This window comes from Salvelinus alpinus, chromosome 17 (genome assembly GCF_045679555.1).
Source record: "Salvelinus alpinus chromosome 17, SLU_Salpinus.1, whole genome shotgun sequence".
NCBI lineage: Eukaryota > Metazoa > Chordata > Actinopteri > Salmoniformes > Salmonidae > Salvelinus > Salvelinus alpinus.
The window spans coordinates 1,369,818-1,491,885 of NC_092102.1; the positions used below are offsets into that span (position 1 = coordinate 1,369,818).

Genomic DNA, 122,068 nt, shown 5'->3' on the forward strand with positions numbered 1-122,068 from the left:
GTCTTCAGGGTGCGAATTACGGGGGAGCCGGGGGAGGCTCATCTGCCCCGAATGATACATTAGCTCCTCTAAATGCAAATATGTTTTACAGTGGTAAATATGAAAATAAAAGCTTCCAAATGAAACAAACACCCCCAACTCTCTGTCATGGTTTAAACCATTTACTTCTACGTGGCTGTATATACCGTCTCCATGTCCACGGAGCTAACCACTTAGTAGCGCCGAATTTGACCTCAGCTGAGCTCCTTTAAACGCATAGATTTTCCCTTGTACTTGCTCATTTTTGCCGTTTGTTTGCCATTCCTCCTTGATAATTTTTTTTTGCCTTTATTCCAATGCATTAGATGTATCTGTTGATGTATCACTGTTTGCTTTTGTCAGTCAGCTGTTTAGAGCGCTCATTGCTTTGTTTTTCAGGTGCGTGCGGGTATTGGTGTTCTCTATGCCGTCCGTGGCCATAAGAAGTATACCATTTCTTTTGCTTTATTATTTTCTATCAATATTTTATTTCCTGGATCAGCTGATGATGGCCGCCAATATCACTAGGCAACTATCCTACAGCTAGACACCAATGCGCATCCAATCCATCCAACATCAATGACAGTAGGCCTGTAGTTGACTCTTTTGGTAAGAAGCATTCGATTCTGCAAAGGCATACGCCTACATTATTTTGGATTTGTGTTGCCCATGAGAACTGTTTTTACGTCTAAACATAATGAAATGGTACATAGGCATAGTTACACTTACAGTGCATTTTCAGAGATTTCTAAGATCCAGGAATCATACAGGTTTTAAGTTCAATGTTCTGATGTTCTAATAATTACAAATAACACTGTCATGAATGTCAATGTAAGGAAAGGAAAGTAGTGTTTTGTGTCACACGATCTGTGAAGACTCCAAGCATTCAATTCATGAATTATGGACAACTCATGAACTATGGTACAAACATGTTTTGATTCAACTGGTGTATTATATTGAATGTAGGGTACCTGTTCCGCACGTGTTCATGTGTGTAAAATTGCCTCTGCTGAGAAGATAGGCTACCGGCAGTGGTGTAGGTCTAGTGGAGGGTGAACGCAACTAAACGCAGTTTACCCACCTTTTTCAGAAAAAATGCCCACCTATTTTTTTTTACAACTACATTAATGGCTACCGGTATCCCCAGTTGAAGTTCATGGTAATAGGCCTACACATTGTAGCCTAGTCTAGTAAAATGACTGTGTTTTATGGTGACCATCCCGTTTTTCCCTGGACAGTTTCAGACCCATTTGGGGGGTGTCCCGACTTTTCAGGATACCAAAAAGGTGCATTTGTCAGTAAGCTGCATCAATTAACGTAGGCCTAATCAATGATAATCGTCCGATGTCATTAGGCACTCTTTTTGGTGTTTTGTAAACAGATATCTATTTCCATTCATCTAATGGCGCAAGTGTACATCCATTGCATTGTTATGATTATTTTGGTGTGGACGAACATGCACAGGTAGCCTACTTTTTGAAGTGATTTGTTTGGCAATCAGATGAAAGTATCATGACTGTTGTGTTCATGCTACATTAAAATGGTATATCATTTTTACCGTTAAATTGTCTTTATTATTAGGCCCATACATCTTTTTGCACTAAATAGAGACCACTTCGAATGTCACGGTGTAATTCATGCTCTGGTTGTCACGGTGTAATTCATGCTCTGGTTGTCATCATAATCTTTGCCATACATACTCAAATGATTGGCATCTTACCATTCAAACAATGAATCCTGATCTAGGATAACTTTTCAAAACATGAAATTATTTGGCTTGCTCTAAAAGGATTTGGCTAAAAGCAAATCTACCCGCTAACTGGGGTGGGGAAACTGGCTCCACAGTATATATTATAATTCAGAAATGTTCACAAGTTGTTCACTGTTTTCACAAGAGACAGACTGACACACATTTTCTGTTTTGACTGAGTTTGTCATCACATGCAAGACTCTTTGTTTTGTTGGCATCTTAATATGTGGATAGCATGAATGCCAGTATTGTCTGACTATACTATCTTTAAGCCTACCAAAGAATGTCTCTTTAAAGCACATTGACCAGTCATCTGACTCCACTGTTGACGGTGGTGTTTAAATGCTTCATCCCTTCCCCACTGCATTCTGGGATATTGTATGAGTAGTCTGGATCCCATGGTGACCCCCAATGTCTGGTTCCTCCTTCGGAAGGTCAGCCTCTGGTTATTGGAAGGGAAGGGGTGCCTGGGATTGGCAGGATGTAAGCAGGTGATTGAGATCGCATGAATGGAGGAAGTAGAGCTGAGGAAGGTAGAGATGGACACAATGTTAGCCACAATACTGATACAATGTCAAGAGTTCACTCATGATTTTTGAGACTCCAATTGAACTGAATATAAAAATGACATTATTGCTAGGCAAACCTGTCAAAACAAAGTTGTATTTGTCACATGCTTACTTACAAGGCCTTAATACTTCTTCAGGCTAGGGTCTATTTTTCTCCATTTCTGCCTGACTGACGTGCCCAAAGTAAACTGCCTGTTGTTTAGGCCCTGAAGCCAGGATATGCATATAATTGGTACCATTGGAAAGAAAACACTCTGAAGTTTGTAGAAATGTTAAAATAATGTAGGAGACTATAACACAATAGATATGGTAGGAGACAATCCAACGAAAAACCGACCAGAATTTTTTTTTTTTGAGAGCCCATGATCTTCCATTAGAACGTATAGGGAAAAAATGTAATCTAGCTCCCAGTATGCAATTCTTATGGCTTCCACTGGATGTCAGTGGTCTTTGTTCAAGGTTTTAGGCTTGTTTCTTCCCAAATGAGGAAGAATTATGAGTTTTAGTACTAGGATACAGACTTCGAAATTAGTCTATGCGCGCCGCGACGAAGTGTCACGAAGAATGACGCTGGATGGACGAAGCAGGTACGGGGAGTAAAACATTTAAAAATAACGGACATACACAAGACATGAACAGCGTCAAGAACATAAACTAAGACAAAAACAATACAATGAAGCAGCAGGGAACCGAGCTAGGGAACTGACAAATATAGGGGAGGAAATAACAGGTGATGAATGAGTCCAGATGAATCCAATAACGCTGATGCGTGTGACGAGGGAAGGCAGGTGTGAGTGATGGATGGCAGGAACGTGTGATGCAGGGTAATCTGGCGCCCTCAAGCGCCAGGGGAAGGGAAGAGCAGGAGCAGGCGTGACACGAAGAGGACGCGCACCTGCTAATATTGTTTTCCTATTGAACATACTTCTTTCCGTATGAAATATTATAGTTTAATTACATTTTAGGGTATCTGAGGATTAAATAGAAACGTATTTTGACTTTTTTTAACAAAGTTTAGCGGTAGCATTTTGGATTCCTTTCTCTGCATGTTGAACGAGTGGATTACTCAAATCGATGGCTCCAACTAAACTGACTTTTTGGGATATAAAAGAAGGATTTTATCTAACAAAAACGACACTACATGTTGTAAATGGAACACTTTGGATGACAAATCAGAGGAAGATTTTTAAAAAGTAAGTGAATATTTAATGGCTATTTGTGAATTTATGAAACCTGTGCTGGTGGAAAAATATGTTGATGTGGGGCACCGTCCTCAAACAATTGCATGGCATGCTTTTGCTGTAAAGCCTATTGTAAATCGGACAGTGCAGTTAGATTAACAAGAATTTAAGCTTTTAACCGATTTAAGACACTTGTATGTTCCTAAATGTTTAATATCCATAATTTTAATGATTATTTATTTGAATTGCGCGCCCTCCAGTTTCACCGGAAGTTGTCTCGCTAGTGGGACGCCTATCCCAGAGAGGAACCAACAATGCAGTTTAAGAAATAGAGTTAAGAAAATTACATAACAATAACGAGGCTATATACAGGGTGTACCGAGTCAATGTGTGGGGGTACAGTTTAGTCAAGGTAATTTGTAAAGTGACTATGCATAGATAAAACAGCGAGTAGCAGCAGGTTAAAAACAAAGGGGCAGTGTAAAAACAAAGGGGGGGGAGTCAATGTAAATAGTCCGGATGGCCATTTGATTCATTGTTCAGCAGTCTTATGGCTTTGGGGTAGAAACTGTTAAGGAGCTTTTTGGACCTAGACTTGGTGCTCTGGTACCGCTTGCCGTGCGGTAGCAGAGAGAACAGTCTATGACTTGGGTAACTGGAGTCTTTGACATTTTTTGGGGCCTTCCTCTGAGCTGTTTGAGATGTGAGCTGTTTGAGCGAGCCTGGAACATCAACTCCTCATCTAAGATGGAAGGCTGCATTCTCAAACAGTGGGGAGGAGTTGGGAGCTCTCTTCACCTCACCATTTTTAAATGTGATTTTCTGCTCTGGAAAGGGGGCTGTTGTTTTTGAGATTCTGAGGAGGGTGCTGGAGGGGTAGGACTGCAGGGACACGCTCTGTTTGGGGAGGGAGGGGAGCTGGGAGAGATGAGAGACAGAGCATTGTTAATGTGGACTACACAAGATTCATTAATGAACTGGAAAACATTAGTTGGTTCACTGACAAGAGTTCGGTGGTCTTTTTGTACACAGCAGTATCTAGGGTAGGGGTGGTAGCAGTGAACAATGTTAGCAAGATTTCATTTGAAGTGTGCCGGAAAAATCATAACTTACCTGAGCATTTAATTGCAATTGGTGATTTCCTTTTGACAAACCGACAGGCAAACTCCATTGGTGGCCATACCACTTAAGGTAAGGACAGTCACCCTGACGTAGACATTTCTATCAAAATGCCAAACTCTTATTTCTAAGCCTTCTTATGTCATTGTGATTGTGAATAAGTCTTGATTTATTACAGCTGATGCAAGCTATGACAAGCATTTCGCTACACTCGCAATAACATCTGCTAACCATGTGTATGTGACCAATAAAATTTGATTTGATTTTGATGAAAAAGATGGCTCTGCAGTGGATAGCAGCCGTCTTACGGGCTCCTGACCAATTCTGCTATTTTGTGTGTTTTTATACGCTGATCTTATTTTTAACAAACTTGTCACGCCCTGATCTGTTTCACCTGTCCTTGTGCTTGTCTCCACCCCCCTCCAGGTGGCGCCCATCTTCCCCATTATCCCCTGGGTACTTATACCTGTGTTCTCTGTTTGTCTGTGGCCAGTTCGTCTTGTTTGTCAAGTCAACCAGCGTTTTGTCTCAGCTCCTGCTTTTCCCAAGTCTCTCTTTTTCTTGCCCTCCTGGTTTTGACCCTTGCCTGTCCTGACTCTGAGCCCGCCTGCCTGACCCCTCTGCCTGCCCCTGACCCTGAGCCTGCCTGCCGTCCTGTACCATTGCCCACTACTCTGGATTTTTGACCCCTGCCTGCCTTGACCTGTCGTTTGCCTGCCCCTGTTGCTGTAATAAACATTGCTACTTCAACACAGTCTGCATTTGGGTGTTACCTGAAACATAATGCCTCCGCTATCATTTCTTATGACCGAAAACAGCTTCTAGACATCAGAACAGCGATCACTAACCTCAATTTGGACGAACATACTTCAACCAGTTGGCAGCTCTGGACGTTCTTCTTACTCCGGACCAGGCCTTTATCCCCGGGACTCAAAAGAGGACGTTACGGCGAAAGAGAGGCATGCGACCCGGTTCCCTGACGAGACTACATCGGGAAGCAAATACACCACCATTGGCGAATGTACTGTAATGGGAATAATGTTTGTGCTTTTCTTATACCTAATTTCTGTGTTCTAATCATGTGCTGTTCTAAAAAACAATTTTTGTGTTTATGCACTTGACTAAACAAATCCTCTTATCAGTAGCTGCCATTTGCAGTACGCCCAGACCTTGTTTTGAGAACAAACTAAAGATATCCCAGTTTCAAGGTCTCAGCTTAGAGAGGAGAAGCCTCGTAAGGTGTTGGTCTGTCACAAGTTAAGAAACAGTAGTGGTCGGTCATATGAATGAAACAAAACAATAATGATGAATCAATTATGTTAAATCATGCAAATATAACTTGTCTGTGTATAGCCGTATATAAGACAACTGCTGGGACTGCCCAGAGAGCTCCTGATTGATGTGTACTATGGTGCATTGAGTTGGTTGGAATCTCGCCAGCGTGCTAACAATAAACAATGACTCATTTAAGATTGACTTCGAGTGTCCGTCCCTGTGTAAGAATTTTTCCAGAACAGTACAATCACTGGAGAACAAACTGGATGAGCTCCCTTCGGATCTATCCTATCAACGGGACCTGAAAAACTGTAATATACTATGTTTCTCAGAGTCTTTGCTGAACAAGTACATGGATATACACTGAGTTGCACCCTCTTTTGCCCTCAGAACAATTCATCATGGCATGGACTCTACAAGGTGTCGAAATCGTTCCACAGGGATGCTGGCCCATGTGGACTCCGATGCTTCCCACAGACGTGTCAAGTTGGCTGGATGTCCTTTGGGTGGTAGACCATTTTTAATACACACAGGAATCTGTTGAGTGTTAAACACTCAAACCGGTTCAGATACACTATTATTTATTTATTTTTATATATTTAACTTGGCAAGTCAGTTTATTCTTATTTACAATGACTGCCTACCCCGGCCAAACCCGGACGACACGGGGGCAATTGTGCGCCAGCGTATGGGACTCCCAATCACGACCGGTATGTGATACATTCTGGAATAAAACCAGAGTCTGTAGTGATGCCTCTAGCACTGAGATGCAGTGACTTAGACCTCTGCGCCACACGGGAGCCCACACTTAAATATTTTGTCTTGACCATTCACATACATATGTCAATTGTCTCAAGGCTTAAAAATCCTTCTTTAACCTATTTCCTCCCCTTCATCTACACTGATTGAGGTGGATTTAACAAGTGCCATCAATAAGGGATCAAAGCTTTCACCTGGATTCACCTGGTCAGTCTGTCATGGAAAGAGCAGGTGTTCCTAATGTTTTGTACACTCAGTGTACAGTTTTTCTTTGCATCTTCAAGACCAGACGGCAGACTCGGGTAAGGCGAAGGGAGGAGGGGTGTGTCACTTTGTTAACAACAGCTGGTGCGTGATCTCTAATGTTAAGGAAGTCTTGAGTTTTGTTCGCCTTAGTTAGAATACCTCAAGATAAGCTGCAGACCAAATTATTTACCAAGAGAATTTTCATCTACAGTGAGCTCCAAAAGTATTGGGACAGTGACACATTTTTGGCTCTGCACTCCAGCACTTTGGATTTGAAATGATACAATGACTATGAGGTTAAATTGCAGACTGTCAGCTTTAAGTTGGTGATATTTTCATCCCTATCGGGTGACAAATTCACTTATATGTGTAATAAAGTAGTCAAACGTTTGTAAATAATAATCAGTGAGAAAGTTACAGCGGCATATATATCACCCCCCACCCCCCTTAAAAAATGCTAACCAGAGTGTCTTGATATTTGTGCAACCGTAACTTTCTCACTCATCATTATTCACGATTCCTTCAGGATTATCCGTAATTATGGTAACATCCACATTAATGTAGAAGTGTTTAGAAACATATTATATTCTTATTTACAAGAAATGCGACTCCAAAATGACACAATGCATTCGTTTTTATTGGGCACAAAATAATCTGAAACACAAGTAAAACAAACAGCAAATGCATCCAACAAGTTTGTAGAGTCACAAGCTTGATGTAATCATTGCGTGCTAAGAATATGGGACCAAATACTAAACTTTTGACCATTTTAATACACATACAGTACCAGTCAAATGTTTGGACACACCTACTCATTCCAGGGGTTTTCTTTATTTTTACTATTTTCTCATCAAAACTATGAAATAACACACATGGAATCATGTAGTAACCAAAAAAACATGTTCAACAAATAAAAATATATCTGACATTTTAGATTATTCAAAATAGCCACCCTTTGCCTTGATGACAGCTTTGCACACTCTTGGCACAGAAAGGGGTCTATAGGACCATAAGCAAACAAGAAAATGCATATTCAGTTGCAGCGTTTCTCATGGTCGGTCTGATGTCTCCACGATAAAAACAACAACTACCGAGCTAAAGGAAAGAGTTGATGCGATACAAGAGAGGATGATGGGGCAGAGGGACGAATTTCAACAGTGGAGGATGCCATCTCCCTTCTGGAGAAGGGTAATGAGAATCACGAGAAAAAGCTGGACATATTGTGGAATCGTGTCGAAGAACTTGAGAACAGAAGTAGGAGAAATACGGTGAGATTGGTTAATCTGAAAGAGGGCAGTGAGGCTGGTGGTGGACCAATCTCGTGTGTGCAGAAAATCATCGCAGAAGGATTTGGATTTGACGACAGGCACGAATTCGAAATTGAACGAACTCATCGCAGGTTAACCATGCCTGACAAGAATGGGCCCCCGGAGAACGGTTCTCATCTGCTTCCTAAGATCTAAAGCCCGGGACAAGATACTTAAAGAGGCGAAAGAAAAGGGTGATGTTCAGTGAGAAGACCGTTGGCTGTCTTTTTTCCTGGACCTGTCCAAGGAACTGGCAATGAAGAAGTTTACAACGGCAAAGAAACAACTACACAAGAAGAATGTCAGGCACACACTGGCATTCCAAGCGACCCCTCTACATGGAAGGGAAAGAAAAAGATTTTCAAAGACAATGTGGAAGCAGAGAGATTCCTGCTAGAGCAAGGTGTTTAGCCTAGATAAAGAACACGAGACAAGGTCAAATACAATGGTATGCAGTTTCCTATACAAATGAAGGTAGCCTATGTGTTTGCGGGAGAGTGTTGCTAATTTAGCCTTTCAAGCGCCTCATGGACCATAAGGAATTGTAAGTTGAGACTGCAGGTTATCTTCTGCAGCATCAAAGAGAATTCTGTGATGATTAACTCATGGTATTGCTTTGTTTTATTTTGGCTTTGGTTTTCTGTGTTTATTTTCAGAGTATTATTGTACAGCTGGAGCACACGGTGCCTTCGGAAAGTATTAAGACCCTTTGACCTTTTTCCACATTTTGTTACGTTACAGCCTTATTCTAAAATGGATTCAATAAAACAAATTCCTCAGCAATCTACACACAATACCCTATAACAACAAAGAAAAACAGGTTTTTAGACATTTTGCAAATGTATTCAAATAAAAAACAGATACCTAATTTACATAAGTATTTAGACCCTTTAATCAGTACTTTGTTGAAGCACCTTTGGCATTGATTACAGCATCTAATCTTCTTGGGTATGATGCTACAAGCTAGGCACACCTGTATTTGGGGAGTTTCTCCCATTCTTCTCTGCAGATCCTCTCAAGCTCTGTCAGGTTGGATGGGAAGCGTTGCTGCACAGCTATTTTCAGGTCTCTCCGGAGATCTTCAATCGGGTTCAAGTCCAGGCTCAAGGACATTCCGAGACTTGTCCCGAAGCCACTCCTGCGCTGTCTTGGCTGTGTGCTTAGGGTCGAACCTTCACCCCAGTCTGAGGTCCTGAGCTCTCTGGAGCAGGTTTTCATCAAGGATCTCTCTGTACTTTTCTCCGTTCATCTTTGCCTCAATCCTGACTAGTCTCCCAGTTCCTGCCGCTGAAAAACATCCCCACAGCATTGTGCTGCCACCACCATGCTTCACCGTAGGGATGGTGCCAGGTTTCCTCCAGACGTGACACTTGGCATTCAGGCCAAAGAGTTCTTGGTCTGGTTTCATCAGACTAGACAATCTTGTTTCTCATGGTCTGAGAGTCTTCAGGTGCCTTTTGGCAAACTCCAAGCAGGCTGTCATGTGCCTTTTACTGAGGAGTGGCCTCTGTCTGGCCACTCTACCATAAAGGCCTGATTGGTGGAGTGCTGCAGAGATGGTTGTCCTTCTGGAAGGTTCTCCCATCTCCACAGAGGAACTCTACAGCTCTGTCAGAGTGACCATCAGGTTCTTGGTCAACAAGGTCCTTCTCCCCCGATTGCTCCGTTTAGCTGGGCGGCCAGCTCTAGAAAGAGTCTTGGTCTTCTTCCATTTAAGAATGATGGAGGCCACTGTGTTCTCGGGGACCTGCAATACTGCAGAAATGCTTTGGTACCCTTCCCCAGACCTTTGCCTCGACACAATCTTTTCTAGGAGCTCTATGGACAATTCCTTCGATCTCATGGCTTGGTTTTTGCACTGTCAACTGTGGACCTCATATAGACAGGTGTGTGCCTTTCCAAATCATGTCCAAACAATTGAATTTACCACAGGTGGACTCCAATCAAGTTGTAGAAACATCTCAAGGATGATCAATGCACCTGAGCTCAATTTTGCGTCTCATATTAAAGGGTCTTAATACTTATGTAAATAAGGTATCTGTTTTTTATTTGAATACATTTGTAAAATGTCTAAAAACCTGTTTTTGCTTTGTCATTATAGGGTATTGTGTGTAGATTGCTGAGGAATTTGTTTTATTGAATCAATTTGAGAATAAGGCTGTAACGTAACAAATTGTGGAAAAGGTCAAAGGGTCTTAATACTTTCCGAAGGCACAGTATTTTGTGAAATGTTAAATAATAATGCTCATTAGAGTTGTCACGTGTGTTAAATGGGACACTTCACACTCACAGGCTATAACTACTCAGTGCAAATATGGCTAATGGATATGTAAAAATAATCTCTTGGAACATGAATTGTTGTGGTAACCAAGTGAAGAGGAAAAAGATTTTGACATATTAAAAATCAAAACAGGCGGATATTGTGTTCATACTGGAATCACATTTAACAGATAGAGGCAACGAAATTTAGAGGAGGCTGGGCTGCAGAAGTTTAGCTCTCCATTCCAAACAAAATGGGGTGATTATTCTGATAAGCAAAATACTTAATTTTGTAATGTTGAAGCAACATATGAGTTTGGCAGGCTTATCTGCATTGAGGCTCTTATAAATGGGATTAAGGTTGTGTTATGCAACATATATGCACCCAACAAGGAGGACCCTGATTTTTTTAATGACGTCAACATTATACTTGGAAATATGGAGGGGCAGATCGTCCTTGCTGGAGACTTTAACCAAGTGACAATATAATTGATAGAAGTAAATTTACAGGTAGCTCCACGCCAAAGAATAGACTTGCAGTAGAAGATATGGGCCTTACTGTCACGATTCCAATGGTGAATGAAGAGTCAAGCGCAGAGAGCAGGTAGTTTTGAGCAAGTGGAATAAACTTTTAATATTCCGAACAGAATATAAATGTGACGCCTACGCCACACAACAAAAGGACGCGTCAAAATCCAGTCCACAATTAATTAGGACAAAATTCACACTACAAAAACACCACCACAACAAACAGAATAACAAGCCCGCACAAAAGTCGGCGGGCCAACTGGGTTTAAATAACCCCCTATCCTAAACACAAAACAGGTGATACAAATTAGACAAACTCAAAAGAAAACAGAAAAGGAGATCAGTGGCAGCTAGTAGACCGGAGACGACGACCGCCGAGCGCCGCCCGAACGGGAAGAGGCACCATCCTCGGCGGGATTCGTAACAGTACCCCCCTCCCGACGCGCGGCTCCCGCAGCGCGCCGACCCCGGCCTCGAGGACGACCCGGAGGGCGAGGAGCAGGGCGATCCGGATGGAGGCGGTGAAAGTCCTTCAAGAGGGACGGATCCAAAATATCCCCCACCGGTACCCAGCATCTCTCCTCCGGACCGTACCCCTCCCAGTCCACGAGGTACTGCAGGCCCCTCACCCGGCGTCTTGAGTCCAGAATGGCTCGTATCCTATACGCCGGGGACCCCTCGATGTCGAGAGGGGGAGGAGGGACCTCCGGTACCTCACCTTCCTGCAGGGGACCAGCTACCACCGGCCTGAGGAGAGACACATGAAACGAGGGGTTAATACGATAATAAGAGGGAAGTTGTAACCTATAACACACCTCGTTTATCCTCCTCAGGACTTTAAATGGCCCCACACACTGCGGCCCCAGCTTCCGGCAGGGCAGGCGGAGGGGCAGGTTTCGGGCCGAGAGCCAGACCCTGTCCCCTGGTGCGAACACCGGGGCCTCACTGCGGTGGCGGTCAGCGCTCCTCTTCTGCCGTTCACTGGCCTGCCTGAGAGAGTCCTGGACCGCTCGCCAGGTCTCTCTAGAGCGCTGTACCCACTCCTCCACCGCAGGAGCGTCGGTCTGGCTCTGATGCCACGGAGCCAGGACCGGCTGGTACCCCAGTACACATTCGAAGGGCGACATATTCGTTGATGAGTGGCGGAGTGAGTTCTGAGCCAACTCCGCCCACGGGACGTACCTCGCCCATTCTCCTGGCCGATCCTGGCAATACGACCTCAGAAACCTACCCACTTCCTGGTTCACTCTTTCCACCTGCCCATTACTTTCGGGGTGATACCCAGAGGTGAGGCTGACCGAGACCCCCAGACGCTCCATAAACGCCCTCCACACCCGGGACGTGAACTGGGGACCTCGATCAGATACGATGTCCTCCGGCACCCCGTAATGCCGGAAGACGTGGGTAAATAGAGCCTCCGCAGTCTGTAGGGCCGTAGGGAGACCAGGTAATGGGAGGAGACGACAGGACTTAGAGAACCGATCCACAACGACCAGAATGGTAGTGTTCCCCTGAGAGGGAGGAAGATCAGTCAAAAAATCTACCGAGAGATGAGACCATGGCCGTTGTGGAACCGGAAGGGGTTGTAACTTCCCTCTCGGTAGGTGCCTAGGAGCCTTACTCTGAGCGCATACCGAGCAGTAGGAGACATAGAGTCTCACGTCCTTAGCCAAGGTGGGCCACCAGTATTTCCCTCGAAGACCCCGCACTGTCCTCTCCATCCCCGGATGACCCGAAGCAGGTAGTGTGTGAGCCCACCGAATCAATCGATCACGGACACCAAGCGGTACGTACCTAAGGCCAGTCGGACACTGGGACGGCACAGGTTCTACCCTCAACGCCCGCTCGATGTCCGCGTCCACCTCCCATACCACCGGGGCCACCAGACAAGAGGCGGGAAGGATGGGAGTCGGATCGATGGGCCGGTCATCCGTGTCATAGAGACGAGACAGCGCGTCGGCCTTAGTGTTGAGGGAACCTGGTCGATAAGAGATCGTGAATCTAAAACGCGTAAAGAACATGGCCCACCTCGCCTGACGCGGATTCAGTCTCCTCGCCTCTCGGATATACTCCAGATTGCGGTGGTCAGTCCAGATGAGAAAAGGGTACTTAGCCCCCTCAAGCCAGTGTCTCCACACCTTCAGGGCTTTTACCATAGCTAGTAGCTCCCTGTCCCCCACATCATAGTTCCGCTCCGCCGGACCCAGTTTCTTAGAAAAGAACGCACAGGGACGGAGCTTCGGTGGCGTGCCCGAGCGCTGTGATAGCACGGCTCCAACACCAGCCTCGGACGCATCCACCTCCACTATAAACGCTAATGAAGGGTCCGGATGCGCCAACACGGGAGCCTCAGTAAACCTTGCCTTCAACTGGTTGAAAGCTCCTTCTGCCTCGGCCGACCACTGTAGACGCACCGGCCCTCCCTTTAGCAGTGAGGTAATGGGTGCCGCCCCTTGGCCAAAACCCCGGATAAACCTCCGGTAGTAATTGGCAAACCCTAAAAACCGCTGCACCTCCTTTACCGTGGTCGGAGTCGGCCAATTACGCACGGCGTTAACGCGGTCACTCTCCATCACCACCCCTGAGGTGGAAATGCGATAACCCAGGAAAGAGACGGCTTGTTTGGAGAACACACATTTCTCAGCCTTGACGTATAGGTCATGCTCCAGCAGCCGCCCAAGGACCCTGCGCACCAGGGAGACATGCGCGGCGCGTGTGGCAGAATAGATCAAGATGTCATCAATATACACTACCACACCCTGCCCGTGCAAGTCCCTGAGAATCTCATCTACAAAGGATTGGAAGACGGCTGGAGCATTCTTTAACCCATACGGCATGACGAGGTACTCATAGTGGCCTGATGTGGTACTAAACGCTGTTTTCCACTCGTCTCCTCCCCGAATACGCACCAGATTATACGCGCTCCTGAGGTCCAGTTTTGTGAAAAAACGTGCTCCGTGGAATGATTCCACCGCCGTAGCGATGAGAGGTAGCGGATAACTAAATCCCACTGTGATTGAATTTAGACCTCGATAATCAATGCACGGACGCAGACCTCCCTCCTTCTTTCTCACAAAAAAGAAACTCGAGGAGGCGGGTGACATGGAGGGCCGAATGAACCCCTGTCTCAGAGATTCCGTGACATATGTCTCCATAGCCAACGTCTCCTCCTGTGACAATGGGTACACATGACTCCTGGGGAGTGCAGCGTTCTCCTGGAGGTTTATCACGCAATCCCACCGTCGATGAGGTGGTAATTTGTTCGCTTTCTTCTTACTAAAAGCGATAGCCAAATCGGCATATTCTGGGGGAATGCGCACAGTGGAAACCTGGTCTGGACTCTCCACCGATGTGGCACCGATGGAAACTCCCACACACCTACCTGAACACTCCTCTGACCACCCCTGAAGAGCTCCCTGTCTCCAGGAAATGAGGGGATTGTGAATGGCTAGCCAGGGAACCCCCAACACCACCGGAAACCCAGGTGAATCAATAAGGTAGAAACTAATCTGCTCCCTATGATCCCCCTGCGTTACCATGTCCAGCGGAATCGTGGCCTCCCTGATCAGCCCTGACCCTAACGGTCGGCTATCTAAGGAGTGCACAGGGAAAGGTGGGTCTATCTGCACCAACGGAATACCCAACTTGCGGGCGAGTCCGCGATCCATAAAACTCCCAGCTGCGCCTGAGTCTACTAGCGCCTTATGCTGGAGAGAGGGGAAAAACGCAGGGAAAGAAATAACCAAAAACATGTGACCGACAGGAAGCTCTGGGTGAGTCTTGTGCCTACTCACCTGGGGTGACCGAGAAGTATTCCGCCTGCCATCTCTACTCCCAGAGGCACTCCTCCAGCACCTGTCCGAAGTGTGTCCTCTCCGGCCACAATAGGTGCAAGAGAAGCCACCTCCTCCGGCCCCCCTAGATGCAGCCCCTCCCAACTCCATCGGAGTTGGAGCGGAAGGGCTGGGAGGTGGAACTGACAGGACCCCCTCTGAACGCCCGCGGGCAGCTAGCAAGTTGTCCAGTCGTATAGACATGTCAATGAGCTCATTGAGGGAGAGTGTAGTGTCTCGACAAGCTAGCTCCCGACGGACGTCCTCCCGAAGGCTACATCGGTAATGGTCCATCAGGGCCCTGTCATTCCACCCCGCACCAGCAGCCAAGGTCCGGAACTCCAAGGCGAAGTCTTGCGCACTCCTCGTCTCCTGTCTGAGGTGGAACAGTCGCTCACCCACCGCTCGGCCTTCCTGAGGGTGGTCAAATACGGCCCGAAAGCGGCGGGTGAACTCTGGGTAGTGGTCTCGAACCGAGTCTGGGCCGTTCCAGACCGCGTTAGCCCATTCCAGGGCTCTACCCGTCAGACAGGAGATGAGGAGGCTAACACTCTCCTCTCCAGAGGGAGTCGGATGAACGGTGGCCAAGTAGAGCTCCAACTGGAGCAAAAACCCCTGGCACCCAGCCACCGCTCCGTCGTACTCCCTTGGGAGCGCGAGACGCAATGCGCCTGAACCAGATGCCGACGTTGAAGGAGTAGGTTGCGACGTCTGTGAAGGAGCTGGTGTAGATGTCGGGATACCACTCCTCTCCCATCGCTCCATCCTCTCCATCATCATGTCCATCGCCGACCCAATCCGATGGAGAACGGCGGTGTGATGAAGGACACGCTCCTCCATCGATGGAAGAGGGGTGATTGCTGCATCTGCTGACTCCATTTAGGGTGCGGGCTTCTGTCACGATTCCAATGGTGAATGAAGAGTCAAGCGCAGAGAGCAGGTAGTTTTGAGCAAGTGGAATAAACTTTTAATATTCCGAACAGAATATAAATGTGACGCCTACGCCACACAACAAAAGGGCGCGTCAAAATCCAGTCCACAATTAATTAGGACAAAATTCACACTACAAAAACACCACCACAACAAACAGAATAACAAGCCCGCACAAAAGTCGGCGGGCCAACTGGGTTTAAATAACCCCCTATCCTAAACACAAAACAGGTGATACAAATTAGACAAACTCAAAAGAAAACAGAAAAGGAGATCGGTGGCAGCTAGTAGACCGGAGACGACGACCGCCGAGCGCCGCCCGAACGGGAAGAGGCACCATCCTCGGTGGGATTCGTAACACTTACAGACATATGGAGATTATACTTTTTTCTATCATTAGGATGGACTATTCTCTCCCGCTGTCATAATACACACTCCAGAATAGATTTCTTCTTGATGGTTAATAATGTGATTGATTACAAAATTGGGCCCATTGCCCTCACAGATCATGCTATAGTAGAGTTACATGTTGTATTAAACTCCAAAAATGTGAAGAAGGGTAGATTTACAAGATTCGATATTTAGACAACCACTAGCAGATGATCTTAGATCCTTTTTTTGAGATCAACATAGTCTCAACTGAAAATGTCCACAGTATGGGAAACCTCTAAAGCATATATTAGAGGGGAAATAATAGCACATGCGTCCAAAAAGAAGAGAGGAGGGGCTGAAGCAGTAAAAAGATTAGAAACAGAGCTATGTGTCTTGGAAAGGGATTTGACAAGACATTTCACAGATAGCACATTTCAAACTTCAAAATTAAAATTTCAGTTGCAAGAAATGTATAACAAAAAGGCAGAATATGCACCCAAAAAACGGAATATGCACCCAGTTTTTATGAGGCAGGTGATAAGACAGGCAGGCTACTAGAAACACAACTAAAAATGCAGAACACTTCTAAAGTAATTCCAGAAATTAAGAAGGGCAATAAGATTGTGACCTCATCCAAATATATGTTTTTATGAAGATTTATATACATCCTCCTGTTCAGCGAGCCCCATAGATATGGATAGTTTCTTGTCTGGTATAGAATTACCTAGGTAATCAGATAGCCAGGTAGAAGACCTGGACTATACTATAACAGAAGAAGAAGTTAGAGCCACCATTTTGTCTATGAACGCAGGGAAATCACCTGGTCTGGATGGCCTTTCTGTAGAATATTATAAAAAGTATATTGATATTCTTGTACCTGTATTGACAGTGGTTTACCAGGAGGCATTTCATAATGGCTCCCTTCCGGACACCTTTTAATGAGGCTTTGATATCGCTCACTCCTAAAAAGGATAAAGATACTACAGAACCTGGGAATTTTAGAGCTATCCGCCTCCTTAATGTGGATTGTAAAGATTCTTACTAAGACCCTTGTGATACGCTTAGAGAAGGCACTACATAATATCATACATAGTGACCAAGTAGGATTTATAAAGAACAGGACCTCAACTGATAATACGAGGAGGCCCTTACATCTCATCTGGTTAAACCGCTCAAATATAGTTCCTACCACTGCTGCTTCCTTAGATGCTGTCACATTTTCTCTTGCTCCTCCCCTCCGGCGTACGACGTTGCCAGAATACTAACCACCGGTCCTGGTATTCATCATTACGCACACCTGGCACTCATCATTATGATCGTTAATCATTATGATTCACACCTGGACTTCATTACCTTCATCATTTCCTCCCATTTATATGTCACTCTCTTATGTTGGTATACCAGTTGGTATTGTTATTGTGTACAGGCTTGTAGCCAAAAGGAATTGTCTCGTTCCTGGTTTTGTTGTTTTATTAAACATTTCACTTACACCTGCTTCCCGACTCACAGCTCCATTATTACAGATGCTGAGAAGGCATTTGATAGGGTAGAGTGGGCTTTTCTCTTAAGAACCCTAGAATAGGGGTCCTCTATTCCAATCCTAAAGCAACAGTACTTACGAATGGAATTATGTCTAATTTTTTTCCATCTTTCTAGAGGCACAAGGCAGGGTTGCTCACTCTCCCCTCTCCTGTTTTAGGAGAGTCTCTTGGAACTATGATAAGAACAGATCCAGAAATTAGGGGTGTACATGGAGGAGGAAAACACAAGGAAACACAAACAATACCATATGTTACTCTGGAACTGTTACCCCATTTAATTTCAAATGTGTTCCTACTGGGATTAAATATTTGAGTATTGGCCTCCCGAGTGGGGCAGCGGTCAAAGGCACTGCATCGCAGTGCTTGAGGCGTCACTACAGACCCGGGTTCGATCCAAGGGCTGTGTTGCAGCCGGCCGTGACCGGGAGACCCATGAGGCGGCGCACAATTGGCCCAGAGTCGTCCGGGTTAGGGGAGGGTTTGCCCGGCCGGGATGTCCTTGTCCCATCGCGCTCTAGTGACTCCTGTGGCGGGCCGGGCCGGGCACATGCACGATGACACGGTCGCCAGGTGTACAGTGTTTCCTCCAATACGTTGGTGTGGCTGGCTTCTGGGTTACGCGAGCAGTGCGTCAAGATGCAAGTGCTGCTCGGCAGTGTTGTGTTTTGGAGGACGCAATTGGATATCATGAAATTGGGGAAGAAAAAGGTGGGGGGGGGGCGGTAATTGGACCCCAACAATTCTCTGTGTTGGAAATGCCAAAAAGACATTGGGACATTTTTATTATTATTATTATTTTTTTAAATACATTTTATCCCCTTTTCTCCCCAATTTTCGTGGTATCCAATCGCTAGTAATTACTATCTTGTCTCATCGCTACAACTCCCGTACGGGCTCGGGAGAGACGAAGGTCGAAAGCCATGCGTCCTCCGAAGCACAACCCAACCAAGCCGCACTGCTTCTTAACACAGCGTGCCTCCAACCCGGAAGCCAGCCGCACCAATGTGTCGGAGGAAACACCTGGCCCCCTTGGTTAGCGCGCACTGCGCCCGGCCCGCCACAGGAGTCGCTGGAGCGCGATGAGACAAGGATATCCCTACCGGCCAAACCCTCCCTAACCCGGACGACGCTAGGCCAATTGTACGTCGCCCCACGGACCTCCCGGTCGCGGCCGGCTGCGACAGAGCCTGGGCGCGAACCCAGAGACTCTGGTGGCGCAGCTAGCACTGCGATGCAGTGCCCTAGACCACTGCGCCACCCGGGAGGCCCGACACTGGGACATTTTTATACGCAATATGGGAATGTACGTTAGTGCTACCTTTCTGGAAGGATATTTTGAAATATCTGGATGAATGGTTGAGGTTAACAATTCCAGGTTCACCATGAATATTTATCTTGGGCTGTAAGAACAGAGTTACCTATGTAAGGGATGCGGAATTTGCACTGATCACTGTTGGTATCATTACAGCAGCTAGAGTAATCCTTAGAATTTGGAAGGGTCATGCCACTCCTACTCTGAAACAGTGGATAGAATCAATGTTGGAGGTAGCATCCTATGAACAAATGCTTGCTAGGATCACTGGTAGAAACGACAATTCTCGAGATACTATTTGACTGTGTATATGTGCTATGTTGGAGAATATGTCATGCTCACTGTTTTTATGCTGTTCAATGTATTTTTTTATTTGTTTGTTTGTTTGTGGAAAAAAGGACAAAATAAATACAACTTTAATAACAAAACAAAAAAGAAACGCAGACAAGCTCTCCCACGCCCTCCCTTGATGTAGTTCTGTCCTTGAGCTGTTCTTGTCTATTAATGTTCTGTATTATGTCACGTTTCATGTTTTGTGTGGACCCCAGGAAGAGTAGCTGCTGCTTTTGCAACAGCTAATGGGGATCCTAATAAAATAAAAAAATACCAAACACTTTTGACAAATCAGACCATAACTCTATACTCCTGCTTCTTGCTTACAAGCAAAAACTCAAACAGGAAGTACCAGTGTGTCACGACTTCCGCCGAAGTTGGTCCCTCTCCTTGTTCGGGTGGCGTTCGGCGGTCGACGTCACCGGCCTTCTAGCCATCGCCAATCCACTTTTCATTTTCCATTTGTTTTGTCCTTGTCTTACACACCTGGTTTCACTCCCCCAATTACTTGTTCATTATTTAACCCTCTGTTCCCCCATGTTTGTTTGTGAGTGATTGTTTGTATGTAATACGGTCCGTTCTTGTGGGCTAGATTATTGCGTTGTATTATTGATTCTTTGAGTAAATTACGTTTATTATTCATATCTGCTGTCCTGCGCCTGACTCCTCTACTCCAGCTACACACAGGCTTATTACACAGTGAGAGAGCTCAATACCGAAGTGGTCCGATAAAGTGGATTCTAAGCTACAGGACTGTTTCGCTAGCACAGATTTAAATCTGTTTTGGGATTCATCCGATAAAATGTAGTTTACCACATCAGTCACCGGCTAAATTAAGAAGTGCATCAACAACTTCGTCCCCACAGTGACCCTACCAGAAGCCATGTATTACAGGCAACATCCGCAATGAGCTAAAGGCTAGAACTGCCGCTTTCAAGGGGCGGGACACTAATCCGGACACTTAGAAGAAATCCCGCTATGACATCCTACGAGCCGTCAAACAGGCAAAGCATCAATACAAGCCTAAGATCGAATCCTCCTACGCTGGCTCGGATGCTCGGCGGATGTGGCAGGGCTTGCAAACTATCACAGATTACAAAGGAAAAACCAGTAGTGAGCTGCCCAGCCACTGGAGCCTACCAGACAAGCTAAATGACTTTTATGCTAAATGCCTTCTGATCGTGGACTACAGGAAACAGAGGGGCGAGCACGCCCCCATCCACATCGATGAGGCTGTAGTGGAGCAGGTCGAGAGCCTCAAGTTCCACAGTTGTGAAGAGGGCACGACAGCACCGCTTCCCCCTCAGTAGGCTGAAAAGATTTGGCATGGGCTCTCAGATCCTCAAAAAAGTTATACACCTGCGCCATTGAGAGCATCTTGACTGGCTGCATCACCGCTTGGTACGGCAACTGCAAGGTACCCGACCGCAAGGCACTGCAGAGGGTGGTGAGTATGGCCCATTACATCACTGGGGCCGAGCTCCCTGCCATCCAGGACCTCTATACCAGGAGGTGTCAGATGAAGGCCCAAAAAACTGTGAAAGACTGCCACCCAAGCCATAGACTGTTCTCTCTGCTGCTGCAAGGCAAGCAATACCAGTGCACCAAGTCTGGAACCAACAGGAGCCTGAACAGCTTCTACCTCCAAGCCATGAACTGCTAAGCAATGCTGCTAAATAGCTGATCAAATGACTACCTGCATTGACCCTTGGACGGACTCTATGAACACACATTGGACTCTACCCCTTCTCTCACACATACTTACACTACACCCAACACACACACACACGTCTGGAGGAAACCTGGCACCATCCCTACAGTGAAGCATGGTGGTGGCAGCATCATGCTGTGGGGATGTTTTCAGTGTCAGGGACTGGGAGACTAGTCAGGATCAGTTTTTTATATTTAATAAATTAGCTACAATTTCCCAAAACTGTTTTTGCTTTGTCATTATGGGGTATTGTGTGTAGATTGATGAGGGGAAAAAAAATATTTTATCAATTTTAGAATAAGCCTGTAATGTAACAAAATATGGAAAAAGTCAAGGGTTCTGCATACTTTCCGAAGGCGCTGTATAACACACATTTCAACATGAATTTGGTTAGCTAACACAAAAAGTTACACGTCAAATCAAATCAAACTTTATTTGTCACATGCGCCAAATACAACAAATGTAGCCCTTACCGTGAAATGCTTACTTACAAGCCCTTAACCGACAGTGCAGTTCAAGAAGAGCTAAGAAAATATTTACCATGTTAACTAAAGTAAAAAATAGGTCATCAGTTTTATTTTTCAATGATTGCACGTTAGCCAATAGAACAGATGGCAGTGGGAGTTTACTCGCTCGCCTATGAATTCTCAGAAGGTAGCCCGACCTCTGCCCCCTTTTTCTCCATCTTTTCTTCACGCAAATGACGGGGATTTGGGCCTGGTCCTGGGAAAGTAGTATAACCTTATCATTGGACTCGTTAAAAGAAAAAGCTTCTTCCAGTTCGAGGTCAGTAATCACTGTTCTGATGTCCAGAAGTTATTTTCGGTCATAAGAGACGGAAGCAGCAACATTATGTACAAAATAAGTAAAAGAATAAGTTACAAACAACGCAAAAAAACTAACAAAGTAGCACAGTTGGTTAGGAGCATGTAAAACGTCAGCCATCCTCCCGTCGGCGCCATCTTAACAAAACATTTTGCAGCTTTAAAAATAAAATAACACACACACACACACACACACACACACACACACACACACACACACACACACACACACACACACACACACACACACACACACACACACACACACACACACACACACACACACACACACACACACACACACACACACACACACACACACACACAGCTTACGGTTTATACTTCTGGACTTTTATTCTTTGGCTTTTTTACAGGGGGGACCCATTCCTGATGATACAGATTAGCGTTAGTGCTTTCTCCTCATTAACTCTCTCCATATCATTTCACACAACACATAGTATGTATACAGTAGTAATCAGAGCTCTATATATGGCTGGTAGTAAAAAGCCTATCAACACTAGCAAAGTTCAAAGGTCACTGTAATGAGTTACAGTTGTATACCTCAATCGTTGGCCAGTCAGTGGGCATGCCTGGGCCGTGGTTGTTCTTCCACCATCTCAGATCGTCTGTCTCACTGATGGACATGAGAGTGTGGTGAAGTTCACTATACACAGTCTTCACACTGACAGACATATAGAGACAGACAGAATGGGAGAGGATATTAATATACTGTATATACAGTGCCTTTGGAAAGTATTCATTTTTTTTATTTTATTTTTTTATTTTACCTTTATTTAACTAGGCAAGTCAGTTAATAAGAACAAATTCTTCTTTACAATGACGGCCTTCCAAAAGGCAAAAGGCCTCCTGCGGGGACGGGGGCTGGGATTTGTTTTAAAAATACAACAAAACACACATCACGACAAGAGACACCACAAAACGACAAAGAGAGACCTAAGACAACAACATAGCATTGCTACACCACATGCCAACAACATGGTAGCAACAAAACATGGCAGCAGCACAACGTGGTAGCAGCACAAAACATGGTACAAACATTATTTGGCACAGACAACAGCACAAAGGCAAGAAGAGACAAGAGACAACAATGCATCCCGCGAAGCAGCCACAACTGTCAGTAAGAGTGTCCATGAGTGAGTCTTTAAATGATGAGATGGAGATAAAACTGTCCAGTTTGAGTGTTTTTTGCAGCTCATTCTAGTCGCTAGCTGCAGCGAACTGAAAAGAGGAGCGACCCAGGGACGTGTGTGCTACAGTAAAGGTCCCTTTAACAGAATGTGACTGGCAGAACGGGTCATTCATACCCCTTGACTTTTTCCACAATTTGTTGTTCCGGTCTTATTCTAAAATGGATTCAATGTTTTTTTTCTACACAAAATACCCCATAATGACAAAGCAAAAAACAGGTTTTTATACATTTTTGCAAATGTATTCAAAATAAAAAACATAAATACCTTATTTACATTAGTATTCTGACCCTTTGCTTTGAGACTCGAAATTGAGCTCAGGTGCATCCTGTTTCCATTAAACATCCTTGAGATGTTTTTACAACTTCATTGGAGTCCACCTGTGTTAAATTCAATTGATTTGGAAAGGCACACACCTAAGGTTCCACAGTTGACAGTGCATGTCAGAGCAAAAACCAAGCCATGAGGTTGAAGGTATTGTCCGTAGAGCTCCTAGACAGGGTTGTGTCGAGGCACATATCTGGGGAAGTGTACAAAAAAATGTCTGCAGCAATGAAGGTCCCCAAGAACACAGTGGCCTCCATCATTCTTAAATGGAAGAAGTTTGGAACCACCAAGACTCTTCCCAGAGCTGGCCGCCCAGCCAAACTGAGCAATCGGGGAAGAAGGGCCTTGGTCAGGGAGGTGACCAAGAACCCGATGGTCGCTGGCAGATCTCTAGAGACCTGAAAATAGCTGTGCAACAATGCTCCCCATCTAACATGACAGAGCTTGAGAGGATCTGCAGAGAGGAATGGGAGAAATTCCCCAAATACAGGTGTGACAAGCTTGTAGCGTCATACCCAAGAAGACTCGATGCTGTAATCGCTGCCAAAGATGCTTCAACAGAGTACTGAGTAAAGGGTCTGAATACTTATGTAAATGTGATATGATTTTTTTATAAACATTGTCATTATGGTGTATTGTGTGTAGATTTATGAGGAAAAAAAACTACTTAATACAATTTAGAATAAGGTTGTAACATTTCCAAAATGTGGAAAAAGTCAAGGGGTCTGAATACTTTACAAATGCGCTGTAGATAGGGCTGTGGTGGTCATTAACTTTTGTCAGCCGGTTATTGTCATGCAAAAGACAGCCGGTCTCAGAGGAATGCCCATTAATTAAGATGACACGTTTAGTATCTCCAGGCCATCCACAAGTCGCTGATGCGCGCCTTTGCAACAGCTACATTTTAGTTTTAGGTTCTAAATAACTGGGTAAAAACTGACGGACAACTGTGAAGAGCTCAAACCAAGTTGATTCACCCAAAGTGTCAGACAGCTGAACAGACAAAGACATGTTCACACAAGCACTGGTATTGAACCCTTCCTCCTATTTAAGTCTCCTCCTTACACATCTGAACAGCCAATACACCTCTGTTGCTAGACAGAACTTTGGTGAAATCTGTTCTTCCTCACTTCATCTGGCCTATTTCAGAAGAACAGAATATGAGATGGTCTACTGTATGCTATCTTGCTATGCTCCATGCCGTAGGCAGTAGGCTTGTTTGTTTAGCTGACAAGATATGCTTATTAGTTCAACAACATTATTTTATATGATATGATTTTATAGTAGAAGAATATAATTGAACTTAGATTAATAAAACAGAAGTTGTATTTTTTTCTATTCCGAACCAAATGCACATATGAGCATAAACATGATCATTTGAAACAGGTCCTATATGCTAGATTTAGAGTTATTTGAAACAGGTCCTAAATGCTAGATTTAGAGTTATTTGAAACAGGTCCTAAATGCTAGATTTTGAGTTATTTGAAACAGGTCCTAAATGCTAGATTTAGAGTTATTTGAAACAGGTCCTAAATGCTAGATTTAGAGTTATTTGAAACAGGTCCTATATGCTAGATTTAGAGTTATTTGAAACAGGTCCTAAATGCTAGATTTAGAGTTATTTGAAACAGGTCCTATATGCTAGATTTAGAGTTATTTGAAACAGGTCCTAAATGCTAGATTTAGAGTTATTTGAAACAGGTCCTATATGCAAGATTTAGAGTTATTTGGCAACTTTAGTTGTGAATGATATAAAACTTACAAAGTCTTAGAAATCAAAACATACACTATTTATACAAAAGTATGTGGACACCCCTTCAAATGAGTGGATTCGGCTATTTCAGCCACACCCGTTGCTGACAAGTGTATAAAATCGAGCATAGACAAACATTGGCAGTAGAATGACCTTACGGAAGAGTTCAGTGACTTTTAACGTGGCACCGTCATATGATGTCACCTTTCCAACAAGTCAGTTCGTCAAATTAATGCCCTGGTAAAGTTGCCCTGGTTAACTGTAAGAGCTGTTATTGTGAAGTGGAAATGTCTAGGAGCAACAACAGCTCAGCCGCGAAGTGGTAGGCCACATAAGCTCACAGAATGGGACTGCCGACTGCTGAAGCGCATAAGAATCATCTGTCCTCGGTTGCAGCACTCACTACCGAGTTCCAAACTGCCTCTGGAAGCAAAATCAGCAGAAGAACTGTTTGTCTGGAGATTCAGGAAATGGGTTTCCATGGCCGAGCAGCCGCACACAAGCCTAAGATCACCATGCGCAATGCCAAGCGCCGGATGCAGTGGTGTAAAGCTTGCTGCCATTGGACTCTGGAGCAGTGGAAATGTGTTCTCTGAAGTGATGAATCACGCTTCATCATCTGGCAGTCACGACAGACAAATCTGGGTTTGGCGGATGCCAGGAGAACGCTACATGCCCCAATGCATAGTGCCAACTATAAAGTTTGGTGGAGGAGGAATAATGGTCTCGGGCTGATTTTCATGGTTCGGGCTAGGCCCATTGGTTCCAGTGAATAGGAAATCTTAACGCGACAGCATACAATTACATTTTAGACGAGTCTGTGCTTCCAACTTTGTGGCAGCAGTTTGCAGAAGGCCCTTTCTTGTTTCAGCATGACAATACCCCCGTGCACAAAGTGAGGTCCATACAGAAATGGTTTGTCGATCGGTGTGGAAGAACTTGACTGGCCTGCACAGAGCCCAGACCTCAACCCTATCGAACACCTTTGGGATGATTTGGGATGAATTGGAATGCTGACTGCGAGCCAGGCCTAATCGCCCAATCAAGTCCGAGCAGCGATGTTCCAACATCTAGTGGAAAGCCTTCCCAGGAGGCTGTTAGAGCAGCAAACGGCGGACCAACTCCATATAAATGCCCATGATTTTGGAATGACATGTTTGACGAGCAGGTGTCCACATACTTTTGGTCATGTAGTGTAGATCATCCGTTAATGGTAGCCTCAAACTATTGTAAAATGTTATGTTGATTTTTTTATCATCCAGAAACTCTGCATCCGGGTGTCCTCAGGGTGTTCTCTGGGGAGCGTCGACATTTCTGGGGACGTCGTAGAAGAAGAAAGGGGAAGATCATGAACAACCACCTTACAGTGCTTTCACAGAGATTGCATCATTACATGAAGTATATCAACAGATATATTATTACACAATTAAAATCTGTCTTAGCTCATAAATCTGAAATGTGCATTCCAGTGACCATACTTAATTAAATGTTTAACATTTTTGGCTTGATGACATAATTAGTAAAGATTTGTTCAGACTGTACTCAAATTCAAAATGATTAAATATGATTAGGAATTTACAGAATTTACAAAAAACATCCAACTCTTACTGTGAGCCTACAGTGCTGGAACCAGCAGCGACTTGATGAAACATTATTAGGGGTTCACAGCGAAACAGTGAAACCTATTGTTATTCACTGGATTCCAATTATTTTTTCCTTTACACTGTCGAATAACTCAAGCCTAGATTGGTAACGTTTTTTCCCCCCAATTTGGCACACAGAAACTTTGTCTAAAATAATAGCACAGTTTGGCCTATAGGTGGCGCTGTTATAAGCAGTCTGAGTTAAACCCTCATATCCGGCGCCCCGTTTGACATAGAGACTTTAAACTTTGTATGTAGGTGTTTTTTCTCACGTTGAACAAATTTGCCTCAAGGACCAATAACATATACAGTGCAATCGGAAAGTATTCAGACCCCTTCACTTTTTCAACATTTTGTTACGTTGCAGCCTTATTCATCAGTCTACACACAATACCCCACAATAACAAAGTAAAAACAGTTTATTTTTATTTTTCCCAAATGTACAAAAAAAGACGTTCATATCACATTTATATAGGTATTCAGACCCCTTACTCAGTATTTTGTTGAAGCACCTTTGGCAGTGATTACAGCCTCGAGTCTTCTTAGGTATGACGCTACAAGCTTGGCACACCTGTATTTGGGGAGTTTCTCCCATTATTCTCTGCAGATCCTCTCAAGCTCTGTCAGGTTGGATGGAGAGCGTCGCTGTACAGCTATTTTCAGGTCTCTCCAGAGATGTTCGATCGGGTTCAATTCCGGGCTCTGGCTGGGCCACTCAAGGACATTCAGAGACTTGTCCCGAAGCCACTCCTGCTTTGTCTTGGCTGTGTGCTTAGGGTCGTTGTCCTGTTGGAGGTGAACCTTCAACCCAGTCTGAGGTTCTGAGCGCTCTGGAGCTGGTTTTCATCAAGGATCTCTCATCAAGTCTCCCAGTCCCTGCCACTGAAAAACCTCCCCACAGCATGATGCTGCCACCACCATGCTTCACCGTAGAGATGGTGCCAGGTTTCCTCCAGACGTGACACTTGGCATTCAGACCAAAGATAATCTTGTTTCTCATGGTCTGAGAGTCCTTTAGGTGCCTTTTGGCAAACTCCATGCAGGCTGTCATGTGCCTTTTACTGAGGAGTGGCTTCCGTCTGGCCATTACCATGAAGGCCTGATTGGTGGAGTGCTGCAGAGATGGTTCTCCTTCTGGGAGGTACTCCCATCTCCACAGAGGAACTCTGGAGCTCCACATAGGAACTCCGAACCATCGGGTTCTTGGTCATCTCCCTGACCAAGGCCCTTCTCCCCAAATTGCTCAGTTTGGCTGGGCGGCCAAACACCTACCCATTCCAGTGTTTTTCTTTATTTTTTACTTTTGTCCTTCAAAACTGTTGGAAAAGCATTCCAAGTGACTACCTCATGAAGCTGTTTGAGAGAATGCCAAGAGTGTGCAAAGCTGTCATCAAGGCTACTTTGAAAAATCTCAAATATAAAATATATTTTGATTTGATTAACACTTTTCTGGTTACTACATGATTCCATATGTTTTATTTCATAGTTTTGATGTCTTCACTATTATTCTACAATGTGGAAAATAGTACAAATAAAGAAAAACCCTTGAATGAGTAGGTGTGTCCAAACTTTTGACTGGTACTGTGTATAAACTCAATTCATTAAGTCATGACTTTAAGAATGATTACCTGCTGCATTTAAGGATAACCAAACTACAGCACTAGACTAAACTTCACTTGCATCATCCTTCTGGTATTGAGAGATAAACATGGTAATGCTTTCACTGGTTGAACATAAAGGAAGAGAGTTCCTAAATGATAGAGTGCTTGCTCTGTTATCCAACTGATATGGTGTCTTTTCTGTCATCCTGTGAACCCAATTCATTGCAGCTCACAGCTATAATTTATACATTACATTGCTGACGTCTATGCTAAATCGGAACCTATCGTGAGTAAGTGGAGTACCATTCCGAGACTGGAATTCATAGGCTGGAATCTAACAGCAAGAATAGAACACCCCAGCTCCAACATTCTTCCTGCTGCTGTCCAAAAATAAACAGGAGGGAGAGGTCATCTTTCGCTGGCTCTGACTAACGGCCTCCCTATTAGCTGAAACATCTTCTCCTCTCACTTACAGTATGCCCCTTTAACATGGAAGACATGACAACAAAGTGCGAGGGGAGAAAGTTTGGGTTTGGAAAACAATTAATAGGCCTACTCTAGTTCAAAGTCAAAGCTTTGTGGAGACAATAATAGGCCTGTAAGTGTCTCTGAGTGCTTGTGTGTGGATCTGTATTATCTTGTACTGATCAGAAAACTTCTTCAACTGACATAACCTTGTGTTAGTTTTAAACATAACACATTGGCACTTTCTTTTCGGAGTGATCATTTCCTTTGTGCGAAACTGAATAACCGCACTTCATCACAAGACTAAAGCCGAGAGAAGAGAAGAACCGAGGTTCTGTCTCACAACAGTCGTCCCCCTTGCTGCTGTGTTTATCTAGCCTGTCCCTCTCTCAGCTGGTCTCGTATGTCATGACATAACAGTACAGTAGGCCTACTGTTGATAAATGTCACAGAATTGTTGTTCTGGTTTAAATATAGTCCCACTATATCCACTTTGTTTTATTATATCAGCATGCTGAGGTAAGGTAGGGGACTAGGTTTTATGAGTGTCAATTGGCTAGTTTGTCTTTGCTCAGTTTCATAACACTGAACAGTTAGACTATAAGTCCAATAAAAATACATTCAAGTTGTGTTAAATTTCATTGAAATAACAAAGTCCTCATTCAAACATGACAAAAATGAAAACTATGTCTGGGAGAAATCCTCACTTACATGTCTCTCTGAATCACTAGTGATTACTCAAGTGACCACTTGTTAGTTCTTGGGCCATTCAGACTTTCTCTCTGTCTCCTTTTCTCTCCGTGTCTCTTCCACAAAACATGCTCCTCACTCACTGACACAATTTTCCCTGGCACGTAAAGTTACACACACCAGTGTGATCTGAAAGAGTGAGTCACCAAGTCAGAGCCAACAAAAGTCAGACAAAGGCAGTGAATTTGCATGAAAATCATACAATGATTGGTAGGCAAGAGGAAAATAATGATCATTCTTACCTTTCACTCCTCCGCTGTTAGCAGTGCTGTTTTATCCTAATACTCATTCCACTGTTGGGTCAACTTCCTCGCTCTTTTTTGAAGTTGTTATTCAAGTCTTGCTCTATTCACTCACTCTCTCCCTATCCCTCATTTTTTTCGTCCCGTAGTTTCCTTGAAACTCTGTGTCAGATGATTTGTTTTGTCTACCCCTTCTTGCTCTCTCACTGTCCCTCTCTCTCTCTCGCTCTCTACAACTGCTACTGTATAGTCAATTACAAAAACAGCTGGAAGAAACTTCATCCTCCTCCTTTCCTTCCCTCCCTCCCTCTCTCAATATGGCCCTGAAGAACTGTAGTGTTGACACGAGTGTATGCAAAGTTTATTTCAACCCTCTGCACAGCTTCGTGTCACAATGTGGCACCGCATCATGTGAGCTTATTCGTGTGTGTGTAGGGAGTGGCCCTGTGAACTGTCACATTCACCCTGGGCACCTTTGAATGCCTGCAGTTGTACAACTGACTAGGTATCCCCCCCATTCCTTTGCAACACTCCATTCTCTGATGTGACGGAATTTGTCCAAACTGCCAAAGAGACTATGCCGCATACTCCCAGACCGCATATTGTGCATGCTGACACACTGCTTGCGTTCAAAGTGAGGGTTGGGGTTTCCCTGATGCAGTGGGTCCTGGAAACCAACTGTACAAGTGTGTCAAGGAATGACTTCTCATTAACCGTTAGCTGGTTTCTCCGTTTTTATCCTTGACTACCCACTTCTTAAAGACCCACCTTACCTCCTACAGTGTATGATTACATCAGATGAATCCAAGTACTTAGTGGCCTCTTTTCCTCATTCGTCCAGATCTGAAGTAATCCTGAACATGAGAACAATATGGTGTAAGGCCGCTGGTGGGCTGGGAGGAGGAGAAGCTGCCAAATGAGTCAATCATAACAGAACAAACAGTGAACCTAGCTGTCTATCTTTATCTGAACCTACAGTTGCAAGAAAAAGTATGTGAGCCCTTTGGAATTACCTGGATTTCTGCATAAATTAGTCATAAAATTTGATCTGATCTTCATCTAAGTCACAACAATAGACGAACATAGCGTGCTTAAACTAATAACACACAAATTATTGAATTTTTCTTGTCTATATTGAATACATCATTTAAACATTCACAGTGTAGGTTGGAAAAAGTATGTGAACCCCTAGGCTAATGACTTTTCCAAAAGCTAATTGGAGTCAGGAGTCAACTAACCTGGAGTCGAATCAATGAGATGAGATCGACGATGTTGGTTAGACCTGCCTTACCCTATAAAAAACACTCACAAAATTTGAGTTTGCTATTCACAAGAAGCATTGCTTGATGTGAACCATGTCTTGAACAAAAGAGATCTTAGAAGACCTAAGATTAAGAATTGTTGACTTGCATAAAGCTGGAAAGGGTTACAAAAGTATCTCTAAAAGCCATGATGTTCATTAGTCCACGATAAGACAAATTGTCTATAAATGCAGAAAGTTCAGCACTGTTGCTACTCTCCCTATGAGTGGCCGTCCTGCAAAGATGACTGCAAGAGCACAGCGCTGAATGCTCAATGAAGAACCCTAGAGTGTCAGCTAAAGACTTACAGAAATCTCTGGAACATGCTCACATCTCTGTTGACGAGTCTACGATATGTAAAACACTTAACAAGAATAGTGTTCATGGGAGGACATCAGGGAAGAAGCCAATTTGATCTGATGTCCAAAAAAAAACTGTGCTGCACATCTGAAGTTCGCAAAAGAGCACCTGGATGTTCCACAGCGCTACTGGCAAAATATTCTGTGGACAGATTAAACCAAATTTGAGTTGTTTGGAAGGAACACACAACACTACGTGTGGAGAACAAAAAGGCACAGCACACCAACATTAAAGCCTCATCCCAACAGTAAAGTATGGTGGAGGGAGCATCATGGTTTGGGGCTGCTTTGCTGCCTCAGGGCCTGGACAGCTTGCTATCATCAACGGAAAAATGAATTCCCAAGTTTATCAAGACATTTTGCAGGAGAATGTAAGGCTATCTGTCCGTCAATTGAAGCTCAACAGAAGTAAGGTGATGCAACAGGACACCGACCCATAAATCAACAACAGAATGGGTTCAACAGAAGAAAATATGCCTTCTGGACTGGCCCAGTCACTGACCTCAACGCGATTTAAAATACTGTGTCATGATCTCGAGAGTGGTTCACACCAGACATCCCAAGAATATTGCTGAACTGAAACAGTTTTGTAAAGATGAATGGTCCAAAATTCCTCCTGATCGTTGTGCAGGTCTGATCCGCAAATACAGAAAACATTTGGTTGAGTTTCTCGCTCCCAAAGGAGGGTCAACCAGTTATTAAATCCAAGGATTCACATACTTTTCCCACTCTACACTGTGAATCTTTACACGGTGTGTTCAATAAAGACATGAAAACGTATAATTGTTTGTGTGTTATTAGTTTAAGCAGACTGTGTTTGTCTATTGTTGTGACTTAGATGAAGATCAGATCAAATGTTATGACCAATTTATGCAGAAATCCAGGTAATTGCAAAGGGTTCACATACTTTTTCTTGCCACTGTAGATACCTTTGATTCAGAGAGGGAAAAAATATCAAAACAGTTCAATAGTTTATTCAGCATTTATTTCAACACCTTAGTTATAACTCTTATCGTATTTTATCAGTATATTTCTGTATTTCATTTTAAACAAAACTTCATAAATACATCTTATTTCTGCATACATTTGCTCATACTGTATATATTCATCATAATCATATGTTTATATTACTAGTCCTAAAATACTCTTTAAATTATAGAACATAATGCTTTCTACACTACCGCTCAATCATTTCCATCAGAAGGTTCTTGAATGGCAACAACCCTGAAGAATGTGTGTTGTTGTGCATTAGTTTCACAGGAATAATAGAGTAGGTAATGGTCGGACTAGTAGAGCAGTATAGAAAGCATTTACCGGAAATAAAAAATAAAGAGAACGAAACAAAACAAGTAGCTTCAAAAAGTTTCTCACACTATTTGGAAGACAGAGATTCTGTAGTGTTTAAAATGTTTACATATACCTAATCATTGATATAATAATTATTGTTAAATTATACTATAATTTATGTTATTATTGTCATTATCATAATCAATATATTATATAGGCCAGAATGGGCAATCTGCGGGCCGCCTCCTTTTACAGGGCCCGCGGATCAATACAAAAAATATATATAAATAATGATATACAGTGGGGAGAACAAGTATTTGATACACTGCCGATTTTGCAAGTTTTCCTACTTACAAAGCATGTAGAGGTCTGTAATTTTTATCATAGGTACACTTCAACTGTGAGAGACGGAATCTAAAACAAAAATCCAGAAAATCACATTGTATGATTTTTAAGTAAATAATTTGCATTTTATTGCATGACATAAGTATTTGATACATCAGAAAAGCAGAACTTAATATTTGGTACAGAAACCTTTGTGTGCAATTACAGAGATCATACGTTTCCTGTAGTTCTTGACCAGGTTTGCACACACTGCAGCAGGGATTTTGGCCCACTCCTCCATACAGACCTTCTCCAGATCCTTCAGGTTTCGGGGCTGTCGCTGGGCAATACGGACTTTCGGCTCCCTCCAAAGATTTTCTATTGGGTTCAGGTCTGGAGACTGGCTAGGCCACTCCAGGACCTTGAGATGCTTCTTACGGAGCCACTCCTTAGTTGCCCTGGCTGTGTGTTTCGGGTCATTGTCATGCTGGAAGAACCAGCCACGACCCATCTTCAATGCTCTTACTGAGGGAAGGAGGTTGTTGGCCAAGATCTCGCGATACATGGCCCCATCCATCCTCCCCTCAATACGGTGCAGTCGTCCTGTCCCCTTTGCAGAAAAGCATCCCCAAAGAATGATGTTTCCACCTCCATGCTTCACGGTTGGGATGGTGTTCTTGGGGTTGTACTCATCCTTCTTCTTCCTCCAAACACGGCGAGTGGAGTTTAGACCAAAAAGCTCTATTTTTGTCTCATCAGACCACATGACCTTCTCCCATTCCTCCTCTGGATCATCCAGATGGTCATTGGCAAACTTCAGACGGGCCTGGACATGCGCTGGCTTGAGCAGGGGGACCTTGCGTGCGCTGCAGGATTTTAATCCATGACGGCATGGTGTGTTACTAATGGTTTTCTTTGAGACTGTGGTCCCAGCTCTCTTCAGGTCATTGACCAGGTCCTGCCGTGTAGTTCTGGGCTGATCCCTCACCTTCCTCATGATCATTGATGCCCCACGAGGTGAGATCTTGCATGGAGCCCCAGACCGAGGGTGATTGACCGTCATCTTGAACTTCTTCCATTTTCTAATAATTGCGCCAACAGTTGTTGCCTTCTCACCAAGCTGCTTGCCTATTGTCCTGTAGCCCATCCCAGTCTTGTGCAGGTCTACAATTGTATCCCTGATGTCCTTACACAGCTCTCTGGTCTTGGCCATTGTGGAGAGGTTGGAGTCTGTTTGATTGAGTGTGTGGACAGGTGTCTTTCATACAGGTAACGAGTTCAAACAGGTGTAATTAATACAGGTAATGAGTGGAGAACAGGAGGGCTTCTTAAAGAAAAACTAACAGGTCTGTGAGAGCCGGAATTCTTACTGATTGGTAGGTGATCAAATACTTATGTCATGCAATAAAATGCAAATTAATTACTTAAAAATCATACAATGTGATTTTCTGGATTTTTGTTTTAGATTCCGTCTCTCACAGTTGAAGTGTACCTATGATAAAAATTACAGACCTCTACATGCTTTGTAAGTAGGAAAACCTGCAAAATCGGCAGTGTATCAAATACTTGTTCTCCCCACTGTATATATATATATATATATATATATATATCATTATTTATATATATATATATTTTTATATATATTTTTATTTGTATATACACACACACACCAGTCAAATGTTTAGACACACTTACTCATTCAAGCTTTTCTTCTTTTTTTTTACTATTTTCTACATTGTAGAATAATAATAATAAGACTTCAAAACTATGAAATAACACATACGGAATCATGTAGTAACCAGAACAGTGTTAATCAAATCAAATTAAATTTGAGATTCTTCAAAGTAGACACACTTCGCCTTGATGACAGCTTTGCACACTCTCAGAATTCTCTCAACCAGCTTCAGGAGGTAGTCACCTGGAATGCATTTCAATTAACAGGTGTGCCTTGTTAAAAGTTCATTTGTGGAATTTATTTCCTTCTTAATGTGTTTGAGCCAATCAGTTGTGTTGTGACATGGTAGGGATGGTATACAGAAGACAGCCCTATATGGTAAAAGATCAAGTCCATATGATGGCAAGAACAGCTCAAATAAGCAAAGAGAAACGATAGTCCATCATTACTTTAAGACATGAAGGTCAGTCAATCCGGAACATTTCAAGAACTTTGAAAGTTTCTTCAAGTGCAGTCGCAAAAACCATCAAGCCCTATGATGAAACTGGCTCTCATGAGGACCGCCACAGGAAAGGAAGACCCAAAGTTACCTAGAGTTACCAGCCTCAGAAATTGCAGCCCAAATAAATGCTTCACAGAGTTCAAGTAACAGACACATCTCAACATCAACTGTTCAGCGGAGACTGTGTGAATCAGGACTTCATGGTCGAATTGCTGCAAAGAAACCACTACTAAAGTTCACCAATAAGAAGGCGAGACTTGCTTGGGCCAAGAAACAAGCAATGTACATTAGACCTTTGGAAATCTGTGCTTTGGTCTGATAAGTCCAAATTTGAGATTTTTGGGTCCAACCGGCGTGTCTTTGTGAGACACAGAGTAGGTAAACGGATGATCTCCACATGTGTTGTTCCCACCATGAAGCATGGAGGAGGAGGTGTAATGGTGTGGGGGTGCTTTGCTGGTGACACTGTCAATGATTTATTTAGAATTCAAGGCACACTTAACCAGCATAGCTACCACAGCGTTCTGCAGCGATACACCATTCCATCTGTTTTGCGCTTAGTGGGACTATCATTTGTTTTTCAACAGGACAATTGACTATTTGACTAAGAAGGAGAGTGATGGAGTGCTGCATCAGATAACCTGGCCTCCACAATCACCCAACCTCAACCCAATTGAGATGGTTTGGGATGAGTTGGACCGCATAGTGAAGGAAAAGCAGCCAACAAGTGCTCAGCATATGTGGGAACTCCTTAAAGACTGTTGGAAAAGAATTCCAGGTGAAGCTGGTTGAGAGAATTCCAAGAGTATGCAGAGCTGTCATCAAGGCAAAGGGTGGCTACTTTGAAGAATCTAAAATCTATTTTGATTTGTTTAACACTTTTTTGGTTACTACAATATTCCGTATGTGTTATTGGTTTACGTTTTGATGTCTTCACTATTATTCTACAATGTAGAAAATAGTTTTTTTTTAAAGAAGAAAAACCCATGAATGAGTAGGTGTGTCCAAACTTTTGACTGGCACTGTATATATCAAAGAAAATAAAAAATTAATTGGGGGGGACTGAGTTAGGGTTTTGCTTTTGTTAGGTCAGTCACTGACAGTCACTCAATTAGCCCTTTGTCAGCTAAATTGTTTTAGATTGGTAAGTTAGTCCAGCCAGATATCGAAACTTGCGGTAATGATGTTTGAATTACTGATTTTCTATAGATTTTATTAGTTACTCTCACACAGATATTATATTCAAAACTGCAAACATTTCTTTCCACCCTATGGCAAAATGAGTAGAATTGCATGAAATGTGTTATGCAATTGCTACATTTGCTCTCCACCCCATGGCCGAATGTGTAGAATTGCAGCAAACTTGTCACTTAGGTCCCCAAAAGGCTAGGGCTAGCTCTGACTGCATGTGTAGGTATGGATGTGGGTACGCAGACCCGTAAGCCACTGCAGCCCCTCATGATGAGTTCAGATTTTGTGGCTCCCACCCCCATCAAAGTTGCCCATCACTGATATAGACCTATAAATTATGTGTAAAAAGTTTTTGTGTATTCCTCACCTATCAATACATTTCACTGAAGGCAATAGCAAATAGGTATCTAAAAGAGCCTGTGTGTGTGTGTGTGCGCGTGTGTGTGTGTGTGTGTGTGCGTGTCTTTTTCTGAAATATGTGGATCTGAAAAAGTTTTCCGATTTTCGAAGAGAAGTTTATGAAATAGGGCAAAGTTAGGATTGTAAACTGGTGCAAAATATACATCTCTACGTTTTCAAATGTTTCGAAAACTGCCGTTGAGTTGTGGAGAAGGCATAAGAGAGAGGGGCAAGAGGGTGGGTAAAAGGATCATGGGTAACAAGGCAGGCTGACAAACAGATCTTCATACACAGACAAACACTCAGAGGATAAAGGCCAAGGTAGCCAGACACCAGAAAGACTGACAGACGCACAGTATAAGCCCTTTTTGATTGTGTGATTGTGTGATTGTGTGTGATTGTGTGATTGTGTGTGAGTGAACATGGGATAAAAGACACTCACATTCCTGGACATGGTGCTACACTCGTAAACATCAACATCATGAATGAATGACAAGTAGCTAGTGTAGTGTAAAATGACATGAGTTCATAGCAAACTCTGAAACATGGCTGTGGACACCTTATAGCCATGTCTCAGGGAAAAACAAACCCATATTTGACTCTCCTTTGCCCCTCTCTGACATACTCCAGACAGCATTTGTAAAGATAATAACCATGATAATAATTATGTCATTTTATGACTATATGTTTTGTATATTTTAGAATATTTGTCATTAAAACACACATTTGAATGATTAAATATCAATAGCACCCTGACCTATTTGAAATGAATGATTGCAATCAGCACTTGGTACAAAACCAATCAATGTACCTTTCCATTTTATGACCATATTCTGAAGTTTATACATTCCAACCATCGCTTCCAATCCCATGACGTAATACGCGTAAAGTCAAAGTTTGCGCATGAATCTCAGGACAAGTTTGAATGTGGCCCTTACTGTTTATTAGAGGAACTTCACCACCACCTTTGGTAAATCCATGGGCTTACCCTCTCTGTGTGGGTAGCAGCATTACAATCTCAAGATTCTTGTTCGCATTTCTCCTTTTACTGTAACTCAGGCAGCAAATGGAGTGTGAGAATCACCAGTCAAATGTGTGTGTGTCCATGTGTTAATTAAAAGCCTATTCATCAGTAGTTGTACAGCGTGTGTAAATTGTATCGTTTTAGACACGACTGTGTGTCGTAAGTGTTTCTACCCTCTTTTGACCAACACGTGCAATCAATGTTCATCTCAAGAAAGATCCCAAACAATTCTATTCCACTCATACCAAATCTCTCTTGGCGTGATTAAGCCTTGTCCATCACGATCGCTTCCTGTCTGAGGTCCAACTCAGTCTGTTTGTGTCCAATGGTCTTCTTTAGCTTTCATCTCAGTCAGTTTGTTTCTCTGTCTTTCTCTGAGCTCTGAGTCACCTCATCTTTCACTCTCTCAGTCTGTGGCACAGGGGAGGGGCTAGGCTCATGCATGGGAGAGAAGAGCCTGAGGAAAGAGGGAGGAGGGTAAATCAAGAAATAAGAATGAATGGAAAATGAATAAGGAGTGAATGTAGTAAATGAAATATGAGAGAGAGAGAGAGAGAGAGATGGAATAACTTATCAAATGAACGAAGGAAAAATGCTTCATGACTAAAAGGGAAGGGGATGGAATCATCTGGCTCGCAGGGAAGGAAAGAGGCACTTGTCTTTCCTTCTCCATCCGTTCCTTCTTTTTCTCTCTCTTTATTTCCACTCGCCACTTGGCTGACATGTGGCCTCTGTCTGTGAGTTGACTCTGTCCATGCCGCTCCTTCCTCACCTGTCAGTCAGTCTCTTCAGCGCTCTTTCGATGTTCATGCGGTGGCCGACGCGTGTCACCCCCAGGTCCAGGAAGTCGTCCTTGGTGAGGGAGGGCAGGTGGGAGCCGTCAATCTCGTTGTCCAGAAAGCGCTCCCGGTGCTCCCCCAGGTTTAGGTAGGCCAGCCAGTCGGCCACGTCCCACTTCGTCCAGTAGGACAGGGGCTTGATGGTAAAGGGTTTGGCTGGGGGAGGAGGGGTGTGGTGGGGGTAGCTGAGGCAGGACGGAGAGGGGGGCAGGTGCATGGAGGGCGAGGAGGCGCTGGAGAGGAACTGGGTGGGTGAAAGGGAGCGGGAGACCAGGAGGGCACTGGGAGGTTGTGGGGATGTGGGGAAGAGAGGCGGGGTGGAGGGGTTGTAAGAGTCTCCTAGGGTGTGGCCTGGGGATGAAGGGGTGAGGGGATTGGGGAAATCAAAGGGGGTGTTGTAGACATGGGTGCTGGGGAGGATGGGGAGGGAGGAGGGTCTGGGAGGGGCGGGGCTGGGGCGGTCTGTGGAGTATATGAGGGGGCTGGGGGCGCGCCGGCGGGACATAGACGACCTCAGCTCTGGACCAGGGGTACACTGGAAGTCAAAAATCTTGGCTCCACGATACTTAGTGCGATGTTTGGGTGACGTGGGATAGGGTGAGTAGGTGGGGGAGAGAGGAGGGTGGGAGAAGTGAGAGGGGGAGGTGGGTATCTGGGGAGAGGGGGAGCGGGTCCAGTTGGGCTGCAGCGTGGGCTGGTGGGAGGGCGAGCCGGAGGGGGTGGCGGTGAGATTGGGGGTGAGGATTGGCGGGCGATGCTGCGGGGAAGAGGTGGGTAAGGGGGAAGTGGAGCGGGCTGTGGGGGGGCTCTGAAACGAGGCGGAGAAATCCCCAGAATATCTAAAAGACAAGAAAAGTAAAAGGGGTTACTGTGCTCAGTACACAATGCCGTTGAGCCACTTAGTGAAACAATTCGAATTGACTAAACCTCAGCAGCCTCACCTGTGCATTGTGGGTGACCTCAGACTAATGGGACTCTGACCTCGCATCTCAGACTGACCCCAGTCGTCTGTGCTCTTATTGCTCATCTGCTGCAGCTTGGAGCTCAGCTCGTTGATGATGCTGGCCTTCACCCCCGAGAGTGGCGAGTGCAACCTGCGCCCCTCAATAGACATCCCGTCCCTCTGGGCCTCGCCTCGCTCCAGGCCCTGTCCCTGGTCGACCCCCTCGGTTGACCCCCTTGGCTCCAGGGTGTTGGGCCGCTCCAGACAGGCAGCCAGGGTGGAACCGAAGCCGTCCTCCATCTTTGGTCGACTCTGTCTACGTTGTATCCTCTCATCCGCTGCTCCTCCCTCTCCTCTCCTGGCCTCCTCCTCTGGGTTAGCCTGTCTCTGGGGGTGTGGTGGGGTGCTCTGGTAGGGCGGGTTGGTGCTCACCTGTCGACGCAACGCTTCCCTTGTGTCCTTGATACCGCCCTCTTTGTACTGCATCGTCTTTGGATACACGGTGGGTTTGGTCGTGTGTTTGGCGTGGTGTGCTTCAAACGCTTGCCCACCTGAGTAGGTCATATAAGGATCTGGGTGCTCGCCAGCCCATCCATCCCCTTCCACTCCTCCTCCTCCTCCTCTTCTCTCACCCGTCAGTTCATTCACTCCCAGTATTTCCAGGTGCTGGTCACCGCTGCTGTGGCTGTCCAGCTCCTCGATCCCAGAGTCCACCACCGTCTCTGTCTGCCAGTCTCCAGTCTTCATCATGGAGGGGTGGTGGTCTCCTGCCTTGCCTGCAGTGTTGATGGCGGTTCTGGGGGCTTTCAGAGACACGTTGTAGTCTGACGACACCACAGAGGCTGTGGTAGCAGTGGCGGTGGCGGTCATGGTCGTTGTTGTGGCGTAGGTCATAGTCGTAGTGAGGGTGGCCGGGCCGCGGTACCGTGCTAAGGTCATTTGGGGAGCAGGGGCACCCATATTAGCGGGGTTAACTGGTACGGTGGGGTCACTGAAGAAGGGGTGTGTATGCGACATGGGCTGGGGTCTGTGGAGTGAGGGTGTGGGTGCGGGTAAAATGGAGGCGGCTGTAGTGGTGGAGGAAGGGGGGAATATCTGGGGCGAGGGGAGGGAGGGAGATAGACCTGATTGGGTGAGGTTGGCCACCTCGCTGTCGTAGGATGTGAGGCTGGAGGCGGCAGAGTCCCCGGCCTGGGGGGAGGGGAGGGGGGCGTTGGAGGGGAAGCCTCCTGGTGGAGGTACTTTAGGAGAGGAGAGGGGGGGCGGTGGGGGTGGCATGGCAGAAGAGACGTGTTGAGCTGAGTGCTGATGCTGTTGAGGGTATCCCCTCTGCATTTCTCGCTGGCCTTGGCCATTGGCGAACTGCAAGGGAGGGGGCAGGGGGTCAACAAAGACAAACTCATCGTCCAAATCTATCGAGGGTGCAGGCGGGGGAAGAACCATGAGCCCCAGTCCCCCTCCAACTCCTCCCTCTCCCCCACCTTCATGTGGGTGTGCTGGGGCTGTGGTGAGGGTGTACTGGGGGATGTAGCTAGCGTTTGCACTGTTCTCCATCTGCAGGAACGAAGGTCTGCAGGGTGCAGGCTGAGGCGGCGGGCCGGGCGGCTGCATGGGCGGGCCAGGTGGCTCCCTGTCTCTAGGACTCTGTTGGTAATATTGGGTCTGGTACTGATTGGTTCTGTCCTCTGAAAAGCGAACTCTGAGGCCCTCTCTGGCTCCAGCCGCCTGGTCCCTCTCCACTCTCTCTCCTCCCCCTCCCAAGCGTAATATCCTGGGTGACTGTGGGCGGTTCAGTGAGGCGTGTGAGGTGGTGGTGGTGGATGTGGAGAACAGGGATGGCGTGGGAGACGGGAGAGATGTAGGGAACACCCCCACGCTGGACATCTGCCGGCCAAAGTGCCGCTCCTCCCGTCGGGTCCTCCGGTCGTCCTTGAGGGCCCTCTCTCGTGCAGCCAGCGCCAGGCCCAGGGGTGACGAGGGGTCCAGGACTTTCCCAGTCAGAGGGTGGATGAAGGTGGTGGCTGGAGAGCCTGGGCCGTAGTTGGAGGGAGCGGACTTGGGCTGGCCATCCTGGCCCATCACAGGGGAGTGGTACTCAGGCAGCCCAAAGGCAGGGGGCATACTGCTGGCGTAGTGGACGTAATTGTCCCTAGAGAACATGCCCTCGTCAATTGACTTGGAGGGGCGGAGGCGGGGGGTGGGGACATCAATCCCCATCCCCTGTAGGGGCTGGGTCCATACTCCTCCACCTCCCCCCGCCTCCCCTTGGACATCCTCTTCGGAGGAGAGGAAGAAGGAAGCACTCTTCCTCCTCATGTCACGGAAACGTTCCCGGTCCCGGCGCGCTGCCCCGACAAAGGCCCCCCCAAACTGGGTGGTGAAGTCCAGGTTCTCCAGGTTAGGGGGCAGCTGGGGGGCGACAGTCGAAGGGGTCATGGGGGAGGAGACAGGGGGCTGGGGTGGTGAGGGGGCCACGGTGGAAGGCGGGCCGGGGGTGGTGTGGGTGTCGGGAGAGGCAGGGGGGGAGGTAGGGTCGTCTATGTCGGGAGGCGGTTGCTCGGCATCCATGCTGCTGCCCTGGCTGCTGCGGCCACTGCCACTGCTGGTGGATGGAGCCTTGACTATGATGGTGGGGATGGGGATGGAGCTCTTCTCTTTGGCCCCTGAGCTTTTACCCCCCTGGCCTTGCCCCCCTCTGTGGTGCCTGCCGAGCCCTCCTTCCACTGTGGGCTGCTTTACTAGAGGGCCCCTCCCGCCCTTCCTGACTCCCCCGCCCCTGCTTGCCCCTCCGATCCTCTCCCGGGCCGCCACTTGCTTTTGCTGGGGCTGCTGTTGCTGCTGGGGTTGCTGTTGAGTTTTGGGAGCTGCGCTTGTAGGTGGAGTAGCACTACTGTAGTCCCTCCTCAATGCCCCCATTTTGCCCCCTCCTCTCCTCGTCCCCTCCGTGGGATCCCCTGTGTATTGTCCCCCTCCTCTCTGGAGGGTGGTGGTCATGCCATGCTGTTGATTGTCCCAACCTGCCTGGGCATCGTGAGCTGCTTGTTGCTGGGTGGAGAGGGCCTGGTAGTGGGCCTGGGCCTGGGAGGACAGTGGCTGGGGGGCAGACTGCTCCCCCCTCCGAGCAGTGTGGGGTCCAGCAGACAAGGGAGGTTCTGGGGCGGATGTGCTGGGGGGAGGGGGGATGTCCTCCGACAGGCTACGGGACAGTTTCATAGCCGGGGTGTGGAGGGACTGCCTCTCCTCCTCCGTCACACCTGAAACGGGCACACAGTTACACAGACAATCTGGTTGGAAAACAAAGTTAATTTTGACAGTAACCTTCATAGTAATTGTATCGGTAGGACTTACCAATAGATTTCTGTCGTAGCATTACTCCATGCGGATGGCCGGGGGGATACTGACCCTGGTTGTAGCCAAACCCAGGCGGCATTACACCGACCAACTGGTCATGACTTGGCTTAATGTGTTGCAAGACACACAAAGAAGAAAGACACACAGGGAGAGATGTGGAGAACGGGGAAAAAGTGACGGCGCATTACACTTGCATTGAGAGTAAAAGTGATATAACGCAATATGGAGAAAGCAATGAGTTAATATCCTAGGCTGTGAGGTCTATTTCACATCCAGCATTGCAGACACAGTCACTGAATTGAGGGTATGATCCCTAGGGTCAGTAGGTTCTGCAAGTACAGTCATGGTACGTGGCCCGCTACCGAGGACTGTGGGCTCTCCTTCTCTGTGGCCGAAGTGGGTAAGACATTTAAACGTGTTAACCCTCGCAGGGCTGCCGGCCCAGATGGCATCCCTAGCCGTGTCCTCAGAGCATGCGCAGACCAGCTGGCTGGTGTGTTTACGGACAGTTTCAATCTCTCCGTATCCCAGTCTGCTGTCCCTACGTGCTTCAAGATAGCCACCACTGTTCCTGTACCCAAGAAGGCAAAGGTAACTGAACTAAATTACTATTGCCCCGTAGCACTCACTTCTGTCATCATGAAGTGCTTCGAGAGGCTAGTCAAGGATCATATCACCTCCACCTTACCTGTCACCCTAGACCCACTTCAATTTGCTTACCGCCCTAATAGGTCCACAGACGATGCAATCGCCATAACACTGCACACTTCCCTATTCCATCTGGACAAGAGAAATACCTATGTAAGAATGCTGTTCATTGACTATAGCTCAGAATTCAACATCATAGTACCCTCCAAGCTCATCATTAAGCTTGAGGCCCTGGGTCTCAACCCCGCTCTGTGCAACTGGGTCCTGGACTTCCTGACTGGCCGCCCCCAGGTGGTGAAGGTAGGTAACACCATCTCCACTTCGCAGATCCTCAACACTGGGGCCCCACAAGGGTGTGTGCTCCGCCCCCTCCTGTACTCCCTATTCACCCATGACTGCGTGGCCATGCACGCCTCCAACTCAATCATCAAGTTTTCAAACGACACAACAGTAGTAGGCTTGATTACCAACATCAACGGGACAGCTTACAGGGAGGAGGTGAGGGCACTCAGAGTGTGGTGTAGCAAAACAACCTCTCACTCAACGTCAACAAAACAAAGGAGATGATCGTGGACTTCAGGAAACAGCAGAGGGAGCACCTCCCGATCGACATCGACGGACAAACTGAAATGGTCCACCTACACAGATAGTGTGGTGAAGGCGCAACAGTGCCTCTTCAACCTCAGGAGGCTAAAGAAATTTGGCTTGTCACCTAAAAGCCTCACAAACTTTTACAGACACGCAATTGAGAGCATCCTGTCGGGCTGTGTCACCTCCTGGTACAGCAACTGCACCGCCCACAACCGCAAGGCTCTCCAGAGGGTGGTGCGGTCTGCGCAACGCATCACCGGGGGCAAACTACCTGTCCTCCAGGACACTTACAACACCCGATGTCACAGGAAGGCCAAAAAGATCCTCAAGGACAACAGCCACCCGAGCCACTGCCTGTTCATCCTGCTTCCATTCAGAAGGCGAGGTCAGTACAGGTGCATCAAAGCTGAGACCGAGAGACTGAAGAACATCTTCTATCTCAAGGTCATCAGACTGTTAAACAGCCATCACTAACACAGAGAGGCTGCTGCTTACATACAGACTTGAAATCATTGGCCACTTTAATAATGTTTACATATTTGCATTACTCATCTCATATGTTATACTGTATTTTATACCATCTATTGCATCTTCTCTATGCCGCTCTGTCATTGCTCATTCATGTATTTATATGTATATATTCGTATTCCATTCCTCACTTAGATTTGTGTGTATTAGGTAGTTGTGGAATTGTTAGATTACATGTTAGATATTACTGCACTGTCGGAACTAGAAGCACAAGCATTTTGCTACACTCGCAATAACATCTGCTAACCATGTTTATGTGACCAATAAACTTTGATTTGATGGTAGAGTGTTTTTTTATATTTTTTTATATTTTTTATTTAACCTTTATTTAACCAGGAAAAGCCCATTGAGACCCAGAGTCTCTTTTTCATTGGAGACCTGGCTAAGAAGGCAGCAACAGTCATTACATTACAGAATTAAAACATACAACAATACAATACAATTCATCAACATGATCCAGTCTAAAATAAGCATTTACACTACACTCTGCAACATTCTCCCATCAAAAATGTAATTGATTAAAATCAAATCAAATCAAATTGCATTTGTCACATGCAACGAATAAAACAGGTGCAGACCTTACAGTGAAATGCTTACTTACAAACCCTGAACCAACAATGCAGTTTTAAGAAAAATACATTTGTTAGTGGCGCTAACATTGTTAGTGGCACTAACAATGCTGAGAATGATGCAGTACCTCATTGGGGGCGATGCTCTTGGTTCGTTCTCTCTTCCCCCCGTGACCCCGCTGCCCCTGTCCGTCTGACGCAATCGTGTGCTGAGCTGCTGCCAGGATCTCATCCAGTTTATCTGACAGAGAGAGAGAGTTTGCGCGTATGCATGTGTGAGAGAGAGGGAAAACGGGAGGAGAGAGATAGAGAGAGTGTGTGTGTGTGAGAGAGAGAGAGAGAGAGAGAGAGAGAGAGAGAGAGAGAGAGAGAGAGAGAGAGAGAGAGAGAGAGAGAGAGAGAGAGAGAGAGAGAGAGAGAGAGAGAGAGAGAGAGAGAGAGAGAGAGAGAGAGAGAGAGAGAGAGAGAGAGAGAGAGAGAGTGTGTGTGTGTGTGTATGTGTGTGTGAGAGAGTGAGAGAGAGTGTGTGAGAGAGAGTGAGAGAGAGAGAGAGTGTGTGTGTGTGTATGTGTGTGTGAGAGAGAGAGATCGAGAGAGAGAGAGAGAGAGAGAGAGAGAGAGAGAGAGAGAGAGAGAGAGAGAGAGAGAGATCAAAAGCATAAGACAATTAAAAGCAAAGATGGCCTCTTGAAACACAAAAGGGGACAGGGGTCAGATCTTACTTAGTGCCATTTGATAGACTGTCCTCTTCTTATCAGGCACCTGGGAGGACTCGTACTCTGAAAAGCAGAGGCAGTGTATTCATAGGACCTGAGCAGACTGATTTTGAATGGGGGCCTAAGGGCTGATGAAGGTAATGATAAGCGAGATATTCACCTGCTTTCTTTTTCCACGGAGAGGCAGCTGCAGCATATTAGAGAAAATAAGGTAATCATATTATGCTCTGACAGTGTACCCGAGACTGCTATTGTCGCCATCTCTGTAATATCACAAAACAACATGAATGAATACAGCACATACTTTAACACGGATGGTGACAATGATGATACACAACTCAACCTTTTCCCACCTTTCTCCACTGTCATCCATTTGATTTAGCCGAAAAAGAAGAAATGGAGCAGAGGTTATGTTATGCCATTGCATAATGTGGTGTTTCCGGAATGTGAACGACTCTCCATCTTTCCCACACAGAGCAAATGTCCATACATTCACTTGAAAGAGGACATTTATCTCCATAGTATAGTCCTCCTCATTAAGCCATTGGTAAATAGAAAAAGAATCCGTACCTATACCAGTTAAGTCCCCAAGGCTCCCTGCATCAACTCACTTTTAATATTTAATGGACTTTTTCAACAACAACAAAAATTCTATGGGTGAGAATGTGAACAATCCTTTTCTTTTCCTTTTCTCCGTGGTTTTCATGCTTCCCAACCCTCCTTCTTCAATTGTCTTACCCATGTCTTCCAGCTCTAATGTCATTGATTTGGAGCGCAGGGCAATGGCAGGAGGAGTCAGCCTCTTAGCCTGCTGGGGGACTGCCAAAGGAGAAGGATCAAACACGCACTTACTTTCTGACTAGTGTGTTATAAACATACACCCGTTGTAAACAATCATTACTGTTTACTGCGATGCTAGTATACCTTTCTTCTCAGGGTTGGTCTCCTCTGTCTCTGGGTTGCGGGCCACCATGACAACCTTGACCATCAGAGTGTTGCCACCTTGTCTGATCATGTTGACCACCTGCCTGTGGCCCACCTTCACGACATTGTGACCATTGACCTACACACACGCACACGCACGCGCACGCGCACACGCACACACACACACACACACACACACACACACACACACACACACACACACACACACACACACACACACACACACACACACACACACACACAGAGAGAGAGAGAGAGCGAGAGATAACACGGGCTGGCAACAAGACTAAACTCTCATACTGCACTGTTTGAGTTCAAACTGAAAACAAATTAAAAAATCTACAACTTGATAGTCCGTACAAAAGTTGATCCCATGTTGATTTCCAGTCCTGCATAAACTCTCAGAATGACAAGCCTTTCCAGGGATCCATACCTCAATAAGGAAGTCCCCCATCCTTAGGCCAGCCCTCCAGGCCACACCGCCCTCATCCACAGACTCCAGGTACTGCAGCGCGGGGAATGCTGGGGTCGGCGTGAACTCCTCTATAGGAGTCTGGGCTGCAGAGAGACAAGTCAAGAACAAGAGGATAAGGGAGAGAAGTAATAAAATAGCGTTAAAGTGGAAGCAGGGAGATAGGATGGAAGAAATGGGTAAGAGGAAATGCGAGAGGTGAAAGTTAAACATATAGAAGAGTAGAGGACTGTGGAAGCTGGAGATAGGAGACATCCAGGGGTATTTTGGAGGAGAGGCACTCACTCACCTTTGGCTCCCCGAAGCACAAAGCCAAAGCCCTCATTGTCTTTCTTCTGCAGGAGCACTGTCTTCTCCTTAATGATGTAGTCACTTAGAGAGAATAAGGAGGAAGGGGAGGAGGGAGAGGGGGGGGGGGGGGGGGCAACGAGCAAGAGAGAGCAAGCTATATGACTTCTTTAGTAACAGAAAGCCTCATTGTCATGCAAATAAAGCATTTCTGAATCTGGGAGACAGCTATACTGCATCACATTATGAAATCACACTGCACCAAAAGATGGGGGGGCTTGAGGCATGTCATACAAAGAGCACCACCATACAAAGACACTCGTCAAACCAGGGTAGAGTCGGTGTCATGATGGGCGAGGAGGAGTGTACTGGAGAGACCTCTCCATAATCCAGCATAATGCTGACTAGCGCCAGGAAGCACGTGGGAATGTACATTTAAAAAAAAATGCTGCATAGACACTTCACTGTTAATGGGAACTTATAAACACACCTGTAATACTGCATTGGCTTTCTTCAAGCTTTCACTGCACTAGCTAACTTGGTTACCTCTCATCCTACTTCTCCACTTGATGATGTAGAGGTAGGGATCTATAACGTACAGGTAGGGATCTATGATGTACAGGTAGGGATCTATGATGTAGAGGTAGGGATCTATGATGTACAGGTAGGGATCTATGATGTACAGGTAGGGATCTATGATGTAGAGGTAGGGATCTATGATGTACAGGTAGGGATCTATGATGTACAGGTAGGGATCTATGATGTAGAGGTAGGGATCTATGATGTAGAGGTAGGGATCTATGATGTAGAGGTAGGGATCTATGATGTAGAGGTAGGGATCTATGATGTACAGGTAGGGATCTATGATGTACAGGTAGGGATCTATGATGTACAGGTAGGGATCTATGATGTACAGGTAGGGATCTATGATGTACAGGTAGGGATCTATGATGTACAGGTAGGGATCTACGTTTGAGTAGCAGTTAGTCATCGCTCTTCATAATGACATATGCTGTTTTTCATCGATGGTTGACATTTGTTATGATATGGTAGGATTAGTTTTACGGCACAGGGTTACGAGTTGGTCATTGCTCCATTGCCATGTCTGGGACTTCTGTTGCCTGTCAGATTTATGGCTGCCTGACAGCGGTTTTCCCTCATGTAGAGCTCAGTGAATACAGGAGCTCTACATGAGCTCTATACTGTACTACAACAACAGTGTCTCCAATTCACGCTGTAAAGCCTGCCGGGTCTCAATTCACACTGTTTTACGAGCTCAGTGCACACTGTAACCTCAGACTTAACAGCCATATACAACGACAGGGTCTCCATCTCCATTCATTTTAAAGGTCTCAATTTTACATGCTGTTTTGCAACTCCATTAGGATGTCTGGCTCTTCGGTCACTGTATGACTTGTGGTTGAATCCGGTCACTGTATGACTTGTGGTTGAATCCATTGGGTTGAAATCCCAGTATTTTATTCCGGAGCTTCGTTTTTCTGCATTAGATGCTCGGATAAACTCAAACTGACACGGCGTCCAATCGACTGTGCAAATCCACCAAGGTAGAACACGGCTGAGGATGAGAGTCTTTGCTAATCTGGGAGTTGCTGAACTCGGTGTGAGCAGGCAGTACATGGGATCCATTACAAAGCCGAAGAAACCCCTGTTCACTTCTCATACTGAGGTCTACAGTTTGTACTGTCCCCTTTCATCCGTCCCTTGTGTGTCGCCACACTGTCAACGTTACGGTTTCGCCAACGCAAAAAGCCGCCTTCCATCCATCTGCTGTTCACACTTCATTCCTTTTCTCTCATCCCTTCTCCTTCGTGCATTCCCTCTCAAAGGATACACATCTACATGTAGCAGTGTGCTCAAATGGCTGGTTTGTATCATTTCATCCCCAAGGCAACAGAGGTAGGTAAGTATGACACTGTGGTTCTTTGAAATAGTCTGTACCATTTAACCCCCGTCGTTCCTGTTATATGTGCATATCGACTGCTTCTACGTTACATGAATTCACCATTGGCCAGTGTGACACTCACAGTGGTCACAGTATACATCCACATATTACAGTAGCCTACATGTGCGCTCCCTTCTGACTCCTGAATCATCCTCTGTAGCTTCCAGGATTGTACAGAAGAAGCAGCATTGTAGTCATACGTACTTACATACTCATCTTCTACATTTACAGACATACAATTAAACCATGAGACACAATGACACATACACGCAGACACAATCCAGGGACACGGACACAGATGAACTACTCCCACAACGACACTCAACCACAGTGACACGCACGGTGACTGTGCGCTCGCACCCACTTACACACTCACATGAAGGAAATCACAAACAAACCACTTAGTGTGTCCACTCTCGCCCTTTCTATAAAACAATTATCATCCTATAGGTTAGTGGTACAAACACAGATGGAACACACAATGTATGAGATATGGCAATATATAAGCTGACATTGCAGCATGCTCTCAGACTACACTCAGAAATACATGAGAGGGGAGAAACAGAGATAAACATGCTGCAGTCAGAGCCTCCATTCAATAGCCACTTCCGTCACACACAAATGTTCACACACACACTGGAAAAAGATGATTTAACACACACACACACACACACATATATATACACACACACACACACACACACACACAAATACACAAATACACACAGACACAATACAAATACACACACACACAATACATAGCTTATTAATCCGCCTTTCAAATCCACGGCCTCTCTGTTGCATCTACCTCTCCCCTCTCTCCATTGTCCTCTCCTCACATCCATAGCCAGGCAATGAATGAGGAAACAGCGGCTACCTGTAAATGAACCACACGCTCCTGTTTCTGGGGCCCAGTGACGGCCACGAAGAAGAGAGGGAGAGAGAGAGAGACAGATCTCTCTCTCCGCATCCCCCCATTGCCATTTCCCCCCTCCTCTCCTCCAACCCCTCCTCTCCCTCCGCCTCTCGCTCTGCCGGCGAGAGCACAGCCAGAGAGAGCCGCGAGAGTGGAGGAGAGGAGGAGAGAGAGATGAGAAGAGGGAGGAGAGAGCGAGCGCTGGCCTAGCACGTCTACACCCTGCATGCTTAAGACAGTGCGAAAGAGAGAGAGAGAGAGAGTAGAGAGAGAGAGGAGGAGAGAGGGAGGGAGAGTGAAAGAAAGAAAGAAAGAAAGGGAAAGCTACAGAGATGGTTCTCTGCGACAAGGAGAGAGAGCGCAAGAGAGAGGAGGGAGAGAACGCTGGATGTGAAAAAAGGGAAGGGGGAGGGAAAGAGAGAGTGGTGGTTTAGCATAAAAGAGGGAGAGAAAAGAGATGCTTTTGCAGGTGGGGGAAGGGGGGTGGGGTAACAGGCAGCAGGGATGGTGTGTTTCCTTGAACATCCACTGACTGGTTTCTGGCAGATTCACAAACAGCTGATTTCCACTCCAGAGAGATTTCCTAATCTGCAAATACAGACACACACATGCACATAACAGCACTTGCGACATTCAAATTCGAACAAAACCCACTCAAAAATCTCATTGACATTCTCCCAAACACACAAACGCAGTGGGTAGCAGCAGCCGTACATCTGGAGCTGGATCCGGATCAAAATGCTACTGTATTACAAATCGGCAACATAACCACCACTGTACTACACACATGTCTACATGCACTCTCTCTTCACACAGACGTCATTCACCGTCTGAGTCACTGGCCATTATTCACATAGCCAAATACCAGTGAACCTGTATTAAGCTCAGTGACATTGTGACTGATAATAAGAGCTTCTTAGCACACGGCCAATGTCAGCTACACGTTGTAAGCCCAAAACCCTGGGGGCGTGGAGTCCCTCCTCACACTTCCCGATTGACCGAACGAACGCTCATCGCCTCCAAAGACTCATCATCAGGATGTTGTGCCGCACGCTCACACACGCGTAGAGACACGCACACACGCAAACACACACACACACACACACACACACACACACACACACACACACACACACACACACACACACACACACACACACACACACACACACACACACACACACACACACACACACACACACACACACACACACACACACACACACACACACACACACACAGCACTGTTAGCCCTCATGATGCACACCACAACTGCAGCTGTCTGGGGCTGGACTGCAGCTTGACGCTAGCGGATTAGACAGATGCAATGGTGGAGAAGGAATCCATCGTCAACATTTATGGCATTATTTTTAACAGGGAAAATAAGCAGGACTGGAAGGGCGAATTTGCAGGGGTGATTGGTCATGTGAGCAGGGACAACACAAGTTGGGCTCCAGCCACCCTGGTCATAGACTGTTCTCTCTGATACCGCACGGCAAGCGGTACCGGAGTGCCAAGTCTAGATCCAAGAGGCTTCTAAACAGCTTCTACCCCCAAGCCATAAGACTCCTGAACATCTAATCAAATGGCCACCCAGACTATTTGTATTGCCCCCCTTTACACTGCTGCTACTCTCTGTTATTATCTATGCATAGTCACTTTAATAACTCTACCTACATGTACATATTACCTCATATTACTAACCGGTGCCCTTGCACGTTGACTCTGTACGCCCCAGTTATTCTACTGCTGCTCTTTAATTCTTTGTTACTTTTATTTCTTATCCTTCTTTTTTTTAAGGTATTTTTACATTTTATTTTTTAAACTGCATTGTTGGTTAGGGCTTGTAAGTAAGCATTTCACTGTAATGTGAAATGTTGTATTTGGGCTCATGTGACAAATACAATTTGATATGATTTGATTTTGGCCAGATGAACGAGCAGAAAGTCAAGCAACTTTGTGTGCTAGACGTACAAGAAGTAGAATTGAACGGACGTGTCGACTTCAGCGCTTTTAGCGCTCGCATGGTCTTAATACAGCTGAACAATAGCGTAAACAAGCAATCACTTCAGGTTCACCCGACACACACCTTCCTCCAGTTCTCAACCCAGAAACACACCCATCAGAAACACAAACGAATTAGCCGATTCTAGCTGTCCACCTACACAAGTGACAAAACACAGCTAGAACATTAAAGTAAATCATGTCTAATCTTACTGGATGTGTCCTACTGAGAATCATTAGGGCTGCAGAGCACGATTAGTACTGGGTATTCAATCTTAGCATAGTTAGCTAGTGATTTCCCCTAGCCCCTTCTCTTCTGTTCCTTCATTACTTCACTATTGCTCCACCCTTAGAACTTGGTGACCATGGTGACCATGAGTCCCAGGGGTAAAAAGGACTTTGCGTCAGGTCATTCATCGATACGTCTAGTCCCTGAGGGCCAGCAGACGACAAGTTTCTATCAAGTCCAGTCTTACCTGGGGCCATCCACGCCATCATATGCTCCCATGGTGACATTACGAAACAGCTTCCTCTTGGCTTTCTCACTGCGCGTCTCTGGAACCCAAAGAGTTCATGTGTTACATTTATATTAATGTGTTTTTTTTTTCTTCGTGTCTTCGTGTTCCACTATTTGTGTACTCAGTGTGTCTTTGTATACTTTTGTATTCCACTGCATCACCTCTGACACACACAATGATCAAGTTGGTTGTTGTGGTGGTGTGCTATTAATGTTACTGGGTGGGTGTGATACATGCCCTGCTGCATGTAACATTGTGAGGATGTCCTGCAGTCAATAGAATGTTGGCAACTGAATGAAGACAAAATGAGTCATTCAGTAAACGCGGGGTTAGCATCTGTAGAGGGATTTTGCTTGGTGTTTGTCTGAGCTGATGCGATGCGAGTGAGGATTGTGTCTTTGTCTGAGCACATAGTTGTATTTGGTTTCTATAAGGTTGGGTGGTGTTGTCTCACCTGATCGATTGTCCTTACTGGGAGGACCCACCTCCTCCACACAATCTGAGGGGAACCAGCCTGTACGACCTTTCACTGTGCCCTCCCAGAACCCCCCCTCTCCAACACTCAACACTGAGAGAAGGAAGGAGAGAGAGAGAGAGAGAGAGAGAGAGAGAGAGAGAGAGAGAGAGAGAGAGAGAGAGAGAGAGAGAGAGAGAGAGAGAGATCAAAAGCATAAGATAATTAAAAGCAAAGAGAAGAGGGGTGCATCACGACTTTACAATCAACACAGTGGCACTCCAAAAACCCACTCCTCTCTGAATCTCTCTTTACCTTTGACTTTGTCTCCTTTGTTGATGCTGAGTTCTTTCTCTCCGTGGGCAGTGTAGGCCCTCGTGGCCATGTACACTCGCCCTGGGACCGCACTATACATATGCCTCATCTGACCCCCAGCCGACCATCCGCCACTACCCGCTGAGGTCGCACTGCAAGAGGAAAGACAGAGGAAGAGTTTGTGTATCATGGAACAACACCTGGGGATACCAGTAGCGGAGATAGAGGGACAAGAAATGGCTCATGACAGTGGTTTACACTACGAGAATAACAGTTGTGGAAACTTTAAAGCTGGTAACAGCCCCATTGGCTGTAGACAACCGAAAGGCATGTTAAAACATCACTTTTTGGATATGCACATTATTACAGTCTCTCCCTCCAATATGTTCTCACCCCTGTCTGCCGCGCTGTGGTTTGCTTTGATGCCTCTCCTCTGTGTCGCTCTGCCCTCCTCCTCGCGACGGGGAGCGGGTACGGGCCCTGGGACTGCTGGAGCTCCTCACACCCACAGAGGCCCTGCGAGCCTAGACAGAGAGGGAACACACACACACACAGGATGAAATATAGAATTGTGTTGAGACTTGCACAGACCCAAACTCACAATTCATTGGTTAACATCCCAAAGTAACTAAGAGCATAGCTCCCCAATAAACCATACAGTTGCAATCTCCTACTACATCTGCATACTGTGTCTCTCAGTACCTGTCCAGGGGTGGGATTGGCTCCAGCAGCCTTGTTGGATAGGGCCATGGGGTCAGGCAGGGTCATGCTGTTATCACTGTTAGCACGCAGGAGGGGGTAGGGGTGAGCCATGAGGAGAGGGAGCGTGCGTGCACTCTCTCCTCTTTTGGGAGCATACTTTGGGGATTCCAGAAAGGGCACTGAGAACAGAGAGTCACAGGTAGGTGGGAAAACAATGAGGTTACTGCAAGAGGTGAGAGAAAGAGGGAGGGGATATGAGAGAGAGTGTGAACAATTAATAACAACCCGACTCAAGTGATTCGGACGCAAAGACAATCGACAGGTAACACAAATGGACTTGAACACCACACACACCCCTCAAACTGGGCAAGCAATAATCTAAAGCATCAGTTGAGGTCAACCGGCCACCTCTGGACCAATAGTGGTTTTAGAAACAAAAGAGTTTGTAAAATGTCTTAGGGATTAGCCTCTGTATGCTGATCCAGTGCATCACATCAAACACCATCTACCAACCTAATATGATGGCAAAATATAATAGATCTTCTGAGTCACATGTTGATTGATGAAGCAGAACATTTATACCAAACAATGCACTGCAAAGTCCTTTATAGCTGTCACACCCTAACCGTAGAGAGCGTTTTATGTCTCTATTTTGGTTTGGTCAGGGTGTGATTTGGGTGGGCAGTCTATGTTCTATGATTTTCTATTTCTATGTGTTTGGCCGGGTGTGGTTCTCAATCAGAGGCAGCTGTCTATCGTTGTCTCTGATGAGAACCATACTTAGGTAGCCTTTTCCCACCTGTGTTTTGTGGGTAATTATTTTCCGTGTGTGTTTGTGTGCACCTCGGTTGCGTCACGTTCTTTGCTGTTTACCTGTGTTTTTTTTGGTTGTTTCGGTTTCACTTTCATTAAAAGATGTGGAACTACATGCACGCTGCGCCTTGGTCGATTTATGACAGGGAGTTTGAGGATAGCGAGCGTGACAATAGCAGATAGCATGACAGACATACAGTACTGACACGAAGGAAGAACATTTCCCCGTTATTTTACAAATGTTCCATCCCGAGAATAAATCACTTTTCTCCCGGATAACCCGGTGTTTCTCGGAAAAAACGGAAGTGTCATTTAAAAGCATTATAAAGCATATAAATAGGCCTATGTCTGAGATTAGATTAGAGCTAAAATTCAAGGCTGATGCTACCTGAGCCTGATGAGCCATACAGTAAATACATTTTATGAGCCCTACATTAAAAAGTAATTTTATAATCCCAAACCCAAAAAAGAACAAATGATTGTGTCATTATCCAATACATATATGATATATAGGCTACTGCGTATTATGCACGACAGAAAAACAGAAAAGCTTATATTTTTATTTGACCTTTATTTAACTAGGCAAGTCAGTTATAGAACAAATTCTTATTTTCAATAACAGCCTAGGAACAGTGGGTTAACTGCCTGTTCAGGGGCAGAACGACAGATTTGTACCTTATCAGCTCGGGGATTTTGGTTACTAGTCCAACGCTCTAACCACTAGGCTACCCTGCCGCCCCAATATAGATGTAGCTAGCTATATGCTCTCTTGGGTAAAGAAATGAAACAAGCTCCAGTGGGCTGATCTTTTTGAGTGTGAACTGTATTACTGTACTGTATTGTATTACTGTATTGTGTTATATGACTGGATTTACGCACATTGTTGAAAACCATGATAAAGCTGAGAGAACATGCGATTCTGGTGCAGCACATGCTGCCTAAAAAGTTACTCTAAAAATGTTATTTTAGATTTTGAAATAGTGCCTATATTTGCATAAGTAGCAGCCGCATATATACCTTCTGTAACGATAGTCTATATCGTCTTCCTCATCGGACGAGGAGAGGCGAGAAGGATCGGACCAATATGCAGAGTGGTTGGTTTCCATGGTAATTTAATAACACGAAAACAAATATGCGATACAAAATAACAAAATGAAACTACCGTGACAGTCCCGTGTGGCGAAACACTAACAAGGAACAAACACCCACAAAACACACGTGAAACCCCGGCTGCCTAAGTATGATTCTCAATCAGGGACAACGATTGACAGCTGCCTCTGATTGAGAATCATACCAGGCCGAACACACAAAACCCCAACATAGAAAACAACACATAGACAACCCACCCAACTCACGCCCTGACCATACTAAATAAATACAAAACAAGGGAAAACAGGTCAGGAACGTGACACCTTCATAATATTTTCCCTAATGTTATTAGCCTGCCTACCTCTTTCTCTCTCTATTGTTGCTTCAGTCGTTCATTTCTTCTTCAGTTTAATGAAATACGTTTTGTTGTCTTCATCATTGCAATGACATGCTTGAATAATATAGGACTAGAATTAGATGCAGACAGCTTTCACTTCTCTTCTCGAAGATTGAATGGTTATGGGTCTGAATAAATAACTGCTATAGTCTACCGCCATTGCGCGTTCGCTCTTCTTTCAAACTACCCATGAGTTCTATTGGTTGCTGTATTTAACATTTAAGCAAACAAGAGCAAGCGTCCCTCTTCGATTAGTCTATTGGTACAGTATAAGAAGTGCAACAACAAAAAATGTCCGGCAAGTTATTCTAGTCTAGCTTTTCCTGCATGAGACTCCAAGATCTAAGGAACGTTTTTTAAGGTGAGGCCAGCGGAACACAGGTGCGTGCGTATTGTGCAAGAGACCAAGGCTTTAAGTTAGAAGCTTATTATGCATAACGCAACATTCATTAGATAAATGTTTTGGCTAATACTACATTGAATGTATTACCTGAAAGAGGTAGGCTAGGATATACAGTACCAGTCAAAAGTTTGGACACACCCACTCATTCAAGGGTTTTTCTTCATTTTTACTATTTCCTACATTGTAGAAAAATAGTGAAGACATCAAAACTATGAAATAACACATATGGAATGGTAATCAAATCCAAATATATTTTATATTTGAGATTCTTCAAATTAGCCACCCTTTGCCTTGATGACAATTTTGCACACTCTTGGCATTCTCTCAACCAGCTTCATGAGGTAGTTATCTGGAATTAATTTAAATTAACAGGTGTGCCTTGTCTTCTTAATGTGTTTGAGCCAATCAGTTGTGTTGTGACAAGGTAGGGGTGGTATACAGGGGCAAACTACCTGCCCTCCAGGACACCTACAACACCCGATGTCATAGGAAGGCCAAAAATGTCATCAAGGACAACAACCACCCAAGCCACTGCCTGTTCACCCCACTATCATCCTGTTAAACAGCCATCCCTAACACAGAGGCTGCTGCCTACATACAGACTTGAAATCATTGGTAAAAGACCAAGTCCATATTATGTCAAGAACTGCTCAAATTAGCAAAGTGAAGGTCAGTCAATCCAGAACCTTTCAAGAATATTGAAAGTTACTTCAAGTGCAGTCTCAAAAACCATAAATCGCTATGATGTTGAAGGACAATCAGCCAACAAGTGCCTAGCATATGTGGGAACTCCTTCAAGACTGTTGGAAAAGCCTTCCAGGTGAAGCTGATTGAGAGAATGCCAATGTCATCAAGGCAAAGGGTGGCTACTTTAAGAAATCTAAAATATATTTTGATTTGTTTAACACTTGTTTGGTTACTACATTATTCCATATGTGCTATTTCATAGTTTTGATGTCTTCACTATTATTCTACAATGTAGAAAATAGTAAAAATAAAAAAAGACCCTTGAATGAGTAGGTGTGTCCAAACTTTTGACTGGTACTGTATATATACTGTATATATCAATCTTGAACAGGATTATCTATTTTGGATGCAATTTGAATTTGAAGACTGCTCGCGCCTGCTATAATTTAACACAACAATATTCAAGTGATAGGCCGTTTTAAAACTCTGCAGCTACAATAAAAAAAAAACACACATCTTTAAAATAAAAAAATAAGGTGACTCCCGAAAGCCAGATGGAGATGATAAATTATACATGCATTTGTCCTTATACCGTAGCATAGGCAATGCTGCAGTAAACGTAGGCCTACCTGTCACAAGAAAAAAAGCTACCATGATGAGATGATAGGTCTACATGCACTGTGAACTGCACTCCATACTGAGAGGGGCTGTCTGTCCCCAACATGAGCGTTGATGATTGATCATGCAGAGAGCAGAGAGAAGACCGCAGAGAAGCCAGATTTAAACATGGCATATAATGTAACAGTTCCATTTCACATCATGTTGTTGATATAAATAATTTATTATAATTGATCTGTTTCTCGCAGTTATTTATCCCAGGAAAAGGAAGTGGTTTTGGGTGGTAAATCTCGGTAACCGGGTTCCCGCCGTTCAACGCTAACAGACACTCATGCACCAAAACTCACTATCAATCACTTCCTAATCTGAACAGACCTAAGTGGAGGACCAAGACTTACCTACATCTGCATCTCTGTGGTTTTTGAGGATTTCCCCAAGTTCAAAATGGCCCGACATTACTGCTACCTTCAAAACACAGACACATGTACGCACACATACAATTACATGCAGCACTGTAACACATGCATCAGGTAAAGGAAGAGTTCCTCCAAAACAGCAAATGCCCAATTTAATAAACGCTTAGCAAATAATACATTTAAAACAACTAACTGATTTTCAACTCAATGGTTTATTGACGTATAACAAACTTGATTACATTAGCGCTAGTCGGCAGAATAAATAACTAAAGAAAACTGAAAACATTAAGTTGTTATTTATACCTGAAAGGGGGTTTGTCCATGCTTGTTCTTAATTTCCTTATTGGCCCCTCTGTAGAGCAGAACACGAACACAGCTTTCCTGATAGGCCAGAAAGACAGCCACTGTTTAACTTAATTCAGGACTAAAATGTTACACAGACATTTGGAACTCAAAAAGCAGTTACTTTAAGTTCAACTTTGAATGGACACGAACACTGATTATTGTGTTGTCCCTGTATTTAAAAAATGGTACTTACCTTATTATACAGGGCACAAATATGAAGTGCGGTGTTCCCTGAGGCATTCTGAGAAGTGGTATCTGCCCCATAGAACAGAAGGTGCTCCAAGTGCTGGGCAAAACCATTCTGGCAGGCCTTGGGAGGAGGGGGTGTAAAGAAAGTATCTAAAGATTAAAATGATTAGCAAAGGAGAATCTGAGGGGTTGGGTCATCACTTCACAATCAATTGAAAATATGCAATTACTGTGCTTCTTCATAAAATTGTGACACATTGAAAGATAAACAGAATAAAAGATAGAACTGATGAATTTCTGAACCATTGCAAAATAAAGAACAAATGAAGAAATTAAAACAATAAAAATAAGCTTTTGACCTTCCCCTTAACGGTTTCCCGTTTCTTTATTTGCACTTAAAATAACACAACACAAAATTAGAGAAGTAACAAAACACAGGACACTACATAAGTTAACATGAACTAAAGATTAAAAAACAGCAGCGCACTGAGATAGTGAGTGAATGACGTAGAGATAGAAGATGTCAGCACGAGATGGAGTCTCATGTTTATCCGCATTGGACTCAACAGTTACATGAGATGAATGTACTGAATTGTGAAGGATCACCGTTTCAGGAAGAAAGAACTCAACTCTGCTCTCTTTCTTTTTTTTAACCCCTTTGAGGCCATGGAAGATCATGCAAGGTCATGATCCTAAGAGTCACTCTTCCCCCAACTTCACAACTTGAATGGAAGTATTCATGGATTCGATGATCAGTACCTTGTGTATTTCTTGCATTCCAAATTCCTCTTCATCCCTGAGCTATGGAGAGAAAGGAAGAGAGGAAGAAAGGGAAACAATGGAAAGAGACCAGCGAGAAGGTGTCTCTCAATGGAGGAGAAAGGAGAGTGCAAAACGAGGGGGGAAATGTTTAAGACATGGACAGGACAGGAGACTGAAAGTATGCTAAAAACCTAATGTACTATACCAATGTATGATAATACGCAGAAGACAAAAATACACAGAAATCAACACACAAAAATGATCGATACACATAAAAATATGATATTTCAGATACGATGAAAGTCAAAGTCAAACACTGACATATTTACAACACACAGTCCCAAAACAATATCAACCCCCATCCTTGAGATAGGTGGCCGTACAGACAGCCAGACGGATACCTGGTGAGACTCCTCCCAGCCATTCTCATCCCTCACTCCCAGTCTGGCCCTGTAGTAGAGTAGGGTCTCGCAGCAGGAGGTGTCGCCGCCTGTCAGCACTGAGTGGTACAGTGGGGTCAGGCTACATCGGTCTTTGTAGTTAGGAGATGCTCCCAGGGACAGAAGAGCCTAGCAAGGAGGGGGAAAAGACATGTTTATTGTGTGTGTGTGTGTGTGTGTGTGTGTGTGTGTGTGTGTGTGTGTGTGTGTGTGTGTGTGTGTGTGTGTGTGTGTGTGTGTGTGTGTGTGTGTGTGTGTGTGTGTGTGTGTGTGTGTGTGTGTGTGTGTGTGCGTGCGTGCATCTGTGTGTGTGTGTCCATCTGTGTGTGTGTGTGCATCTGTGTGTGTGTGTAGTCCTAGTTACCAGCAGTGCAACGTGATTGTGTGCCCTGACAGCCTTGTGTACAGCTGTCAGTCCATCTCTGGTTCTAAAGTCCACATGGGCCCCACCCTGAACGAGCACCCTGATCCCCTCCACTGTCATGCCAGACTGCACCGCCACAGACAGTGGGGATTCTGAAGAAGATGGAGAGAGAGAGAGAGGAAGGAGGCGGGAAATGGAGGAACAAGGAGAGAGGGGGGGAGCAGAGAAAGTGTTTGAGATTAAGGGGGTTGTCAATATCTGAAATGATATGATTTGACTGAAAACAGTGTCATGCAGTGGCAACTCTATCAAGCTAGTGTTCAACTCACCCCCGTTGTCAGGGTCATGGTAGTTTGGGTCGAGACCTTTTTCCAGGACTTTTGACATCTTATCTATTGATCCACTTGCAATGTAGTCCATGAACTTTTTCAGACTCACCTGCAAGGTAAGAGGTTAACTGGCGAATATAAACGTTTGTCTGTTGTTAACCCAACTAACAAATCTAGGGAGAGAGATCGTTTTTGTAATGTTAACTGTAATGTTCCCCTAATGTTTGACTGTCAAGTTTTCTATTAGTTAGAGGAATGTTATATCTACAGTACAGTGAGATCTAAAAGTATTGGGACAGCGACATGTGTTGTTGTTTTGGCTCTGTACTCAAACACTTTGGATTTGAAATGATACAATGACTATGAGGTTAAAGCAGGGGTTGGAACAAAAATGATTTTCCAATAATTTACTTCTGAACAGAACCACAATTTTTTTGTTTCGTTCCACTGTTCCGACCAACAAAATGAAGTTCTGAACCGGTTCGAACTTCAAGACAGTACCGGTTTATTTAGTTCCTTTCTGTTCCTTTTTTAACCTGTGAAATCAACCGTTTTTTACATTTACCTCACTATATTACTTAACCAATCAGTGTGGATAGAGCAGGCAAGCTAGTTGCTTAAATGCGTGATGGACTGACAAGTGTAGCCTATGGTGCAAGATGTGACTGAAATTTTGCAGGTGGGCATCTTGTTATGACATGCATTATCTGAATTAGGTCCACAGAATTATACCTAGGAGGAGCGGCTTCTAATGTAGGAATTTTGAATGTGCTTTGAGCTAGCTAGCTAACAAGCTTGTGTGTGAAGAGCGGCGCCAGAATTAAAAACACGTCTTACCTTTTTGTAGTTAATAAATCCAACGTGAAACAAGCATATTGTTTTCTAGCTAATTAAAAATCTCTCTCCTTATCTTCTGAATCAAGCTTCTAATGTCAGTATAGTAGCCCCATGTAGTCTAAACATGCACAGGCAAAGATATTCAGCTTGCAGGCAGACTCTGGAATAAGTTTGAGTGAGAGAGTGAGGGCTTTGCATAGGCACTTTATTGTGTTTTGTTGTGTGACTAGAAAAAAATGTAAAATAACATTATTAACTGGTTCCCATGCTTTTTAAAGAATGGTGCTGTTCCAGAACAGTATGGATCACTTTTGTTACAGGTTCCGTTTCTGTTCCTTGAAACATGTTATTTTACGGTTTTCAGTTCTGTTCACTGAACGAGTTCTAACCCCTGGATTAAAGTGTAGACGGTCCGATTTAATTTGAGGGTATTTTCATCCGTATCTGGTGAACCGTTTAGAAATTGCATAACATATTAATGTACTAGACACGTTTCATAGGAAGGTGTATCAGTTGTCAGGACACCGCCTGATCGTCCCAAAGAAATGTTCTCCAAAAAAACATGTTTCATTAGACATCACTTTGTTACTGTTGCCAAGCCCATCAAGGTCCTGACTGGTGAGCCACTGATCCACTCACAGCTCTTTTTGTCTATTGGCAAGATTAGGAATACACACAGTGCTTTTAACATACTGCTTTCAACATATATATTTTACACACTTTGACATACATGATTACATTTCCAAAGTTTATTTATACAGTCATTATTATACAACATGTCCTCACCTGGGATCTGAACTCACAACCTCTTGGTTCACAGCACTCAGCTCTAACTGCTATGCCACCTGTGTCAGTTATCAGTTCATTCGACTATTCTCTCTTCTTTGATTTTATTTACTTATTTTAACAATTTAAGGGCTTTCTGTATAGTTGTATATTGTTGGTGGGGCATATGAACCTGTTTTAATTACACTCCTGAATCACTATGATCAATACAAATGTATCTTGTTTGTACTTTAAACAGAGCTGCGATTTACTTCAAAGTGCATTCACCATATTGCTCACACCTATCAAGTTGTTTTAGATCTACACAAATGCCTAGGGAGGAGGGTTTAGGGTTTCCTCTGGACAGGGCCTAACTATACTGGATCAATTAGCACATGCCCATTAAATCCCTTATTGGGACAGTGGTTAGGGTGTTTGTCATTGGTGCTGGTGGTCTACGTTAAGAAACCCGCTAGGGGAGTCACCCTACTCTCATGTTCTTAGCAATATGTTAATGTCATTATTTGGCAACAGTTACAACACACCTATAAGGATCTAGTTCAAATGTGTTTCTCATTGAAAATTCTAGATAGATTCTCTTTGAGATGCTGAGCTATCACATTTTTGAAATCGCACCACATATGTAGAATAAACGTGCGTATCTGGAACATTCCTAATTTGTTGCCGAAACATGGCCTCATGTGGTAGTGTTGTTTAATTTTTTGTGACCAAATATATATTTATTTTGTCATATTTTTTGTTGGGGGGGTTTTACAGGTACAATCTTCAAATTCATATATTTTCAAGATTCATTCATTTTATTTGGGCTCCCGAGTGGCGCAGTGGTCTAAGACAAGGCACGTCAGTGCAAGAGGAGTCACTGCAGTACCTGGTTTAAATACAGGCTGCATCACATCCAGCTGTGATTGGGAGGCGCACAGGGCTGGGGTAGGCTGTCATTGTAAATAAGAATTTGTTCTTAACTGACTTGCCTAGTTAAATAAAAAAAAGATCACATATTTATCTGTTGTACCCCCCAAACCATGTTTTCAGTTCCCCCACCCGCCCTCCATCTTCTTGCCCCCCACATCTGCCCCCCACCCGAAAAAGCATGGCTCCCAACCTAGGTTGCTTATCAGTTTCCCACCTCCCACCACTTATCCCCTAAGCCCCCCCCCCCAAAAACCAAAGGTTGTCAACCAAGGATGTTTTTGCACCAACCCTCCAGCCGAAAAAGTGGTGTTGCCGCTGATAGAAACATACCTAGTACATGGCTGTCATATTCTCAGAATATGAGAAATGTGCATATTTACAGTAGCATGTCTGTACTTTCTCACATTTGCCAGCTAAGCAATGATGATGTCAGTTATACCAACACAACACACAACACAAAGTTCTATCTCCAGGTTTTAATGTGGAAAAATAGACAAATTTGCAACAGAATCACTTGGGAACTGTGTTTGGGGGTAATATATTACTTACTTTTATGATTAACGGAGTAAAATAACGAGTTACTGGTTTCAAATATTGTAATAGTATTACAGTTATGTTTTCAAGTAACCCGTATATTACTTTCAGAAGCATATCTTTTGGTAGCCTAGTGGTTAGAGCGTTGGGCCAGTAACCGGAAGGTTGCTGGATCGAACCCCGGAGCTGACAAGGTAAAAATCAGTGGTTCTGCCCCAGAGCAAGGCAGTTCCCCAGAGCAAGGCACTGTTCCCAGGACGCCGAAGTCATGGATGTCGATTAAGGCAGCCCCCCTGCACCTCTCTGATTCAGAGGGGTTGGGTTAAATGCGGAAGACACATTTCAGTTGAATACATTCAGTTGGACAACTGACTAGGTATCCCCCTTTGCCAGTGTGTTATATTTTTTAAAGCCTTGGAATTGGAATTAACGCTATAGGCTAACTCGTTTCCAATAGACTGTTGTAAAGCCGAAAATCAAAGAATGATGGCAGCTGTGTTGTTACCCTGCTTAACGTTTTCCTTGTGCAAATGCACCCATTAATTTGAGTTAAATCGAGGAGAAAGAGAACAACATTTGAGTAAAATGCTAACTCTGAAAAGGCAGCATTGATCTCTTCGTCCAGAAACACCACATCAAACCTGACAGAGCTGGTAGCCAAAGTTCCAGAAATTTGTGAAAGAGGAGAAATCTATACACATTATGATAATCAACAAAGATACTTAAATAATATGAAAGGAGGACCAAGGCACTCTTCATATAATTAATTAAAATGCCTTTATTAGTATGGCATGTTCAATAGAAACAAAGTTGTTTAAAAACCGACGCGTTTCGGCTGCATGGCCTTCGTCAGGGAGTACAGAAAAAAGAGAATACAATGTCCTCTTTTGAAAGGCTTTTCCAATTAGCCCTAATTAGAAGAGGGAGTGGTTACCAAATTGGACACACCTAGTAAGCAATAATATACACATGAAAAGGTGAAATACTGTAGCTATGTTATCATGAGCATACAACTCCAAACTAGAAGCATCAGAACACCCAGAGAGGCAGTTCCAACCCTAACCATGACTGGGAGAAGTGTCCAGAACAAGAAAGCAATATATTCCACAGTACTCCAGACCACAGCAAAACATGAACATTCTTTCTTTTTGATGACCAATTTACACCTTTTACCAAAGAGCACCTTCTATCTACCAAAATATACTATAGTGTACCTTAGTAGCGCTTCCCTTCCTCCTCTTTCTACTTAAATAATATGTCCAAGTGTAACAAAATGTCCATACAAACAATCAAAATTTCTGATAAATGCAATTCAAAACAGCAATAATGACATTAACATACGCATTGCGAAGAATGTATATATACAGTATATAGAATTCAGGGTGAATCCCCTAGCAGGTCTCAAACCCAGGACACCAGCATCAATGACGAATTCCCTAAATACTGTCCCAATAAGGGATATCTCTAGGCCATGTGCTAATTTTTTGTGTATGTTTGGTAGGATGTTGAGGGAATTTGCAACGTTCCCATAAAACGTGTCTAGAACATTAACATCTTACGTTCTGAGAACATGGCAACCATGTTCTGTGTATGTTTGGGGCAACGTTGATGGAATCTTCTCCTAACCCACAGAAAACTGGACACAAATGTTCTTGCAACGTTCCAATGAAACGTTTCTAGAACATTCATATCTTAAGTTCTGAGGACATGGTAACCACGTTCTGGTTCTAATTGACATTAAGGGAATGGTCCCTTGGAAACATTCCTTGCACATCACAGGAAGATTCCTATGAAAACGTAAGTTAATGACCTAATGAGACTCTTGAGGGATCGTTCTCTAATGTTGTGGTAACATTTGTTGTTAGCTAGGAACATTAATTAGCATAGTTATAAAAATATGTTTCCCCTACAAAATTGACATAAGAATATTATAACAAAATAGGAAGTACCTTGGTGTGCAATTTTGTAAGTAGTTTTTCATCCAGGTTTGTCTGTTTGTATACCCTGGTCTTGTACCTAAACTGTAAAACAGAAAACATTTATGGTAAAACATTTATTTAAATCTTTAAAACCATCTGAAGGATAAGAACCACATTTATTTTCATATTCCTGGTTCCAACTTGGCCTAATCTAAACACTGTAGTGCCTCTGGAATCAACCCTAACCCTGATCTGTTGCATATTTGGAACCCCACCCTGAACACTTGCAAAATATGCACCACCAGAGGGCATCATAATATCAGTGTATGGCGATCACTGTACTGTGTATGACTTTAATAGTATGTGAAGCTCCACAGTGAAAAATCTAAGTTGCATCCATGCACTGCAAACCCACTAAAAACGAGATGTATGTTAAATATATCTATAAGAAAACTGTTTTGCTCCTACAAGGTGGTTGTGGTTATGGTGGAGGTCAAATCCATGCATTAAAAAACAAATCGAAATCAGACTTGCGGACAGCCCATTAGTCAAAGTGAGTTTTTAAATGATCTTCCTGAAAAGGCGAAATGGGATAAACATATTTTTACTGCATCACTATCTAACAACGTTTTCCCAGTGTCTTCCATCAAAATACCTCCAGGTAAGGCACCCCTTTCTCAAAGGACTGTGGGTAGTTTCGGAGGCAGCGCTCCTCCTCCAGGAACATGGCATCGCATCCGTCTCCGGCGGGCTGAAAGAGGCCATAGTTATAGACGTCCCACAGTGGCTCGCTCAGCGAACAGATGACCTCCTGCTTGGCGCTCCAAACTGTGAAGTCAGGGTCAAACTGCAGACACCTCTGACAGAGGGAGGAGACGAGAGACAAGACAGCACAGACAACAGTTGATAAGAGGGAGATCATGAATGTATTGTTTTCAAGGTGGTGTGTGTGTGTGTGTGTGTGTGTGTGTGTGTGTGTGTGTGTGTGTGTGTGTGTGTGTGTGTGTGTGTGTGTGTGTGTGTGTGTGTGTGTGTGTGTGTGTGTGTGTGTAGGATGGAAGTAAGGAGTGGGTCAAAGGTGTGTTCTACATTTTAAATGCCATTTGATTTGACTGAAAGGTGTATAATTAGCTTGGCAAACAATTTGTGATCCAAATCTAAAGCATAATTACAGTTCATTAACTAAAATGTGGTGACATTGAGGCTGTATTTACGGCTCATGATTGACAAGTCTTTGTATTAAAAGTAGATGTAGTACTTTATGAAAACTGGTTTCACCTTTCTATCGATGGCACTTTACTGGTCTCATTTAAAGCGGACAATAATCACGCATATGCTTCTTGAAATAAATGTATCATCTAACTGAGCTAGCATAAGCCTACTAACTATTGAACATCAAACTGTGCTCATTAACTGTAAAGCTACTGATTCGCTATCACCATTCCGACTCATTTGAAAAGATTGAATTAACTATGAACACTGAACATTTCTTGAGCTGAAATAATAGATCCCAGAAATGTTTCATATACACAAAAAGCTTATTTCTCTCAAATGTTGTGCATACATTTTTTCCCATTCCTGTTAGTGAGCATTTCTCTTTAGCCAAGATAATCCATCCACCTGACAGGTGTGGCATATCAAGAAGCTGATTAAACAGCATGATCATTACACAGGTGCACCTTGTGCTGGGAACAATAAAAGGCCACTCTAAAATGTGCAGTTTTGTCAGGCGACACAATGCCACAGACGTCTCAGGTTTTGAGGGAGCGTGCAATTGGCATGCTGACTGCAGGAATGTCCACCAGAATTGTTGCCAGAGAATTGAAAGTTAATTTGTCTACCATAAGCCGCCTCCAACGTTGTTTTGGAGAATTTGGCAGTACGTCCAACCGGCCTCACAACCGCACACCACGTGTAACCACGCCAGCTCAGAACCTCCACATCCGGATTCTTCTTTTGTGGGATCATCTGAGACCAGCCACCCAGACAGCTGGTGGAACTGTGGGATTGCACAACCGAAGAATTTCTGCACAAACTGTCAGAAAGCATCTCAGGAAAGCTCTTCTGCATGCTCTTCGTCCTCACCTGGGTCTTGACCTGACTGCAGTTCGGCGTCGAAACCAACTTCAGTGGGCATATGCTCACCTTCGATGGCATGTTGGAGAGGTGTGCTCTTTAGAGATGAATCTCGGTGATGGCAATATTATGAACAGAGTTCCCCATGGTGGCGGTGGGGTTATGGTATGGGCAGGTATAAGCTATGGACAATGAACACAATTGCATTTTATTGATGACCATTTGATTGCACAGAGATACTGTGATGCGATCCTGAGGCCCATTGTCGTGCCATCTGTATTCCTAGTCATGTGAAATCCATAGATTAGGGTCTAATGAATTTATTTAAATTGACAGATTTGCTATTTTTGTTCAGTGTCGTTAACAAGACTTCAGACACAAAAGACTCAACACTCGCTCTCTCATCTAAACCAATTATCTGCCTATGCCATAAGCCTAGACCTGCATTGCAGTCAATGAGAAATAGAGATTTTCTTTTTAAACTTCTTTGGAGGATAAAGAGCTTTCCCCCCCACACATGTCTGTGCTTGATACACTAGAGGCTTTCTGGTCACAATGGACAATGTCTTTGATGTTTTCATATGCGTCTGGTAGCACTTCTATACTATTTATTCCCAATGTCGTTTTTTTTCTTGGAATGACAATTCCTTTGCAATGTTTGCCTCGGAATGTCATGTGTGTATAGTAGTAGGGGGTTAGAGAGATACACACAGAGCTATTGTCCCATGCTTATGATCTGTAAATAAAATTGTACAGTTCAGCATAGTTCCTTGTCTCCCTCCTCTCCCCCTCTGCCTCTACATTTGATACTGTAGCCAACAGCATTGGCATGGCAACCAGTTCATTAGAGGAGCAAGGCACCCGTTGCCGTAGCAATGCCTTGGTGTTCCCTGGGAGGTAAACCATACGAGAGGGGTGGTGTGTGTGTGTGTGTGTGTGTGTGTGTGTGTGTGTGTGTGTGTGTGTGTGTGTGTGTGTGTGTGTGTGTGTGTGTGTGTGTGTGTGTGTGTGTGTGTGTGTGTGTGTGTGTGTGTGTCGGGCTAATGTAATATACAGTGCCTTCAGAAGTATTCACACCCCTTTACTTTTTCCACATTTTGTTGTGTTACAGCCTGAATTTAAAATGTATTAAATAGACATGTTGTGCCACTGATCTACACACAATACCCCATAATATCAAACTGGAATTTTATTTGTATAACATTTTTCAAATTAATAAACAATTAAAAGCTGAAATGTCTTGAGTCAATAACTATTCAACCCTTTTTCATGGCAAGCCTAAAGAAGTTCAGGAGTAAAAATGTGCTTAACAAATCACATAATAAGTTGCACGGACTCATTCCGTGTTCGTTAATAGTGGTTAACATGACTTTTGAATGACAACTCCATCTCTATACCCCATATGTACAATTATCTGTAAGATAGGGATCTTAGTAGTGAATTGAGTAGTGAATTTCAAGCACAGATTCAACCACAAAGACCAGAGAGGTTTTTTAATGGCTCGCAAAGAAGGGCACCGATTGGTATGTCTAAAAATAAAATAAGCAGACTCTGAATATCCGTTTGAGCATGGTGAAGTTATTAATTACACTTTAGATGGTATATCAATGCACCCAGTCATTACAGAGATACAGGTGTCCTTCCTAACTTAGCTGCCAGAGAGGAAGGAAACTGCTTAGAGATTTCACCATGAGGCCAATGGTGATTTTAAAACAGTTACAGAGTTCAATGGTTGTGATATGAGAAAACTGAGGATGGATCAACAATATTGTAGTTATCCCACAATACTAACCCAAATGACAGAGTGAAAAGAAGGAAGCCTGTACAGAATAAAATCATTCCAAAACATGCATCCTATTTGCAAAAAGGCACGTAAGTAATACTGCATAAAATGTGGCAATTTGTTTGACTTTTTGTCCAGAATACAAAGCGTCACGTTTGGGCCAATCCAAAACGTCACGGAGTACCACTTCATATTTTCAAGCATGGTGGTGGCTGCATCATGTTATGGGTATGCTTGTCATCAGCAAGGACTTGGGAGTTTTTTAGGATAAAAATAAATGGAATACAGCTATAAGCACAGGTAAAATCCTAGAGGAAAACCGAGTTCAGTTTGCTTTCCTACAGACACTGGGAGATGAATTCACCTTTCAGCAGGACAATAATGTAAAAAAACAAGTACAAATCTACGCTGGAGTTGCTTACCAAGACAACATTGAATGTTCATGAGTGGCCGAGTTACAGTTTTGACTTAAATCGGTATGAAAATCTATGGCAAGACTTGACAATGGCTGTCTAGCAATGATCAACAATCAACTTGACAGAGCTTGAATAATTTTCTAAAGATTAATGGGCAAATTGTCACGCACTGACCTTAGAGAGCCTTTTTATTTCTCTATTTGGTTAGGTCAGGGTGTGATTTGGGTGGGCATTCTAGTTTGTTTATTTCTTTGTTGGCCGGGTATGGTTCCCAATCAGAGGCAGCTGTCTATCGTTGTCTCTGATTGGAGATCATACTTAGGCAGCCCTCTTTCCCAACTTCAGTTGTGGGATCTTGTCTTTGTATAGTTGCTGTCTAGCGCTACAGATCTTTATGTTCGTTTGTATTTTGTTGTTTTTTGGTGTAATTTTAAATAAAAGTAAAATGCACACCTACCACGCTACACCTTGGTCTCCTTCTAACGACGGTCGTAACACAAATATTGTACAATACAGGTGTGCAAAGCTCTTAGAGACTTAACCAAAAAGAATCACAGCTGTAATCGTTGCCAAAGTTGCTTCTACAAAGTATTGACTCAGGGGTGTGAATAGTTATGTAACTTTCATATTTTTGCATTTAATTTGCAAAAGATTATAAAGAAATTTTTTCACTTTGTCATTATTAGGTATTGTGTGTAGATGGGTGAGACAAACATCTATATAATCCATTTTGAATGCAGGCTGTAACACAACAAAATATGGAATAAGTCAAGGCGTATGAATACTTTCTGAAAGGCACTGTATGTGTGACACTTCCTCCCGATCATTCTGTGGTTTCCTACAGGATTTTCTGGGGTGCTCTCAGCAGCTGTCCTCATTACATTGAACATAGCATTGTTCAGACATAAATTACTGATCAATGGACAGATGTATTTTGTGTGTGACCTGATCTCGATCCCCCTGTATTTGCCTCTCCCTTTCTAATATCCTGTGCTTCTCTCTCTCCCTCTCTCCTTCTCTCTCTCGCGCTTTTAGCATACAGTATGCACTACACTCCCTCATTCTCTCCATCCTCCTTTAATTTCAAACAATTATATTTATGTGAGGTACTGCAAGTGTTTGTTGGAGTGGGTAGTGGGCGGTCTAGGTACCCATTGGTGAAAGTGCTCTAAGATCAAGACACCAAATGTCCTCTTGGTGTTTACGCCTTTCACACTGCTGCTCACTGCTCACCAGTCCTCTCGAAACTCATTAAAACCGTATTAGATAATTAACAATTACTGTTATATTGAGGGCAGATTAGCTGACATGTAGAACAGTTGGGAATGTTCTGGGAATTGGAGTACAGAGAAGATTCACAACAGGGGAAGGGTTAGCATAGGGCACCCATTCTCTCCTGAAATGCCGCTATACAGACAGATTGGTTAGCCAATTCTCACCCACAATCTCACCTACCTACCAAGAAAGCATCTGAAAGGGCAAATCATTGCTAACTTTAGTGAGAAGTGAGAACTCTGTAATTTTGATCATAATGAATGGCTTTAGGCTGTCAATTACGTTGGATTTTTAAGTGAGTCAAGTCTCCATAGATTTTTTTTCTTCATGTATAGATAACTTACAGTCTCTTTAGAAAGTATTCACACCCTTTTACTTTTTCCACGTTTTATTGTTACAGCTTGAATTTAAGATTGATTAAATTGAGATGTTATGTCACTGATCTACACGAAATGCCCCATGGTGTCAAAGTGGAATTTTGTTAGTAGAAACATTTAGAAATGAATAAACAATTAAAAGCTGAAATGTCTTGAATCATTAAGTATTCAAACCCTTTTTCATGGCAAGCCTAAATAAGTTCAGGAGTAAAAATGTGCTTAACAAGTCACATAATAAGTTGGATGGACTCACTCTGTGCAATAATAGTGTTTAACATTATTTTTGAACGACTACCTCATCTCTGTACCCCACACATACAATTATTTGTAATGTCCCTCAGTTGAGCAGTGGATTTTCAAACACAGATTAAACCACAAAGACCAGGGAGTTATTCAAATGCTTCGCAAAGAAGGGCAACTATTGGTAGATGGGTAAACATTTTAAAAGCAGACATAGAATATTATTTTGAGCATGGTGAAGTTAATAATTACACTTTGGATGGTGTATCAATACACTCAGTCACTACAAAGAAACAGCCGTCTTTCCTAACTCAGTTGCCAGAGAGGAAGGAAACTGCTCAGGGATTTCACCATGATGCCAATGGTGATTCTAAAACAGTTACAGAGTTCAATGGTTGTGATAGGATATAACTGAGGATGGATCAATAACATTGTAGTTATTCCACAATACTAACCGAAATGACAGAGTGAAAAGACGGGAAGCCTGTTTGCAACAAGACACTTAAGTAACACTGAAAAAAATGTGGGAAAGAAATGCACTTTTTGTTCAGAATACAAAGCGTCATGTTTGGGGCAAATCCAACACAACACATCACTGAGTAGCACTTTTCATATTTTCCAGCATTGCAGTGGCTGCATCATGTTATGGGTATGCTTGTCTACGGCAAGGACTAGGGAGTTTTTTTGGGGGATAAAAAGAAACAGAATACAGCTATAAGCACAGGCAAATCCTAGAAGAAAACTTGGCTCAGTTTGTTCCCAACAGACACTGGAGCTGTGTTCGAATACCCACTACTAACATACTGTATACTACATACTTAATGAGTATATGCTCTGGCCTGCTCGCCTCCCTACCTCTGAGGAAGTACAGTTCCCGCTCAGCCCAGTCAAAACTGTTCGCTGCTCTGGCACCCCAATGGTGGAACAAACTCCCTCACGACGCCAGGTCAGCGGAGTCAATCACCACCTTCCGGAGACACCTGAAACCCCACCTCTTTAAGGAATACCTAGGATAGGATAAAGTAATCCTTCTAACCCCCCCCCCCCCTTAAAAGAGTTAGATACACTATTGTAAAGTGGTTGTTCCACTGGATATCATAAGGTGAATGCACCAATTTGTAAGTCGCTCTGGATAAGAGCGTCTGCTAAATTACTTAAATGTAAATGTAAATGTATGCTAAACTCAGCAAAAAAAGAGACAGGACCCTGTTTTTCAAAGATAACTCATAAAAATCCAAATAACTTCACAGATCCTCATTGTAAAGGGTTTAAACTCTGTTACCCATGCTTGTTCAATGAACCATAAACAATTAATGAACATGCACCTGTGGAACGATCGTTAAGACACTAACAGCTTACAGACGGTAGGCAATTAAGGTCACAGTTATGAAAACTTAGGACACTAAGAGGCCTTTCTACTGACTCTGAAAAGCACCAAAAGAAAGATGCCCAGTGTCCCTGCTCATCTGTGTGAACGTGCCTTAAGCATTCTGCAATGAGGCATGAGGACTGTAGATGTGGCCAGGGCAATAAATTGCAATGTCCGTACTGTGAGATGCCTAGGACAGCGCTACAGAGAGACAGGACTGACAGCTGATCGTCATCGCAGTGGCAGACCATGTGTAACAACACCTGCACAGGATCGGTACATCCGAAAACATCACACCTGAGGGACAGGTACAGGATGGCAACAACAACTGCCCGAGTTACACCAGGAACGCACAATCCCTCCATCAGTGCTCAGACTGTCCGCAATAGGCGGAGAGAGGCTGGACTGAGGGCTTGTAGGCCTGTTGTAAAGGCAGGTCCTCACCAGACATCACCGGCAACAACGTCGCCTATGGGCACAAACCCCCTGTAGTTGGACCAGACAGGGCCGGCAAGAAGTGCTCTTCACTGACGAGTCGCGGTTTTGTCTCACCAGGGGTGATGGTCGGATTCGTGTTTATAGTCGAAGGAATGAGCGTTACACCGAGGCCTGTACTCTGGAGCGGGATCGATTTGGAGATGGAGGGTCCGTCATGGTCTGGGGCGGTGTGTCACAGCATCATCGGACTGAGCTTGTTGTCATTGCAGGCAATCTCAACGCTGTGCGTTACAGGGAAGACATCCTCCTCCCTCATGTGGTACCCTTCCTGCAGGCTCATCCTGACATGACCCTCCAGTATGACAATGCCACCAGCCATACTACTCGTTCTGTGCGTGATTTCCTGAAAGACAGGAATGTCAGTGTTCTGCCATGGCCAGCGAAGAGCCCGGATCTCAATCCCATTGAGCACGTCTGGGACCTGTTGGATCGTAGGGTGAGGGCTAGGGCCATTCCCCCCAGAAATGTCCGGGAACTTGCAGGTGCCTTGGTGGAAGAGTGGGGTAACATCTCACAGCAAGAACTGGCAAATCTGGTGCAGTCCATGAGGAGGAGATGCACTGCGGTACTTAATGCAGCTGGTGGCTACACCAGATACTGACTGCTACTTTTGATTTTGATCCCCCCTTTGTTCAGGGACACATTATTCCATTTCTGTTAGTCACATGTCTGTGGAACTTGTTCAGTTTATGTCTCAGTTGTTGAATCTTGTTATGTTCATACAAATATTTACACATGTTAAGTTTGCTGAAGATAAATGCAGTTTACAGTAAGAGGACATTTCTTTTTTTGCTGAGTTTACATTCTGTATACTATTAGTTAATTTTAGTATACTGCAAACGAACGGTATCCTTTCAGTTGAGCGTACTAGTGCTTCGCCTGTCTACCAGAAGTTGATGCTGTTGCTGGCTTGTTAGCATAACAAATTATTAGCTAGACGCTTATGATTTCGGGTGTGTTCGTAAATCCAATCTGGAGTGCCAGAGTGCGCTCGTAAATCCAGAGCATTGTCAGATTGTCAGTTTGTAAATTCAGAGCGTTTCGCTCTTGGAGCGTTCAGAGCACATACTGGACACTCTGGCCGAGGAGTAGGGTTGATCAAAGCGCTCTGACTTCACAACGGCAGTCAAGCACCCAAGCTAACTGGTTAACTCGCAAGCTACTTCCAGACACAAGTAAGAAAACACCTCACTCTGACAATTTTACTCGCCCTGGCAGAGCTGGTTAGTCTGTTTTCATATTATCCAGAGCTTTGGTGACTGTAACTGTGCTGCTGGCAACAACTTAATAACGTTTTTTTGCTGACGTTTACTGACTCAGGCCATATTCAACGGGTGTTGAGCGTTCGTAAGTTATTCTGCGCTCTGACACTCAGATGAGAGTGCTCTGAAATCGGAGTAGATAGACAGAATTAACAATGTCCATTGAGAACGCACAAATAATCACTAATAAGTCAATAAACGTTGGGTAGTTAGTTAGATAGTATATAGTTAATATACTGGCAAGTTCGAGTGGCAAGTATCAGTAGCCAACTAATGTTAGCTAGCTAGCTAACATATTGGTACATACTGCTGTAATAATATGCTAGGCAGTTTGTAAGGATAGCGTAGCTAACAAATTGTCATCCAACATAACATGTAATGTAACCTATTTGAAAGTCATTACTTTATTACATTGCTCAACATTTTCTTAACATTTGTCACAATTAGTTAAAGCAATGAATTTGTATCCGCTCTCGTCAGACTTCAGCTGCATATTTTCCACCATTTTATTCAAATTTGATAATGTTGTGAAGCCATGCCCATTTTCTGAAGAATTGCATTATGTGCCCTTAAAGCACGTAAATAGTGTCCACTGCTTGTATACTTTGTATTGTGGAAAATGTTGTACGACATCCAGTAACTTTTGGCATACTAACTATATCCATACTATGACCAATAAATATACTACATCCTCAATTTACATCACAATAGTACAGTTAGTGCGGTTAGTATGAATATTCGAACACAGCTTGGGAGATTAATTTACCTTTCAGCAAGACAATAACCTAAATCACAAGGCCAAATCTACACTGGAGTTGCTAACCAAGAGGACATTGAATGTTCCTGAGTGGCCTGGTTACAGTTTTGACTTAAATCGGCTTGAAAATCTATGGCAAGGCTTGAAAACATCTGTCTAGCAATGATCAACCGTCAACTTGACAGAGCTTGAAGAATGTTTTAAAGAATATCGAGCCAATATTGTACAATCCAGGTGTGCACAGCTGTAATTGCCGCCAAAGGTGCTTCTACAAAGTATTAACTCAAATTAGAAATGTATGTATTTCATTATCAATACATTATTCACTTTGGAATTATGTTTTTTTTTTGTGTGTAGATGGGTGAGAAAAAAACATATTTAATCCATTTTGAATTCAGGTTATAACACAACAAAATGTGGAAGTCAAGAGGTATGAATACCTTCTGAAGGCACTGTATGTGACAGAGATGGTTGTTCTGAATTGAGTATGGTTCCCCTCAGGGTTTATCTCTGGCCTGGGCTTGGCTGTTACACTGAATGTATGTTATGATAGTAACGTAAGAAGTATATAATAGCAGCTTGACATACTCGTACTTAGCAGTACCGTGAACATGCACCTACTGTCTGTTTGATGTCAGGGATTCCAATCCGAAACACCATCATGGTTAGTCGAGTGTCCTCTATGGGCGCCACTGTGGTCATACTGCGCTCCATGTGAGCACGTCTTTTCTGGGTCTGAGTGGATGGGGCCGGGTGATACTGCTGCTGGTGCTGCTGCTTATGAGGGGCCTGATTGGACGTATAAGGGATGCCTCTATTTCCTGGATTGTCTGGCCTCAGTGTCCGGTCCCCTCTCTGCCTTCCAACTACAATGGCTGAGGGTTTACCTCCCTCCCCTTTACCTTCGTGTGATTGTCTGCCTCCCTTCATCTCAATCTCCTCGAGCCCTTCCATCCCTCCGTTCTCCTTCTCTCTACCATCCCCCTTTTTGTTATCTTGTCCCTGCTCCTCTTCCTCTTCCTCATCCTCCCCATCCTTGTCGTCCTCCCCAGGATAATAGTGTTTGTTATTTCCCAGCATCCTTTGCTGTGCAGGGTCACTGCAGAGAGGGCCGGGTGACATTGCTATTGTTGCAACGTGACATGGTTGTCCCGTGCGACATCGTTTTCACCCCCAAAAACATGCTGTGGAGGAGAGAGGGAGAGAAAGGGGTTAACTAAATAGATAATTAACACATTGACTGATAACATTGAAATCAACACATTTCTCAAACTGTGAGAAAATAAGTCAAAAATATAAAAAATATTTAGCATTTGGCATGAACAGTAGCGTAGCTATATGAACAGTAGCATGGCCATAATAACAGTAGCATAGCCATATGAACAGTAGTGTAGCCATATGCAATAGAAGTAATAACTTATTGGTGACATTGGTTTCTCACATAGGCTATGAGTGCTGGTACACATCTTCCATTTGCTGCCGGAAATATATGGAATAGGGCTGATGAAAGACGGCCTATATGTAAACTCTATGAATATTTGCAAGTTCAATGCACGGAGAGAGGACATGCCGTTTACTATCTCAAATGGTCAAGAGCATTGAGCACCATTGTTAAAGTAGCACTGTTTTCTCTGGTAAAACACAATGATAACAGCAAGACTTGCACAATTTAATATGGCTTCCCTTTCATGAGCATTTGACTGAGAAATGCTTTGTTCTGGTTTTGTTCTGGTTTCCTCCATATGCTTTGTTCTGGTTTCTCTACGTGGCATAGTCTGGCTACAGGGCCTGACATCATGCAGAGTTAGATCATGTCCAAAAACTGTCTGAATGATGGTGGATGACGTTAGGATTCCCCACTGCCCCATTGGCAGTTTCATGTTTGGAATTGGTTAGTGTTTTTGGAGCGTCTTCACATTTCTAAAAATGTATAAAACAAAAAAATTATGAAAATGAAGGCGGTGAAACCTACATAGATGTGAATTTGTAGATTCAGACCGACAGACGGAGCTCAATAAAACATCACGAGACCACAGGGTTAGTATTCGTTTTAGACTCTAGTAGCAGGCACAACAAGGATAGACGGCCTGCTTCTGGAAAGACACAGGATTTTGAAAGAATTACAGACATGACAAAAGTGCAGACACATCACTCACATAGGGAAAATGGCAAGCATAATGGATGAATAGGGTAAATAGGGTCTAGGGTTTGTGTGTCAGCACCATTGAATGACAGTTGCTGGAAGAATGTTTGACGCATGCAAATCAATAAGGTCTGCTCATGTCTCAGAGCCCAAACGGGAAGCACGCCCATTGAACAGTTGTGGTGTAAAGTAAGCAAGTGAAAAATATGATTGAGCATGTGGGGAAAGTGATTCCCAAGGAGCCAGTAAGTGACAAGGATGGCCACTTCACCGTGAGCAACAGAGGAAGTCAGAGGAAGTGAGGCTGGCATGCCATGGAGATGAGCGGCCGGCTGGAGAATGGTAGGGTAAGAAGGAAATGTGTCACAAACCACTTCAGTAAGCACACATACTGTGCATTCGGGAGGTGGTAAGACCCCTTGACTTTTTCCACATTTTGTTACGTTACAGCCTTACTCTAAAATGGATACATTTAAAAAACAAAATTATCCTCATGAATCTTCACACAATACCCCATAATGACAAAGCAAAGACAGGATGAGAAATTTTTGCACATTTATTATTTAAAATAATCACATAATATCACATATACCTAAGTATCCAGACCCTTTACTCAGTACTTTGTTGAAGCACTTTTGGCAGCGATTACAGCCTTCAGTCTTCTTGGGTATGCCGCTACAAGCTTGGTACACCTGTATATCGGAGTTTCTCCCATTCTTCTCTGCAGATCCTCTCAACCTCTGTCAGGTTGGATGGGGAGCGTCGCTCACAGCTATTTTCAGGTCTTTCCAGAGATGTTGAATCGTGTTCTGGCTCTGTCTGGGCCACTCAAGGACATTCAGAGACTTGTCCCGAAGCCACTCCTGTGATGTCTTTATTTGGTACTTAGGGTCGTTTGTCCTGTTAGAAGGTGAACCTTTGCTCCAGTCTGAGGTCCTGAGCGCTCTGGAGCAGGTTTTCATCAAGGACCTCTATGTACTTTGCTACGTACATCTTTCCCTCGATCCTGACTAGTCTCCCAGTCCCTGCCACTGAAAAACATCCCCACAGCATGATGCTGCCACCGCCATGCTTCACCGTAGGGATGGTGCCAGTTTTCCTCCAGACATGACGCTTGGCATTCAGGACAAAGAGTTCAATCTTCGTTTCATCATGGTCTGAGAGTCATTTAGGTGCCCTTTTGGCAAACTCCCAGCAGGCTATAATGTGCTTTTTACTGAAGAGTGGCTTCCATCTGGCCACTCTACCATAAAGGCCTGATTGGTGGAGTACTGCAGAGATGGTTGTCCTTCTGGAAGTTTGTCCCATCTCCACAGAGGAACTTTGGAGATCTGTCAAAGTGACCATCGGGTTCTTGGTCACCTCCCTGACCAAGGCCCTTCCACCCCGATTGCTCTGGTTGGCATGGCGGCCAGCTCTAGGAAGTGTATGGGTGGTTCCAAACTTCTTCCATTTAAGAATGATGGAGGCCACTGTGTTCTTGGGGACCTTCAGTGCTGCAGAAATGTTTTGATACTCTTCCCCAGATCTGTAACTCGACACAAACCTGTCTCAGAGCTCTACGGACATTTCCTTTGACCCCATAGCTTGGTTTTTGCTCTGACATGCACTGTCAACTGTGGGACCTTATATAGACTGTTGTGTGCGTTTCCAAATCATGTCGAATTTTCCACAGGTGGACTCAGGTGGAATCAAGTTGTAGAAACATCTCAAGGATGATCAATGGAAACAAGATGCACCAGAGTTAAACATTTCGAATCTCATAGCAAAGGGTCTGAATACTTATGTAAAAAAGTATTTATCTTTGTAATTTTTTTATAAAAATTTGCAAACATTTCTAAAAGCCTGTTTTTGCTTTGTTATTATGGGGTATTGTGTGTAGATTGATGAGGAAAATAAATAATTCAATCAATTTTAGAATAAGGCTGTAAAGTAACAAAATGTGGAAAAAGTCAAGGGATCTGAATACTTTCCGAATGCACTGAACAAAAATATAAACGCAACATGTAAGGTATTGGTCCCCATGTTTCACGAGCTGAAATAAAAGATCCCAGAAATTTTTGATAATCACAAAAAGCTTATTTCTCTCAAACTTTGTGCACAAATTTGTTTACATCCCTGTTATTAAGCATTTCTCCTTTGCCAAGGTAATCCATCCACCTGACAGGTGTGGCTTTTCAAGAAGCTGATTAAACAGCATGATCCTTGCACAGGTGCACCTTGTGTAGGGACAATAAAAGGCCACTCTAAAATGTGCAGTTTTTTCACACAACACAATGCCACAGATGTGTCAAGTTTTGAGGGAGCATATATTTGGCATGCTGACTGCAGGAATGTCCACCAGAGCTGTAGCCAGAAAATGTAATGTTGATTTCTCTACCATAAGCCGCCTCCAATGTTGTTTTAGAGAATTTGGCAGTCACAACCACAGACCACGTGTAACCTCGCAAGCCCAGGACCTCCACATCCGGCTTCTTCACCTGCGGGATCGTCTGAGACCAGCCACCCAGACAGCTGATGAAACTGTGGGTTTGCACAACCAAATAATTTCTGCACAAACTGTCAGAAACCATCTCAGAGAAGCTCATCTGGGTGCTCGTCGTCCTCACCAGGGTCTTGCCCTGACTGCAGTTCGGCGTCGTAACCGACTTCAAGGGGCAAATGCTCACTTTTGATGGACACTGGCACGCTGGAGAAGTGTGCTCTTCACGGATTAATCCTGGTTTCAGCTGGCAGATGGCAGACAGCATGTATGGTGTAGTGTGGGCGAGTCAACATTGTGAACAGAGTTCCCCATGGTGGCGGTGGGCAGGCATAAGCTATGGACAACAAAAACAATTGGATTTTATCGATGGCAAATTTAATGCACAGAGATTGGGTGATGAGAACCCGAGGCCCATTATTGTGCCATTCATCCGCCGCCATCACCTCATGATTCAGCATGATAATGCAGTGCCCCATGTTGCAAAGATCTGTACACAATCCCTGGAAGATGAAAATGTCCCAGTTCTTCTATGGCCTGTATACTTACCAGACATGTCACCCATTGAGCATGTTTGGGATGCTCTGGATCGACATGTACGACAGTGTGTTTTCCGGTTCCCGCCAATATCCAGCAATTTCACACAGCCATTGAAGAGGAGTGGTACAACATTCCACAGGCCAGAATCAACAGCCTGATCAACTCTATGCGAAAGAGATGTGTTGCGCTGCATGAGGCAAATGGTCACACCAGATACTGACTGGTTTTCTTAAGGTATCTGTGACCTACGTATGCTTATCTGTATTCCCAGTCATGTGAAATCCATAGATTAAGGTTTGATTTGATTTCCTTATATCAAATGTAACTCAGTAAAATCATTGAAATTGTTGCGTTTATATTTTTGTTCAGTGTACATTAGAGAGGGGGGCTCAATGAAAAACATTGCAAGGGCCATAGTACGTGCACTAAATCAAATAAAGAATCTATCAAATACAGTGGGTCACCACCCCCTTTCAAAATATTCACCTTTTCTGGCTTTATTTACACACAGTAACCCACAATATCCAAGTGGGGGGAAAAATGGGAAAAAAATCTGAAAATGTATTAAAATTATAACTGTAAAATACCCTATTTGGATAAGTGAACAACGCCCCTTAGAATTGCAATTGCAAACTTGCTGAGGTATAACCAACCACTTTCCAGATTACACAACAAGCTAATTGGCTTCCATCTGTGATCCATTGTCGTGACTTTGATTAGTTCAGAATGAAAGCAGTTGTTCATAGAGGAGTCTTCTGCTTGGTAGTGCAATTCAAAGCAAAGAATCCACTACGGGCGGAAAGGTACTTTCAAAAGATCTACAGTACGAGATAAAGTTGTGGAAAGGCAAAAGTCAGGGGATGGCTATAAAAAGATTTCAAAGCCTTTGTCTATCCATAGGAGCACAGTTAAGACCATTATTAATTAGTGGAAGGCGTATCGCACCACCCAGACCCTACATATATCAGGCCGTCCCTCCAAACTGGATGACCGGGCAAGGAGGAGACTGATCAGAGGCTACCAAGAAGCCAAGTGACTTTGAAGGAGCTTCAGGCCTTTAGGCGAAGACTGGTCAATGTGTGCATGTGACCACAATATCACAAGCGCTCCACAAATCTGACCTCTATGGGAGGGTGGCAAGAAAAAAACACTCCTCAAAAAAAGCCACATCAAGTCTTGTTTGACCTTTGCCAAAAAGCACATTGTAGATTCCGAGGCCGAGTGGCAAAAGGTGCTGTGGTCAAAATTGAACTTTTTGGCCTGAACACAAAACCACATGTCTAGCGACAATCCAATACATCTTTCCACCCAAAGAACACCATGCCTACAGTAAAGCACGGCGGTGGCAGCATCCTGTTGTGGGGGTGTTTCTCTTCAGCAGGGACTGGAGCACTTGTCAGGATAGAAGGGAAAATGGCCACTGCAAAATACTGACAGATTCTTGTAGAGAACCTGCAACTCTCTGCCAGGAAGTTGAAAATGGGAAGATGGTTCACGTTTCAACTTGACAATGACCCAAAAGCACACCGCCAAAGCAACCGCACAGAGGCTGAAGGACGAGAAGGTGAATGTCCTTGAGTGGCCTAGTCAGAGCCCCGAACTAAATCCCATAGAGAATCTGTTGAATGACTTGAAGAGTGCAGTCCATGAGCGGTCACCATGCAATTTGAGCTTGAACAATTCTGCAAGGAAGAATGGGCAAATATTGCACAGTCTAGGTGTGCAAAGGTAGTAGACGCGTTTTCAAAGAGACTCGTGGCTGTAATTCAAGCAAAAGTGTTACCACCAAGAATTAACTCTGGGGGGTGTTCACTTATCCAAATAGGTTATTTTACTGTTTTAATTGTAATTCATTTTCAGAGTTAAAAAAAAAATATATATATATTTGGATATTGTGGGTTACTATGTGTAAATAAAGCTGGAAAATAAATGATTTGATGTGCTTTCATTTCAGGCTGTAAGGCAACAAAATGTGAACATTTTGAAAGGGGGTGGTGACTTTCTATACCCACTGTATGTATACTGACCAAAAATATAAACGCAACATGCAACAACTTCAACGGTATACCTGAGTTACAGTTCATATAAGGAAATCAGTAATTTGAAATAAATAAATTAGGCCCTAATCTATGGATTTCACATGACTGGGCAGCGTCACAGCCATGGGTGGGCATTGGAGGGCATAGGCCCACCCAGTGGGGAGCCAGGCCCAGCCAATCAGAATGAGTTTTCCCCACAAAATGACTTAATGACAGACAGAAATACTCTTCAGTTTCATCAGTTGTCCGGGTGGCTGGTCTTAAACGATCCCGCAGATGAAGCAGCCGGATGTGGAGGTCCTTCGCTGGCGTGGTTACATGTGGTCTGCGGATGTCAGGCCGGTTGGACGTACTGCCAAATTTTCTATAACGAAGTAACGGCTTATGGTAGAGAAATGAACATTCAATTATCTGGCTACAGCTCTGGTGGACATTCCTGCAGTCAGCATGCCAATTGCCCGCTCCCTCAAAACTTGACACATCTGTGGCATTATGTTGTGTGCCAAAACTGCACATTTTTTAGTGGCCTTTTATTGTCCCCATCACAAGGTGCACCTGTGTAATGATCATGCTTTTTAATATGGATGGATTATCTTGGCAAACGACAAATGCTCAGGGATGGACAGTAAACAAGTTTGTGCACAACATTTGAGAGAAATAAGCTTTTTGCTTTTTGTGTGTATGGAAAAGTTCTAGGATCTTTTATTTCAGCTCATGAAACATGGGTTTAACACAGGTTGTGTTTATATTTTTGTATAATTCATCAACTATTCAAAAATGTTGAATAAAAGTGTACACTCCAGGCAAATAACCTGTACCAGTAGCTTAGAAATGCAGGAAACTACCTATGAAATGAACCAAAAGAAGCCAACCCAAACTAACTCTCATGCAATATCAAGCTACCGTTCATCATAAACTCTAGTTGTTGTTGGTGGCATTAGATCCGCCATTCCCGAACCAAGCCTCGTATTAACGGCGATGGCTTCTATAATTCGCACCTTGCTAAACCGCAGCATGTTAGCCTAACGCTTACAAGGCTTTAGGAGGTTAAAACCATCATACAATTAACCAGGGTGGATGGAGAGAGGCTGATTTATGTACATTGTCTCATTAAATATTTAAGAACCTGGGAGTCTGCACTGGAAGAGATAAGAGAAGAAGGACAGGCAGAGGGTAGACAGGCCAATGGAGCGTCAAAGAACGAACTAATTGGGGAGAGAAAGCACAGGGGGGATACATGAGAGAGAAAGAGAAAGAGTGAGATGTATTTAGCATAAAGCAGAGTAATCAGATAAAGGGAGAAAGAGAGAGAGAACAATTGGGGGGATTGGAAAGGTGTCGAAAGAGAGTTGAAGAGCCCTGGGAGGAAAAGTAGGATATAAGAGTGATTGGATGAGGAGGGGGTGAGAGAAAGAACTGGTTGGCAACCAAGGAGTGTAAGAGTTGGTACGGAAAATAGGCCTACATCACAAGTTTGAGGCACATTTAGGTACCACAGTAGGTACTGAAGCCTCATGAACCTCCCAATACAAGGATAAAGCTCCCTTCTGATTTAAAAAACTGACAACATCACACTTGTTGGCTTGCTCTGCATGACTAATAGTACGTGGAGGGCCCCAATGGATTGAAAACAGTGAGAGCTTAGCACCATCTGAAGACTGTGTTTTTGAAAGACAGACACTGAAGTTGGGGAGAGGAAAAGCTGAATGATCTGAAAATTAGGGCCTACAGGTCTGAACTCAGATCAGCACCAGAAACCCCGGTGGAAACCTGGAGAAAGGGCATGGGGCCCAAACAGGGTATTTGACAGTGATATGGGGAACAGAACATATGGGTTCACTGAGGTGTGTAGAAGCCAAGAGGAGAGAGAAGGAGTTGAAAATAAGAGGAGGATCAGAGGAGGATTAATCATGATAACGAGGACAGAGATAAATTGCCCTCTTTCAGTGCCCAGGAAGCAAAGATGGATGGATGGATAGATTTCGAGAAAGGTTTAATGATATCTTTTTCTTCCATCTTTCTTTTCCTCTTTGCGTTGGAAGATAGGATCTAGATCTCATCACTTGCAACAAAGTCACCATGACATTGGACTGGCATTGACATCTGACCCCCTCAGTAGCTGTGTAAAGAAATCATACAATACATGATAAATAAAACAAATATTGAAAGATAGTTTAACATTGCCTTACAAGTCAACACCAGAACACACCAGAACTACATGCTATATCATGCACATGTGTACTGTCAGACATTACATCTTACACCTGTTAGCAACACTCCTCTCTTCAAGACAGATGGTCGATCAGTAACTGGCATGTCACATTTGAGTTAAGTCTAAGTCTAGATCTAGGGTTTTCTCCTTTTTTTGGGTCGATCTCAAGGGAATGGTCATAAATACGGCCCGCAGCGCAGAGCATTTTTTATGCCTTAAAGACGCGTTCCACTCTCTCTCACACTCGCGCTCTCTCTCTCTCTCTCTCTCTCTCTCTCTCTCCTCTCCCTCACTCTCTCTCTATGTAGGACAGAGCGTGAGTATAGATATATTTTCAGTGTATTGGTCCCCAGAAACTAGAATTGGAGAGTATCCAAGGAACAGATTGTCCCACTTTTGAGTCCTACGAAAGTAGAGCGGCCAAGTTCTGTCCTCCATATCCCTCTCTTTCACTAGGTCTCCATCCTTCAACCTCTTTCACTCTGATTGTCCCCTCTACTTAAGCATGAGACATTTAGGAATGTGCCGTAGGTCTATTACAACATCAGAGAGACTGACAGAATTAACACTTCTAATGAGAAAGGGGGCTTTGATAAGTTATATGGGAGGTACCTACGAGTGGATCATTGGCCATCGAAGTGGGGAGTGGTCAGAGAAGATGGGGAGGAGGAGCTAAACTTCAGTAGATCATTTCTAAAGTGCGGTACTCAATACAGGAAGACCGCAAACACTCAGGGAAGTCAATTTTAACTCCTTGAGGGCCATGTTGTATGCTAGCTATGTTTCTGACTTCTGGTAAACCAAGGAAGCACTTGATGCAAAAATTATATTATTGTCGAGATGTGAGACAGTCAACCATCTAAAATGTATCCATTTTCATGTTTTGCAGGTAAATACAATTAAATATTGGTCACAAATACATTTCTGCTGCCTTAATTCATTTTCAAATGAGATAAGAACACATAATAAGAGTATAATTCACCATCCTCTACCATGATTGGCTTACCGTCATCTCACAGGGAAATTAATCGATCGCCTCTCCAAAACAATTGCGTTTCATTAATCAAACAGAATGTTAGATGACAATCATACTGTTACTCAAACAGACATCCTATCATTAATTAAGTGCTTGATTAAAATAATTATCCCGAGCCTACACTCCTCGGTAAACAATTCCCAACTCTTTGATCTACTCTGAAGCCTCCCCATCCTCCAACTCCACTTCACCAAGGGCCATCCTTTTCTGGAAACATCTAGCTATCCTCAAAGGTTAGAGATAGGCTGACAAGGTTTCAAATACAGATAGCTCGGAATCACACTCACAGACAGACTCGTCTGTTCTGAGTGTAGCTAGAAAGCAGCTAAGGTGTCAGACCACTTAATCTGGCTGGCACTAGTCTGGTGCAGATCAAAAGCGGAGCTCTCTCTTTCCCCACCAGACTGGGTATAAATGGGTCAGGTGGAATGTGTGTTGAGTGCCTCGCCTGCCTGGGCTAGGCTATACTTGGTGGGGAGGGTGGGTAGCCTACTGTGCAGGGCACATTTTAGCTGTAATGTCCCCAGTGATATTGTTGAAAGCTCCTTTTCGACCAAAATGTTGTTCTTGAGTTTTCCAGCTGATGACTTTGTTACATTTATAATTACAACTTTTAAATAAAATGCATAGCACAAATCTTTCTAGTAATATTGTGCAGACTGCAGACGCTGTATGTGATCTTATAACAAACCAACGCCGTCATCAAATGTTCCATCAAGAAATTAGATGAACGAATCAATCTCTGGGGCTTTCCATTTGGAAAAATCCATTATTTTCCAATGAAAAACTTTTGTTGGGTGGGGTGGTAGTATATACAGTATATACACATGGCTGGCACGCTTTGACAGAGTGCATTAAAATGCCATGAAAGAGCATTTGAACATCAAAGGGATCTCTGCTGCAGTATTCCTACTGTTTCACATCCACAGCGGAAACACAGCAACACAGAGGGGCAGTGGAAATATATCTTTCCTCTACACAACAGTTCATCCCAGTGTACCCATTATCGCGTGTATATTCCAAGGGCACGTTTTACTCTTCAGACATCATCGCATATTTTTCACTAAAAATCCGAGGCCTAAAGCCCTAGAAAAGCAGGCAACGGACAATGGCAGCATGAAAAAAAACTCAGGTTGAGAGAAAGGAAAGAAAATAACCCTTATCCGGTTCGTTTTGATTATGGATCATCATGGCCAAGTATTCCATGAATCTGAGTGACAGACTCACTTAAATACACCACATGACAAAAAGCATGTGGACACCTGCTCGTCGAACATCTCCTTCCAAAATCATGGGCATTAATATGGAGCTGGTCCCCTGTTTGCTGCTATAACAGCCTCCACTCTTCTGGGAAGGCTTTCCACTGTTGGAACATTGTTGTGGGGACTTGTTTCCATTCAGCCACAAGAGCATTAGGGAGGTCGGGCACTGATGTTGAGCGATTAGGCCTGACTCGCAGTCAGTCAGGCCTGACTTGCAGATGAGGTTGAGGTCAGGGCTCCGTACAGGCCAGTCAAGTTCTTCCACACCGATCTCGACAAACCATTCCTGTATGGACCTCGCTTTGAGCATGGGGGCATTGTCATGCTGAAACAGGAAAGGGCCTTCCCCAAACTGTTGCCACAAAGTTGGAAGCACAGAATCATCCAGAATGTCACTGTATGTTGTAGCGTTAAGATTTCCCTTCACTGGAACTAAGGGGCATAGCCAGAACCATGAAAAACAGCCCCAGACCATTATTCCTCCTCCACCAAACTTTACAGCTGGCACTATGCATTTGGGCAGGTAGCGTTCTCCTGGCTTCCGCCAAACCCAGATTCTTCCATCGGACTGCCAGATGGTGAAGCGTGATTCATCACTCCAGAGAAGGCCTTTCCATTACCCCAGAGTCCAATGGCGGCAAGCTTTACACCCCTACAGCTGACGCTGGGAATCGCATTGTGATCTTGTGTGTTGTGTGCGGCTGCTCGGCCATGGAAACCCATTTCATGAAGCTCCCAACAAACAGTTATTGTGCTGGTGTTGCTTCCAGAGGCAGTTTGGAACTCGGCAGTGAGTGTTTCAACTGAGAACAGTTGATTCTTTACACGCTACGCGATTCGTCACTCAGCGTTCCCGTTCTGTGAGCTTGTGTACTTGTACTGCTTCGCGGCTGAGATGTTGTTGCTCCTAGACATTTCCACATCACTATAACAGCACTTAGAATTGACCGGTGCAGTTTTAGCAGGCAGAAATTTGACGAAGTGACTTGTTGGAAAGATGGCGTTCTATGACAGTGCCACGTTGAATGTCACTGAGGTCTTCAATAAGGCCATTCTACAGTACTACCAATGTGTGTCTATGGAGGTTGCATGGCTGTGTGCTTGGTTTTATACACTTGTAAGCAACGGGTGTGGCTGAAATTGCAGAAACCACTAATTTGAAGGGGTGTCCAAATACTTTTGTGTATATAGTGTACAGTTGTTGTCAGAAGTTTACATACACTTAGGTTGGAGTCATTAAAACTAGTTTTTCACTCCACAAATGTCTTGTTAACAAACTATAGTTTTGGCAAGTCGGTTAGGACGTCTACTTTGTGCATGACACAAGTAATTTTTCCAACAATTGTTTACAGACAGATTATTTCACTTGTAATTCACTGTATCACAATTCCAGTGGGTCAGAAGTTTACATACACTAAGTTGACTGTGCCTTTAAACAGCTTGAAAAATTCCAGAAAAGTATGTCCTGGCTTTAGAAGCTTCTGATAGGCTAGTTGACATAATTTGAGTCAATTGGAGGTGTACCTGTGGATGTATTTCAATGTCTACCTTCAAACTCAGTGCCTCTTGCTTGACATCATGGGAAAATCAAAAGAAATAAGCCAAGAACTCAGAAAATAGATTGTAGACCTCCACAAGTCTGGTTCATCCTTGGGAGCAATTTCCAAACACCTGAAGGTACCACGTTCATTTGTACAAACAATAGAACGCAAGTATAAACACCATGGGACCACCCAGCCGTCATCCCGCTCAGGAAGGAGACGCGTTCTGTTCCCTAGAGATGAACGTACTTTGGTGCGAAAGTGCAAATCAATCCCAGAACAACAGCAAAGGACCTTGTGAAGATGCTGGAGGAAACGGGTACAAAATGATCTATATCCACAGTAAAACGAGTCCTATATCGACATAACCTGAAAGGCCGCTCAGCAAGGAAGAAGCCACTGCTCCAAAACCGCCATAAAAAAAGCCAGACTACGGTTTGCAACTGCACATGGGGACAAAGATTGTACTTTTTGGAGAAATGTCCTCTGGTCTGGTGAAACAAATATAGAACTGTTTGGCCATAATGACAATCTTTATGTTTGGAGGAAAAAGGGGGAGGCTTGCAAGCCGAAGAACACCATCCCAACTGTGAAGCACGGAGGGGGCAGCATCATGTTGTGGGGGTGCTTTGCTGCAGGAGGGACTGGTAAACTTCACAAAATAGATGGCATCATGAGGTAGGAAAATTATGTGGATATATTGAAGCAACATCTCAAGACATCAGTCAGGAAGTTAAAGCTTGGTCGCAAATGGGTCTTCCAAATGGATAATGACCCCAAGCATACTTCCAAAATTGTGGCAAAATGGCTTAAGGACAACAAAGTCAAGGTATTGGAGTGGCCATCACAAAGCCCTGACCTCAATCCTATAGAAAATGTGTGGGCAGAACTGAAAAAGCTTGTGCGAGCAAGGAGGCCTACCAACCTGACTCAGTTACACCCGCTTTGTCAGTAGGAATGGGCCAAAATTCACCCAACTTATTGTGGGAAGCTTGTGGAAGGCTACCCGAAACGTTTGACCCAAGTTAAACAATTTAAAGGCAAAGCTACCAAATACGAATTGAGTGTATGTAAACTTCTGACCCACTAGGAATGTGATGAAAGAAATAAAAGCTGAAATAAATCATTATTTCTACTATTATTCTGACATTTCACATTCTTAAAATAAAGTGGTGATCCTAACTGACCTAAGACAGGGAATTTTTACTAGGATTAAATGTCAGAAATTTTGAAAAACTGTATACACCTTAGCCAAATACAGTGGGGAGAACAAGTATTTGATACACTGCCGATTTTGCAGGTTTTCCTACTTACAAAGCATGTAGAGGTCTGTCATTTTTATCATAGGTACACTTCAACTGTGAGAGACGGAATCTAAAACAAAAATCCAGAAAATCACATTGTATGATTTTTAAGTAATTAATTTGCATTTTATTGCATGACATAAGTATTTGATCACCTACCAACCAGTAAGAATTCCGGCTCTCACAGACCTGTTAGTTTTTCTTTAAGAAGCCCTCCTGTTCTCCACTCATTACCTGTATTAACTGCACCTGTTTGAACTCGTTACCTGTATAAAAGACACCTGTCCACACACTCAATCAAACAGACTCCAACCTCTCCACAATGGCCAAGACCAGAGAGCTGTGTAAGGACATCAGGGATAAATTGTAGACCTGTACAAGGCTGGGATGGGCTACAGGACAATAGCCAAGCAGCTTGGTGAGAAGGCAACAACTGTTGGCACAATTATTAGAAAATGGAAGAAGTTCAAGATGACGGTCAATCACCCTCGGTCTGGGGCTCCATGCAAGATCTCACCTCGTGGGGCATCAATGATCATGAGGAATGTGAGGGATCAGCCCAGAACTACACGGCAGGACCTGGTCAATGACCTGAAGAGAGCTGGGACCACAGTCTCAAAGAAAACCATTAGTAACACACTACGCCGTCATGGATTAAAATCCTGCAGCGCACGCAAGGTCCCCCTGCTCAAGCCAGCACATGTCCAGGCCCGTCTGAAGTTTGCCAATGACCATCTGGATGATCCAGAGGAGGAATGGGAGAAGGTCATGTGGTCTGATGAGACAAAAATAGAGCTTTTTGCTCTAAACTCCACTCGCCGTGTTTGGAGGAATAGAAGGATGAGTACAACCCCAAGAACACCATCCCAACCGTGAAGCATGGAGGTGGAAACATCATTCTTTGGGGATGCTTTTCTGCAAAGGGGACAGGACGACTGCACCGTATTGAAGGGAGGATGGATGGGGCCATGTATCGCGAGATCTTGACCAACAACCTCCTTCCCTCAGTAAGACCATTGAAGATGGGTCGTGGCTGGGTCTTCCAGCATGACAACGACCCGAAACACACAGCCAGGGCAACTAAGGAGTGGCTCCGTAAGAAGCATCTCAAGGTCCTGGAGTGGCCTAGCCAGTCTCCAGACCTGAACCCAATAGAAAATCTTTGGAGGGAGCCGAAAGTCCGTATTGCCCAGCGACAGCCCCGAAACCTGAAGGATCTGGAGAAGGTCTGTATGGAGGAGTGGGCCAAAATCCCTGCTGCAGTGTGTGCAAACCTGGTCAAGAACTACAGGAAACGTATGATCTCTGTAATTGCAAACTAAGGTTTCTGTACCAAATATTCAGTTCTGCTTTTCTGATGTATCAAATACTTATGTCATGCAATAAAATGCAAATTAATTAATAAAAAATCATACAATGTGATTTTCTGGATTTTTGTTTTAGATTCCTTCTCTCACAGTTGAAGTGTACCTATGATAAAAATTACAGACCTCTACATGCTTTGTAAGTAGGAAAACCTGCAAAATTGTCAGTGTATCAAATACTTGTTCTCCCCACTGTATATTTGTGTATGTAAACTTCCGACTTCAACTGTATGTAGCCCCTGCCTGTTAGTACAAAGGGTTCTGTACGCATTGTTGAGGAACTGAGGCATACAAGATCCTAATAAATGTTGTCAGATATAGCTTAAAACAGGGGGATTATGATGATGCCAGAGAGAGGAAGTGTACGAGACGTGACTGTCGGCTCTTGTTAACGTTTGTTCTGTAACTCACTAATGTAACACAATTACAGGAAAGCAGGCCACTCCCCCCCAAAATTATCACCTTTTTTATATGAAATGTTTTCAGTGTAATGTCGATTATGGCAGCCCCCCGCACCTCTCTGATTCAGAGGGGTTGGGTTAAACGCAGAAGAGACATTTCAGTTGAATGCATTCAGTACAACTGACGAGGTATCCCCCTTTCCTTTCCCTAAACTTTAATGATTTAAACCAGATCTAAAGCCAGTATAAAATACAAATATATACTTTGTACACATAAAGAAAATGAATTACGGGTCAACATCTAAATATTGCTCCCTGCGTTGATCAAAGTTATCTGACAGTTCTAATCAAGCCTGCCTCTTTGCGAACGAGTGGAACCATGAACCGTGGTTTGTTCGCTATGTTCGCCGGCGTCCTCCGGATTTACCTCCCAGATTTGCCTTTTTAGTATCACATTCACCACTCTCTCAAGCGGCTAACTCCGCCCTCTTGCGGCACAGCCCCAGGGCCTGATCATGGCCGTTACTACATATGAGGACACAGAGGTCTGGACCTCTGTAAAAAAAATTGGAACATTAGGAACACCTGGTCTTTCCATGAAATAGACTGACCAGGCAAATCCAGGGGAAAGCTATGATCCCTTATTGATGTCACTTCAATCAGTGTAGATGAAGGGGAGGAGACAGGTTAAAGAAGGATTTATACGCCTTGAGACAATTGAGACATGGATTGTGTACGTGTGCCGTTCGGAGAGTGAATGGGCAAGACAAGTGCCTTGGAACAGGGTATGGTAGTAGGTGGCAGGCGCACCGGTTCGAGTGTGTCAAGAACTCCAATACTGCTGAGGTTTTCTTCCCATGCTCCTCAGTTTCCGGGTTTGTATCAAGAATGGTCCACCACCCAAAGGATTGCAGTAACATCGAAGGGCTCTGGATAGTATTACTTAGCCAGTTATAAGGAGGAAGTTAGAAGCTAACGTTAAACCTCAGCAGGAGAAGAAAATATGCTACTAAGTTCCGATAATAACCTTGTTTTTACAGAGAGTGGGCTACTGAGAGTCTGAGACGGACAGTGACGTGGCGCTCAGCGGTGAGGCTGAGGCAGGTTTGCATTGGCATGCAGGAGGAAGCAGAGCAGAGCGAGAGAGAAAGCAAGCAGAGGGAGAGGTGAGTACAGCGGTTGCCAAACTTGGGGTCGGGTCCCATTCGAAAATCTGTACTAATCTTAACAAACAAGTTAGGAACTAAAAAAATCTAAATGCAAACAATACAGCTCTAAAAATGTAACACGTTTTTGTTTCGTCGCTGATGCTACATGTCAGTGTGAATCATTTCTCATATTTCCCCACTTTCAGGGGCATAATATTACTATTGTATAGCTAATAGGCTATGTGTTTGTAGAACGACTGAGGTGAATGAACCTACAGCAGCCGAGGTGATAATGGCTGAGGTCATCTTTGCTTATTTTTGCTGTTCTCCAAATTGCATTTAAAAGTTTGTTAATTGTACAGAAATGTAAAGGAGTTGAACTCTCAAAGCTCCTTCTGGAACTCACTAAGACTCAAACCCCGGTTACCGTCCTGCTCAGATAGCAGAGAAACACAGCATAAACCATGGCAAAATGTGTAGGGAATTAGCATTAAAACTGCAAATATTCTCTCAGGCCAATGGCAAAATGTGTAGAATTGTGTAGAATTACAGGAAATTAGCTTAAAAATATATATTTCAAAAACATCTGCGGCCAAGAGGAGGGCCTTTAAAAATGTTGGTTGGAGACTGTGCCAATGGCCAAGCCCACCACCTCACGCTAACTTTGCCACCACTGTTGAAAAAAAGAATAGGGGGGACACTTCTGTATTTATTGACTATGAGGCACTTGTTCGATACATGGAGTATAGGCCACCAATGATTGCTTTTCATCTGGCTCTGTGTTGGACTAGTTTTTAAAAGGCTGTTACTACAGTGGAATCATTAGCTAGGAATCGTGGTGTTTTAGCCGAAGGGGAACAAGATTACTAGAGTATAATACTCTAGTATCATTAAACCTACATTATGGCTTTGTTATTGGAATATAACAGCATTTTCAACTGATATTGTATGAGTGGGTTTTTGAATAAAATACATTTTTCAGAGTGCTTTATTATGATGGTTATGTAGCACTTGACCAGCTCTTAGCTTTGTCCTCTAGTCTACATCTTTACTCTAGGGGCTGTCCTACGTAATATGAAAGCATTGCTGAGTCAGGTGGAACAGCTATTTTGTTGTGTTCCACCTTTCTAATGAGTGTCGTTCTGGGAGGCTGTTATGCTCGCTACAGTAAGCAACAATCGAAAGCTCATTAAACATTTGTATCTAAGGATAGCTTTTCTTTTCTTTTTTTTATATAAAAAAGTATTTCTCAAGGCCTTTAATTGATGGCACTTAACCAACAGAGCATATAGGACGTTTAACTTGAGTCATCATAAGTGTTTCACTCTAATAATGTGTTTCTCTAGTTATGTACACAACTACTATGTGTGTGTGTGTGTGTGTGTGTGTGTGTGTGTGTGTGTGTGTGTGTGTGTGTGTGTGTGTGTGTGTGTGTGTGTGTGTGTGTGTGTGTGTGTGTGTGTGTGTGTGTGTGTGTGTCCCATCTGCTGCAGCCCAGTTATGGTTTCCACATGGGAGCGAATTAAGCTATATTGTATTGTAAATGCTGCATCTTATTCTGCAGTAGGTTGCAATTCGCCCTCTTTATTCCTTGTAGGAGAATCGCTGCCACAAAACCATTCTCAACATGTCTCCCTCTTGTCTTCCACACTCTCCATACTAAACCCTGGAGAGATACTGCAGCAAACACCAGAGTTAAATCTGCTACACAGTGACCTCTCCATTCCTCTCCTTTATTCAGAGACGATAGTAGGGCTACAAAGGGAAATCTCCCAGTTCTGTTGAGTAGAAAAGCACCCAATGAACCTCCAAGCATCGTGGCTTACATTAATGCTTTCTTTCATTGTCATGCTTTACATGAATCCTATTGTCTTTGAACACGCACACAGTATTTATGTTCATTTGATCTCATTACGGGTTTGATAATGTCATGTCACTGTCTTTGTTGCATTCAAGTTCACGTTGATAAATTGTTCTGTGTTTGTAAGGAACTCATTCATCTTGGTGTAACCATTCTCCTCCAAACGGCATTTTTTTTGTGTTCTGTAAATTAATTCCCCGGGGGTCCAGTTCTTCCATAGAAAAATATGCTATTCGCGTCAATAGCAAGACTGCTAGTTGTGCAATATAACATGTACCGGGAATAATGTTCACTGTAAGTCTAGAGGGAGGCAGGCACAGCCAATTACTTTCCGTATCTATAAGATCAAAGTCTTCTGCTCAGCTCACGAGCATGTCTGACACCATTGATGCATAGCACATCTTCTATCATATAATAACCCGTGCCACTCGCATATGACTTGACTTCATTCAGTGGTGCTGTCTGGAGACAGCTTATAGCATAGTAAGAACTCGAGTTAGAAATAAAACTCAACTTTGTTGACAAGCGTCAGAACAGGAAGTGTGTGAAATCGGGTGTTGAGCTCCGCGATTGTTCTCCTCACCTTTCAATTTCCTCACTCTGAACTCTGTGCCTGGCGACTCACGTGAATGTAACTCCACTGCTCTATCGATCGCTCCATACATTCAGTCGGAAACTGCCGCCCTAGAAGTCATTTGTGCTGACGTCAAAATCAGGGGCGTGGTACAAAAAAAAAAGTTGACTGCGATGGGATTGTCTCTAGCCAATTGGATTAAGCGAAGCCAATGATGGCTCTGGCGCCGGCTCCGGCCCTACACGTCGGTATCTGGGACCAATCCGAACGGTAAGAATATGTTCACATTCTACAAGACGTCAGGGGAAGAAAGCAAACCCGGACACTGAGAAGAAACGCTAGTGGGCGTGGCATTTGGCCGGAGCGATGTGGATAGGTAGTCAGGCTACTGAACTCACCCAGCAGGATGCAACACATTTTATAACTTTGTTACATAATAGTTCATACACCCGTGGAATCAACAGGGGCAGCTTTGCAGATTGCCTTCCCGAAATGTGTATGCACTCACTCCCCCCCCCCCACCCACCCTCTCTCTATTGCTCTGTAAGAAGTAGGTGGCGCATGCAACATGGTCTGACTATGGTACTGCATGCGATTTAAAAAAACCATAGCCCTAATATTGTTGTAATCACGCTTCAATGTGTCCTCAGGTGATAAAGCCCCTTTCAGAATAAACTTCTGACAATCCTTGCCCATTCGTCCGACTCTACCTTGTGGTGACTCGTTCTCCGTTTGTTCACGCTCGACGTTCACGCGTATCGAGCAAATATTCACAGAAACACAACTCAATTCAAGTTGTCGACACCGTAAGCGTCTTCTATTGACTACTTCAGGGGTTGAACTAGATTAGCTAACAACTGCACAAGGTTTTGGCTACATACTGGTACAATAATTTCATGGAAATCACATGGAAACAGGGTATAGAAGGCACAATTTATCCATGACAAATCTGTTCTATCATCTATTTCGTGAGTAATACCAATCTACTCTTAAGTGATATGCCCAATTACACGAGTGTTGGCTTTGAAGAAGCCTCTGTGATCATGTCATCCCTGTACGGTCCCACTTTGCACCTATCCCACTCCCTATCCACATAAAACATGTGAATTAGACCTCTTCACCATCACTCTGTAATACACGCCCCTCTGCTCTCTACAGCACAGATACCTGCGCTGTTCTCTCTCACTTTCTTCTCCGAAGAACACTGCGCCTTTCCAGCTCACATCCCCTCTCTGTTTGAAACATGCATCGCTGGGACTACTGGGACTGATTTGATTTGATTGCTGAGACGACACCTCTCGTGTATATCCAAGCTTGCTTCTAAATGTTATCTTATCTTTGTCTTTTTGCACGGTGGGTCTCTGTCACCAATCGATCGCCCCTTTCCTATTGATTACTGTGCCTTTGACTTTCAGACACCTTTTCTGTCACTTATCTCGGTCGGTCCCCAATCACCAAAACCTTCTCTCCATTCAGTTACTCTTCTGAGTTAACTACTAACGTTACTCTATTAAACATTCTTCAAAACAGTACATCAGTATGTAACAAACAAAAAAACGAAAGAATAAATACCTTTTACAGTGTTGTTTGGACTGCGCTCCGTTACTTTGTATCCGCAGTGACCTCCTTCATACAACCACAAAGAGAGCAAGGAGGACCAGATTGGAGATGAGTAAAGATCCAGAAGGAAAAATAAGGAAAGAGAAAAAAAAGAAAACATGTTTTTTTCTCCTTTCAAAATTACATTTTCAGCTCTTCCCACTCTACAAATGGGTATCAATGGGACCCAGAGCAACTGCACTGAGCAGCAGTCTCTTCTTCGAGGGGGGTCTGACAACCTCTCTCTCTCTCAGACACACACCCTTTCACCTACCCTACCCCCTCAATAGCTCTATCTCTCCCTCGCACACACACACACACACTCTCCCTCGCCACTGTGGCTCATTCAAACAGCCCTGCTGTTTCTCTCTACAGCTGGTAGGTTGATCTCACTCCCTCACTCTCCTCCCTTTCTCTTTATGTTCCACTTACTTACTCTAGCTACTCCTGTTACTCTCTATTCTGTCTTTCTATCCCACTCCCTCTCACTCACATACGCTCTCATATTCCCTCGTCCCCCAATATTCAACCTCCCTCTTAACACGCTCTCCCTCTCCTTGTCGCTTGCCATTCTCCCTCCCTGCCTCCACCCTTCTCTCACACACATTCTTCTCTCATGATATTATGCCACCCTTCTCCCCTCCTGTGGTCTATCTACCACTGACACTGTCTAACACTGACAGCAGCCAGATTCAGGTCATCTCTCTCCTGGTCTCTTTGATGTTCAGTGGGGATCAAAATCACAGCCTCCAAGACTCTCTCCATTGACCAAATTCAAAGGTTATTCTCTCTCACCCTCTCTCATCACATTGGTGGGGAATCGGAAGCTTCAAGTGATCACCGCAGCGCAAGGTGTTGGGAGAGGCACACTGTCGTAATTGACGTCCACGTCCCAATGGGACAGGGTTTATGGAGCTATGTAAGGATGTGTCACATACTGCTGATCCCCACTTCCTATTTGCGTTGACCCAGAGTGTAAGACAGGCTGGCAGCTGGAAGAAAGGTAGCTGGAAAAAGCAGGTACCAATTTACTGATGTATCCTACTAGAAACAGGACATGTAAATCATCTGCATGATTGGCCTTCAAGCCACAAGCAACACCAGATAAACAATTTATAATTGATTACCCTCAATATGATTGATTGTGGTAGTACTGAATATTTAATTACTTTGGAAGCCGGGTTGTGTCTGTAAGAACCACTAATGCCATGTTTAGAGTCTTAATAAGAGGTCAATGTATTTTTGGTTTAAACGGAACTCCAGCAGGACTTATTTACTGAATTATTTTCTTTGATCTTGAGAAAGAGGGCCTGTCCAAAGGCAGCTGGACAACAGACCATGAACAGCGCACTAACGAGTAGGCTGGATCTGCGTTGGATGTGTTTCCATTTAACATTAAAGGAAAGATTCACCCATTTTGAATGTTATATCATATCACTGTGCGATGTTCTATCGATTCCAAGGGTCATTTCATGTTTATCTGAGCTATCGAACAGGTAGAAATACAAAACGGGTAGAAATACAAAACGCGTCATACTGTATTTCTGCCTGCTTGAACAGTGAATAGCTTAGATACACATGAAAACATGAAATTACCCCGGAGAATCGACAGAACATCACTCAGAGATGCACAAATACAATATAAGAGGGGTCTTCAATCTTTTCTTGCCCAGGGACCCCCTCCTACAAAAACCAGCGATCTAGGGACTAGCTCAGATAAACATGAAATGACCCTGGGAATCGATAGAACATCGCATAGTGATATGATACTTGTAAGGAAATTTTGTACTTGTACTTAATTCTCTGTACTGGCCAACGATTATAACTGCGATTCTAATCCAACCATTAATTTATACATTGTTGTGCCTGTCACCTGAGAGGATGGAAGTTCAATATGTACAAGTTAAAAGTTTGGACACACCTACTCATTCCGGGGTTTTTCTTTATTTTTACTATTTTCTACATCGTAGAATAATAGTGAAGACATCAAAACTATGAAATCACACATATGGAATCATTTAGTAACCAAAAGTGTCAAACAAATTAAAATATATTTAATATTTGAGATTCTTCAAAGTGGCCACCCTTTGCATTGATGGCAGCTTTGCACACTCTTGGCATTCTCTCAACCAGCTTCATGAGGTAGTCACCTGGAATGCATTTCAATTAACAGGTGAGTCAATATGTTTTTCTACTTGCACGAACGCGCATACACAAATACAGAAATCAGAACCATGGACAGCCACATCATATTTTGCTTTTTTACCCACGTACCGCGATGGCACACTTCTTCTCTTTAATACACTACACTCCAGTCCTATATTGGTGCACTCTCTGGTTTTGCTGTCCTATGTCCTGATTCTGAAAGACAAGCTTTCCTCTTGCCTTCTGAGTTAACCATTCACATCCCAATGGGAAGGAGAAAAAGTGGGTCATGGGCAGATGGAGGAGAGAGTAGGGAGTGTGTGTGTGTGTGTGTGTGTGTGTGTGTGTGTGTGTGTGTGTGTGTGTGTGTGTGTGTGTGTGTGTGTGTGTGTGTGTGTGTGTGTGTGTGTGTGTGTGTGTAAAGGGAGAGGAGAAAATTATTTAATGAATGGGATGAAAGGAAGAGTGAGCTTATATACTGTTATATATACAGTGCCTTTGGAAAGACTCCTTGACTTTTTTCACATTTTGTTACATTACAGCCTTATTCTAAAAGGGATTAAATATATATTTTTAAAATCCTCAGCAATCTACACACAATATCCAATAATGACAAAGCGTGAACAGGTTTTTAGAATTTTTTGCAAATGTATTAAAAATAAAAAACAGAAATACCTTATTTACTTAAGTATTCAGACTCATTGCTATGAGACTCGAAATTGAGTTCAGGTGCATCCTGTTTCCATTGATCATCGTTGAGATGTTTCTACAACTTGATTGGAGTCCACCTGTGATAAATTAAATTGATTGGACATGATTTGGAAAGGCACACACCTGTCTATACTGTATACGGTCCCACAGTTGAAGTAATTGTCCATAGAGCTCAGGGACAGAATTGTGTCAAGGCACAGATCTGGAGAAGGGTACCAAAACATTTCTGCAGCATTGAAGGTCCCCAAGAACACAGTGGCCTCCATCATTCTTAAATGGAAGACGTTTGGAACCATCAAGACTCTTCCTAGAGCTGGCCACCCGGCCAAACTCAGCAATCGGGGGAGAAGGGCCTTGGTCAGGGAGGTGACCAAGAACCCGATGATCACTCTGACAGAGCTCTAGAGTTCCTCTGTGGAGATGGGAGAACCTTCCAGAATGACAACCATCTCTGAAGCACTCCAACAATCAGGCCTTTATGGTAGAGTGGCCAGACGAAAGCCACTCCTCGGTAAAAGGCAAATGACAGCCCGCTGGGAGTTTGCCAAATGGCACCTAAAGACACTCAGACCATGAGAAACAAGATTCTCTGGTCTGATGAAACGAAGATTGAACTCTTTGACCTGAACGCCAAGCATCACGTTTGGAGGAAATCTGGCACCATCCCCAAGGTGAAGCATGGTGGTGGCAGCATCATGCTGTGGGGATGTTTTTCAGGGGCAGGGATTGGGAGACTAGTCAGGATCGAGGGAAAGATGAATTGTGCAAAGTACAGAGAGATCCTTGATGAAAACCTACTCCAGAGCGATCAGGACCTCAGACTGGGGCGAAGGTTTACCTTCCAACAGGACAATGACCCTAAGCACACAGCCAAGACAACGCAGGAGTGGCTCCGGGACAAGTCTCTGAATGTCATTGAGAGGCCCAGCCAGAGCCCGGACATGAACCCAATCGAACATCTCTGGAGAGACCTGAAAATAGCTGTGTAGCAACGATCCCCATCCAACCTGACAGAGATTGAGAGGATCTGCAGAGAAGAATGGGAGAAACTCCCCAAATACAGGTGTGCCAAGCTTGTAGCGTCATAACGAAGAAGACTCGAGGCTATAATCGCTGCCAAAGGTGCTTCAACAAAGTACTGAGTAAAGGGTCTGAGTTCTTATGTAAATGTGATATTTCAATTTTTGCTTTGTCATTATGGGGTATTGTGTGTAGATTGATGAGTAAAAAAACAATTTGATCAATTTTAGAATAAAGCTGTAACTTATGAAAATGTGGAACAAGTCAAGGGGTCTGGATACTTTCCGAAGGCACTGTATAGCTCATGGAACGAACTGGAAAGAATAGCATTCATTATGTGGGGACAGTAAGTTATAATATAAAAGTGCTTTTGACTATCTTTCAATTCATTACAAACACATGTCATGGAAGCAATTGCCACCATACGGTTTAATTGCATTTCTTCAGTGACAAAGGAGAGCAGAAAGGATATATGTGTCCAGGTTGATCATTTCTACACTCAACCTTGACCTCAAATCACAGTGCCATCTGGTTTATGGAAGAAACTATACAACTTATTTAGTGAAAAATAACACTGTAGTGAACTCTAGTGACAGTTATGAGTAATTGAAAGAAGATTAGCTGCGTGTGCGCCAAAGGACTGGGGTAATCATTTATCAAGACTGAATAACTGAGAAGCATGCAACTTGCTTACAGGCACTTAAGTTACTCAATTCCTGTCATCTAGATGACTAAGGGCATGACAACATCTTTCATCGACTGCATTTCTATTTCTCCCCAAGACATTGGGTTATACTAACCAGTTGTCTCGCAGCCCTCCAACACAAACGTTTCAGAAGATGAAGACGAACCTTCATTTTGCCCTAAAATAAATGACACTGAATGATTACAGTAGGTCATCAGATGATAAGATGACCCCTAAAGCTTTTCACACGCAAAATATATAAAATAATTCAATTAGATGATATAAAAATAATAATAATTAATGACAAGCGTGTAAAACATTATCCTAAATATTAACCATCAACTTAGTGAATACCCGTGTTTAATATGAGAGTTTCAGCATGAAAAATCCTCTATCTATTTTTTTTATTTATTTTTTTTATTTATTTTTTACAAACGTTTATTTATTTTACTATGTCAATATGTTTTTGTTTTCAATGTTTTGACATCAAACTGGTGGCAGTTGTGAAAAACGTAAATAGTTGGAAGAGTTGCAGAGTTAATAGAAAATAATGTCATTAGATGCTTTTTTCATTAATTAGGCTATTGTCTTTCTGACCATATGGTCTATCTACTAGAAACGCATGGAAAATATGGAAACTGATATAATAAATTAATACTATAATTTATTATAGTGGGCGAGCGGTTTGCTGGTGTCAATGTTGTAAACAGAGTGCCCCATGGTGGCGGTGGGGTGATGGTATGGGCAGGCATAAGCTACGGACAACGAACACAATTGCATTTGAATGCACAGAGATACCGTGACGAGATCCTGAAGCCCATTGTTATGCCTTTCATCCGCCGCCATCACCTCATGTTTCAGCATGGTTTTGTTTATTATCTATACATAGTCACTTTACCCCTACCTACAAGTATAAATTACCTCGACTGACCCGTACCCCGCACATTGACTCGGTATGGGCAACCCCTGTATATAGCGTCGTTATTGTATTGTGTTACTTTTTATTTTATTTTTTAGATTTGTTTATTTAGTAAATATTTACTAAACTCTATTTCTTGAACTTCAGTGTTGGTTAAGGGCTTGTAAGTAAGCATTTTACGGTAAGGTTGTATTCGTTGCATGTGACAAATACAATTTAATTTGATTTGATAATGCACAGCCTCATGTCGCAAGGATCAATTCCTGGAAGCTGAAAATGGAAGCTGAAAATGTCCCAGTTCTAGAAGCTGAAAATGGAAGCTGAAAATGTCCCAGTTCTTCCATTGCCTGCATACTCACCAGACATGTCACCCACTGAACATATTTGGGATGCTCTGGATCGACGTGTACGACAGCGTGTTCCAGTTCCCGCCAATATCCAGCAACTTCTCACAGCCATTGAAGATGAGTGGGACAACAATCTACAGGCCACAATCAACAGCCTGATCAACTCTGTGCGAAGGAGATGTGTTGCGCTGCATGAGGCAAATGGTTGTCACACCAGACACTGACTGGTTTTCTGATCCACGCCCCTACCTTTTTTTTAATGTGAATTCCATAGATTAGTGCCTAATGAATTTAAATCGACTGATTTCCTTATATGAACTGTTACTCAGTAAAATCTTTGAAATTGTTGCATGTTGCGTTTATATTTTTGTTCAGTATAGATATCAATAATACGTTATATCTGTATTGCCTCGCCCATAGGCTACACCACTGCTGCTCATCCTTACCTCCAAGTGTTTATTCAAGTTGGATAATCTTTGAATGCCGACTACAGTCACACCAGTGGGAGATATAGCTAGCCTACAAAAGCCTATTCCTGCTCTTTTCCAGTGATCCATCAAACACGTTTGGATGTTGGCCAGGTCACATGACATGACTGAAGCTAACAATAGGCCATATGAATGTCTGCACCATAAAAGCCTAGTTGCTTACTGTACTGCAGGACAAGGATTGTCCTGACTATCAGGAAAGCCTGAATTGCTTTGCCTTGCATTTCTGGTTGTCTGCAGTGTTTCCCCTGTATTCATTTAACAGAAGCGAATGAGTAGAAAAGGTAAGAAGAAAAAGGGTTTATTTGACAGAAATCTCGAACTGTCCCTTTAAAATCAGATTGACAACGAATATTTCTAGCAAATAAGAGCCAGGAGAAAACAGACACTGCTTGCTCCTCATCCTCTCCCTACAGCGCAGTGGCGCTTATAAAAAATTTTCTTTTTTTGGGGGGGGCGCTTATCATTTTTATTTTTTATTTATTTTTTAAATATTTTTTTAAATTATTAACAACAAATCAATACAGAAAGTACAAAAGGGAATAAGGGGCGCTTATCAGTTATTTTTCAGCAAAGACCAAGATTGACGTCATTGCGTCCAGCTGTTTTTGTCGACACAAGATATCTACATGGAAACGCACCTTAGCAGGCAAATGTCGCATCTCTTTTATATGCGAACTTTCTAAATGTCAATAACAACAACAACAAAAAAATCGCTGCAAAAAGATAATGGAATCGTAGCTACTCTTAACCTTACAATACATCAACGCTAGAGTGTTGGACATAGTTCTTTGTGCAGAGGGACAATACATGACTTGAACCAATTACGGAATGACTCATATCTCCCTGTTCCTCTCTTGCCTTCACAATGCATCTTTAAAATGGCCTTTTAATTAGGCTACTTCTTGAGTAATCTTGGTGAGCCCATTACTAAAATCTTATGTAATTTGGTAAAATGCTTTACGTAGTCTGTCCACGTAGTCTGTCCACGAGATATTAGTTCCTTAGTTGATTCCCCGTCACTAAGTGAAATCCCACAGTTAACAATTTAACCACCATAGCAATTTTCATATCACTTCTCAAGTGTCTCAAATGCCGCTGTTTGTAATCTACCGCTAGATGGCAGCATAATGGCAGCATAAACCTAACCTCTGAGACTGCAGTTGGCCACTTCACTGTAGCTCCAATTTACAGTAGCCAGCTGTAATCAACCAAATATTGTGAGAATTCCTATTTTTACAAAGAGACAAAAGCCTCTCCTCTAATTGTTCGCTCTCCTTCTGATCTCTTTTCAGTTTCCATGTCCCCCTCAGTCAAGCTAGTCTACTCTGGGGATACAATTAAGCTGAGCGGTGACAACAGCACAGGTACTATGACATATTTATTTAACAAAAATGGGGTTCAAGAGCAAGACTGCATGTCTGTTGCTGCATGTCTGGCTGTCTTGCTCTTGAACCCCATTGTTGTTGAAGAACCATTTTAGAACCATTTTATCATACCTGTGCTGTTGTCACAGCTCAGCTTAAATGTATCCCCAGAGTAGAGACTCTGTGAGAGCAATGGACAGAAGAGTAACAGCGTCACCATCTCAGTTCTGGGTAAATATATCATGCCATTTTCCAAATGTATAAGCTCAATTGACATATCATTTCAACTTAGTGGCCAAAAATGTGGGTAGTTTAAATCAAGGGGTTTAGGTAGACATACACCTGTGGCTATAGAGACTTGATTATGAAGGTCAGATCTCTCATTAAAAAGGAGAATTCATAAACTCACATATATGGCAAATACTTTTAATATAAAGTATATTTGTGTTTTTTTTGTGGGTAGGCCTATATTTGTGGGTGGTCAATTCACTCTACTTTTGCTGCGTTAAATGCAGTGGTGTCACATATACATTTTTAATTGTTTCCATGCTCAACCTCTCCCCTTCCTTTAATTTTGAACCCTCCACCCAATGACAACCTACTCTGGACTCAAAAGGGAATGCAGCACAGATTACCTTCAGCCTTCTGTCCATCAAGTCGAGGCAGCTCGTCATCAACAGGAAGGGCTCAGTAGTCCTGGAGCTGCAGGTGGAGGAGGGTATGAATTTAATGCACTCTAAAAAAAAATTAAAAAAAGGTTCCTGGAGTATCCTTTAGGGGTTCTTCAAATTGAAACTCTGGGAGAACCCCTATAAGTTCTTCGAAAAACCCTTTGAAAGGGTTCTTCAAAGAACCCCTTTTAATGGATCCTGGAAGAACCTTTTGAAGAACCTTGTGGGGTTAATTTGAGGTTAACTACCCCCTATTAATATGCATAACAATAAGAATTACACAATATTTTAGTTCTCATTGTTTATTATGATTTTAGTGGCAAAGCAGAAAGAAAAAAATCTAAGAGGTAAAATCCCAGCAGAGCCACAAGTCCAATGAGTTTATCCTCTGGCGTGTTGATGTTCATGTATTGATGTTCTCTGTATCCAAGGCCATAGTGATTTTGCAGTGCGTGGTGATCTAACAGGTTTCCTGTTATATTCATCAGAGATTCCGAGTTCCCAGTTGTTATGAACGCGGAAATACTCCAGAAAAAGCTGTCCATCTACAACCTCGCAGAGCTGGCCTTTCACACCTATCGACAGCGCGACACCATGGTCTGGTGTAGTGACGAGACTAACCAGAGGATCATCCACATCACCATCAGGACCTCAGGTTAAACAACACCATTGGTGGCTGCAATGTCATTTGAATTGTTGTTTTATATGTGAGATTCTTCAAAGTAGCCACACTTTACCTTGATGACAGCTTTGCACACTTGGCATTCTCTCAACCAGCTTCACCTGGAATGCTTTTCCAACAGTCTTGAAGGAGTTCCCACATATGCTGAACACTTGCTGGCTGATTTTCCTTCACTCTGCGGTCCAACTCATCCCAAACCATCTCAATTGGGTTGAGGTCGGGTGATTGTGGAGGCCAGGTCATCTGATGCAGCACTCCATCACTCTCCTTCTTGGTCAAATAGCCCTTACACATCCTGGAGTTGTGTTGAGTTGTTGTCCTGATGAAAAACAAATGACAGTCCCACTAAGCGCAAACTAGATGGGATGGCGGATCGCTGCAGAATGCCGTGGTAGTCATTCAACTGAGACTGCTCTTCTCTGTGTCACGGAGGCGCTCCGCACTGCTAAAGCTAGTAAGTAAGTAACACAATAGAAAAGTAACACAATAGAAAAATACATGGCTCTGGATAAGAACATCTGCTAAATCAGGGTTTCCCAAACACGCTCTGCAATGACTGACAAGAGGAACTGATGATGCACCACCCCATTTAGAAATGTCACCTTGTGCATGGTAGTCATGCTGGTTAAGTGTGCCTTGAATTCTAAATAAATGACTGACAGTGTCACTCCCACACCATTACACCTCCTCCTCCATGCTTCGCGGTGGGAACCACACATGTAGAGATCATCCGTTCACCTACTCTGCGTCTCACAAAGACACGGCGGTTGGAACCAAAAATCTCAAATTGGGACTCATCAGACCAAAGGACAGATTTCCACCGGTCTAGTGACCACACTTCTTCTTATTGATGTCCTTTTGTAGTTGTTTCTTTGCAGAAATTCACCCATGAAGGCCTGATTCACTTGGGCTCCCAAGTGGCACAATGGTCTAAGGCACTGCATCTCAGCTAGAGGTGTCACTACAGACAACCTGGTTCGAATCCAGACTGTATCACAACCGGCCGTGATTAGGGCGGCGCACAATTGGCCCAGCGTTGTCTGAGTTTGGCCGATGTAGGCCGTCATTGTAAATAAGAATTTGTTCTTAACTTTAACTGCCTAGTTAAATAAAGGCTAAATAAAATAAAAAACTTTTTTATTCACCCAGTCTCCTCTGAACAGGTGATGTTCAGAATGACCTTCTTGATCCAAATCAGTCAGGTTTCAAGACTAGTCATTCAACTGAGACTGCTCTTCTCTGTGTCACGGAGGCGCTCCGCACTGCTAAAGCTAACTCTCTCTCCTCTGCTCTCATCCTTCTAGACCTATCGGCTGCCTTTGATACTGTGAACCATCAGATCCTCCTCTCCACCCTCTCCGAGTTGGGCATCTCCGGCGCGGCCCACGCTTGGATTGCGTCCTACCTGACAGGTCGCTCCTACCAGGTGGCGTGGCGAGAATCTGTCTCCGCACCACTTGCTCTCACCACTGGTGTCCCCCAGGGCTCTGTTCTAGGCCCTCTCCTATTCTCGCTATACACCAAGTCACTTGGCTCTGTCATATCCTCACATGGTCTCTCCTATCATTGCTATGCAGACGACACACAATTAATCTTCTCCTTTCCCCCTTCTGATAACCAGGTGACGAATCGCATCTCTGCATGTCTGGCAGACATATCAGTGTGGATGACAGATCACCACCTCAAGCTGAACCTCGGCAAGACGGAGCTGCTCTTCCTCCCGGGGAAGGACTGCCCGTTCCATGATCTCGCCATCACGGTTGACAACTCCATTGTGTCCTCCTCCCAGAGTGCTAAGAACCTTGGCGTGATCCTGGACAACACCCTGTCATTCTCAACTAACATCAAGGCGGTGACCCGTTCCTGTAGGTTCATGCTCTACAACATTCGCAGAGTACGACCCTGCCTCACACAGGAAGCGGCGCAGGTCCTTATCCAGGCACTTGTCATCTCCCGTCTGGATTACTGCAACTCGCTGTTGGCTGGGCTCCCTGCCTGTGCCATTAAACCCCTACAACTCATCCAGAACGCTGCAGCCCGTCTGGTGTTCAACCTTCCCAAGTTCTCTCACGTCACCCCGCTCCTCCGCTCTCTCCACTGGCTTCCAGTTGAAGCTCGCATCCGCTACAAGACCATGGTGCTTGCCTACGGAGCTGTGAGGGGAACGGCACCTCCGTACCTTCAGGCTCTGATCAGGCCCTACACCCAAACAAGGGCACTGCGTTCATCCACCTCTGGCCTGCTCGCCTCCCTACCTCTGAGGAAGTACAGTTCCCGCTCAGCCCAGTCAAAACTGTTCGCTGCTCTGGCACCCCAATGGTGGAACAAACTCCCTCACGACTCCAGGTCAGCGGAGTCAATCACCACCTTCCGGAGACACCTGAAACCCCACCTCTTTAAGGAATACCTAGGATAGGATAAAGTAATCCTTCTACCCCCCCCCCCCCCCCCTTAAAAGAGTTAGATGCACTATTGTAAAGTGGTTGTTCCACTGGATATCATAAGGTGAATGCACCAATTTGTAAGTCGCTCTGGATAAGAGCGTCTGCTAAATGACTTAAATGTAATGTAATGTACTTGAACTCTGTGAAGCATTGATTTGGGCTGCAATTTCTGAGGCTGGTAATTCTAATGACCTTATCCTCTGCAGAAGTGGTAACTCTGGGTCTTCCTTTCCTGTGGCGGTCCTCATGAGAGACAGTTTCATCATAGAGCTTGATGGTTTTTGCGACTGCACTTGAAGAAACTTTCTTGACATTTTTCGCATTGACTGACCTTCATGTCTGAAAGTAATGATGGACTGTCATTTCTCTTTGCTTATTCGAGCTGTTCTTGCCATAATATGGACTTGGTTTTTTACCAAATAGGGCTATTTTCTGTATTTATTAAAAAAATATATATATTTCACGTTTTTTTTACCAGGTAGGCCAGTTGAGAACAAGTTCTCATTTACAACTGCGACCTGGCCAAGATAAGCAATGCGACAAAAACAACAACACAGAGTTACACATAAACAAATGTACAGTCAATAACACAAAATAAAATAAAAATAGAAAAATCAATGTACTGTGTGTGCAAATGTAGAAGAGTAGGGAGGTTTGCAATAAATATGCCCTAGAGGCAAAAATAATTACAATATAGCATTAATACTGGAGTGATAGACGTGCAGATGATGATGTGCAAGTAGAGATACTGGGGTGCAAAAGAGCAAGAGGATAAGTAATAATATGGGGATGAGGTAGTCGGGTGTGCTATTTACAGATTGGCTGTGTACAGGTACAGTGATCAGTAAGCCGCTCAGACAGCTGATGCTTAAAGTTAGAGAGGGAGATAAGACTCCAGCTTCAGAGATTTTTGCAATTCGTTCCAGTCATTGGCGGCAGAGAACTGGAAGGAAAGGCGGCCAATGGAAATGTTGACTGTTGTGCAATATACCTGCTGGAGCGCGTGCTACGGGTGGGTGTTGCTATGGTGACCAGTGAACTGAGATAAGGCGTGCCTTTACCTAGCAATGACTTATAGATGACCTGAAGCCAGTGGGTTTGGCGATGGATATGTAGTGAGGGCCAGCCAACGAGAGCATACAGGTCACAGTGGTGGGTAGTATATGGGGCTTTGGTGATAAAACGGATGGCACTGTGATAGACTACATCCAGTTTGCTGAGTAGAGTTTTGGGGGCTATTTTGTAAATGACATCGCCGAAGTCAAGGATCGGTAGGATAGTCAATTTTACGAGGGTAAGTTTGGTGGCATGAGTGAAGGAGGCTTTGTTGCGAAATAGGAAGCCGATTTTATAGATTTCATTTAGGATTGGAGATGCTTAATGTGAGTCTGGAAGGAGAGTTTACATTCTAACCAGACACCTAGGTATTTGTAGTTGTCCACATATTCTAGGTCAGAACCGTCCAGAGTAGTGATGCTAGTCGGGCGGGAGGGTGCGGGCAGCAATCGGTTGAAGAGCATGCACTTAGTTTAACTAGCATTTAAAAGCAGTTGGAGGCCACGGAAGGAGTGTTGTATGGCGTTGAAGCTTGTTTGGAGGTTTGTTAGCACAGTGTCCAAAGAAGGGCCAGATGTATACAGAATGGTGTCGTCTGCGTAGAAGTGGATCAGAAAATCCCCAGCAGCAAGAGCAGCAACCCATCAGGGAAAAGAGTCGGCCCGAGAATTGAACCCTGTGGCACCCCCATAGAGACTGCTAGAGGTCTGGACAACAGGCCCTCCGATTTGACCCACTGAACTCTATCAGAGAAGTAGTTGGTGAACCAGGCGAGGCAGTCATTTGAAAAGCCAAGGCTGTTGAGGCTGCCGATAAGAATGCGGTGATTGGCAGAGTCGAAAGCATTGGCCAGGTTGATGAAGACGGCTGCACAGTACTGTCTTTTATCGATGGCGGTTATGATATCATTTAGGACCTTGAGCGTGGCTGAGGTGCACCCATGACCAGCTCGGAAACCAGATTGCATAGTGGAGAAGGTACGGTGGGATTCGAAATGGTCGGTGATCTGTTTATTAACTTGGCTTTCAAAGATTTTAGAAAGGTAGGGCAGGATGGATATATGTCTATAACAGTTTGGGTCAAGAGTGTCTCCCCCTTTGAAGAAGGGAATGGCCGCGACAGCTTTCCAATCTTTGGGGACCTCAGACGATACGAAAGAGAGGTTGAATAGGCTAGTAATAGAGGTTGCAACAATTTCGGCTGATAATTTTAGAAAGAGAGGGTCCAGATTGTCTAGCCCAGCTGATTTGTAGGGATCCAGATTTTGCAGTTCTTTCAGAACATCAGCTGTCTGGATTTGGGTGAAGGAGAAGCGGGGAGGGTTTGGGCAAATTGCTGCAGGGGGTGTGAGATGTTGGCCAGGGTAGGGGTAGCCAGGTTGAAAGCATGGCCAGCCGTGGAAAAATGCTTATTGAAATGATCGATTATCGTAGATTTATCGGTGGTGACAGTGGTTCCTATCCTCAGTGCAGTGGGCAGCTGGGAGGAGGTGCTCTTATTCACCATGGACTTTACAGTGTCCCAAAACTTTTTGGAATTAGTGCTACAGGAAGCAAATTTTGTTTGAAAAAGCTAGCCTTAGCTTTCCTAACTGACTGAGTAATATGGGTTCCTGACTTCCCTGAACAGTTGCATATTGCGGGAGCTATTCGATGCTAATGCAGAACGCCACAGGATGTTTTTGTGCTGGTCAAGGGCAGTCAAGTCTGGGGTGAACCAAGGGCTATATCTATTCTTAGGTCTACATTTTTTGAATGGGGCATGCTTATTTAAGATGGAGAGGAAAGCACTTTTGAAGAGCAACTAGGCATCCTCTACTGATGGGATGAGGTCAATATCCTTCCAGGGTACCAGGTCGATTAGAAAGGCCTGTTCGCAGAAGTGTTTTAGGGAGCATTTGACAGTGATGAGGGGTGGTTGTTTGACCGTGGACACAGTACGCACGCAGACAATGAGGCAGGGATCGCTGAGATCCTGGTTGAACACAGCAGAGGTGTATTTAGAGGGCAGGTTGGTCAGGATGATATCTAAGAGGGTGCCCATGGTTACGGATCTAGGGTTGTACCTGGTAGGTTCCTTGATAATTTGTGTGAGATTGAGGGCATCTAGCTTAGATTGTAGGACGGCCAGGGTGTTAAGCATGTCCCAGTTTAGGTCACCCTGAAGATAGATGAGGGGCAATCAATTCACATATGGTGTCCAGGGCACAACTGGGGGCCGAGGGGGGTCTATAACAAGCGGCAACGGTGAGAGACTTGTTTCTGGAAAGGTGGATTTTTAAACGTAGAAGCTCATTGTTTGGGCACAGACCTGGATAGTATGACAGAACTCTGCAGGCTGTCTCTGCAGTAGATTGCAACTCCGCCCCCTTTGGCAGTTCTATCTTGTCGGAAAATGTTATAGTTAGGGATGGAAATTCCAGGATTTTTGGTGGCCTTCCTAAGCCAGGATTCAGACACGACTAGGACATCCAGGTTGGCGGAGTGCGCTAAAAATGTGAATAAAACTAACTTAGGGAGGAGGCTTCTAATGTTAACATGCATGAAACCAATGCTTTTACGGTTACAGAAGTTAACAAATGAGAGCGCCTGGGGAATGGAAGTGATGCTGGGGGCTGCAGGGCCTGGGTTAACCTCTACATCACCAGAGGAACAAAGGAGGAGTAGGATAAGGGTATGGCTAAAGGCTATAAGAACTGGTCGTCTATTGCGTTGGGAACAGAGAGTTAAAGGAGCAGGTTTCTGGGCGCGGAAGAATAGATTCAAGGCATAATGTACAGACAAGGGTATGGTAGGATGTGAGTACAGTGGAGGTAAGCCTAGGCATTGAGTGACGATGAGAGAGGTTTTGTCTCTAGAGGCACCGTTTAAGCCAGGTCACCGCATGTGTGGGGGGTGGAATATAGGGGCTAGCTAAGGCATATTGAGCAGGGCTGGAGGCTCTACAGTGAAATAAGAAAAAAAATACTAACCAAAACAGCAATAGACAAGGCATATTGGCATTAGGGAGAGGCATGTGTAGTCAAGTGATCATAGGGTCCAGTGAGTAGCTAGGCGAGCTGGAGGCACGGCGATTCAGACAGCTAGCAGGCCGGAGCTAGCAGCAGGCTAGCAGATGGGCCTCAGGGGAACGTCGCAACGGGAGAGTCTGTTGAAACCCCCTCGGACGGTTACGTCGGCAGACCAGTCGTGATGGATCGGGGGGCTCCTTGTCGGCAGCAAAGGGTCCAGGCCAATTGGCAGAAGAGGTATTGAAGCCCAGGAATTATCTGATGGAATTCTTCGGCTAGAAGAAGAGAGGGAGAGGGAGAAGGGCCTAGCTTGAGGCTAGCTCCAGGCTAACTGGTGCTTGTTTCGGGACAGAAATCCCCTCGGACGGTTAATTAGGTAGACCAGTTGTGATGGATTGGCGGGGCTCCGTGTCAGCAGCAGAGGGTCCAGGCCAATTGGCAAAAGAGGTAATTGAAGCCCAGGGATTGCTTGATGGAATCTCTTCGGCTAGCCGGGAGATGGCCCTAGTTTGAGGCTAGCTCCAGGCTAACTGGTGCTTGCTTCGGGATAGAGACATTAGACAGGAGTAGCCACTCGGATAGCAGCTAGCTAGCTGCGATGATCCAGAGTAAAGGTTTCTGAGCTTGCGGTAGGAATCCGGGGATGTGGTAGACAAAAGCAGCCTGATATGCTCTGGGTAGACATTACATTTACATTTAAGTCATTTAGCAGACGCTCTTATCCAGAGCGACTTACAAATTGGAAAGTTCATTCATACGCTGTGCAGGCTGGCAGGAGTTGCCTGGGCTGATGCTGGCAGTCCGGGTTAACGGTGATGACCGCTAGCAGTGGCTAACTGACTACTTGCTAGTAGCTAATTAGCTGGATATCTTCTGAACGGGGTTCCGGTAAAAATAGCAGATCCATACCACATTGGGTGAGGCAGGAGAGTATGTTCAGTCCGTAGATGGAAAATTAGATTTAAAAAATAATACAAATATATACGAGGAAAAACGATATAGGGACGGGACAAGAAAATCAAAACAGACATCCCCACTGCTATGCCATCTTGGAATGTCACCCCATGTATACCACCCGTACCTTGTCACAACAGAACTGATTGGCTCAAACGCATTAAGAAGGAAAGAAATTCCACTAACTTTTAACAAGCACACCTGTTAATTGAAATGCATTCCAGGTCACTACCTCATGAAGCTGGATGAGAGAATGCCAAGAGTGTGCAAAGCTGTCATCAAGGCAAAGGGTGGCTACTTTGAGGAATCTCAAATCAAAAATATATTTTGATTTAACACTTTTTTGGTTACTACATGATTCCATATGTGTGATTTCATAGTTTTGATGTCTTCACTATTATTCTACAATGTAGAAAATAGTAAAAATACAGAAAAACCCTTGAATGAGTAGGTGTGTCCAAACTTTTAACTGGTACTGTACACACACTGAGTATACAAACTTTAAGAACACCTGCTCTTTCCATGATGTAGACTGACCAGGTTAATCCAGGTGAAAGCTATGATCCCTTATTGATGTCACTAGTTAAATCCACTTCAATCAGTCTTCTAGATGAAGGGGAAGAGACAGGTTAAAGAACGATTTTTAAGCTTTGAGACATGGATTGTGTATGTGTGACATTCAGAGGGTGAATGGGCAAGACAGAGCTAAAGTGGCTTTGAACGGGGTATGGTAGTAGGTGCCAGGCACACCGGTTTGTGTCATGAACTGCGATGCTGCTGGGTTTTTCACGCGCAACTGTTTCCTGTGTGTATCAAGAATGCTTAACCACCCAAAGGACATCCAGCCAACTTGACACTGTGGGAAGTGGAAAGCATTTTAGTCAACATGGGCCAGCATCCCTTTGGAACTCTTTTGACACCTTGTAGAGTCCATGCCCCGACAAATTGAGGCTTTTCTGAGGGCAAAAAAAAAGGGGGGGGGGGGTGCAACTCAATATTAGGAGGGTGCTCCTAATGTTTGGTATACTCAGTGTATGTTTTGTCACACCTCCAGATAGGTGCAATGAAATGTGTTGTTTTACAGGATCAATAGTACGGCACCCCTGGAGCAAATTAGGGATAAGTGCCTTGCTCAAGGGCACATCGACATATTTTTCACCTTGTCGGCTCGGTTATTTGAACCAGCGAACTTTCAGTTACTTACCGCTAAGCAACCAGCCACCCTTTTGCAGTGTAGATGATGGTGTTTTTTTCATTATTTTGTTATATAGTGGTCAACAAAAGTTTTAAAAGTTAATAAACCGTTAGCATTGGACAAACGTACCATTGATCATCTCTCTGCTCTACTCTTAATGGCAGATGACAGTGACCCCGAAGAGAAGATTATGACGGTGATCATCATAATTGTGGTGATTGTCTTGGGGGTTATACTGGTCACAGGAGCCATAGTCATGTGTCGCAAGAGGAGGACTGATTAAGGTAAGCCTACCACTGATTTCCTCAGCCACTCCGTGTGTCAGGGCCGGCCCCAGGCATGAGCGACGTAAGCGGTCTCTTAGGGCCCCCAACCCCAGAAAAAATACAAACAAAAAAAAGTACTTTTATTTTTTAGGAACTCAGTAGGGGTCTCAACTTATAAGCATTTCGCCGCAACCACTATAAAAAATTTACATTTAATAATTTAGCAGTCGCTCTTATCCAGAGAGACTTACAATTAGTGCATTCATCTTAAGATAGCTAGGTGGGACAACCACATGTCATATTAAGTACATTTTTTCCTCAATACAGTAGCCATCTTCTAAACTGTGTACTCGACTAATAAACATTGATTAGAACTTACTGTTGAGTTTGAATAGTAGAATACACAAGGTGCAATTTGTGTCCGTAAAATGTATTATTGAGAAATAGTGGTGGAAACGCCTTAATATGCAAATATTGAATATTGAATATTGAAATATAATAACCATCATATCGAAGTAAATGTGGAGTTACGCAATGATATGGTGTGTGCTGCTCCCAGTACGACTCAGCAAACCATGCATTTTATTAGGCTACAGATTAAATAAACTTATGATGAACTTCACAGGGTGGTGAAAGAGCACGGTGATCTTGATGCTCCTTTCCAATGAATATTGAGGGTCTGATTCTGAAGAAAAGCACATTTTGTGGGCACTATGTCATCTAACACTGATTTTTATCCGCAACAAGTCTGGTTGGTGGAAACACACCACTGGTGGGAAAATGTGCATATTTTCTTCATGCAGATTTTGGAATATTCGCATGAAAATCTGTCACCAATTGGATGGAAACCTAGATACTAACAGTCACTCAATTAGCCATGTCAGCTAACGATTTTTAGTTTGGTAAGTTAGTCTAGGCATCTTTCTAAACTTGTAGTAATCATGGCCAAATACCAACCGGGCACTCAGGGCATGTGCCCAGAGGCCTGACCTGATTTTGTTAGTCACTCTCACTCAGATATCATTAACATGGCATAAGTCTTGGCAAAGTGTGTAGAATTGCAGGAAATTTGCTTTAAAACTGCAACAATTTAGCCACACCCAATGGCAAAATGAGTAGAATTGCAAGAAATTAGCTGGAAAACTGCATAATTTTTCTCTACTCCCCATGGCATAATGTGTAGAATTGCAGGAAAAGAACATTAAAACTTCTCTATGGCATCAAGAGGGGGTCAACTAAAATGTTTTGCCCGCGAGGTGGGTTTGGCAATTAAATATCGCTTAGGGCCCCAAAATGCTACGGCTGGCCCTGTGTGTGCGTGCGTGCGTGCGTGCGTGCGTGCGTGTGCGCGCGCGTGTGAGGGCGCACATGTGTTTTTATTACATGTAAGTCTTTTGATGACAAATTGTAATTCAAACGTTTTTTTGTGTTTGTCTGCTAGACGCCGTTTACCAAGACATGCCCCTGAGGACAGTGAAGCATCAGGTTGGAGGAGACGGATGGTATGAGGAGCTGACAGAGAGGGAGAGTACGACACCCTGAACACAACTCCAGCAGCAGCAGGAGGAGAGAAAACAGGGGGAGAGTACGAAGCGCTGAAGGTGAAGGAAGAGATGGTGTACGTCACCTTGGGTGACGAGGGGGCTAAAGATAGGGATGGGGAGATGAGGTTGTATGACATTTTGAAAAAGTCTGAAGAGGGGGGGGGGGGGGACAGAATCTGATTGAGTGAAAGAGAGTATGAAGCATTGAATAAGGCTAAAATGGGGGAAGCTGACATATACCAGAGAGCAGTAGGCCTACATCTGAGACAATCAGACACCAGGACTATGGAGCTGGACCACGCACTGTGTGACTCTTCAATGACATCCAGCTCCAACATCTTCCCCAGGTTAATATGATACACCTGTTTTAGCTTCCTTCTACCTGGCTGACGGATAAGGTAGTTCACAGGCCCCAGTTTCTGCAGCACCTCGTAGGGACCCCGTCATGTGGCCAGGAATTTACATTCCGTCGTTGGTACTAACACCATAACCCGATCCCCTGGGGCAAACTCTTGGGGGTTGAGCGGGACGGTTACACTCTCAACTCTGGGCTTCTTGGACCTGCTGTAAATGTTCTTTCAATGGGCATTACCATGTTTATGCGTTCTCTCATTTTTTCAATGTGTTCTATGACTGTTGTGGGGGGCTGGGCTGTTGTTCCCAGTTCTCCTTCAGCACATCTAACAATCCCCTGGGCCAGTGGGAAAACAATAGCTCAAATGGGGGGGGGGGGGGGGGGGGGAGAGAAACAGTGGATGCCTGGGGTACCTCTTATGACGAACATCAAAAACAGCAACAGCTGGTCACAGTTGCGCCCATCCCGCTCCATGATCTCTGAGCATCTGGGGGTGACATACAGACGTGCAATTGTTTGATTTGAGGCAATTTACATAAATCTTTCATCACCTTGGACATGAACACCGTACCTTGGTCTGTCAGGGTCTCTAAGGGTAAACCTACCCTGGAAAACATCTGTAGCAACTCTCTGGCGATGCTTTTGGAGTTGGCACTATGCAGGTGTATAGCCTCAGGATACCTGGTCGCATAATCCACTATGACCCTATGACCGGTATATGTTGAAACCCTTTTACAGTCTGTGGTGAGGGTCCAATTAAATCCATAGCAATTATATCGGATGGCGTATCTATCACTGGCAACAGGATTAAAGGATTTTGTAAATCCGGGAGGGTGAGGTTCTGACAGTCAGGGCACCCCTGACAATACCTTACCACATCCGCATACACCCCCGGCCAGAAGAAGCGTTGTAACACCCGTTCTTGTGGTGGTGCTACAGTAGTGTGGTGTAAAGACAAATATGTGACAGAAGCCTACCGTCAATTAGACAATGACGAATTCTACCAATCTCTTACCTTCAACCCTACAGAGGACCTAAACACTGAATTGAAAGGGATCCTCACAGAAGCTAAGGAAAATGGTTACATTTCAGACAATGAGTTCAAATTTCTTTTCAATGGCAGTCCGCGTATGGCTTCTTTTTACCTTCTTCCAAAAATCCACAAAAATCTTGAAAACCCCCCAGGCAGACCAGTCATTAGTGGTAATGAAAGTCTGACAGAACCCATCTCTAAGTACATTGATTACTTTATTAAGCCTTTTCTGTTGTCACTTCCAGCCTATCTTCAAGATACCACAGATGTGTTGAACAAAATTAAGGAATTGAAGAATATAGGTACAGCTTCCTTTTTAGTCACCATGGATGTGGAGTGTCTATACACCACCATTGAGCATCAACAAGGTTTGGCAGCGATGCACCATTTCTTGAGTACCCGGCCTGAAACTGAGATGCCTCCTACAGAATTCATTGTATCACTGACTGAATGGACTCTTAATCATAACATCTTTATCTTCCAGGACCGTATTTTCAAACAGGTCAAAGGATGTGCCATGGGAGCTTGCTACAACCCTTCCTACGCTGGTTTGTACTTGGGTAAATGGGAAAATGACTTCATTTTGGATCCTTCTAATAACCATTTCTTTGACCGGATTATATGGTGGGGACGCTATATTGATGATGTTTGCCTGTTTTGGTCCGACTCAGAAGATGAACTTATTTCCTTCCACCAATACCTTAACAGCATTAACCCTAACATCAAACTAACTATGGACTACAGCAAGGATAACATTCATTTTTTGGACCTCGACATTAGTAAAAATGACAAAGGTTGTTTGCACACATCAATCTTTAGGAAGCCTACAGATGGGAATACCATTCTGAGGGCAGACAGCTTTCACCCCAAAAGGCTAAAAGAGAATATTCCATATGGCCAATTCCAAAGAGTCCGCAGAATTTGCGATCAGGAAACAGACTACAGTGTCAAATCTGCTGAATTGGAGAATCGCTTTTTGGATCGGGGCTACAGCGTTCAGGTCCTGAAAGATGCAGGTATAAGGGCTGGATTACTTGACAGAGAGAACTTGTTACGAAGAGGAGTGCCTCGTGATACATCAGAGAGAGTGTATTTTGTTACAAAATACAGCACTGAAGCAGAGAACATTAAAAGAATCATTAAAAATAATTGGGGAATCATCCAAAGTGATACGCTACTACGCCAAGTCTTTCCTGAACCACCAGTCATAAGCTTTAAGAGATGTCCTACCCTAAATGACAAATTAGTCCACAGTTATCTTCCGGGTGACTCTCAAAAAACTTGGCTTGACCACAAACCCAAGGGCTCTTTTAAATGTTACCAGTGCAACCATTGCAGTAATATTGACAGAAAAGGTATTTTGTTGACACAGCTTCTAAAATGGAATATTACCTCAAGCATTTTATTAACTGCAAAACCACTCATGTCATCTATAGACTGGAATGTCCACAGTGCAAGGTGTTCTACATTGGACGGACAAAGAGACGCCTTCAGGATCGCTTGGCGGAACACAAGTACGCCATACGGGTAGGCAATGAAGACTACCCCATGGCAAGGCACTACAAGTCCTTACACCATGGTAACCCTGCCTCCCTACAAGCTATGGGTATTGATCATGTTCCGGCCTCTATTAGAAAAGGGGACCGTCTTAAACAGTTAAACCAAAGGGAAAGTTTTTGGATTTACAAACTACAGGCCACTAAGTACCCTGGTTTAAATGAAGATATGGATTTCTCACCCTTCCTGTAGGGTCGTGATGGGTCCATTTGCTGTCATCTAGTGGACATTTTGCTCAATTGCCCTCTAGCTATGTTTGGACTGTTGTTCATGTTTTGCTGTGGTCTGGAGTACTGTGGAATATATTGCTTTCTTGTTCTGGACACTTCTCCCAGTCATGGTTAGGGTTGGAACTGCCTCTCTGGGTGTTCTGATGCTTCTAGCTTGGAGTTGTATGCTCATGATAACATAGCTACAGTATTTCACCTTTTCATGTGTATATTATTGCTTACTAGGTGTGTCCAATTTGGTAACCACTCCCTCTTCTAATTAGGGCTAATTGGAAAAGCCTTTCAAAAGAGGACATTGTATTCTCCTTTTTCTGTACTCCCTGACGAAGGCCATGCAGCCGAAACGCGTCGGTTTTTAAACAACTTTGTTTCTATTGAACATGCCATACTAATAAAGGCATTTTAATTAATTATATGAAGAGTGCCTTGGTCCTCCTTTCTTTTTGATGACCCGTTCTTGTGTTTTCCCTTTCCGTAAATGTCCTCCCACCAAGTGGCTATGGGCCAGGTTCAGCACTGTACACCGAAACGGGATAGGAACTAACAGCTGTGCCACTGTGTCATCATGGGGCTTCGTGACCTGGTACAAGAGATTGCTTCTCATTGAAAAATGGGGAAAGCTGAGGACATGAGCAGGATTTACAGGTACCCCATCGATTACCTCGACATTCTGTCTGGCGTTCTGTAGTGTGGGGTCTTCCAGCTGAGCAGTACCAAACCTTCCCCTATACTGTGTTAACTCAGGAGGGAAAATGTCATTGGCATCAATTTCTAGGCACCTCGGCCTGCACTTCCTGTTCCACCATTTCTGTCCCATTTCTCCCCACTGGGTTTCCTGTCTCTTCGTCATTTTCTTTCCCTTTCTTCCCCCAGGAAAACTTGAGTGTCGGCTACGGAAGTCAGGCAGGTAAGTACCAACTTGTTAATTTTCCTTTCATAGGTCAGGGAGTTCTATGGTAGTGGTTTCATTTTCTTTTCCCTGGAAAATGTAAATGGTCCCTAGTATGCCCCATTACTGGCACAGCCAGCTCCTTTGTCCTGTAGTCCGTTCCACAATTCTTGATAATATGGACAGTCGCGACACAGTAGCACTGGGTATGGTAGGTTCTCAACCAACCCTAGGTTACCATGGAACCGCCCTCTGGTGGTTTTAATCTCTACATCTGCGGTTGGGTAAGTTTTGGTGTCCCCGTGTACACAGGTGATGTCCATGGTTGGGGCGGTAGTCCTCTGCGACTGGGTTAATAGTGAAGGCATGAGTGCGACCATGCTCCCGGAATCTAGAAGAGCGTCAACTTCCTTCCCTTGGA

General features: G+C 44.0%; 1 protein-coding gene and 1 long non-coding RNA gene across 2 annotated transcripts; both read right to left on the bottom strand.

The window, feature by feature from the left end:
• Positions 1-1,575: 1,575 nt before the first annotated feature.
• LOC139541936 (uncharacterized) lies at positions 1,576-30,162 on the bottom strand. The gene is made up of 4 exons (XR_011668430.1): positions 29,857-30,162; positions 22,429-22,549; positions 22,201-22,254; positions 1,576-2,292 (listed from the first exon to the last, which is right to left on the bottom strand). It is a non-coding gene; the product is annotated as an uncharacterized lncRNA (long non-coding RNA).
• Positions 30,163-37,820: 7,658 nt separating this feature from the next.
• Positions 37,821-98,595, bottom strand: LOC139541937 (SH3 and multiple ankyrin repeat domains protein 1-like). The gene is made up of 28 exons (XM_071346851.1): positions 98,053-98,595; positions 77,195-77,757; positions 67,176-67,379; positions 66,551-66,622; positions 61,533-61,641; positions 61,204-61,355; positions 60,801-60,968; positions 60,397-60,438; positions 59,642-59,758; positions 59,407-59,484; positions 59,086-59,152; positions 54,681-54,859; positions 54,372-54,502; positions 53,979-54,130; positions 53,664-53,777; positions 53,168-53,246; positions 47,810-47,892; positions 47,482-47,606; positions 47,028-47,166; positions 46,842-46,922; positions 46,457-46,465; positions 46,264-46,290; positions 46,110-46,166; positions 45,516-45,628; positions 43,049-43,157; positions 39,699-42,954; positions 38,691-39,596; positions 37,821-38,375 (listed from the first exon to the last, which is right to left on the bottom strand). Exons 2-28 carry the CDS (start codon positions 77,693-77,695, stop codon positions 38,270-38,272), a joined length of 7,176 nt encoding a protein of 2,391 aa, XP_071202952.1. The 5' UTR covers positions 77,696-77,757; positions 98,053-98,595; the 3' UTR covers positions 37,821-38,269.
• Between the last annotated feature and the right edge of the window lie 23,473 nt (positions 98,596-122,068).

Excerpts from the sequence above, each read along its gene's own strand:
- LOC139541937 (XM_071346851.1), bottom strand. The coding sequence starts at position 77,695 with ATGTCACCCGGCCCTCTCTGCAGTGACCCTGCACAGCAAAGGATGCTG. Across the intron at positions 54,860-59,085 it reads CCACAGAGATGCAGATGTAG|TGCCCTTTCTGGAATCCCCA; the intron begins GTAAGTCTTGGT and ends CTCTGTTCTCAG. Across the intron at positions 46,923-47,027 it reads GACCAACCCTGAGAAGAAAG|TCCCCCAGCAGGCTAAGAGG; the intron begins GTATACTAGCAT and ends CTCCTTTGGCAG.